The sequence below is a fragment of the Podarcis liolepis genome (assembly GCF_965112155.1).
Source record: "Podarcis liolepis genome assembly, chromosome: 4".
NCBI classification, from domain to species: domain Eukaryota; kingdom Metazoa; phylum Chordata; class Lepidosauria; order Squamata; family Lacertidae; genus Podarcis; species Podarcis liolepis.
In genome coordinates this window covers 66,437,295-66,554,970 of record NC_139558.1, presented here as the reverse complement: position 1 = coordinate 66,554,970, position 117,676 = coordinate 66,437,295, and the positions used below count along the sequence as shown (strand labels likewise).

The 117,676-nt window shown below is 43.0% G+C and overlaps 5 protein-coding genes and 1 long non-coding RNA gene across 14 annotated transcripts; 3 read left to right on the top strand and 3 right to left on the bottom strand.

Annotated features, from left to right (window-relative positions):
• Window positions 1-10,551: 10,551 nt before the first annotated feature.
• LOC310704776 (myelin protein zero-like protein 1) lies at window positions 10,552-36,975 on the bottom strand. Of its 6 annotated transcripts, none has more exons than XM_083498758.1 (3): window positions 36,818-36,975; window positions 35,521-35,714; window positions 10,552-10,895 (listed from the first exon to the last, which is right to left on the bottom strand). In XM_083498758.1, the coding sequence occupies exons 1-3, from the start codon at window positions 36,927-36,929 to the stop codon at window positions 10,584-10,586; spliced, it is 618 nt and encodes a 205-aa protein (XP_083354884.1). In that variant the 5' UTR covers window positions 36,930-36,975; the 3' UTR covers window positions 10,552-10,583. The 6 variants fall into 6 exon arrangements, 3 of the variants coding, with proteins under 3 accessions (XP_083354884.1, XP_083354883.1, XP_083354882.1); XM_083498757.1 differs by lacking the exon at window positions 35,521-35,714 and adding an exon at window positions 12,480-12,673 and having other exon boundaries at window positions 36,818-36,967; XM_083498756.1 differs by lacking the exons at window positions 35,521-35,714; window positions 36,818-36,975 and adding exons at window positions 12,480-12,673; window positions 14,940-15,097.
• On the top strand, window positions 16,333-32,038 carry LOC310704771 (myelin protein zero-like protein 1). Its single transcript, XM_083498746.1, has 4 exons — window positions 16,333-16,612; window positions 21,540-21,700; window positions 22,190-22,403; window positions 30,728-32,038. Exons 1-4 carry the CDS (start codon window positions 16,351-16,353, stop codon window positions 30,901-30,903), a joined length of 813 nt encoding a protein of 270 aa, XP_083354872.1. The 5' UTR covers window positions 16,333-16,350; the 3' UTR covers window positions 30,904-32,038.
• A 2,680-nt stretch (window positions 36,976-39,655) lies between the features above and the next one.
• On the bottom strand, window positions 39,656-45,907 carry LOC310704765 (myelin protein zero-like protein 1). 2 transcript variants are annotated; one of them, XM_083498731.1, is made up of 3 exons: window positions 45,729-45,907; window positions 42,350-42,546; window positions 39,656-40,064 (listed from the first exon to the last, which is right to left on the bottom strand). In XM_083498731.1, the coding sequence occupies exons 1-3, from the start codon at window positions 45,880-45,882 to the stop codon at window positions 39,681-39,683; spliced, it is 735 nt and encodes a 244-aa protein (XP_083354857.1). In that variant the 5' UTR covers window positions 45,883-45,907; the 3' UTR covers window positions 39,656-39,680. The 2 variants fall into 2 exon arrangements, with proteins under 2 accessions (XP_083354857.1, XP_083354858.1); XM_083498732.1 differs by having other exon boundaries at window positions 45,742-45,892.
• Window positions 45,908-48,513: 2,606 nt separating this feature from the next.
• On the top strand, window positions 48,514-90,965 carry LOC310704802. 2 transcript variants are annotated; one of them, XR_014525020.1, is made up of 4 exons: window positions 48,514-49,956; window positions 84,791-84,898; window positions 87,070-87,159; window positions 88,312-90,965. It is a non-coding gene; the product is annotated as an uncharacterized lncRNA (long non-coding RNA). The 2 variants fall into 2 exon arrangements; XR_014525021.1 differs by lacking the exon at window positions 87,070-87,159 and having other exon boundaries at window positions 48,515-49,956.
• RCSD1 (RCSD domain containing 1) lies at window positions 59,803-88,159 on the bottom strand. The gene is made up of 6 exons (XM_083498709.1): window positions 87,676-88,159; window positions 69,421-69,525; window positions 65,658-65,747; window positions 64,162-64,233; window positions 62,286-62,483; window positions 59,803-60,802 (listed from the first exon to the last, which is right to left on the bottom strand). Exons 1-6 carry the CDS (start codon window positions 87,724-87,726, stop codon window positions 60,188-60,190), a joined length of 1,131 nt encoding a protein of 376 aa, XP_083354835.1. The 5' UTR covers window positions 87,727-88,159; the 3' UTR covers window positions 59,803-60,187.
• A 9,755-nt stretch (window positions 90,966-100,720) lies between the features above and the next one.
• Window positions 100,721-110,676, top strand: CREG1 (cellular repressor of E1A stimulated genes 1; the record flags this gene model as incomplete). 2 transcript variants are annotated; one of them, XM_083498753.1, is made up of 4 exons in its annotated part: window positions 100,721-101,273; window positions 106,813-106,932; window positions 107,892-108,079; window positions 108,741-110,676. In XM_083498753.1, coding segments are annotated over exons 1-4 (675 nt in total). In that variant the 5' UTR covers window positions 100,721-100,907. The 2 variants fall into 2 exon arrangements, with proteins under 2 accessions (XP_083354879.1, XP_083354878.1); XM_083498752.1 differs by lacking the exon at window positions 108,741-110,676 and having other exon boundaries at window positions 100,738-101,273; window positions 107,892-108,080.
• Between the last annotated feature and the right edge of the window lie 7,000 nt (window positions 110,677-117,676).

The window sequence follows — 117,676 nt, the reverse complement described above, 5'->3', positions numbered from 1 at the left end:
TTGGGGCTTTATTGTGAGGGCTGGGCAATTGCAGAGCGGTCGCTTTGCCATGGCCTGTTTCCGACAGAAAGGACGCGGTGACGCAGGCTCAGTAGTAGTAGTAGTAAGGCGTCACCGTGGATCTTGTCCTTACTGGGGTTTTTTAGGGACTTGCTCCACGCCACTCCACTCACATCTATGCACATTTCCGTAGCCTGACATGCGGAAGCCCTCTTGGTTCTGTTCATGGCCCATATCGCTGCATTCATCGTTTAATACTAGTTGAAAAATTATCAGTTTCCCCCATTAAGTACTATGAAACTGCGAGCAGAGTTTAACAGGCTGCTTTCACTAAGTTTGGGGTCTGGCATCACGTACAGTCAACCAAATAATGTTGGGAGTATTTACCTATATAGAAAATATGGAAGTGTATATAAGTATGGGGAAAGTCAACATCGTGCTACAATTTACAGCTAGCAAATAGTATAATTTGGTAACTCGTATATCCACCAGTATTTAAAGTTCCTACACCAAAGCAGGACAGTTGCTGTCATAAAGAGGTTTCCTTTTAACATTCCATTTATGCCTTGGAGGGAGAGTTAGGGGTTCAAATACTCCACACTGCAATGTTTTGTTGCAGGTCCCACTTTCCCCCCTCCTGATAAAGACACACAAACACCAAGTAAAAATATTATAAGCAAATGTGTCAGGAGCATTCCTGCAGTAAATCACATTATGCCAGTTAGAGTTACACAATTCTTTATTAGCAAAAACATCTGCACAGACTAAACAGAGTGTCAGGCCTAGTGAGCATAGCAACTTGCTATCTCCAGTAGGTCCTGCCTCCATGAAGCAGTCAGTGAGGGGAGCTGTTACTGTCGAGTAGGCAGGCAGGAACTTCCAGTAGTAGTTTGCAAACTCCAAGAACCTCTGCAAATCCTTAGTCTTTGGTGCCTGCCAAGACGCCACACTGCTGACCTTAGGAAGATCAATCTCCATCCCTTTGGGGGTCAAGCGAAATCCCAGGAAGTCCATCATCATGACACAATGCATACTCCTAACCCTGGAAGGAATTTTATGGCATATTTGACATACTCAGCGTCTCTGAAAAGAGGTAGTGTGAAGATAGACATTGGTAGCAGCTTGCTTCCTAGGGCTACTGTTACTCTTGGCACTGGCTGTGGAAGAGCCACACTTCCTTCACTTACTTTGTACAGGGCATCCACACAAAGTCTTGAACTAAACATCTTCTCTAATTTTACCCTTTCCTCTTGAGTCCAGTTTCTCTTCCATTTTTGTCAGAGCTGAGAAATCTGACCTTTTCTTCCTCTGCAACTCAATGGAATAGCTTCAGAGTTTCCCCAGATGTAGATGGTCTCTTCTGTTATTGTTCCAGACAAGTGAAGCTAGTCACTTTCTTTTCCTTTTTTTTAAGGAAATAAATTTTATTTAAGATTCGACAATAACAATAAATCAACAATAACTAATACAGTACATCAATTCATTGCAGTTGACCATCTTTAACAAGAGTTAACAAACTACAAAACATCACTTCTGGTTAGTCAACTTTTCATATTTAACTTTATCTTTTTCTTAGCTGATCAGAAAAAAGGAGACTAAAAGAAGAAAGTGAGAAGAGAGAAAAATGTAAAAGAGGAAGAAAGGAAGAAAAAGAAAAAGGGGGGAGCAAGTATAAAGAAATTAATAAAGAAAAAAATAAAAAGGAGAATAAATACATTTAACTTCCGATTAGACTCATTGTATTATTATTTCTATTGTTCTTTCACACACAGTTCCAAATTACTGTATTACTTTCTTTATTTTTATCGGATATCAAAAACATTATGTTTCTTATCTTACAAGGATCATTCTAGTTCTGCCAAGAGATGTTTATTATTACAATAGTTTTCCAGGTATTCTTTAAAGATTTTCCAGTTCCCTCTAAATCTTTCTCAATATTCCAAAACTCCTCTCTTGAAAAAAATTCTATCACTTAAATACTTCCCTTTCATAAACAACCATTTGTTTTCTTTCTGCCCGCTAAGTTGCAGTGGAGGAGGCTTTGTGGACACCAGAAGTCCTCAAGGGAGCCACTGAGCCCAGAGACACTGCACCAGGGGCTTCAGTGCACTTCAGCTTGGGCAGTGAGCAGGCAGCATAGGCAAAAACTGCTGTATCCAGCAAAACTGTATAGAAATATATCAAGTACCGTAACTCCCACTTCCACAATGTCTGCATAGAAAGGAAAGAAAAGGTGCACACACCCTACAACACAGGTTTCTGATTATCATTTATAAAAACCATGTTACTAATGAAACATTCACATTTTTAGTAATATATATATATAAAATACTACTTGAAATGTGTGTGTGTGTGTGTGTGTGTGTTTCAATAAACCCAGCTATAAGAATTAATATCAAGGACAGTGGCATCTCAGTGCCACTGCAGGATGAATGGTTAATTTATCCTGACAGACACTATCAGGATATGCATATCAAATTCTGATCTGGGCTTTGCCCTGGCCTCACTGGATATCACAGGCAAGCCAATATTTTTCACACACACCCTTCCTATCTGTAAAAAAACTTCCAAAGTTGTTGGAACCATTTAACTGATAAAATGTTTCTGAAGCAACTGAGCACTGCAAATGAAGTGTTATGTAATTACCAAGCATTCTCATATCAATTATTAATCAATTTAAAAAGCTCAAAAAGCTAGGACAATATTTTGTCTTATTATTAATAGATCTGGCAAACTATCTTAATATGATCTAGCAGTAAGCTATATTAATAGACACAAAGGAGTCTGCATTGTATAATACCGGAACATAAAGTTTGAAGTAAAGTAAACATGAAGTAAATGAATTAAATGAAGAAAAAGGGACAATGATGAGCGCAAGCTGTCAAGATTGATCACCAGTAACTAATTAACACAATCATAATTTGTAAATCTAATATTCTGATTTAAAGAATGTACAGTGTTATAACAAGTTACTTAAATGTTTATTAACATAAAAATCATATTAATCATACTTAATAGGAATAACTATTGAATACCTAGAAATATTTGTATAAGTCATTATTGACTATTGGTAGACACACAATTTAGTAAGATCTTTTGTTTGAAATATTTTTTCTTATGTCTTCATTGGTTGCTGAAATACTTTATACTGAACTATGGGTGTCTTGGTTTTTTTCTGATTTCCTTAAGGAAAGCATATGTTTAGCAAACTAATTATATTGTACCAAAGGAAATAAGGAAAAACTTTAATTATGCAGCCTATATCTTTATTTTGCAGTGTTACTGTTGTGCATCATTCATTCCAATTTTACAAGCTACTGGGAGGAGAAAACAATGTGTAGTTCAGTGCAGTCCTGTCCCTGACTACCTGGACAGCTTTTGAAATCTCAGGAGGCATTACCCACATTTTCAAGCGTATTATCTTCACAGTGTAAAGGCTAGAAACTTGATTGTGTGTCTGTATGTTTTAAGTGGAAGCTTAGATTATCAGGAAGCTGAGCTGACTAACCCTTTACCACATTCTGTGCTTATTCTGTGCTTCTACAGAAGCATACACACAATCCAGACATTGCATTTCCTGTGTTTTGCTGAGCACTGCAGAAAGGCAAATGACAGGTCCAAAACATTTTCTTTACAGGGTCTTTTTGAACTATAGGTCTTCCTGCACACATTCCTGTTTCATTGACCCCATCCTTTTGTTCACAATTACGCTGTGACCCCCTTCATATTTCAACAATATGGTAAAATTAAGACATATATCCTAGTTTATTTAATAGGACTTAGAATCTATTCTGATTCCCCTCTTGTTTTGCCCTTGATACCCATTAGGCAATAAGCAGGGACAGTCTGACTAACAAAAGAGGAACCTAAAGACTATCAGATGACAGGCATTAAAAAGGGAATCATCTAGCCCACTAAGGGAAATATTTGTTAGTTATTTTATCCGCACATCCCAGACAGACTGGAACCAAAATACACTGTATTCAGCAGATAATTATGAGAAACTTTCACATCTCTACACTGAGACACAGCAGCAGGCAGTACATGCAACTTCCTGGGGAACAGATTGGAGACTTTGCATGCTAGGCAGATCCAGTGGGAAGATTCTTATGATTTCCCATATGTTACTGCTTGTGTGCATGTTTATTTCAATATGTAGTCATTTATGTTACACGTAAGCTGCCTTGGTGTCCTGGAAGGTATAGCATAAATTACTGTAATAAATAAACAGGGTTAAGGAATTATCAAGTATTGGTTAAGCATTTTGGTTTGTAGGAGTGTTGTTCCTGTGTTAGAATGTGACCTACCAATGGTTCTCTTTCCCACAATTCTAAGAAAACAATAAATATACTTGATTCAGTGAAGTTGTTGGGTTGTGCAGAGTGTTATAATGTCTGTCAGTGCATAACAGCTTAGTCCATATGGCAAAACACACTTCCAGAGCTATATTGCTGAAGAATGGAAGTTGGTCATGCCTAATCCTCATAACGATGGTTCAGAGGACCGGCCTACTGAAAATGCTCTAATGTTCCTCCAGCCTATAGGTCATCGGTGTTTACCTCAGCCTACGAATTTCTATTTAGGTTTCTAATTCAAACACATGCAATGTGGGCTCAAGTTCCTGATTCATTTAATGCCTATTCATGAGCACCAAGTTACTATGGAAACCCCCACATTTTATTTTCAATACTGGAAGGAAACATAATTTCAGTGAAAGGCAACACTTAGTGACTCCTAGAATATTTGGCATCCCCCACTCCTTTTGACACTGATAACTTGGTTCTCTCCTTCTCATATAAGTACAGCGGTGCCTCGGGTTACATATGCTTCAGGTTACATACGCTTCAGGTTACAGACTCCGCTAACCCAGAAATAGTGCTTCAGGTTAAGAACTTTGCTTCAGGATGAGAACAGAAATCATGCTCCGGCAGCACAGCAGCAACAGGAGGCCCCATTAGCTAAAGTGGTGCTTCAGGTTAAGAACAGTTTGAGGTTAAGTACGGACCTCCGGAACGAATTAAGTACTTAACCCGAGGTACCACTGTACTTATGGCATTTTGGGATATTGATAGTCCTAACAAGACCTCAATGCAAAACAGTTTTAGAAAAAAATAGAAAGACAGGGTCACACAAAGCTGAGTTGGGGCTCTGTAAATCTATCTTAGAATGCTGGTTGCCTTTCTTCCTAGATATCTGATGTGGCAGGTTGGACTTTGCCTGTTTGTTAGAGTGTTTAAGTTGTGTTTCTGCCTTTGTTCCCCCTGTATGTTTGGAAAATAAATGCAATCATTACAAATTTCCAGTAAGCCTCCAGTGATGTCCTTCCATACGCACTGTGTCCCTATAAAATACCTCCACACTGTATTACACATTGTGTCCCTATAACTTCTCTCTTGGAAAATGTGGTGTGTAATGAAATATATTTTGGGTCTGCAGCAGTCCAGACATACATGGAGAGTCTTGTACTTTGAGGTACAATAGCCTAGTGTGACAGACAAGCTTTGGGTCTGCCTCTTTGTGACCCAACAACCAGTGGGAGCTGGCAAGTGGATCACTGAATTAGGAGAGACAAAGAGAGAATGGAATTTAAGTTAGAGGTTGACAGTCAAGAGATAGGGATGTCTGAGAGAGCACAGGCAGGGGTTGTCTGTGGGGTAGGCAGGGATCTGGATTTTAGAATTAGGGACTTTCTGTCTGTCTGTCTGTCTGTCTGTCTGTCTGTCTGTCTGTCTGTCTGTCGATAAGGGTTCTCTGGCTCTATGAATAGGCTCAAAGAGGAGCTACCTGTTAGAGCAGGGGTCAGCAACCTTTTTCAGCAGGGTTTCCACCATCCCTCTGACCATGTTGTGGGCCGGACTATATTTTGAAAAAAAATATGAACGAATTCCTATGGCCCACAAATAATACAGAGATGCATTTCAAATAAAAGGACACATTCTACTCATGTAAAAACATGCTGATTCCTGGACCGTCTGTGGGCAGGACTGAGAAGGTGATTGGGCCGCATCCGGCCTTAGGTTGCCTACCCCTGTGTTAGAGGGTACAGATTGCTAAATGGCTTTCAGTTAGGGTTAGGTCTAATCTGTGGCTGGACAAGGTTTTTCTATCTATCTGAGGGAAAGTTAGAGGGTTTGGAAGTATTTTATGGCTAGGGTAAAAGAATATACATCCTAAAAAGAATATTTCTGTCCAGTGACAGTTTGAAAGCAATAAGACAGTTAATAAAGTTCTCTTTGTAACAAAGTATTTTGCCTTGCAAAAGTAATCACTAAGCAACGACTTCTTCAGTGTAAAAAATTAAATTCCTGTTTTGTTTTAAAAGTGCCTAGTCCTTACCTAGTTCTTCTGAGTAATGGTTGAGTGGTCAGAGATTACTCTTTACTGATTTGTAACATCTTGCTGCTGGTAAATAACCACATTACCACAAACAGTTAATCCTAAAACCTTTGCTAGAGAAATAAAGGGAGGATGTAACCAATAAAAGGTAAAGGGGCCCCTGACCGTTAGGTCCAGTCACGGAAGACTCTGGGGTTGCAGTGCTCATCTTGCTTTACTGGCCAAGGGAGCTGGTGTACAGCTTCAGGGTCATGTGGCCAGCATGACTAAACCAGAGCAGCGCACGGAAACACCATTACCTTCCCGCTGGAGCAGTACCTATTTATCTACTTGCACTTTGACATGCTTTCGAACTGCTAGGTTGGCTATATAACCAATGCAGTAGTACCTCGGGTTAAGAACTTAATTCATTCCGGAGGTCCATCCTTAACCTGAAACTGTTCTTAACCTGAAGCACCACTTTAGCTAATGGGGCCTCCTGCTGCCGCCGCGCCACCACCACGTGATTTCTGTTCTCATCCTGAAGCAAAGTTATTAACCCAAGGTACTATTTCTGGGTTAGCGGAGTCTGTAACCTGAAGCATCTGTAACCCGAGGTACCACTGTACAGTATAACTAATACTGATATAACCAATAGCACACCAATAGTGGCTATGTTATCCAGCACCCATCCTAAGGGAAGATGTCTGTCACAACTAGCTTCTTTCAGTTGTTTTGCCTGTTTTACAGTCTGCTCCAGAGAATGCCATTCAGATGTTGTACTGGGAGAAGAGATTTCTCCTAGTCCTTTGTCCTATTAATAGTTGTACAGAGTACTCCCCTCACAAGTCACAGTGTGTTATGTGAAAGTAACATGCCTGTTGTGATAGACACAACACTCCTTATTATAAAGAGAAGCTTGCATGAAAACAATGCAAGAATTGTTTCCTGAATGATTATGCTGCCATTACCACATATTACTATAGTTTTACAAGTTGAGTGTATGAGATGCTATGTTTATCTACAACCGAGGTGAAATTTTGGTCTGGCTCTGCGGAGAACTGTAGCCCCTCAATAATAACACTGCCCCACCTCACCTCGCTTGTGTTGACAAGGGAAAAAACATACATGGAAGAGGATGGTCAAAGGCCTGGTACAGGTCACCAAGGCATTCAATAGGGTCAAGCAGAGAGAAGAATATTATTCTGTCCCTGCCTCATGCATTCTAGTCTTTTCTTTTTCAGCCATTTTCAGTAGGTAGGCAATTGCCATGAAAGGATAGCTTGCCTATTCCCCCAGTATTTTTTTTACTGTCTCTCCCATGCTGTACTCCTGCGTAGTGAGGCATGCCAGAGGAAGTATTGCAGAAGTGGATATACTGAAATTTATGGCACCTAAACAATATGGAAACACAGACTACTACCCAAACTGATTTCTCTAACAGGATGAAAGCGTGGGTCCTATTTTAGGAACTGCATCAGGGCCCCCAACCACTTTAACCTGGCTTTGGAGGGTTAACTCTAAGTATGACTATTACTGGATATGATTCACTGTGCTTAAGCAAACAGACCCCAAGCTTTCTGACCCTAGAGCACATTTAAAAGTTTAAGGCAGGGGTCAGCAACCTTTTTCAGCCGTGGGCCGGTCAACCAGCCCTCAGACCATGTGGTAGGCCAGATTAATTTTTTGGGGGGTGGGGAATGAACGAATTCCTATGCCCCACTAATAACCCAGAGATGCATTTTAAATAAAAGAACACATTCTACTCATGTAAAAACACCAGGCAGGCCCCACAAATAACTCAGAGATGCATTTTAAATAAAAGGCCACATTCTACTCATGTAAAAACATGCTGATTCCTGGACCGTCCATGGACTGGATTGAAAAGGTGATTGGGCCGCATCTGGCCCCCGGGCCTTAGGTTGCCTACCCCTGGTTTAAGGCACTGTGATGGGCACCACGAAACGACCATTTCACAGAAGAAAACCAGGTGATCCTCAGAACCACATCCAAAAGCAAAACATGGGGTGGGGATTACAGAAGGGGGGTAATCAGGACCCTGCTCTGTAGGAATGGCATTCACATGGTGAGAGGCACACCTCGCCTGACACAGACACGCCACAGCTTGTCCAGCATGCCACATTATATCTCTGACCCTTTTGCCTCCTTGGCAAGAGCGTTGCTCTATCTCAGAGGTCAGCAACCTAAGGCCCATGGGCCGGAAGCAGCCCATGAGGGTTGCTTAACCAGCCCATGAGCCGCCCCCAACCTGAGCCGCCTGCTTGGCAAGTCTCTGCGTGCTGCGCTAAGCCGGCGTAGTGCGGCGTGGGGACTCTCTTCCGCAGCTCTGGAAATTGCTTCTGTGCATGCCCAGACACCGAAAATCGCTTCTGTGCAGGCGCGATTTTCGGTGTCTGGGCATGCACAGAAGTGATTTCTGCCACTGGGGACATGCGCAAACGTGATTTCCGGTGCCGCGCTGGTCTGGCCCATGGAGGATCTCCACAGGAGTGATCCAGCCCATGCCCGGTAAGTCTTGCCAACTCCTGCTTTATCTCTAACCTTTGAATCCTTGGCAGAAGCATTGCTAAAAATCCCCTTTGATAGGAACATGACTGAAGGAATGACCGCCAGGTGTGGAGCACACTTCCACCCACAGTCAAGACACAGCTGTCTGAACATCCTGCCCTCTATCTAACCTTTGGCTTTCTCAGTGGTCTATCGTGCCCTGTCTGTGACCTTTGTCGTCATACATTGTTCAAGGGGAAAATGACGCTGTGGAAACAGGTGCCAAAATAACTTTGTACCACCCCCCGATATCATGATTGGAAGATGTGTAAAGGGTACACTCCCAAATGTATCTGACTGGTTTTGCATATTGCTAATAAAAAAGGGGATGCAGGTGGCGCTGTGGGTTAAACCACAGAACCTAGGGCTTGTCGATCAGAAGGTCGGTGGTTCGAACCCCTGCGACGGGGTGAGCTCCTGTTGCTTGGTCCCAGCTCCTGCCAACCTAGCAGTTCGAAAGCATGTCAAAGTGCAAGTAGATAAATAGGCGCTGCCCTAGCAGGAAGGTAAACGGCATTTCCGTGTGCTGCTCTGGTTCGCCAGAAGCGGCTTAGTCATGCTAACCACATGACCCGGAAGCTGTCTGCGGACAAACGCTGGCTCCCTCGTCCAGTAAAGTGACATGAGCGCCGCAACTCCAGAGTTGTCCACGACTAGACCTAACGGTGAGGGGTCCCTTTACCTTTAATAAAAGGGCTCTGCAGGGCTTGTAGAAGCAGCTTTTTCCCGCAGAGCCCACCTGCATCCTCAGCTCTGGTGTCGTCTCGTAAGCCCATAAACCCCTTTAGCCAGTGTAACTTCTGCTGGGTTCTTCAGCCATGTGACCAAACTAAACAGAGTTTGGAGCAAGGGTAAGTGTTTCCTTCCCTGCCATGCCGGCAACACACTCATTTTCTGGGAGTTACCCTGGCTGAGCCCCCACTGAGTTGAAATGAGAGACTTCAGTACATGTAGCCCTGACAGTGCCCAGGATTAGCCAGCTTAGCTATTCCAAACTCTGCTCATCCCGGTAGATTTTGGGCTTGGATCCCTAATTTTTAAAGCAATTAACATTTGGAAGGAGCAGTGGAATTTCAAGGTTAACAATGCTGGTGTCTTGGGATACCATGGTTCCTCTTGAGTGCCACATTAGGAACTTCAGGCACCAATAATTAGGAAAAGTTATCCAAGACCTTCCCAAGCACAGAACTGGAAGTACAAATGCATTTCATTTTTAATAGGTTATAGTAAAACCAAAAAAACACAAACTGCTGATCATGTCATAATAAAACATCCTGAGTGCTTCATAAAGCTGAATTCATATCACCTTGACAGCAAAAGCAAGGTGGCATTGCAATTCATTAGACATTTCTGAAATGCCCTTTTTAATCTATTCATCCAACATCCATCTAGTCATCCAAGTCATGTATATAAAAACATACAGACACAAACAAAATCTCAGTGGTTGTTTCATAACTAAGAAACAACCTTCCTGCAGAGAAGGAGGTGCTGCAAAATTTCCCTTTGCTGACTAGGATTAAGGTTGCCATGTGGGAATGAGCTTTTAGTACGTTTTAGTTAGTTGCTATTTCAACGGGGCAATATTATTTGTCTTGCATATTGCAACTCATCCCAATTCCTTCTCAACCCCATTGCTAAGTGTCCAGATAAATAAGATAGTGGAGAACATTCTCAATTGCCACGAGAGGTGTGTTTTATTTTCAGAACAAGTAGTTTGGCAAAGAGGCCAGAATGCAGCAGAACTGAAGTACAAGTAGCCAGCAGGATGAAATATTTCCGGAGCTTGGAGGAATATTCTCTTTCTCCACAACTTTAACTTCAATTGGCCTTTCTTCAGTGACTACATCTGGAGGGTTCTTAACATCACAGAAATAAGTGCCATTGTCTGTAGGTTGAATGTTTTCTATCGTGATGGATGCATCTTGCTTTAAAAAATCTCCAGCCCATGTGCTGCGGCCAGTGAATTGTGTATTCTTCCCATCATATGCTTTCTCATTTGAGTAATAGAAAAACTGTAAGCATAAAACCAATCACAATCACTTTGTTAATAGCTGCTTTGAGTTGAACATAGTTGTTGAAGAAGCGGGATACAAATTTTAAATCAAACCGTGATTAACTTTGCAGGAACACATTAATAAAAAGACCACAAAGAGACACAAATAAGTAATTCTGTTAAATGAAAGGGGGAGAGATCAATAGAAGAAATATGTGAGCAAAGTATCTCAAAGACTGCAATTTGAGGACAGGCAAAAATATGGGGCTTTTCCACACTAGAGCAAAATGTGGATTTGCACTTGCCTGTTTCCACATCAATGTAAGGGCATCCAAACAAGTCTCTCCCTATCCCAGTGTTGTCTTGTACTTTTAATGTGGGATTTGCAATTATTGGAAAGTCTACAACAGCCAGGATTGAAAAACCCTAAACTGAAAGTGAGGAAAGTCTGAGACATCACTGGGATGGGGAGGATGTTAATAGCAGGACAGGGAGGTACAAATCCACATTTTGTTCCTGTGTGGAAAAAACGCATTTGGTTCTTATTGAGTGCTGTCAATACACAACAGACAATACAGTTGTGAGTTTGGTGGGAGGTTAGACTTCTAATTCCAGGATCCAACAAGGATTTGATTGCTGAAATAGCCAGACCAGCTTTTTGGTGAGGTAATTGCCCCCTAAGCAATGCTAGAAATGGAGATATGAAAGCTAGGAGTTAAATGGCACCTTAAACCTAGGTTATGGGCACAACAATAGAATCTCTGGACACGATTTTTAAATGACAAGAATACAAAGCTGAAAATGAATGAAATTCAGCTAAAATTTTATGTTCATTTTTCACATGGTCCAGTCCTTCCCCTGCCCATCCCTCTAATATTATTCAGAGGGTGTCTTCTCCAGTCTTCAGAGAGCAGCTGGAAGTGGGGAGGCAGAAAAAGGTCCTCCTTTCCTTCCACTCTAGTTTTAAAATGAAATTTTAGGTGCAGTATTGGGCCCAGAGGTAAGAAATTGCTTGCACTAATGAAATTCCAGGGCGCACAATGTGCCTAGAACAATGGGAGTTTCAAACACTGCCCCTAATTATGGGTCCTTAAGGTAACAAAGGAAATGGCTCTGAGCAAATGAGTGTCTCCCCACCAGTGCCTCCCTACTGGCTGGTGGTTAGAAGGACAAAAGCCAGAGTTGGTATGTGTGAGAGCTAGATGCTAGAAGCAGGCTGCAGGCAGGAGCCTGTGAGGGGGAGACATGCTTGGTTTCTGCTGGAATCCAAGGTTGTGGGAGAAGCAAGACCTGCTGGCGTGTTAATGCTGTAAGCCCCTGCACCACAGGCTCAGGTTGCATATATGTGTAAATAAACCATATATCATAAAGACCCTCCCAGTCTCTGCTGCCCCTCATTCTGAGGAAACCAAACCTATGGTAAGCACCTGGAACCCCTGGATTCTTGTAACACTCAGAGATTAGGGTGGCGTGCAACAATACATTGCTTCAATAAGGCATTCATTCAGTTGACAAAAGAAAAGTAGTGGTTTCCAAACCTGTAATCCACTTTCACTACAAAATCTAATGCAAATCTAGCTTTCCTTCAGGCATTAACTCTTACAGTTATGGGACGGTCATCTGTTCCCCGTTTTCGATAGCTCCAGGTAGCAGAGGCTGCAGTAGTAATCTTCTCTGATGATGTGAACTTGCATGGAAGCTTCGCTACTTTCCCAATCTCCACAATCAGTTCTGCTGGTGTGGACACTATAACAGCTGCAATATCGGCGGTTGCAGAACAAAATACCAACCAGGTCCCTTTAAAGCAACAGAATTACACAGTTTACTTTAAGGTAAAGCTAGACGAAGGCATGCATAAGTTAGCCTACTTTGAATATTTATTTATTTTTGCTTAAAATATTGATATATCACCCAGTATGGGGGGATGACCTCGAGGCGGTTTATAATAAAATTGATTAAAAACAACATCTAAAAATCAATGCAGCTGCATTTACAGACAGAACAAAATAGTCATGAAAAACATATGGATGGTATCTAACACCGTCATTCCATTAGCACAATGCATTTTGGCTGCACTCCTCTTCCCATGCAACCTGCTTGGGGGGTTTCCCTAAAATTCTGGAGAAGATTTGAGGGAGGGGACTGAGGAGAAGTTCCACGTACTGCACAGCTGCAAGTTCTTGTGCCACAGACTATGACACTTATTTCCATGATCTCAAGAACCCTCCAGACATAGTCACTGCAGAAATGCCAACTGAGAGAGAAAATCCCTGGAAAGATCACAACCACAACTTCTGGAAAAATTGACTTAGAATAGGAAAAAATGGTTTAAGGTTTGAGTAAGGGTTAGCTAGGCCAAAGGGGTGCCATTGCTTTTGGCCCAAGCCACCCAGAAGTGGGTGGAGCTATCCCACAATATTGGAGAGATGCAATATTGGACAGCCTGCAGATCAGCTGAGAAGCAGAATTATCACCCTTTCCCTACTCATCAAATGATTGATCTGATGAGTGGGGAACAGGCAATCTGCATCCCTATTAGGTCACTGGGCTGGGAAGAGAGATTTCAACCTCTCCACCCACCCCAGAACCACCTATATTTTAATCCCTCCCCCTATTTTTTGCTGCTGCTTCCTGTTATGTACTGAAGTTCTCACCCTGGGCCAGCAGGGGGATACTGTAGATAGTTATGCAAATAAGGGGTCGAACGTGACATTCAGTGATTGGATAGCTTTAGAAAATTGTTACAGTTACGTTGTACTGGAGCTCTATATAAGCAGGCTGACTGAACCCTTCAGTTCAGTTCTGTTCTGGCCTGTGAATAATCAAGAGCTGTTTGAAGAATTGCTGTGTCGTCTGATATGTTCACCCACAACTTAACACTTCCAACATTGGTGGGGTCTTGGGGGGCCAAGCCCAGAGTCTAGAATCACTTACAGGCAGGAACCATTATGATCTGCCCATGAGTATCTGGTAACAGAAGGTGTTTGGTCATAACTGAGCCAAACCAAGAAATGGTTTGAACCATCCTTTAAACTCTCTGTTTTATTTTGTTACTGAGCCGCAACCCACTTTAAAGCTTTGTACTTTCTTCATGGCAATTCTAACAGCTAAGGAAAGCAAATCCTGTCATGAAGTGGAATTAGCCTGTATAATCAGTTCCCAAATGAACCTGTTCCTGCCGCAGCTAATGTGCATAGAAAAACACACACAACACATTTCGCAGCTACCCAGAAGGCTCTTCACCCACAGACACCCTTCTTTTGTGATTCTGAATCTCATATAACAAAATATTTACTTCTAATAAAAGGGATATTTGTCAATCGGACACATGAATTTATATGAGTTTCCAGAGATAATTGGATGCACTTTCATTCTGTACTGGTGCTCAGTACTGAGAGCTTCTTTGACGGATCAAACTTTGGGACTTTAAAAGCATGCAGCAAGTTTATTTTAAAGTAATTGATATTAGCTCATTCCATCAGAAGCAGAGCACATCCAATTTCACATTGTACTATACAATTTCACATTGTACTATTTTCGCTCACAAATGTTTCATTGCTCTTATTCTTTTGTTTACTATTCTTAAGATACAAGTATAGCTCTGGAATTGGCTGCTCAATTTATCCTTAAGTTCCCAAGATTTTTCTTTTTGGTGATTATATACTGCATATAAAAAATACGTAGACTAGAGAATGGTCAAAGAAACTTGGAATCCAAAGCACACTTTCTCAGAAGTAAGGCCCAATTAATACAATGGACTCCGTAAACCTATTCAGGATTGCAAGCTTCATTTACAAGTCCTCGGCGTGAGCCGGACACACTGCACCGAGAGGGAACGCCGAGGGTCTGCAGTAACTAAGACTGCCCGCGACCCAGAGATCGACCTTAACAGGACCAACCTCTGCTCCGCCCTCGAAGCGACCCCTCTTTTCCCGCCCAAAGCGACTTTTGCTCCCCGCCAGGGACCCCAGGAAAGGGGGTGGGGCCAGGCCACGTGTTCGCCCCGCCCTCTCGCCATTCCCGCGCGCCTCCTTCGGAGACCGAGAAGAGCAACAGCCCTCACCGTGGCCCAGAGCCAAAGCCAGCGCCAGGCAGAGCGCGGGCGCGCCGCCGGGGAAAGAGCGCTTTCGCTTCCCCGGGCCGCCGGTTGCTGCGGCCGTGGAGGCGGCAGCCATCCTTCTGCCTCCGGACACCCTCTCCGCCCCATTGTTGCGCCGCCGCCCACCTCACAGCCATTGCTGGGGGACGGGAGGGGGGGGCAAAGCGACGCCGTCGAGTCTGGCTGGCGCGAAAGTCAAAGTGCCCAAAGCACGAGGCCCTTCGCCAGCCAAGGGGGCAGCTGCCCTCGAATCGTGCGCGCAGTTGTGGGCGCTGACACTCCGAAGGGAGACAGCAGGGAAAGGGCTCAGGAAGCTGACCTTGTGGCGGGAATAAAACTCCCCTACGAGGAATGCTTAGAACAGTGTTTCCCAAACTTGGGTCTCCAGCTCTTTTTGGACTACATTTCCCATCATCCCTGACCACTGGTCCTGCTAGGTAGCGATGGGAGTTGTAGTCCAAAACCAGCTGGCGACTCAAGTTTCGGAAACACTGGGTTAGAACAACATTGGGGGAAATCCAACAAACTTTGTGTGCTCACCTTCACACAAAAACACATGAAGTGGTTAAACTGAGCAATGGAGACTTGCCTCCTCTACATGTCCCCTTTGAGCTTACTGGTTGAACACCAGCCAGTACTATCTATTCTGTTATCGCATTTGTCCTCTAAGTTTATTTACCCAGGAATGTTCTACAAGAGGAAATCATAGTACTGTAATTTGTTTATTTGACAAGAGATCCAAACTAAAAAGGCTGATGGGAAGTGGGGCTGTACTGTGTTAGTGTATCCACACATTTTGCCATCATGGCAGCTTTCTAAAATGGGAAGAAAATGTGGCTGTGCTCGATTTATCATCTGTCACTAATATACGTATTACAGCTGTACAGGCTCCAAGAATTAGGATCACAGAGCTTAAAAAGGCCAAGTTGGTTCCAATAGGAAAAAGGTTATTTGAAAACATTCACTTAAAGATGGCTTGTTTTGTTCCAAACATGTTCAAGACAGTTTTCCAGAACAGTCCTGCAAATTGCAACACAGACAGCGCTTCTCCAAAAACACAGATTTCCAAGAATACCATTATCAACAGGATAAACAAATTCCTTTCCGTAGCATCTTAGAGAACAAGTTTGTTATTGGTATGAGCTTTATTGTGCATGCACACTTCTTCAGATCAACAGGGTCAGCCAGAAAATGCATCAGCTTCTGAAACAGGCAGATTTATTATTGTGGTCACTGGAAAAAGTTGTCAATCAGCTGGTGACACAGATCCCAAGTGACTACGTAATTGATATTTCATGTACTGTATGGGGTCGCTCTGCAAATGTGCCCACCCCTCACAGAACGCCCCCAAAGGGGGCGGGCAATTTCTCTTTAAATGGCCCTCCATTGGGTGGCTGGCAACCTGAGCTCCCAATCGCCCTGCGACGTGAGAAGTGAAGGGCAGAGCCGGGCAAAAGAGCTCGACACTCGCGTGTTGGTTTGCCCTGGTTCCCGCAGTCCTCTTACCGGCAGGAAAGTGGCAGCGGCGACCGTGGCGGTGGCAGCGTTAACGGCGCCAGGAGGAGGCGGCGGCGGCTGCAGTCCGAGACTCGCCGCCTGGCTCAGCTCGTTGCTGCTGGCAACGGCTCTCGGCTTGTGTGAGTGGGTTTCCCGTGTCGGGGTCGGCGCGCCTGAAAGGGAAGGAGGGGAGCCAAGGAGGAAGAAAGCAGGGCGGGAGAAAAGCCTTTCCTCTTCGCTGAGCCCCGCCGTCTCCGCCAGAACTCGGGCGGCGGGGGAAGCGGAGCGCGCGCGGGAGGCGAGTCGTCTGGGGCGTGTGAACGCGACGCTGCGGCGGAGCGGAGCGATGTTTCCTCGGTGCTGTTGGGTGTTGGCGGGGGATTCCAGGTCTCCCTGAGCCCCCTCGCAGCCCCTCCCTGGTCTCTCTCCGGTAAAAGGAAGAATGGGTGGGGGTGAGCTAACGTACGTGTCATGATGGTGGCGGGTGTACGTGTGAATCCCTTTGCAGAAGAGCCCAGGGCGGAACAGAGACCAAGGAAGAGCAGGTGACCTCTCTCTCTCCCTCTGCTACTCCGCCCTTTGGGTCTTTAGGTTGAGCTCTGCACAGATAATAATAAAGGTAAGTGCTGAGCCAGGCAAGAGGGGAAATTGACTTTTCCTACCCTGCTGCATGACAGTTAACTAACACATCAACAAAGCCGAAATAAAGACAGGGAGATCTTCCATGATGTGTATTTAATTATATGCTAACACAGAGAGAGAACAGAATAAATGCTGAACTGTGGGTCGGTATCCCTGCACTTGATGGACTGTTGGGAGTGGAGTAGCTGGTGAAGGAAAATGAATACCCAATATCCCCACATGCGCTCCCTTCATGTGCTTGGCCATTGTGGATGAAGTCCAATGTTTATTTTCCTGTTCCGCAAGTGTATTTGCTGCCCGAAGGCTTTTGGAAAGTTGGTAGCATGAAGAAAATCACTACTTGCTTAATGTCCCACCTGCCTTTCCATTTTATAAGCCCATGAGATTTCTGTCAGAAAGTTTGAAGGAGACGTCTCATTTGTTCAACTCAGCTTTCACTGCCTTCTTAAAGGTGCAACCCAAACCCTACTTACATGGAAGTGCCCCACTGAATTCAATCAGTCTTGGTTGTAAGTAGAGAAGGTTAGGATTGCAGTGTAAGGTAGCGATTTGCTCAGTTAAAAACCCCTCTTCTGCAAGCTTGTTTACTCACAAAGGCCTTTGGAAAGTTCGGAGGAGGTTGCGGTTTGTGCATCTCCTCCAGTCCCACCCAGATACTTTCTGCAAGTTTGTTTGCACACAGCGGGAAGGAAGTTGTGGTCATGGGTCTCTATCTGTGCTTTCTGCGTATCGGGTTTTACAAAATGTTTTTGTTACATTTTGCTGAGGGTTGTAATACTCCACATGCTCAGGGCATTTTTTGTATTCCACTAAACCTTATGCCATAAATAAATTTGTTAGAAGACAGTGAAGAAACGAGATGAGAGCTGAGGATGCAGGTGGGCTGTGCAGAAAGAGCTGCCCCTACGAGCCCCACATTGCCCTTTTATCAGCAATATGCAAAACATTCAGACATAAGAAACTTCGTGCTTCAGTACTTTCCCATCATGAACTGTCTACGTGACTCAGGTGTTTCCTTGTTTATTCAGACAAAGGCCCCCCCCATTCCACCACGTCATGTGAAGTGAAGGACATGAGGCAGGAGTTGGTAATGCAGGTGAGCTGTGCACAAGCACAGTTAGCCAGCTAGCTCTGCGGAGGCTCTTTTTATTAGCACAATATGCAAAACCAGTCAGATGCATTTGGGAGTGTGCCCTTTACACATCTTCCAATCATGAGATCGGGGGGGTGGTACAAAGTTATTTTGGCACCTGTTTCCACAGCGTCATTTTCCCCTTGAACAATGTATGACGAAGGAAACAAAGGTCACAGACAGGGCACAGCAGACTACTGAGAAAGCCAAAGGTTAGATAGAGGGCAGGATGTTCAGACAGCTGTGGCTTGTCTGCAGGTGGAAGTGTACTCCACACCTGGCGGTCATTCCTTCAGTCATGTTCCTATCAATTGGGATTTTTAGAAATGCTTCTGCCAAGGATTCAAAGGTTAGAGATAGAGCAACGCTCTTGCCAAGGAGGCAAGAGAAGGAAGGAGGATTGAATGCCTTCTTTGCTTGTGGCCTTTAATTTGTTGGCATGGTTGTTGGATCTGTTTCTGACCTCTTGACCAGTCCTCAAAGGACTGGGAGTGGGAGAAAGTACAGAGCAGTGCAATTTTGTTACTTCCAATACACTTCTGCAAATCTGTTGAATTCAAGATTCAAAGGTGGAAATGTAAGCACAGCTTCTGCATTGGGCAGGATTACAAAGCAAGCAGTATGCTTAGGGCTTGCTTGCTTGTTGGAAAGGTGCTTTTAAATGTTGCAACATACAGAACATATTCAGGTGTTTGGCCACGGAATGCAGTCTGGGATTCTGCCAAGCGTACTCTACTGCAAGATTGTGTCAAGGCCTTTGCGCAGCACAACCTCTGACACCAACTGCTTCTTAGCCATGTCAGATACTTTCATCTCAAGTAGGATGTTTGTGTGTGTGCGGGGGAGTGGAGGGACCTGGTCTCTGTTTGGAAATACAGTGGTACCTCAGTTGTCGAACGTTTCCGAAGCCAAATGTTTCAAAAACCCAGAAGTGAATGCTTCCGCTTTCGAACGTGCCTCGGAAGTGAAATGGCTTCCAAGGCATGTTTCTCCACTTTCTGAATGGAATTTGCCAACCACCCATTGCGCCTTAGTTGTCGAACATTTCGGAAGTTTAAAGGCCTTCTGGAATGGATTATGTTCGACAACCGAGATACCACTGTACACCAAATCAAGAAATAAACTGAGATGTGGAAGAGTAGAAGATTGTTTCACTTTGAACAAACCTTCAGTTTTTAGAAGTCTGGAAATGTTTCATCTCTGAGCTGCAGGGGGCAGAGGAATAATAATTCTCCATAAGCCCTGGAAATATATGGGGTTCATGTTTAAGAGTCCAGTGTGGCACCTTTAAGACTAACAAATTCAGGCTGCAGTCATTTACATACTTATCGCTTCTTATTACTTCTATGTTATGTACACTAATCATGGCATGGATGCATACTAGAAATTGTGACAGCAAGGGCCCCTTCTGAACCAAGGTAAGACACTTAGGGGCTATGTATTAATAAGACTACAGTGTTTGAGTGTCCACTGTTTCTTTGCAAAGGAGGAGGATAGGGAGAGAACCAGGACAGGTGGAAGCCACACAAACGTTTCTTCCATCAGTCTCCTCCTCTGGCAGCAGAGATTCCTTTGGTACCAAATTGAGAAGTTTCCAGTTGGGACTAAATAAATAAATAAATAATAAAAAGCAAAGCTTAAGTGTCAACAGTATGTTTGCATGGGAGTAGGATAGGGAGAAAACTAAGACAACTTGGCCATGACCTGTGGCCTCTTAGCACTACCAGGCCAAGTGGGCACCAGCTGCCATTGGATCTTCTAAATAGATTTACTTACTTACTTACTTACTTACTTACTTGTTCTCATGTTGCCACCCTCCACATCTTCTTTGGGTGGGGGAAAATAGAGAAAGGCTTCAGATGCTGAATGTGAGGTGTGGGTTGGCTTGTGTGGGAAGAGGTGATCCTTAAGGTATTGGAGTCCTGAGTCACACAAGGCTTTATAGCTGAAAACCTGTAATATAATGGCAGGTTTCTATAAATGCAGGCTTCTATAAATCTTGATTTTTGCATCATAGAAACGTGAGTGGGTTTTCTTAAGCACATTTAAACATTTAAGTCTGAGTATCATAGCACAGCAGCAGTGAGGTGGGAGACATTGCTTGCACAATGGTGTAATGGTGAGTGTCCTGCCTAAGTGGTATTCTGCTCTATTCTACCGCATGCTGGACGTGAAGGCAATGCAGTGAATGTGGAAGTGCCAAGGCATTTCCCCATTGCGAAAATGTTTTATTTCCTGTTTTGGTATTGCGATGTTTCCTCAATCCCTGATGGTTTGTTTGCTTGCTAAAGACACCTGGTGTGGGTTGAGCTTGGGAAAGCTCCCAATTTGTATTCTTGTTCCCAACAAACAGCTGAATGGCTTTTCACAAGTTGTAAGTCTTGAGGTGTTTTTCTTTAATTCACGGGGAGCCCTGACAAACTGTGTAGCACACAGAAGCCTTCCCAAGGATTCCCTTTCTCTTTCCATTCAGTAAACACATTTACCTATTTAATTTTTTTAATGCATTTTTGTGTTAAAACAGAGTTGGACTGTCAGGAATCCGGAATCCTTAGCATAGCTTATGAAGGACAACATTGATAGTGCAGCATATGAAATAACCTTCTTTGCTTATTGTTATTACATGCTGCATCATGTGTATTCTGGTATTGAACCTGCCAGGATTTCGGTAGATGTGGTATGGAGTTGACCAGGTTTGTGTGAACTGGCTTTAGGGCTTGGATGGTGTTTTGCCAAAGGCAAATGGCTTCCTTTTAAAGGATCCTTGAAGCAAAGACAGAGCACTAGTGGAAAAATGCTGAATTTTATTGAGCAAAATAGGACTTTACAAAGGTACAAAACCTTACCCAAGTTCAAATAATAATTCCTCCTTTGTCAATGGATGGATAGGCAAACAATACACAAGAACTTTCTCTGACTTCTTCAGTCATTGGAGGATGCTTTAACTTACCAGTCTTTTACTAGAACAGTTACATAGATGAGCTGTTGTTAGTTGCCCTTGACCAACACTCAACAATTGGGTAAATATTCAGTGATCAAGTTCAGAGGGTATGCATTGCATTCAGGATGAAGTTTATACGGTGCCCGATCTCACACAAAAGCAGAAATAACGCGGGATGCTTCCAGAGCAAATGGACTACGTGCAACTCAACAGATATTTGATGGGGCTTTTCTTCTGGGCTATAAGATTTCTAATGTAGCTCTTCATCTAACTCTCTTGTGTAATGCTATCATTTCATTCTGCATTGCTTACAATGGGTCCTGCATCCTGATTTTTGTGGTGTTTTTGACAGCCCAGGTTTCAGCTGTGGAAGTATACACACCAGCAGAACTCTCTGTGGAGAATGGGACAGAAACGAAGCTTCCATGCAGCTTTACATCCTCAGAGGTGATCAGCAGTGCCGCTAATGTTGCCTGGAGCTTTCAACCAGAGGGATCAACTACTTCTGTGCCGGTAAGAGATGATGATTGAAGTAAGATGAGAATTGAACAAGAGCCTGCGACAATGCTATTTCATACCTGTCTGCTCCTGCTCACTTTTATCGCTGGTAAGAGTACATATTTAGGCCGCCTCGGAATGCCAGTTGATCCTATTATGTTTGGTATCATGGATAGTCGTCCTTCTGTGCTTGCTCCACAATACTTCAGTGGCAAAAGTATTATTAAGGTGAGGGATTGTTTTGAACTAGTGACACATTTGTTAGCCACCTACCCACACTTCACCATGGGTTCCTGTCTTGTTAGCAGGATATCTCAAGTTTAAAGGTGTATGAGGTGATGGAAACAATAGGTCCAATAGTGATCTTGTAACAGCAGCTGGAAATTGGGGCGAGTGAGTCAGAGTAAGGTCTCACCCTGAGCAATTGTATCTACTCCCAGACCTCCCTTTGTGGAGAAAACTAGGATTTTAACACTGTATCCTGTTTTGTGTTCCCGATTACAGTTCTTCTATTATTCCCATGGCAAATCATATCCTGGGAGGAATACACAATTTAAGAACAGAAGCAACTGGGCGGGTGACCTTAACAAGAAAGATGCATCTATCAGTATATCCAACATGCAATTCCGGGACAGTGGCACTTTCATCTGCGATGTCAAGAACCCTCCAGATATTGTTGTCACACCTAGTGAAATCTCAGTCAGAGTTGTGGAAAAAGGTACCGCCGTCTCTGGATACAAAAGTACAGTACTAGTAATGATGGTTGATAGAATGCTTTTGTGAAATATTTGATTAAATTACTCTACAAAAATCCATCACATACAGGAGTATTATTTTGGCTGTTCTTGCATAACTTGTATTTTATTCAGAGTGTTTCTGTGAAGAAATTGAACTGTTTTAAAAGAACTAAAAATCCTGTATGTAGTTAGGTTTTGGAATTATGTCGTTAATTTGCTTCTTAGAGCCAGCATCAGCTGTCTGGTAAACAGTTTGAAAGGTGCTACAAATTTACAAGAAAAGTTTGGTTTATATTGTAGTCTATTGATAGGATTAAGTCAGCTACTGTATGCTTATTTTACGGTTGAAGTTGTTCGTAGCTAGAGATAGAAGAGATAATGTAGCCCAAGGGTATAACTAAAGAGTGATTTGAAATTGACTTGATCTGGGTGGATTTCAAAATGACAAAAAGTTCAATAGGCCACTAAAAGAACTTTTAAACAAATGGCATTCACAGTTAGAGAATAAAGTGTTCTTAGCAGTTCAAAGAGATAGCAGTGGCTTGTTTCCACAGTTAGGCGTGTGTGTGTGTGTGTGTGTGTGTGTGTGTGTGTGTGTGTCTGTATTTCTTAGATGTGCCAAGTTTGCTTTTGTTCTTCTGTGAATCCTGAGTCTTAGTATAGTTGTATGCTCCAATATTTTGAAGTGCAGGCTTGCCAAGAGGCAACAGTTACTAGTTTATCATTATTGTGATTAAGAGCCCAGGGCGGAACAGAGACCAAGGAAGAACAGGTGACCTCAGGAGAGCCAGTGTGGTGTAGTGGTTAAGAGCGGTAGTCTCGTAATCTGGCGAACCGGGTTCGCGTCTCTGCTCCTCCACATGCAGCTGCTGGGTGACCTTGGGCCAGTCACACTTCTTTGAAGTCTCTCAGCCCCACTCACCTCACAGAGTGTTTGTTGTGGGGGAGGAAGGGAAAGGAGAATGTTAGCTCCTTTGAGACTCCTTAAAGGGAGTGAAAGGCGGGATATCAAATCCAAACTCTCTCCTTCTGCTACTCCGCTCTTTGGGTCTTTAGGTTGAGCTCTGCACAGATAATAATAAGGGTAAGTGCTAAGCCAGGCAAGAGGGGAGATTGCTGTGTCCTTGAATCACTCTCTTTCCTCTCTGCTGCTACCGGATAAAGCACCCAAGACCTTGTATGTCTGAAATTGGTGTTGCCATAGTTTGGCCTTGGGTTTCCTGCCTTCATTTGTAGTGCTGTTTGCTTAAGCAGACTGATTGATAGTTTACTTTCTGGTTGGGTAGTTGTTAGTAATTATAGTTTGAGGCTGAGAAAGTAGCATTTTTTAAAGGGTAATATTTGTTTCTAAAGTATGTTAATCTAGGAAAAGCTTTTCCCCAGACCTGTTGAGGTTTTTAGCTCCACTGAAATAACTGTTTGCTCCCTGTTTACCCCACCTTAATTGTTAGGGGAAGCCACTGCTGATTGGTGACAATTTACCCATAAGCAAGAAAGTCAGTGAACTTTGTTTATGTGGAGCTGTTGGAAATCACTCTCATGACCTAAAGTGCTCTGAGTTTCCATTTGCCATATCAGGCTAGTCTATATCGGTATCTTCTAAAATTTTGCAATGCTAGCTCAGCAGAGCAATAGGTAGTATTTACCACCATCCACCACCATCCATCTTCTAACTTGTTATCATGCCATCTTGTTGATGACATTGTTAGGAGCACATAGGTCTGGGATAGGGAATTTGTGACTCTCTAGATGTTGGTCTCCCATAGCCAATGGTTAGGGATGATGTAAGTTGTAGTCCAACAGCTGAAGGGGTCCGACACATGATTCTTTGTATACTGCTGACCGTATTGTATTGTTGAGCTCATATTAGCATTGGTACATCCAGAAGGGAAGGATCTTTGCCTAAACTAATGAGATTGGTTTTTATTGAGAGTCTTCCTTTGGTAATGAATTTTCCCAATTGTTTATTTTTAATTATTAGTATATTTGAAATAAGATTTTTGATCAAAAAGTTTTATAATCTATTTGGAAGACTCAACACCATACATCAGTTGTGACTATGGAATGCTTGTAAGGTTTTTCCTGTTGCATTTCATTAGCATCCCATTAAGTAGAAGTAATTTCTCTGTTACATAAAATTATTCTGTATTTGATTATGCATTTGAATAAGGAATAATTTTTCTTTGACTCAGAAGGGTGTAAACATGTTAGGTTAGGGTAATCTGCTCTTGACTCACTTCCATCCATACTAGGTCCGCCTCTGGCAGAAAAATGCAGATCTTGACAAGAATCACTAACTAATTACAAAATACAATTTGTTGCAGTGAAACTGTTTTTTTCTTAGTTAGGCAGAATTTATATAAAATCTGGGTTCCTTTGGAGGACAGTGTTGGGGTATAAAGCTAATAAATAAAATAAATTTTCTACTGTTATTTTCCTCAAAAAAACACACCAAAAAACCTTCAGACTGCTACTATATTATGCCAAGGGACAGACAATAAAGGAAAGGTAATTTTTAAAAGGTGTGTACAAAAATATCCTTATTTTGTAAGTCATGCTAATTTCAGTAGTCTGCAAAATAGGTTAATTTACTAGGAAACTTTTTCATTTGCTGCTGCCTTTCTTCACTTAGAATTTTGGTAAAGTCAGATCAAAATTTTCAGACTTAACCTCCCTAAGAGAAAAAGAACTTGAATTGTTTGAATGTATACTTGTTCAGTGGGACGCGGGTGGCACTGTGGGTTAAACCACAGAGCCTAGGACTTGCTGATCAGAAGGTCGGCGGTTCGAATCCCCGCTATGGGGTGAGCTCCCGTTGCTCGGTCCCTGTTCCTGCCAACCTAGCAGTTCGAAAGTACGTCAAAGTGCAAGTAGATAAATAGGTACTGGTCCGGCGGGAAGGTAAACAGCGTTTCTGTGTGCTACTCTGGTTCGCCAGAAGCAGCTCAGTCATGCTGGCCACATGACCCGGAAGCTGTACGCCGGCTCCCTTGGCCAATAAAGCGAGATAAGCGCCACAACCCCAGAGTCGGTCACGACTGGACTTAATGGTCAGGGGTCCCTTTACCTTTATACTTGTTCAAGTGTTCGTGTGGCTCCTTGTTGTGGTGGATAGGTTGGCATTCATCTGTCTCGGGAGTGAAGTCAAACTGTTGGCGATAAACCATCATTAAATTAGAAGATGAGTTGCAAGCTCACTGGGGTATTGACCTCATGATTTCCTGGAATGTAATTTTATTGTTAAGGACTCCAGCCCAGTTTTTATTTTTAAAACTTTGGTCATGATTTGGCAGGTCAGATACTCGAAATTGACCACATATTTTTAGAGAGCTATCACTGCAATGATTACAATGTCACATTAAGAGATCAGCATTTAAAGCCTGATCAGTCATGAAGTTTAATGAAGGAACTTGATTAGACACCATCTTTCAGCCTTTCTTATCTTACAGGTTGGCGGTCAGGATAAAATTATGTGGGCAGATGAACCTTTTATGATGCTCTTTGGAGAGGAAGAGAGCAATAATTTATTTATTTTTTAAAAATAAATTAGTCTGCACTGTGTTCTGGAGGAACGCAAAAGTAGAAATAATATTGGATGTCTCTGAAGGATCAGGTCCACAATTTAGGCATGCTTCTGGCTCCAGCTCTGTCCCTGGAGTCTCAGCTAGTCTCAGTGGCTAGAAAAGCTTTTCACCAGCTGTTCAACAGCTATGACCATTCCTTAACTAGGAAAGCCTTGGCACAGTAGCTCATGTGTTGGTTATTTCAAGACTCGGTTACTGCAATGCACTGCATGTGGGGCTTTCTTTTTGCTTGATCCGGAGTTTGCAGGATGCTGCAGCAGGATGCTGCAGCACAATTGCTGACAGGAGTGAGACCTTGTCAGCATGTAACACCTGTGCTCAAGAGATCTGCACGGGCTGCGTGATTTGCTACCAAGCCAGGTTCAAGGTGTTTATATACTATTGGCAGTGTATAAAGCCCATAACAACTTGGGACCAGTTTACTTACGAGATCGCTTTACCCTAGATGTGCCCTCTCAATCGCTTCAGTCAGTGGTTTGGGCACTACTACATGTGCTACAGTATCCCCATTTGTAAGAACCTGATCCTTTAGTGTGGCTGCACTTATACTGTGGAACTTTCTGCCTGTTGAGATCAAGCAGGTGCCTTCACTGTACTTCTTTTGTTGTTGTTGTTTAGTCGTTTAGTCGTGTCCGACTCCCCGTGACCCCATGGACCAGAGCACGCCAGGCACTTCTGTCCTCCACTGCCTCCCGCAGTTTGATCAAACTCATGCTAGTAGCTTCAAGAACACCATCCAACCATCTCATTCTCTGTCGTCCCCTTCTCCTTGTGCCCTCCATCTTTCCCAACATCAGGGTCTTTTCCAGGGAGTCTTCTCTTCTCATGAGGTGGCCAAAGTATTGGAGCCTCAGCTTCAGGATCTGTCCTTCCAGGGAGCACTCAGGGCTGATTTCCTTCAGAATGGAGAGGTTTGATCTTCTTGCAGTCCATGGGACTCTCAAGAGTCTTCTCCAGCACCATAATTCAAAAGCATCAATTCTTCGGCGATCAGCCTTCTTTATGGTCCAGCTCTCACTTCCATACATCACTACTGGGAAAACCATGGCTTTTACTATACGGACCTTTGTTGGCAAGGTGATGTCTCTGCTTTTTAAGATGTTGTCTAGGTTTGCCATCGCCTTTCTCCCAAGGAGCAGGCGTCTTTTAATTTCGTGACTGCTGTCACCATCTGCACTGATCATGGAGCCCAAGAAAGTAAAATCTCTCACTGCCTCCATTTCTTCCCCATCTATTTGCCAGGAGGTGATGGGCCCAGTGGCCATGATCTTCGTTTTTTTGATGTTGAGCTTCAGACCATATTTTGCGCTCTCCTCTTTCACCCTCATTAAAAGGTTCTTTAATTCCTCCTCACTTTCTGCCATCAAGGTTGTGTCATCTGCATATCTGAGGTTGTTGATATTTCTTCCGGCAATCTTAATTCTGGCTTGGGATTCATCCAGCCCAGCTTTTCGCATGATGAATTCTGCATATAAGTTAAATAAGCAGGGAGACAATATACAGCCTTGCCGTACTCCTTTCCCAATTTGGAACCAATCAGTTGTTCCATATCCAGTTCTAACTGTAGCTTCTTGTCCCACATAGAGATTTCGCAGGAGACAGATGAGGTGATCAGGCACTCCCATTTCTTTAAGAACTTGCCATAGTTTGCTGTGGTCAACACAGTCAAAGGCTTTTGCATAGTCAATGAAGCAGAAGTAGATGTCTTTCTGGAACTCTCTAGCTTTCTCCATAATCCAGCGCATGTTTGCAATTTGGTCTCTGGTTCCTCTGCCTCTTCTAAATCCAGCTTGCACTTCTGGGAGTTCTCGGTCCACATACTGCTTGAGCCTTCCTTGTAGAAGTTTAAGCATAACCTTGCTAGCATGTGAAATGAGTGAAATTGTGCGGTAGTTGGAGCATTCTTTGGCACTGCCTTTCTTTGGGATTGGGATGTAGACTGATCTTCTCCAATCCTCTGGCCACTGCTGAGTTTTCCAAACTTGCTGGCATATTGAGTGTAGCACCTTAACAGCGTCATCTTTTAAAATTTTAAACAGTTCAGCTGGAATACCATCACTTCCACTGGCCTTGTTATTTGCAGTGCTTTCTAAGGCCCATTTGACTTCACTCTCCAGGATGTCTGGCTCAAGGTCAGCAACCACACTACCTGGGGTGTACGAGACATCCATATCTTTCTGGTATAATTCCTCTGTGTATTCTTGCCACCTCTTCTTGATGTCTTCTGCTTCAGTTAGATCTTTACCACTTTTGTCCTTTATTATGGTAATCTTTGTATGAAATGTTCCTTTCATATTTCCGATTTTCTTGAACAGATCTCTGGTTCTTCCCATTCTGTTGCTTTCCTCTATTTCTTTGCATTGCTCGTTTAAGAAGGCCTTCTTGTCTCTCCTTGCTATTCTTTGGAAATCTGCATTCAATTTCCTGTATCTTTCACTATCTCCCTCACATTTTGCTTGCCTTCTCTCCCCCGCTATTTGTAAGGCCTCGTTGGACAGCCACTTTGCTTTCTTGCATTTCTTTTTCATTGGGATGGTTTTAGTTGCTGCCTCCTGTATAATGTTGCGAGCCTCCACCCATAGTTCTTCAGGCACCCTGTCCAGCAAATCTAAATCCTTAAACCTGTTCCTCACTTCCACTGTGTATTCATAAGGGATTTGGTTTAGATTGTATCTTACCTGTCCAGTGGTTTTTCCTACTTTCTTCAGTTTAAGCTTGAATTTTGCTATAAGGAGCTGATGATCTGAGCCACAGTCAGCTCCAGGTCTTGTTTTTGCTGACTGTATAGAGCTTCTCCATCTTTGGCTGCAGAGAATATAATCAATCTGATTTCGATGTTGCCCATCTGGGGATGTCCATGTGTAGAGTCGTCTCTTGTGTTGTTGGAAAAGCGTGTTTGTGATGACCAGCTTGTTCTCTTGACAGAACTCTATTAGCCTTTGCCCTGCTTCGTTTTGATCTCCAAGGCCAAACTTGCCAGTTGTTCCTTTTATCTCTTGATTCCCTACTTTAGCATTCCAATCCCCTATAATGAGCAGAACATCCTTCTTTGGTGTCACTTCTATAAGGTCTTGTAAGTCTTCATAGAATTGGTCAATTTCAGTTTCTTCAGCACCAGTAGTTGGTGCATAAACTTGGATTACTGTGATGTTAAAAGGTCTGCCTTGGATTCGTATCGAGATCATTCTATCATTTTTGAGACTGCATCCCAGTACAGCTTTCGCCACTCTTTTGTTGACTATGAGGGCCACTCCATTTCTCTTACGGGTTTCTTGCCCACAGTAGTAGATATGATAGTTATCCGAACTGAATTCGCCCATTCCCGTCCATTTTAGCTCACTGATGCCCAGGATGTCAATATTTATTCTTGCCATCTCATTTTTGACTACATCCAACTTACCCAGGTTCATGGTTCTTACATTCCAGGTTCCTATGCAATATTTTTCTTTACAGCATTGGACTTTCCTTTCGCTTCCATGCATATCCACAACTGAGCGTCCTTTCGGCTTTGGCCCAGCCGCTTCATCAGCTCTGGATCTACTTGTACTTGTCCTCCGCTCTTCCCCAGTAGCATGTTGGACACCTTCCGACCTGAGGGGCTCATCTTCCAGCGTCATAACTTTTATATGCCTGTTGTCTTTGTCCATGGAGTTTTCTTGGCAGGGATACTGGAGTGGCTTGCCGGTTCCTACTCCAGGTGGATCACGTTTGGTCAAAACTCTCCACTATGACCTGTTCATCTTGGGTGCCCTGCTCGGCGTAGTTCATAGCTTCTCTGAGTTCTTCAAGCCCCTTCGCCACGGCAAGGCAGTGATCCATGAAGGGGGTACTTCTTTTGGCACTTGCTAAAAACATTTCTGTTCAGGCAAGCATACCCAGAAGCTTAGAAAGTTTTTGTTAATGTTCATCTGCATTAGTATTTTAACTTGTGTACGTTTTAAAGTATGGCTAAACAGGTATTTCTGTTTTATCTTTTTGTAAACCGCTTTAAGGTTTTCTTTTGCAATCAAGCCGTATATAAATTTAATGAAATAAACAAATAAAATAAACATTTGAAGATACAGTGGTGCCTCGCAAGATGAAAATAATCCGTTCCGCGAGTCTCTTCGTCTAGCGGTTTTTTCGTCTTGCGAAGCAACCCTATTAGTGGATTAGCGCTATTGGCGGTTTAGCGGTTTAGCGGTTTAGCGGCTATTAAAGGCTTAGCGGCTTAGCGGCTAAAAGGCTATTAGCGGCTTAGAAAAAGGGGGGGAAGCGAAAAAAATCGCAAGACTCACAAGACGTTTTCATCTTGCAAAGCAAGCCCATAGGGAAATTCGTCTTGCGAAGCGCATCGAAAAACGGAAAACCCTTTCGTCTAGCGGGTTTTTCGTCTTGCGAGACACCACTGTAGTGTTTGCAGATAGGAGACATGCTGTAGCCCAAAGGTATAGCTAAAAGAGTGATTTGAAAGAGATAGTAGATCATGGTGGGTCTCAGAATGACAAAAGTTCCTATGTAAGCCGTTAGCAGGTTGATTTAGTTTAGGGATAGTGGGATGCCTCCAGCCTCTTTTATTTTGCAGTACTCTAGTTGCTCCTTTGGGGATTGCTTTGCATGCACGTAACCCATACATAAGTTAAAACCTTTCTTCAAAGAGCAACCTTTGTCAGCCTTTTACTAAACGTTTCATGTTGGTTCATAAAATGTTGTGGTCTCTCCTTGTCTGTCTTCTGCATTAGTCGTCCCGAGGCTGCAGCATGCTGAGGGGCAGGTTGAGCAACTGGCACGGCGATTGCAGGCACTGGAGCTCTCAGCAGGTGCAGCACAGCGCATGATGGAGGAACGAGTGACCAACCTCACCCACAGAATCGAAGCACTGGAGCAGGTCATGCAACATCGCCCCATGCAGTCGTGACACCCGGTTCTTTTGTTTTGAGCCTTCCTTGGTTTTTGTAATGCTCCTCTACCTTCCTGCCTTGCAAGTTCACCTGCTGTTTTTTATACTTTTGTGGTTTATTTTTTTTATACTCCTGCTTGTGGTGGTCGGGTAGGATTGCTATGAGGAATTATGAAAAATGAATCAAGCCATTGTGTCAGTGGTGAAAGCATCGTTTTGACTTGGTTTGGGTCATTTGACATGATTTCTGATCAATCCAAGCCTCTGCATCTCTGCCCCATTTCTCTTGCCTGAAAGTCACGTAAACAGACGGGTTGCTTCACCAGGCATCCTGAGCCATAAAGATAAGGAGGTAGCTTTGTTGTAGCTTTTGTTTGTTTTTGTTAATCCTAGGGCCAGGAAACAGAGTTTCACATGGAGGTGATAAAAATGCCTGTTTACTTCCTGTTTATCAGGTTTGCTAAATACATTCCACCTTGATTCCTGTTTTATTTAGCCTAAACATGTATGCATGCTCAAATTAGTTATTTGTAGTTAAGAGGCTTCCTCTGATCTAACTTTGTTCCAACGTGGGGATTTTTTTGAAATGCTCAGAGGAAATCTGATTGGTTCTTACAAATGCTGTGTAAAAGTTCTTTCGTTAATAAAACGGCCTAGACAAGGGAGTGGCTATTGCACTTCCTCCCAGAGTCTTGCTGGTCAAGCCTTGCGTCTATTGAATTAATCAGGGTCCAATCCTTCCTTTGCCTTCAGAACGCAACACGGCTTAGTGGTTTGCACGAATGGTGGCAGCAAACCTGATGCCCCCCCCCCACATCCTTAATACATTCCACCATGCTTGCTGTTGTTTTTCACCTGATGCCTTTTGAATTAATTTCCTTCTTTTTTAAGATTGTACTTTAATGCTGTGTAAAGCCATACTGTGGTGCGAAGCTTGAATCCATGGGTCTCTCTGTCATGCTTTTATCTTTGCTGTGTATCCACTGTAAGCATTTTGTTTAGAGGGAGTATTATTTGAATGTCAATTAGTATAGTATCATGTCGCTATGTTAGTATTACTTTAAGAAAGTGCCTTTTTTCAATGTTCCAACGACAAAACCCAACTGTTGGCTTTTCGAGCATCTGCGAAAATAAACACAAGAATTTCTTTATAGCCAGTTTGTCTCATCCCTTCCTGGGTGTGAGAGGCCGTGGATGTGGCAGCAGAAACTGCAAATTTAGGGGTGGGGAAGGGAATACCATTCAGACGTTATGCTGGGAAAAGAGGCCTCTCCTAGTTCTCCGTCCTATTAATAGTTGTACAGAAAGCTCCCTTCACAAGTCACAGTGCGTTATGAGAGATTAGCATGTACTGCAATGTGAAAGACACAGCACTTCAAACAAAAGAGAAGATTGGACAGAAACAATGCAGAAATTATGTCTGGCATGCTTATGTTGCTGATACCACATAATTAGGGCATTTTTTTCACTGGAACTCAGTTCCGGCACCTCTCAGGTGGGTGCTATTGCCATTATAAGAGAAAAAGGGAGCCATTCATGGTGAGTTTCGGCATCCCTTTTTCTAGAAAAAGAGCACTGCACATAACTATAGATTTCAGAAAACAGTGTATGAGATGTTATGTTTATCTAGGAAAAGGTAAATGACCCCTGGACAGCATTGCAATTGGTTGGGCATTTTTGAAATGCTCTCTTTATTCTATCCATCCATCTAGTTGTCAAAGTCATGTATAAACACACACACACACACACACACACACACACACACACACACAATCTCAGTGGTTGCTTCATAACTAAGAAACAACCATCCTGCAGAGAAGGAGGTGCTGCAAAATTTTCATTTGCTTACTAGGATTAAAGTTGCCATGGGGGAATGAGCTTTTAGTACATTTTAGTTCAAGCATAGGGAAACGCCGGCCCTCCAGATGTTTGGGACTACAATTCCCATAATCCCTAGCTAACAGGACCAGTGGTCAGGGATGATGGGAAATGTAGTCCCAAACATTTGGAGGGCCAAAGTTTCCCTATGCCTGTTTTAGTTAGTTGCTATTTCAGCGGGCCGATATTATTTGCCTTCCATATTGCAACTCATCCCAATTCCTTCTCAACCCCATTGCTAAGTGTCCAGATAAATGAGATACTGGAGAACATTCTCAATTGCCACGAGAGGTGTGTTTTATTTTCAGAACAAGTAGTTTGTCAAAGAGGCTAGAACGCAGCAGAACTGAAGTACAAGTAGCCAGCAGGATGAAATATTTCCGGAGCTTGCAGGAATTTTCTCTTTCTCCAGAACTTTAACTACAATTGCCCTTTCTGCAGTGACTATATCTGGAGGGTTCTTAACATCACAGAAATAAGTGCCATTGTCTGCTGGTTGCATATTTGCTATCTTGATGGATGCATCATTCTTAAAAAGATTTCCAGCCCAAATGCTTCGGCCACTGAATTGTGTGTTCTTCCCATCATATGCCTTCCAATCTGAGTAATAGAAGAACTGTAATAACAGAAATAAACACATGTAACTTTGCATTTATACCTTTAATTTTCATCCTCCTTCATAACATTGAGTGGATATATTTCCAACACCATGGAGAACTACGCATGATTTCCAGTAGTTACAGAGAGCAGAACACTCAGATGTAGCCACCTGACACGCAAGCCTTTATTTTTGTCTGGGTTTGAAAGAGTGGCATTTTATGAGAGAAAGAGCAGGTTGCACTAAACCCATGGGTGACCAAGGCAGCTGGACACTACTTCTGCTTTTTCTGGATATATTGAGAGGCATCTGGCTGAAAAGTTCAAGGTGTATCATCTCAGCATAACACTGGATGAAATTGCTTTGACCTCCAAGACTTCATCCTGCCTGGGGGTTGTTGGGATTAATTGTGAGTATGGTAGCATTGTTACTTCATAGTTTAATTCACAACAGGTCTTCCTGGCAAGGCAGCTGTGCAAGAAAGGGTATAAGCAGGTTCCCCTAGCCTCCCCTTTCCATTACAAATCCCATGGGGTTCAAAGGAGCTTACTCTCAGGTACTATGCACAGCCTAAGACAGTAGATTCAAGAAGAGATTTGGTTTTGACTGAAACATCCCTCATCTCAGACACATATACAAAGACATAAAGGTTTGCATTTATCCAGTAATTCCACATGCCCGGGAGGAGAAGAGCCAGCTCGGGTGCTACAAGTGGGATAGAAATCTTCCAATAACACCTTTAAAAAGAGAAAGGGGGGAAATGATGAGCAATCATCCCTAAGATTCTGCAGGAGGCTTAATTGAAAGGGAAAGGAGGCAAAGCAGAAACACAACTGGAAAGGTGGGTGGGTGGGGAAAATTGGAGACTGAGATTGCACTCCTATGAATGCTTACCTGGGAGTAAGTCCCCTTGAATTTACATGGGATTGGGCTTGTTTATGGTTTATGCTTTATGGGGCAAGATCAAATTCATTAAGAGGCTACAGAGACACAGTAAAGAATTGTGATAAATAAAGGAGAGAGCCCAAGAGAAGAGAGATTAATAATGATGATGATAATGATATATATATATACACACACACACCCACACCCACACACCCACACACCCACACCCACACCCCGCCCATCTGGCTGGGTTTCCCCAGCGACTCTGGGCAGCTTCCAACAAAGTATTAAAATACAGTAGTCTGTTAAACATTAAAAGCTTCCCTAAAGAGGGCTGCTTTCAGATGTCTTCTAAAACATATGAAAGGCTGTACTTTATGATATCTGAGGACAGGCAAAATCATGGGCGTAGCCAGGATTTGTGCTGTGGGGACATGACACCCACCTGTCACCATCCTCTTGTCTGGCTCTGTTTAGTAGCAGATTTGCAATGAAATGTCTCAACAACAGTGGTTTTAAATTACTTTCTGAGCCCTCAAGGGCTCAGAAAAATCTGTCAAGATCTTTCTACCAATTTCTACTTTTAGTTAAGTTTTATTTATTTATTTACTTGATTTAGGGGAGAGCAGCACTTCCCCTGCTCCCCCTCTGGCTATGCCAATGGGCAAAATTTAGGACTTGTCCACACTAGAGAAAAATGTGGATTTCAACCTGCCTGTCTCTGTGCTCATGTAGGAGCTCCCAGTGTTGTCTTGGAACCTCCCCTGTTTTAATGTGGCATTTTTTTTATTATCCTTGGAAAGTCCTGAACAGCCAGGGTTAAAAAATGTCCACATTGAAAGGTCTGAGATACAGGTGGGGTGGTGGAGAGACAGGCAGGTTCTGGGTTGTGGACAAGCCCTTGGCAGGGCTGGCCTACCCATCCAGTGTGACCAAGGTGGTGCCCCATGCACAGCCTGTCTGTCCCACCACTTCCACCACTGGTGGAGAAGTGGCACCAGCCTTGGTGCCTATTTCCAGAGAAATCTCACGAGATCTTGCAAGATTTCACCGGAACTTGCCATTGCTGCTGTCCCTTCCTGCTGGTGGTATTTCTCCTCAAGCAGTGAAAAGGGGTACGCCTCCCCTGTCCCTTTGTTCATACTGAGTGCTGTCATTCCACGACATACAATTAATTTCTACAAGACATTCATACAATTGACAAAGGGTGGTGGTAGTTTCAAAACTTGTAACCCACTTGCACCACAAATGCTTGGGCAGAAATTTTCTCTTACAGTTATGGGACGACTGTTTGATCCCAGTGCTTGATAGCTCCAGCTAACAGATGTAGCAGCACTAATCATAATTGATGTTCTGAACCAGCATGAAAGCCTTGCAATTTTCCCAGACTCCACATGGATTTCTGTTGGTGAAGATACTGCAACTGCTGTCTTCTCGGGTGCTGCAGAGCAAGATGCCATCCTGGCCCCTTTAAAAGCAATAAAATAAGACTGTAGAGCCAGACAAAGCTGTGCAGAGTAATGAGGTCTCCAGCCTCTTGAAATACAACACTCTGGGAGATCAGTGAGTATAAAAAACATGGCAGCATATATGTTAAACAGATTTGTCCTCTCCACACCATATTCCAACTTACTGTACATGTAGACTTTTCTGTCTAGTACACTTAAACTGCAATATTATCTCCTCTGAAATGGCATCTCAGACATCAGACAGGGAAATCCCGTGTTGGAACTTTCCTCTCTAGAGCGACTGGCTCCTCTGATGTCCCGGCCCAATCAACAGTGGATCAAACTTTGGGACTTTATAAGAACTGCTAAGCTGTACTCCTCAGAGCTTCACTGCTCCAACTGAAGAGACACTTAAGGAAAAGGGGTAAGTTAGGTATGAGGCCGAAGATGGTTCTCAGTACCATCTTTGCAATTCCTAGGTCCTTGACTTGATCTACAAGTACAAATACAGTATCACTGAGGCGGTGGGGTGCAAAGCCACCAAATGCATCTAAAAAAGTAATTCTGGGGTCATTCACCTTGCTGTGCTCCAGGAATAACTTAGAAGAAAGCACTACAAGTAAAAACAGACAACCAGAAGGCTGAAGTAACCAGTTCCCAATATTTTACTTTTTACAAAAAGAGGTGTAGACTGAAATCCAAAGCAGTTTCTCTGAAGTAGGTCCTGTTGGAAACAATGGACCCCGCACCCCTGTTTAGGATCACAAGCTTCTGAGAGGGTACTAAGGCCGCAACGTCAACACCACACAACCAAGTGTGAGATCCCTCCGTAGCATTAGTTAACCTTCCTCTCTTTGCCACTGCTCATAAAGCCGCCTTCTTCCCAGCGTAATTCCTCATCCAGTGATTTCCCCTTCCAAGCAACCCCTCGTACTAAGGTTTCCCGCAATCCATCCTCTGCTCCCCCCGTCGAAGCGACCCCTCTTTTCCCACCCAAAGCGACTTTTGCTCCCCGCCAGGGACCCCAGGAAAGGGGGTGGGGCCAGGCCACGTGTTCGCCCCGCCCTCTCGCCATTCCCGCGCGCCCCCTTCGGAGACCGAGAAGAGCAGCAGCCCCCCTCACCGTGGCCCAGAGCCAAAGCCAGCGCCAGGCAGAGCGCGGGCGCGCCGGCGGGGAAAGAGCTCTTTCGCTTCCCCGGGCCGCCGGTTGCTGCGGCCGCGGAGGCGGCAGCCATCCTTCTGCCTCCGGACACCCTCTGCGCCCCATTGTTGCGCCGCCGCCCACCTCACAGCCATTGCTGGGGGACGGGAGGGGAGGCAAAGCGACGCCGTCGAGTCCGGCTGGCGCGAAAGTCAAAGTGCCCAAAGCACGAGGCCCTTTGCTGCCCTCGAATCGTGCGCGCGGTTGTGGTCGCTGAAACTCCGAAAGGTGGGTCATAAAAATGACCCAGACGCAGAGAAGAATGCCATTGATGAGTAGTACGCGCCACTAGCTAGGGAACAAAGAGGATGTTCGCTTGGTAGGGAAATCCTTCGGGGAGATCTTGATGACTTGCTGTTATTTCATTGCTTTTGTGTGTGTTTTAAAACACACTGATGTTACTTCAAAGCTGCTTCCTGCCATGATGTAAATAATCATAATATAGGAATAGAGTCGAGGAATTAGATGACTGCTTAAGCAGTCTTTGGTTTGCTTGAGTATTCTTCATGCGTTGTTAACAACGTACCAGAAGAAGTGCGTGGTACATGAGAGCCACTGCATACCTGTTAAGAAGAATGTCGTTTAAAATACTCTGAAAAGTTTGAACACTGCACCCCAGAGACTGAAAACAATAATGCAATGCTTATGTTTATATTCTTCAAGAATCTGATAGGCAGTTGCGATCCTGACACTTGGTTGGTGTTTTGATTGGACCAAGGGTTCAATCCCTCACAATTCTATAGGAAACAATACCACCCCGATACATGTGGTCCATACTGTGAAGTCATCATTCCCAGGTTGTGCAGAGTACAGTGGTACCTCAGGTTACAGACGCTTCAGGTTACAGACTCCGCTAACCCAGAAATTGTACCTCAGGTTAAGAACTTTGCTTCAGGATGAGAACAGAAATTGTGTGGCGGCAGCGGGAGGCCCCATTAGCTAAAGTGGTACCTCAGGTTAAGAATAGTTTCAGGTTAAGAACGGACCTCTGGAACGAATTAAGTTCTTAACCTGAGGTACCACTGTATTATAAAGCTTGTCAATGTGTAAGGCAGTGAGGCCACGCTGGAAAAAAAACACAGTATATGCTGCCGAAGAGCAGAAGCTGGTCATGCATAATCAAGTGACAGTGGTTGAAGACTGCCTACAGACCAGCTTCTAGTCTCCTCCAGATTATCTCCTCCATCATTCTGCCTCAATCTACATTTTTATATTTGGGTTTCAAAGTCAATCACATGCAATGTGGGCTTAAGATCTTGACTCACAAGCATGAAGTTACTATGGAAACCCCCACATTTTATTTTCAGTACTGGCAGGAAATGTAAGTTTCAGTGAAATGACAACTTTTAGAGAAGCCTGGAATTCTAGCCACCACCACGCCCCCTTTTGACACTGATACTGTATATTTGTTCTCTCCTTTCCACAGAAGTACTTAGGGAGATTTGGGATATTGATATTGATAGTCCTAGGCACAAGAGATTGCAGTTCAATGGAGAATGAGAGTTGTGCCTCTGCCTATGTTCACCCTGCATATACATAGAATAAATGCAACCATTACAAATTACCAGTAAGGCCAGTGACTTGCATAAGCAAATCACACCCGGGTAAGCACCATGCCCCTATAACTTCTCACCAGGAGAAATGTGGTGAGTATAGTAAAATATATTTTGGGTCTGCTGCAGTCCAACCATGAAGAGATGCTTTGAGGTGCAATGGACTAGCTTCTCCAGGTGGTTTTGCCTCTTTCACAGCCTGCTCCAGAGAATGCCTTTCAGATGCTGTGCTGGGAGAATAGACTGCTCCTAGTCCTCTGTCCTATTAATAGCTGTACAGAGAGTACTCCCATCACAGGTCACGGTGTGTTATTTGAGATTAACGTGCACTGCAATAGACACAACACTCCTACCCATAAAGAGAAGTTTAGACAAAACAAAGAATTGTGTCCTGAATGCTTATATTGCTGATACCACATAACTGTTGCACGGCACCCCCAGTATCCAAGGGTGTGGGATTCCAGGAGTTCCAGACGCTTACCCAGGGTTCGTGTTTCCTTTTGGAAATGAGGCATACTGGGGACTGTGGTATCTTTATGATAAATGGTTTCTTTACACATATATACAGCCTGAGCCTACGATGAAGGAGCTTACAGTATTCACACCCTAAGAGGGTCTTGTTTCTCCCATACCCACAGCTTTGAATCCAAACAGAAATCAAACATTTCTCTTAAATGTTGCTCTGACTCTCTCCCACTTTCAGTTCTCACCTTTGTATTTTTCTAACTACCATACAGGTTTTTTTGGGGGGGCCCCACAAATTTACCATCTCACACTGATCCACTTGCTTTTGTTTCTCTTTATGGCTTTTGTTTCTCTAGCATTATTACACTTCAACACTTGCTGGATCCAGAGGTTAGGTCTCTGCATACTGCCTACTTCCCCGCCCCATAGTCATAACATAACTGTACAGCTGAGAAGACAGTGTGTTAAAACTCCCTTCTCAAAGAGGTTTCTCTGACAACTTCAGACAACGTTTTGGCAAATGCTGAAGACGTACCTCTTTGCCCAGGCCTTTGACACCTCAAATATATATTTTCAAGACTTACCCTATCTTTTGTGATGGTGTTTTTTTGTAATTCTGAATCTTTAAATAGTTTTTACTATTGTATTTTAAATTGTTATAACCCACCACAGGACCTTAGAATAAAGGGTAGGTAATTAATTAAAGTAGAAATAATAATAATAAATTGGAGAACACTCCTAATAATCTTAAGAAGTGTACTTTATTTTCAGAACAAATAGCTTTGAAAAGATGCTAGAATGCAGCAGAATTGAAGGACAAGTAGCCAAAATGATACTCCATTAAGTGAAATGTTTCCAGAGGCTGTGGTTGCCGTTGCCGTTGCCGTTGTGGTACTTGCAGGGGTTGGTGCTGCTCTTCCAGGGCCCAATATTTTCTCTATCTCCAAAACTCTAACTTCAACTTGCTCTGGCTCAGTGACTATGTCTGGTGGGTTCTTAACATCACAGAAGTAAGTGCCATTGTCTATAGGTTGCATGTTTCCTACCTTGATGGATGCATCCTTTTTATAAAAATCTCCATCCCAGGTACTTCGGCCATTGAATTGTGTATTCTTTCCATTATATTCCCTCCCATTTGAGTAATAGAAAAACTGTAAGCATAAAAACAAACACAATAACTTTGTTAATAGCTGCTTTGAGCTGAACATAGTTGTTGGGGAAGCAGGATACAAATTTCAAATCAAACCATGATTAACTTTGCATGAACATTTAACTTTTCTTCCTTCTTTAGTAACATTGAGTGGATGTTTCCAACACCTCGGGGATTGATTACACAAAACTTGGATTCTAAGCTTGATCTTCAGTGGATTCACAAACGGTAACACCCAGATGCGGCCAGCCAAACCACCAAACTTTATTCTTGTTACATTTTGGAAGCCTCTCGTAACTTTTTGCCGAATCCTAGGCATGTTCAATCTGAAGTACCGTAAGTCTCACTAAGTTCAATGGAGCTCAGGCTGTGTACATTTTACTACTTACTCTGGCTGCAGCATGCTGCCACTGCTGTCATTTGAAGCCAAGTAACAACAACAACAACAATTTTATTATTTATACCCCGCCCATATGGCTGGGTTTCCCCAGCCGCTCTGGGCGGCTCCCAGCAGAACACTAAAAAGAGAATAAAACTTCAAACATTAAGAACCTCCCTAAACATGACATTGCCGCAGTCCATAGGCCTCCCATAACTTCTGGTGATATACTCCTGTCTGGTGTGCCTTCCTTCAACCCAGCTTTCATCCATTAAGAATATGGAAACCATGGTTAAGCTAAGGTATGTATATTTCAGGCAGCTGTTGCACATGTGCAGATGATAGATTTAGTGAACTGGAGCTTGCATCTCTGCACCCTCTGTTGTGAACAGCAACATTTAAAAGTGATTTGAAATGCAGGGGGCTGGGGGTGATGACCTTACTTCATTTCAAGCCAGGGACGCGGACTTATAAAAAATATTGGGGGGGGCGCCCGGGAAAGCTCATGAATAATAAATAAGCTCATGAATATGCAAATAAAGTGGCGCCGCCTCCTCGTGAGCGAATAGGGGAGAGCGTGCTGCGCCTATTAATCAGCTCCGAAGGAAATTGGGTGGAGCTTTTGCTCGGGAGGGAGGGCAGGCAGGAGGCATGCAGCCCGACCCTGTGCATTTTGGGCTGGGGGAGGGGCGGCGATGGCGCTCTGCTGGAGGGGCGCCGGAGATTATTGGGGGGGCGGAGCCCCCCCAAACGAATTTTTGAGGGGGCTCGGGCCCCCTCAAGCCCCATGGAGTCAGCGCCTATGTTTCAAGCTGTTAATGTGCACATAGCCCAACTCTCAAGTATGTCTATATAAACAAACACCATTAGTTGTGCTGCTGGATAAGTGTTTAATGGTTATTGTATTTGTTTAAAAAACAATACAAAATTTATGTATATATATGCCCAGGATTGCAGCTGTCAGTCAGCAAATTCCAGAGGCTAAATGGTTTCACCTGATAAATCCCTCCACTCAGACACACTGCTCCACATACATAGAGTTACCATGTCTATGACCTAAGATATCAAGAGCTGGCCATGCAGTGAAGTGGAAAGGAAAAGGGCCACCTTGGGCACTATAGCAGAAAGTGAGATAGAAAACTTCTAATAAATCTGAAGGAGAGAGGGAGAGAGTCAGTGATCAACACTGCATACCCCAAGCTGCAAGCTCTTACAGGCGGATTTGTTAAAGGACAAAGGAGGCAAAGCAGAAACAAAACTGGGGAGTTGGGTGGGGAATTTTGAAGATTCGGATTGCAGTCCTACAGATACTTCGGAATAAGTCCTTCTGAACTTACTTCCAAAGTGAACATGCATGGAATTGGGATTGTTCATCAAATACTTGAGTTTTAGGAGCAAGAACACATCCATTAAGAGGTTACAAAGAAACATACAGTGTGATCTTGAGGAAATAGAGGCAGGACCAAGTGAATAATGATGTGAATAAAACGGCACAATGGTTACTTTTTTTATGACACTGCAGGCAGAATATGGTCAAGTGCTGTCATTCCAGAGCAGACAATAAATAGTTTCCATAAGACAAAATTAAGGTAGCGCTGTCAAAACATGTACAGTGGTACCTCAGGTTAAGTACTTAATTTGTTCCGGAGGTCCGTACTTAACCTGAAACTGTTCTTAACCTGAATCACCACTTTAGCTAATGGGGCCTCCTGCAGCTGCTGCGCCGCCGGAGCACGATTTCTGGTCTCATCCTGAAGCAAAGTTCTTAACCTGAGGTACTATTTCTGGGTTAGCGGAGTCTGTAACCTGAAGCGTATGTAACCTGAAGCATATGTAACCCGAGGTACCACTGTACTCCACTTTCACCACAAATTCTTATGCAAAACGAGGCTCTCAGACATTCTTACTGGTATGGGACGAGCCTTTGATCCCTCTGGTTGAAAGCTCCAGGTAACAGATGTTGCACTGGTGATTTCCTCCGATGACCTGAATGTGCATGGAAGCTTTGCATCTGCCCCAATCCCCACAATGAGTTCTGTTGGTGAGGACACTTCTTCATCAGCTGTGCTATCGACTGTTGAAGAACAAGATGCCATCCGCGTCCCTTTGTAAGCAACAAAATTACAGTTTTTAAACATGCAGAGCAAGACAAAACTCTGCATAAAGATTTGCTTTTATATATGGATATGTTGTCTGTTATGAAAGCATCTCAAGCTGATTACTAAAGGTAACAGACATCACAACTCTCTTGGTTCCACAGACACAAAACATCTGCATTACTGTTTTAATTATATTTTTAGTTTCTAACTTTGATTTTATTTGGTACTCTGCTGTCATTTTATATTGAAGTTTGGCACATTTCCTGAAATGTGGGATAAAAGCTTGACCAATGAATAAAACTGAATGTTGAGAAGATATTTCTGCACAGGGTCCTCTTTCACCAAAATAGATTTCATTATATGAAATATAATAAAGTAATAGTCCTAGATTTGCACGGGACTGATCTAAAAACTTAATTTTCCAAGAATCAAACTAATCTGCAATAACACAACTAGGGAAAATCTAGAACCACATTTGAGGGAATCAATGTATTACGGTTTATACAGTTTATACAGTTTATACGATTTAAACAGACCAGAGATACTAGAACCACATTTCTACTATTTCATGCAGCAAGTTAAACTCTTTGTTTTCAGATTAAACTAGTGCTTTGGTTTCTCAGATGCATCAAACTTTGGACTTTATAAGCCTGCAACAAGTTTATCTTTAAGTAATTAATGTTAGTTCAATCCATCATAAATATGAAAACAAAAATCCTAAACACGCTGTGAAATTGCATGTACCTGTACTCTGCTACATGCAATTTCATAGCATATTTAGGATTATTGTTTTCATATTTTTCATTGCTGGTACAGTACATATAAGGTTGCCACATGCCCAGATTTTCATGGTTTAAAAAGCTCAACAAGTTTTGGGGTGTACTGGTTTTTACTTTTTGAAATATGGCAATCCTATGTATCTTGCTTAGATACTGGTTTCAGTGCTACACTTGAAGGGACACTTAAGGAAATGGGTTCTCAGTACAATTTTTGCAGTTTCTAGGTCCTGATTTGAGTTACAAGTGCGTATACAATCTCAATGAGGAACTGGGGTGCAAAACCGCAAACTGCTTCCAAAATAAAAAACAATAAAAATTACTGGGATTATTCATTTTACTGTGTTCCATGAGTTACTTAAAATAAAGCACTAAAAGTAAAAACAGAAAACCAGGAGGTTGAAGCAACACCTCCCAGTTTCCAAGATTTTACTTTTTAGGGGGGAAAGGCGTAGACTAGAGCAGTGTTTCCCAACCTTTTTTGGGCAAAGGCACACTTGTTTCATGAAAAAAATCTCGAGGCACACCACCATTACAGCCCCGTGACGTCAGCGCGCAGCGTCACGCCGGGAGGGACATGAATTGCTAGCAAATTACATAATCACCTCCTTGAGGGCTGGCTCATCTTCTCCGAAGGCAGAACCCCATTAATTAACAGCACAGACTCACACCATAGCCAAGACGAGGGGGGAAAACCTCAGTCATGCACAGTCATGCACATGTGGGGGCTAAATGAGGATGAAGACCGGGCAGAGAGCAGGGTTCAAATCACCCCACCTGGCCAGGACAATCCCTGGGTGCTCCCTTGGGCCACTCGCCTGACCCACCTCGCAGGGCTGTTGTTGCGAGGATAACACGGGGAGAACCACGCGCGCCCCCGGGAGCTCCTTGGAGGAGAAAGCGGGCGATGAATGCAATGCACGAAATATATGAGAGGCAACCAGGTTTTGCAGGTGAGGGGCCCCCGCCAGCCTCCACTTCCAACACCCGGCGCAACGACGCCGAAGTTTCCCCCCGGGCTCGGCTCGGGGAGCAGCGCTGCTCCCCCCCGGCTCCCCTTCGCCCTCCCGGCTCTCTCTGCCACCCACTGGGGACCCCCTCACCTGCCAAGTCCGGAGCGCCGGTGGAAGTTGCATGCATGCATGCAGGGCGCCGCGTTGCCATTGCATTGCACTGCACTCCATGCAACGCCTGCACGCATGCATTGCCTTGCACGCCTGCCAAGGGGTCTCCCCACGGTCCGATGCGTCCCCTCCGGCGCGGATGCAGCATTGCAAAAATAAAACCCCCCCGACGCAGCCCTACCTGGGGGGCAGCCTCCGCCGCTCCGCCTCCGCGGGGATCCCCGGGCTCCATCCTGCCGCCCGATCTCCGCGGGGGCGCAGGCAGGCTGCGCGGGGTCTGCGCGGAAGAGCCCCTGCCCGCCCGGCCGCCGCCGCTGCGCTCATTCCATGGCCGGGAGAAGAGCGCTTCAAACAAAACGCCCGGCCCGCCAGGCCACGCTGGGAAACGTAGTTTGCGCACCCTGCGCGGGCGCGGAGCCCAAGGGCGAGGGGACTACGGATCCCGGCAGCCTCCGCACCGGGGACGGAGGGGGAGAGGCCGGGTGCAGGGATGGAGGGACGGGTGGGCGAGCGAGTGAGTGAGTGGCAGCCGCCAAGCCTTGGCCGAGAGCCAGGAAGGGCCTCCCCGGAGGAGGAGGAGGGAGGCGCAGAGCGGGAGGGAGGGAACCCCAGGGGTCATCTAGTGACGGCGCCCCAATCGAAAATTTGACTTTTTAAAAAAAAAAATCTTTCGAATTTTTTAATTTTTCCCGCGGCACACCAGGCAACATCTCGCGGCACACTAGTGTGCCGCGGAACAGTGGTTGGGAAACACTGGACTAGAGAATGGTCCAATAATGCTGCAATCCAAAGCATGGACATAGCCAGGATTTTTGTTGGGGGTGGGCAGGCTTTTGTTCTGGGGGGGGGGGCAGAACCTCAGATTTGTATTGATTTGGGGGGGGGGGCAGCTGCCCTCCCCTTGGCTACGCCCATGATTCCAAGCACACTTTTAATCCCATTGAATACAATGGATTCTGTAAGGACTGCAGGTTTCCTTTGTATGTGCTCAGCACGTGTGCAAGGCACCCTCGCACAGAGAGGGGATTGTCGAGGGTGTATGGTACTGAGACACGCGCAACCAAAGAGGGGGTCACAACGTGCCAGGCCTCCAAACTGATATTTCGTGTCTTCCTTCCTCCTGAACTGCCGCTCATAAATAGTGATCTTTTTTCAGTGATCTTGCATCTATGGACCGGCCCACCACTTCCCCTTTTTCAAAGCCGGAGAGAGCAGGAACCCCAGCAAAGGGGCGCGGCTAGGCTCGTTCCCTTCCCGCCCGCCCCCACCCGCATAGGCGGAGAATACCAGGAGAGCTCACACAGGCCCAGAGCGAAAGCCACCGCCAACCATAGTCCGGGATCGCGGGCGGCAAACTTCTTGCGCTTCCCCGGAGCGCCGCCTGCTGCCGCCGTGGACAGGGCGCCCATCTTTCTGCCTCTGCCCACATTTTCTCGCCCATTGTGACGCCCACTCCCACCTCACAGCCATTGTTGCGGGCCGTGAGGGGCAGGAGGCTGGGAAAGAACGCGGCCCAGTCCAGGGGAGCCGCTGTCAGGGCGAAGCGGCCTCCCGGGAAGGGCTTCGAAATGCTCCCAGGCTCCAGCCGGAGCGTAAACAGAGAGCACTTAGGAAAAGCGCCTTGCTGCAGCTGCAACCCCATTATGCACACTTTCCTGCCTTAGAGGGTTTTTGCGAAGATAGAAGGAGAGAAGAACTATTTAGACAGTCTTGAGCATCTCGGAGGAAAGGTGGATTGTAAATGCAATAAATAAATAAAAACATATGGGTAAAAACAACAAATGTCCATAAGCCAAATTCAAGGTGTTAGCACACACCATGGCTTGGGACCAGGGGCGGATTTAGGTTTGATGAGGCCCTAGGCTACTGAAGGTAATGGGGCCCTTTTTATGTCCAGCTTTCCTTTGTCAACAACACATTGTTGCTGCTTTTTGTGTGGAATATATGCTATATGGTAATTTATGGACCTAACAGGTTTCTAAAGCCATTTGCACATGTTGCCATGCAACCAGTCCATGCAGAATATAGGCACCTTATATACAGAAATGAGGAAACCAGTGATATTTTAGGGAGCAGGCTAGGCCTATTACATCATAGGAGCCTACACAACACAAAACACTGTTGCTGTATGTAGGTTTGATTTTATTTGTTTTTATCTTATATTCTGGAAATGTACATCCAGATTTTTTCCTTTAAGTTTTTTTTGGGGGCCCAAGAGAGTGGGGCCCTAAGCTATAGCTTGTTTAGCTCATACGTAAATCCGGCACTGCTTGGGACCCACCCAAGTACCTAAACATCAACCATCTCAAGCTTCTCCTGCTGTTGGGGGTGCCACCACTAGAGGTTGCTCTGTCTGCAGTAGCCAATGGCAGTCTTGGTGGCAGTCCCTGTCTGCTGAATGCCTTCCCTAGTGAGCTATGCTAGTCTCACTCATTAACAACTTTTAGGAGAAATTTAAAAATTAAATAATTCCTTTTTGCTGTGTTTTTGGATGACTGAAATTTCTGTCCGTTAACCCTGACATCATTAGTGTGACAGTAGATCAGTGCTTTTTTCCTGGGGGGTACATAGGGGTACGCATACCACTAAACATTATGTGAATCTTTGTACTTTTGTCCAATTTCTGTATTTACTTTCCTTGATTTGAACTATAAAATGTTGATTTCTTGAGGCAAAATAAAAGTACCTCTAAACATTATTTTAGGAAAAAAAGCACTGCAGTAGATGATTGCTTTTAGGGTTTTAGAACTTTTTAAAATGGTTGTTTTAAAGTCTGTTTTTTTAAAGGCGGTTGTAGGGTATGTTTGCTGATCTGGCCTCCTTTGGAGTAAAGTTTGAGGGTATAAATCTGATTATTATGATGATGATTAGCAGTAGTAATAAAAAGTCAAAAATATGCAGCTGGATTCTACCAAATGAAATTGTCACAAAATTATGGCAAGCTTTTGAGTTGTGCTTTTTGAGGTGGGTGGAATGGTGGGAGTGAAAACTTGTGCTAGTCCCCCCCCCCCCCTCACTCCCAAGTATTAGGCTGGATATTGCAACTCATTTTCAAATGGTCTGTCTCAGGCAGGAGGGGCTTTTCTCCCGAAATGCTCTCCCCGGGAAGCCCTTCTCAGAGTCCAGCCACCAGGCATTGTCCTCAGGCGAGGAGGGCCTTTCCCGTGGGGGCGCCCGGTACATGGCAGACTCTTTCCTCCAAGGTAGGTGGGACGCTGCTGACACCAGTTTTGGCGCCAGTTCAAAATATGGCTGCTTACTCAAGGCTTTTGGGGATACCGCAGGTCTCAGCAGGTCTAGCAGTAAACAGATGCCGTTCTGCAGTTTCAAGATCACTATCTCGTATTGATTTTAGTTGCTCTCTTCTCGTTATAGCTATAATAATACGGTTGTTTTAAAGCGCACTTCATTGCACCCGCGTCCTCAGATGGTTGCAATGAAGGGCGCCTTCTAAATACTTTGCATATGTACACTGGAATGAGACGTCTCAGGCCGTCTCTCTGCTGCTTTGATAATAATTCTATTAATTTTCAATTGCAGTCCAATAACAGCCTCATTATAACAACGTCAAATTGTAATACAGTTACTAATACCAATCGTTCAAATCTCCCTGCTGCTTTGAAAAAGCCCCCCTCGGCCATCCTGTTCCTATGACGTAAGGTGGATCAAAACCTTTCTTTACGTTATTACGTTGTGTGAGGCAAAGGATCTATAGCAGCTGCATACCGCTTACTGAATACGTATAAGCAGAGAAACAAATTTTGCGCGTGGGGCTGGTGTGGATTCACGCCTCCTCCCCCTGCAAATAACACTGTCCTAAAGTAAACCACCTTTGAAAGGCGCATAGGTATTTAAATGTTTTAATGTTGCTTAGCATTTTAACGAAATTACCCGTAAGTTCCCTCCCAGATACGGCCACACGGCCATAGACTCCTTGTACAGCAGCGAGACGAAGAGCAGACGGCTGGCTCGTTGGTCTAGGGGTATGATTCTCGCTTAGGGTGCGAGAGGTCCCGGGTTCAAATCCCGGACGAGCCCATTTTTTAAAAATTTTTTTGGTCGTCGTTGTCCCCCTCCCCCCAGTGCTAAAAGCACAATAAAAATGTATTCCCCCCCACATGGCTCCCGCCACCCCAGAACTTAATGTACATTGTCACGGGACTTATTGGTATGGTCGTTGTGCCATTTACTGGTGCACTATGATGTTTACTGGTGCACTAAGATGTGAAAATACGTCCCTTTTCCTTTTTTGTTGCCTATTGTGTAACTTTAAGAAGCGTCGTAAGAATTTTTTTTAAAAAAATCCTTCTTCCTATTCACCCAGCTCCTTTCCTGCATGTGTAATAATACTACGTACTAAAAATTCATGACAATGGTGCTAGTAGAGGCGGTTTTATTAGGAAGCCCAGAATATAATAAAATAAATGCAATCGTTCCACGTGACTCTTAATGGAAAAGAGCATCAGAATAAAAGGCTATTTGATGCCTTTCTCTTCCCTTGCGTGCTCCGTGGAGGCGTCTTAATTTCCTTCTCCCGAGTCCTCGATTTGGGAATATGTTTTTAAAATAACCATGGCAACCTTCATGTCAAAGCAATCTTTTCGCCCCGTTTTTCAACAGTGCCACCTCCTGTTAATCTTTATCTATTTATCATTGTCCTCTCGTGAAGGCTCGATCGCTTTCCTGGTTATGTACCAAGCACCTTGTCTCCCGCTCCTCCTCCTCCTCCCACCCACAAGGCCCTGATGATAGAGCTGCAAAATTAATAAAAGTGCGGTCGTCCACCAAAATAGGAAGGAATTATACCACCCCCTCCAACAACGGGCTCGTCCGGGATTTGAACCCGGGACCTCTCGCACCCGAAGCGAGAATCATACCCCTAGACCAACGAGCCGCTCTCGACACACTCCTCCTCAGCTCACTTCTTCACTTTTATCCCGCCCCTGTTGCACTGCGCAAGTATTCCACTTAATAGCCGGCTCGGTTTCTCACATAAACACGTGCACCCCTTCCATTTTGAAGAATGGTTTGGCCCACCGTCCCGGGGGACAACAAAATCCAGTCAATAGCTTCACGGCATTCTTCGCCCGCCTCAAGGGAGAGTCCTTTCTCTACAGAAGGGGGGCTCGGGAGAGGACGAAGATTCTGGCCGCCTCACGAAAAATCTCTCTGTTCCTTTATATACCCCGTGTGAAGAAATGCAGTGTGCCGCGTTCAGGCTGGGCCGCGGGATTTCAGGGCAAATCCATTCATTTCTGTCGGCAAAACTAGGACGTGAGCGTGGCCGTTTCTCCCTCTTCACAAAATTCCTTGGCGCGGAATTGCTGAGGGGTCCCGTTCACTCACCACCCCCTGCCCCGCGCGCATTCTCCCTTCCAACGGTCTTAGTTTAAATAGAGCGAGTTCCCGGATGAGGAAGCTCTTGCGGTGAATGATGTAGCCAAGTTCCACACACCCCTTCCCTGTTTGGGCTCCTGTGCTCTTTAACAGCAGCATATGGCAGACAGAGGTCAGTGTAAGTAAACCTTTCATTGAAGAATTGATTTTGGGAAAACGCCGTTTGTCAATTTATTCATGCCTGTTATGGGGTTCTTAAAAGGCACAAGCCCTCGTGGAGTTCTGGACATAGCTAAGTGTGTGTGTCTGTGTCTGTGGAATGAGTAGTATTCAGAGATTCAGATATTTTACATAAAAGCGAGATGGTCTTCCAACGTACAAAAGGGCACTGTTTCCCCTCTGCGTTAATAAAGGCAAAATACCAGGTGTCAATACAATCTTCAACATGGATAGATTGATGTTTTTTTAAAAAAATTGTTGTTCAATACAGTGTACACATGTAGAAAGGGGCTTTATATATTTTATTTTCATCTGCCTTAGTCTTTCTACATAACAGAAGGCTCGTTTCATCCATAGTTTCATCAAAGTGTTGGTGTTGACCTTTAAAGCCCTAAACGGCCTCGGCCTAGTATACCTGAAGGAGCGTCTCCTCCCCCATCATTCTGCCCAGAAGCTGAGGTCCAGTGCTGAGGGCCTTCTGGTGGTTCACTCACTGCGAGAAGGGAACCAGGTAGTGGCACCTGCCCTGTGGAACACCCTCCCACCAGATGTCAAAGAGAAAAATAACTACCAGACTTTTAGAAAACATCTGAAGGCAGCCCTGTTTAGGGAAGTTTTTAATGTTTAATAGACTATTGTATAGCAACACCCTAGTGTTCCCGGGCCCTAAGGAAGTTAGATTAGCTTCAACCAGAGCCAGGGCCTTTTCAACGCTGGCTCCGGCCTGGTGGAACGCTCTGCCTCATGAGACCAGGGCCCTGCAGGATCTGATTTCCTTCCGCAGGGCCTGTAAGAATAGAATAGAATAGATTCTTTATTGTCATTACACAAGTGCAACATTGCACAAAGTGCAACGAAATTGGATGCCATCCCTTAAAACAACAAAAGCAAAACAACAACAACAACCAAACAAACCACATTCCAGCCACACCCACACCACACCCATCAAACTCCCAGGTCACACTATCGAGTTACAGCATTCAAAAAGGCCACAGCTCTTGGATAGAAACTGTTTTTCAGTCTATTTGTCTTTGACTTGATGTTTCTATATCTCCTGCCAGAAGGCAGTAGTGCAAACAGACCGTGTCCCGGGTGAGATGAATCCTGCAGGATGTTATTTGCTTTCCTAAGACAACGGGAACCGTACAGTTCTTCCAAAGATGGGAGAGGATGACCAATAATCCTTTGTGCTGTGGTTATGACCTTCTGGAGCACCTTCCTCTCCCTAGCTGTACAACTGGAGAACCAAGCACAAATACAGTATGTAAGAATGCTCTCTATGGAGCCTCGGTAGAAGGACACCAGCAGTCTCTCACTCAGATTGTTCTTCTTTAAAAGTCTGAGGAAATAAATTCTCTGCTGGGCCTTCTTCACCAGAGCAGTGGTATGTGCGCTCCAAGTCATGCCCTGATCGATAGCTACTCCCAAAAACCTGAATTCCGCCACCCTCTCCACCCGTTCCCCGTTGATATACAAGGGCTGAATGTCCGCCTTTTTTTTTCTGTAATCCACCACCAATTCCTTGGTCTTAGCCGTATTAAGAGCCAGATTGTTCTCTCCACACCAAACACAGAGCCGCTCCACCTCGTCCCGATAGGCGGACTCATCCCCTCCTGAAATGAGCCCTACCACCGTAGTGTCATCAGCAAACTTGATGATTTTGTTGCTGGAATAGATGGCTGTACAGTCATACGTATAGAGAGTGTAGAGCAGGGGACTCAACACACAACCCTGTGGTGAGCCGGTGTTAAGGCTAAGGGCTGTGGACATGTGTGACCCTACTCTAACCCTCTGAGAACGTTCTGACAAAAAATCCAAAACCCAGAGACAGGTGGAGTTGGAGAGTCCAATCGCCTCTAGCTTGGACACCAGTCTATGGGGGAGGATAGTGTTAAAAGCAGAGCTAAAATCCACAAACAGCAGCCTCACATAACTCCCCGGCTGCTCCAGATGGGACAGAGCAGCATGGAGAGTGGTATTGATGGCGTCTTCTGTGGATCTATTTGCTCTGTATGCAAACTGGTAGTTGTCAAAAGTTGATGGAAGACAGGAAATAATGTGACGGCGCACCAGTTTCTCAAAACACTTCATGATGATTGGAGTCAGTGCAACTGGTCTATAGTCATTCAAACTACTGATTGTGGATTTTTTAGGCAGAGGGACAATAGTTGACGACTTCAGGCAGGGTGGGACAATAGACTGGTGTAAGGACTTATTGAAGATCTTAGTAAAGACCCTCGCCAGCTGATCCGCACAGCCCTTCAACACCTTTCCAGTGATGCCATCAGGTCCAGCCGCCTTCCTCGGATTCGCCATCCTCAAAACCTGTCTCACCTCATGTTCCTCTACCGTGAATGAGGGGCCCCTATGGGCTGGTGGCTGTAATACCGGCGTCTCAGGTGGCTCCTTCTCGAAGCGAGCAAAGAAGAGGTTAAGCTCCTCCGCCAGCAAGGGGTCACCGTCGACAGCACCAAGGTTAGGTTTGTAGTTGGTAATATGCTGAATCCCCTGCCACATCTGTCTTGTGTTGTTGCTCCTTAAATTATCCTCAATCCTCAGCCTATAATCCAATTTTGCCCGTCGAATACCCCTCCTCAAGTTTGCTCTTGCTACACTGTAAAGCTGCACCTCGCCTGACCTGAAAGCCCTGTTCCTTTCCCGCAACAGGCACTGGACCTCTCTATTCATCCAGAGTTGTTCTGCCTGGCCTTTGGCTTGGAGCCAATTTGATTCCCTCCCTCCCTCTCTTTTTTCTTTTCCTTCTCCTCCTGCTATGAGGCTACATTTTAATATTTTAATTTCAATATTTTAATGTTGTATTTTAATTTTGTTTTTAAGTTGTAATCATTCAACTTGTTTTTATTATTGCTTGTAAGCCGCTCTGAGCCCGGCCTTGGCTGGGGAGGGCGGGGTATAAATAAAATACTACTACTACTACTAATAATAATAATAATTATTATTATTTTAATATTCTGTTGGAAGCTGCCCAGAGTAACTGGGGAAACCCAGCCAGATGGGCGGGGTATAACTAATCAATTATTATTATTATTATAGTCACATGTTGGGATTGGAAAATGCATATCTTCCTTGCGCTTAAATAGAGAAAATAGTTTCCTGACCCACCAGAGGTGTTAATTAACATAGTAAATACAGTATTGGAAGATTGTGTTACAAGCATAGGAGTTGAGAATGGTCACTGTGTTTATTTTGCACATACTTCATTTAATACAGACTATATTTTAACCACCTCATGATCATTTGAGCCCAGTATTTACACCCACCTCCCACTAACGTGTTTTTTAAAAAAATATTCCTGCCAACTGAGAACAATACTTCATGCATCTGATGAAGTCCACAAAGCATTTTGCCTTAATAATTGTGTTTGGCTTATTTTTGCTGCAACAGACTAACACGGCTCCCTCACTGGAATATCTTTCTATCTTTAATTGCCTAAAGCAGTGATGGCCAAACTCGGCCCTCCAGCTGTTTTGGGACTACAATTCCCATCATCCCTAACCACTGGTCCTGTTAGCTAGGGATGATGGGAGTTGTAGTCCAAAAACAGCTGGGGGGCCAAGTTTGGCCATCACTGGACTAAAGAGTCAACTGAAACATAACCAAAGCAAAACAACATGGCTTTTTCTGATGATTCTCCTACTTCTGTGGAGCTCAAGGTTTCAGTTGCTGCTATGGAGCACATAATTTATAACCCTGTTAGGTATATGTTTAACATTTCTCCTACAGGCTTGCAGAATCTGTTAATTAATTGTATTTTTGAAACATGAATGGTTAGAGAACAAATAAATTTTACCATGATTAAACCACAGACCCTTTAGCAAGATCAGTCAATACAAGCTGACACTAAATAAAGAGGGGTAATCTAGTAGTTTTATCAGATGGGGAACTTGTGGCCCCCCAGTTGTTTTTGGACTTCAGCTCCCATCACCCCTTGCCATTATTATTAATTATACCTATTAGGCGTCCCCCCCAGTGAACTCAAGGGAACTTACAAAAAGGAACATAAAAGCAAGCATAAAAACATCTTTAAATGCTCACCAATACTCACCAGTACCACATTTGTGTATGTATGTGTGTGTGTGTGTGTGTGTGTGTGAGAGAGAGAGAGAGAGAGAGAAGCATTTGGGGGATAGGCTGCATGCCTGAGTCCCTTTCCAATTCCTAATCCAGCACAGATTCAATTTCTTGAATAGCCAGGGCTAGCTTCCTGGTGAGGTACTGACTCTCTAAGTATGGGCCACTGAGGTTACAAAGGAAGTGGCTCAAGGGACAGGCAGAAAATGGGTGGGTTTCCCTCCCTCAACTCACTGGTAGTTAAAGAGGCAAAAAGCCAGAGCTGAGAATTTAGGTGTGTGAGAGGTAGAAGGTAGAAGCAAAGCTTCAGGCTGGGCAGCTGGGAGGCAGAATCATGCCTGATTTCTGCTGGAATCCAAGGCTGTGGCTATGGGAGAAACAAGACCCTCTTGGGGTGTTAATGCTGTAAGTCCCTCCATTGTAGGATCAGGTTGTATATATGTGTAAATAAACCATATATCATAAAGACACCACAGTCTCCACTGTCCCTCATTCCAAGGAAACAACCCTTGCCTAGAACCCCTGGAATCTCACACCACTCAGAGCATGGAGTGACACGCAACAATATAATATAATGGCTCTTGGCCGTGCTAAAAAGGGCTGATGGGAGTTCAAGTCCAACAACATTTGGAGGGTCACAGGTTCCCCAACCCTTAGGTGATTCTGCAACTTGGTGTCATCAAAACATTAAATAGATAAGGACTAATTTAGTGCATTGGTATGTATATGGCTTGGGACTGTGGTATATTGAATATCTCTTAAGATGCCTGTAACGGAACAGTTTTCCCTTCTAGCATTGGCCTGATGTTGTTTACTTTCACCTCTGTCCATGTATATGAACGAGTGGAAGGCAGTGTTCCTAAGAAAAAGGAAGCTGTTTATAAACCTGTCTTTGCTGATTTGGGATTTTTGTTGCCTTTAAATATTGGAAGCTACAGAAATATATTTAAGCATGAAGGTAGCGATGGAAAGCACTATGCCAAATCCGGGTTCATGGGGCATCGGGACAGCCTTATATTGCTGCCATGCAGACACTTGACACTTTATGAACCAGTGCATGCTTTCTGCTCTCTTTCACTGTGTCACCAGTTACACAGAACCCCAACTTGAGTAAATATGGTTTGGTAGCTTCTGCATGAGAGGGTTTTCCTATTTTTAAACTCATCCCATTCCAATGTTTTGTCTTCATTTTACAAGGCTAACATTGTTTACTCAGTTGTTAATTCAGTTGCTTACCCACCCTACTACTATATGTCACTGGAAACTTCATTGCCAACAGTGCTTATGTTGTTTTGCTAATAAAATACAGAAGTTTAAAAAGTCTTACTGCATTACATGCAGGAAACTTAATAAATTCCTTGTCTCTCCACAAGGCTCGACACCATTTTTCAGCAAGTGTCTATTTCCTAACCTAATTAGAAAAAAAGAGCTCATTAAGGGAAGAATTAAGCCAACTAATGCTTATCATGTTTTAATTTTGCTTTAGGCACATTTTTTTCTCCTCTGAAAACTTTTTAATAAAAAAAATAGACCAATTTGCTGTGTAAGAAAAAGACTTACATGTTTAAACACAATTCCTTGAAAAACACAGGAAATATTTGAATGTCTTACAGTTAATGTCAGAATGTTCTAGGTTGTGGCATGCCCTGGCAGGCTATCTTTTCAGATCTACGGCATCTGAAGCTGTACTGTATCTCCAAACAACTTGAATAGCTCCTGCACCATTTGTGCACTTAAAAAAAATTGCCCAATATCTTGCCCACTATTTATCTTTAAATAGGAATATTGTATTCATTAACATCAAGTGAGAACATGCCACATTTCTCTGTTTTGATTTTCAGGGAGGAAGTGGTATTTATTGCATTAGATTTATCCTTATGAGCTTTTAAAGTTAATTCTAGACAAAGATAATTTTCTGTGGTTTGCAGTTTATATGCAGTTGGAAAAAAATAGGCAAAAACAGTTGTGAGGGAGTAGGTAAAAGTTTGTTGTACTGATGTTTGGTTTGTGGTCATTTGTGCTATATTTTCATTAAAGTTAAATAACTATATAATTACTTACATCTGTATCTTGCCAAACACATAAGCCAAGGACTTTCAGGAATCTTTCAGTTATATTTGTTGTTATGGCTGTCATTGTGGAACACTCATAAAATGGCTACATTCTTGCACTGAAGCAAGCAAAGTAATAAATTATGACATTTAAATTTAAGATTAAATAATTAATGAGCTGGAGCACACAGGTGAACAATAAAGAAAAAAAAATTATCATCACAACCTCCTGACCAATGCTATTTTTCTAGAAAAAAGAGGTGCTGGAATTCACCATGACCGATTTAGCTGCTAGCACACAGAACCTTAGTCAGGAATGTGACTACAGGAAGACAAAGGGTACAATTTGTATACGAGTGACATTTTGTCCAAGAGAGGGAAACAATTACTAGGTATCAGCTGTATTTATGAACAATTATGCCACAAACAATTGTTTCATAGGCCAAATCCATATCTGGAGGAGAGCTACATTGCCATCAAGAGCAAACAGGCCTGGGGGTGGGGGCAGGGTAGATAGCAGAACACTTTACAGCAGTGATGGCCGAACTTGGCCCTTCAGCTGCTTTGGGACTACAATTCCCATCATCCCTGACCACTGGTCCTGTTAGCTAGGGATGATGGGAGTTGTAGTCCCAAAACAGCTGGAGGGGCAAGTTTGGCCACCACTGCTTTACAGTGAAACATTACCATTAGGCAAAATGAGGCAGCCGTGGGTGGCAGATTTTGTGAGGTTGTAGCAGTAAGGGGCTAGTGGCTAGAGCTATGTGCATTAAGTGGCTTGCCCTGCGCCCCTTGCTGTCTTTAGGTATGGCAGAAGATACTGTCTCAGCACCAGTGTTTTAGTAAATAGCCATTCCAGGCTACTTCTGGATGGGGGGGTGTGTTATGCATTTTCTCTACCTCATATTAAAATTGGACCAAACCCTGTGCTGAAGAGAAACCTAGCAAATAACTGAACATGAACCAACAGTAGCAATATCAAGAGGTTACCTCAGTGGCCCTGCTGTCTTCCTGAAGTGCCCACTGAAGTGGCACTGTTACATGATGAATGCAAGCTGCCATGAAGGAACAATGCTCTTATGGTCTTTTGAACTATTCTTGAGTGATGATGCCTAGGTTCACCTGGGTGCAAAACTAGAGTTGGGCCTCATTAGGCGGTAAATGGGCATACCTTCCAGCACATCCCAGCAACTAAGGGTTTTGACAGCTGTCTTTCCTCTGGATTCAGCATGTGAGATTAAGAGTGGGATTGAAATGTTGGCAAGCCTGAATAGTCATATCACTGCCTTGGCTTTTGCAGCAGATGAGAGAGAGAGCATGTTGACCTTGCTTTCACCCAGAGAAACATGACAAATCCAAAGTCTTACTAAGACAGATGGTTGCCACAAAAATTCTGTGTGTGTCAGGTCTTTGACTTTGCCATGAGCATAGTCAGCAGTGTATCTATTTTGAGCACTGTAGCAAGAAAAAATTATTTTCAGTTCAGTCGTTCTATCCCTTGCTACACACTATAAGAAGTGCAGTGAACAAAACAATGAGTTGCCCATATGGGTTGCATTCTTTGATTTTTAAAAATAAAGTAAAGAATATACATAAATATATCATCTGTCTGAAATACAACACCTTTTGCACAATTCATAGTGAATATACCGGTACATAATTCACAGCTGCTGAATGCTGTGTTGGCCATTAGAATAGACTGCTTTAAAAGGATCAGGCAAACTAATGTAATATAGGTTTATCAATTACCATTATCCATAACAACTAAAACAAAGAACTTCTATGTCCTGAATCAGTAAAGTTTTGATTTCCAGATTCTTGGGACAAATAAGAGATGATTATCTTCAATTTGCCTTGCTTGAAAGTCACAGAGCATCTAGTTAGCCATTATGGAAAACAATGGTAGAGATGTACCTGTGTTCTGATCAACAAAGCTGTACTTATGTCACATACAAATCCCATGCAGTTTGATACCTTTTTGAAATGCATACTGCTTCTTGCACTTCTATCTTAGTGCTAAAGTTCAGAACCTGTAAGGTGTGAAGCTTCTACCAGGACAGGCCTTTTGAAAGGGATGAAAAGCAATCTCATGTTCACCGCCAGCCAATCCATTGGACAAGGTGGACAATTGCCAGGACTTTGGGAACCTGTAGTTCTCCTGATGTCGGATTCCAATTTGCATCAGCTCTGTCAAGCATGGCTAGTGGTCAGGGATAGGAATTGTAGTCAAGCAATATCTGGAAGGCCACAGGTTCCCCAGTCCTGACCTACAAGGTATGTTATCCTTAGTGACTTTGGCATCACACACCATCAGAACATTGGGGCTTTAGCAGCGTAAACATTGTTTTCATGGAGAATCCACTCAATAACTGGCTTAGTATTTATGGCAAGTGCCTTCCAGGACCTATACAAAAAGCCAAAACCACAAGATGATCCAGTTCATTTAGTAAGGATGCTTTCTGCCTGAAGACCGTCTGGAATTCATTGTTTGGGAACCTTATTGCCTTATTGCTCACATATTCCTACTTAGTTAGAGCTGGTAGCAGTACAGTGATTTCCTGGCAAGTTAGGAAGTAATATAATAATAATAATAATAATAATAATAATAATAATAATAATAATAATAATTTTATTTATACCCTGCCCATCTGGCTGGGTTTCCACAGCCAATGCTGCTTGGCTTTTCATAAGTCAGCTTCTTGAGGCAGAAACATTACTAATTTTTAAGTTCTTAGCAAATTTGAATAATCATAAAATAAATTATTCTTATTTCAAAATACCATATTGTAGCTATACAACTTTAGGTCCAACAGCAGATAAGACATGGTCATATCCATGCATGATTATTGATCGCATATTGGCTCTATACAGATAATTCCCCCCACCATTCAAGAACAGTAGTAAAGGTTTATTTCTGCTATTAAACTAGTTCCATTTCTGTAGCCATGGCATGGGAACTAGTCAAACATATTAGGGCAGGGATGGAGATCTTATACAGGGAGACTAGCCTTTCTAGGGTGGGGGAGATACTTTACTCAAAGGGCTATATGAGTAAATGTTTGTCTTATAAAGGGCAGGATGGCAGATAATTATATAGTCATTAGTAATGTAAAGGGCACTGCTCTATCATATACTTGTGACAGTCACTGAAACACCAATAGAGATGAAAGAATAAGGTCTCTTCCAGCACAGATGCACATATACACATTTGAGCAGCACACTGTGTGCACACAGGTCTGTTATGGTCTACCCTTGCCTTCCATCTTCCCAGTGATGTTTGCAATGTGGGGCCAATATATGCAGAACTGGATGTGATAGGGAGAGCTTGCAACTTAGTGGTGGTGCATATGGTTAGCATCTAGAATATCCTAGGTTCAGTTCTTGATCTCTCCAAATAGGGCTGGGGGGAAGCACTGTTACCAGTCAGTATTGACAATACTGGGCTAGATGGACAATGATCTGACTTTGTATACTTCAGAAAAGGGGATGAAAAGAGTTTGCTAGATGTTATTCTTGCAAATGGAATTTTCTCCTTTACCACATATAACAAATTATTCCATAGTCACAAACTAAACCAGAAGGGATTGTTTTGTGTGGTTGTGTGGGTGACCATGTAATTGTTATGCATGCAGCATAGTTTACAGCTGACAAGCCACAAGAGGTTTGGAAATGTCCACTTTAATCAGAAAACATAACTAAAATGCATGATAGTTCTTTCTATATGAAAAATGCTTAAAAAGCCCCAGTAACTGTTGCATTCCTTAAGTCAACATACAATAATTCTCTGCACAATCATTCTTCTTGGTGTGCCACCAGCTTGAAAAGCCTAGAATGTTAATTGTCTGTATCAGGCTATCCTCCATCACAGATGACCAGATTTGCTGCAGTAAATAGCCTAAAAACTGCCAAAGGAAAAGGATAACACTGATATCTTTGGGGTTTTCCTTTAAGGAAGAGCTTTTGCTCATTCATAAGAAAGTACTTTAGTGGGAATCCCTCCATAACCTTGGTTTCCCATTTACTGTGTGCCCAATGATTTTACTACTATCACACTCTGGAGCTTGTACAGGTTTCTGTGTCTCCTGCAAGCTCTGGAGTTGCAGTGTCTTGTTTGTCTGATATCAGATGTGTGTCCTCACTCTCTCTTAATTGAGCCACCCTCTCTCCTTTATCTTTTATTTCCTGGTCAGAAGCAATACCATCTTCCCTATCACTCAAAGTGCTCTTCTGTGATTTTATTTTTGTATCCTCTGCATTGTCATGATCTGGATTCTTCTCTTTGTCGTCTTTGATGTTCTCACATGAATTTCCCCCTGAAACATTCTGATGTGGCTTCTCTTCTTTGCTGTCTTTGCATAACACCGTTTCTTCTGCTCCTGCTTCTGTCTCTTTGCTTTCTGTTCTTCTGGACACTAGTCCTGGTGGGTTTTTTTCATCAGATCCTATCTCTTTTTGTTTCTCATGGTGATCTAGACCATCCACAGGGGGAGAGAGTGACTTTGTTGCCTTTTTCTTGTCCATAAATACACCATTCTCCTCCTCAGCACCATTCTCCTGAGATAAAACTGTCACCCCTATATCTAGGTCATCTCCATATTCTGATTGAGACTTTCGAAATCTTCTCGAGGGTGGTCTGCGTTTTATTGATCCCCGTGTGCGTACCTGAAAATGGATAGAGCTGAGATTGAAAACCATAAAGGAGATCAATGCTGCAAAATCAACAAAACACCCAACATGGATGTTTATATGTTTAGACTCTTAGTCATATACTGTACTATTTCTCCTTTACATCAATAGCATTTGGCATCATCTTCATTTTCATGAGAGAGAACAGATGGTTGCCCCTTATCACAAAAGGGGAGAAGAGGTTAATAGATTATTTTCTGTGCCCACCTTTGTGTGTATATGACTGTTGTGTTGTTACACAGATGGGCAACATAGCATGCATGGATGACAAATATGATTCTCTGGTCCATGCCAACTTTAGGGATTCTACCATAACATGAGATTGTGTTCAAATCTGAAAACCAAGAATTTAGGCTGAAGAGTCCTGACTCATTCTTTTTCTGCTTATAAGAAATAAATTTCTATGGAAAGCATTTTATTTATTCATTTTTTGATCCCAGACTAAGTGAAAGAAATAATGACTTCACATGTTCAGTGGCACCAGTGAATGGTCCTGGAGTACTTGATGCTGCACTGCAATATCTGGGATACTGGTAGTTTGGGCAAGACTGAACTTCATGGCCAATATCTTATGACTTTGGGATCAGGTCCTCAAAAGCAAGCATGCACAAGATGAACAGGCAAGGTCAACTTTCAAGCAGATCAAATCCAAAGTGGCTGTTTGGAGATCAGGGAAGAGAGGAAGCACAAGAAAGGAATATCAGGGAAACCAGACAGAAGTAAGGAGGTCTAGATTAAGATGGTGCTCACAGTAATGCATATGTGGGTTGATTTTTCTATGTGCACTTTTATGTGCTTTATTTTACACAAGATTACTTTCAGTTGTTTGCCTCCAAAAACTATCTCAATATTTCCAATCTACACTAACCTATTTTGTGTTTTCCTTTTGCATTTTTATTCTGTAAACCACCTTGTGATCTTTGAGTGAAGGGCAGCATATTAAATAAATAAATAGTGGTGCTTGTGCTGTGTATTTTATCACTTCCACTCAATTACTACTTCCCCACCCTCCAAATGTTCCATAAACGTCTTTTACTGCATGTGTGCATATATTTATTTACCAGTGTGCACAGGCCTTTAAAAAATGTTTTGTCCATGGCATTGTGCAAGAATTAAACTTCCACCAAAGCAAACATTTCAAGCATCTTTCACAGTAGGCAAAATGGACATTAAAAAACAAACAAATAAACCCCAAACATGTTTTACAATTTACTGGTTTTTGTGTGCGCGCAAAACAGCAGATTCAGAAATAAAAACATATCTGTATATCATGTCCAGTTGTGCAGCAACAGAGAGGCAGGGCAGGGCAGGAGGAAGCATGGGTGCCTCTGATCTTTAGATCCTTTCCCCAATACAAAAAGCCATATTCTCTCTCTCTCTCTCTCTCTCTCTCTCTCTCTCTCTCTTTCCTAACAAGTTGTCTCCTGCATTGTGAAAGACCAGCACACATATACCATACCTTGTTATAAAATTGAAGATGAGTGCCCTCTGGTGGCTTATCAAAACTAACTGGTGTCTCATCAGCTTCACTTGATTGAGACTTTGGGCTGACAGGAGTGGATGGAGGGCTGTTAAATGGAGAAACCATTACTTTTAGGCCAGGGCTTTTCGGAGAAGCTCCTGGCAGCAGGGCAGCTGGAGCAAATGCCAGATTGGCCTGCAAAGAAAAGAAAACAGTTGTGCCTCAATATTATCACCCCACCTATTACCAAAAGTTTGTTCTGGATGTGAAGTACACTTAACAGATTGATATATTAACACACATGTTCTCAATTGTTTGTCTTAACTCAGAACCCAGGTCTCAATGCCACACTAATCGCTGTCACTGGACACATGCATTTGGTGGTGGCAAGTTCCCATTGGCACTGGTGGGTTGGAAGGCAGAGAGATCAATGGTAGATGGAGCCAGAGCAACCAACAGGCAAGGCCAGCCCCCTTCCTCTCCCTGCTGAGTTCTACAGAAGCTACACTGAAACTCAGGAGGAAGAAGCTGACAGACAGTGCTCCATTCGTCCTTATGGACCAACTTGCGCTGTATACCGAAGTACCTCTCAGAATCCTGTTCGCTTTTTCATGTGAGGCATGGAGCCTATGGCCTTCATCAATCCCCACCAGGATAGCCAATAGTCAGGGATGATGGGAGTTGTAGTCCAACAACATCTGCAGGATCAGAGGTTCTCTACCCGCCCCACCCCCAAGCTTCCAGAATGACCTACTGCCCACCATTTGGAAATTACTATTGTTTAACATGACCGTAGGGGGAGCCCTTGCTCTTAAAACATTTGTTTAAACAGCAAATGTATCTAGCAGTGACATTGTTAACAAATTATCTGTAGAAGAGAAGATATGACAGGATAGTTTCCCTTCCCAAATAGCTGGATCCAAAGACTATTCTTGTGTCAGTGAAAGCCTGAAGCATTTTCCAGCCCCTCAGCCAAGAGAATATATCTTCAGTGGCTTGGCATGGGAGAGCTTGTGAACAAAGCCATAATAATATTAGATTTAAATCTCTCTATCCATCTTCATCAAGAGAATGCTCCTAAGCTTCCAGCGTTGTGAAATCTTTCCCACTTCCAGTCCAGATGACTACCAAAAATACCACAGGAGAAAAGCATGTGGTTGTGATGTTGTTCATGTCTGAATCCCCAGATAATGCAGTTGTTAAGGTGACCAGTGTAGCTGAAAAACCTGGGTGTCATTAGCAGTGCAGTGATATGAGGAAGCTCATATTGCTGGGATCCTGGAATGCTTTTGTAGTGGATTACTAGGGTCAAGTTCACAATACCAGTAGTATGAGCTGGGACAAAAACAGACGCTCTCATCTTTAACAATTAGCCACACTAGCATCAAGCAGGCATTACTGACAGAAGCAAATACCATTGCAATTTTAAAAGCACATGGAAAGTGATAAAAAGGGGAATACATGTATAGCAAAGATGACTGACCCTTTTTGTCCCCAAAGCCACATTCACCCGTAGCCAATCCTCTGAGGATCACATGCTAATGGTGGATATGGCTACCCCATACACTCACATGTGTACATAACACACACAGCCCCCCTATGCAGCTGATGTATGCTGATCAACCAAGGTGAGGGCCCCACCTCATTCATCAAATTATTGATCCCATGACAAGTTAGGGGATGATTTACATCCTATTAAGGTACTGGGCTGGGTGGTAATTTATTAAACATTTTTTTCTTTCTGCTGTGACTAACAAAATCAGTGAGGTGTTTTGGGGGCCCAGAAATATTTATTGGAGGAGCTGAGGGGATAGCTTTCCTTGGAGTATAGGACTGCATCCTAACTTCTAATGCGTACGTAATCAGATCTTACCTGTAGCTTTTCAATTAGGGGAGAGCTTTTTACCTTAACCTTTAGAGGATGTGAAGCATTTGGAGATGGCTTCTGTAGAAAGAGAAACAGGAGACTGCTGCAAATAGGCAGTTTACTACACATTAAGGTTGTGTGTGCATAAGGCATGGAGAAAGGTGGAAAAGGAACAAAATGAGCTGTGGTTATAATCCTTCTGATAATGAATTTACCTTATAAGTCAACAATGGCCACAACTGGGCTCCTGAGAAATAAGAGGGAAACGTCAGCATGCATGTGGGAACCTCAAGGTGGGCAAAAGGTGGGTTCCCCAACAGTCTTAGGGGAAAAGACGGCCTGGCCTTAGCATGCTGGGCAAACACAGATGCCTTGGGCCCCTTAGGGTCTATTGCTGCTGTTTCCACCTTAGGGCAGCCCAAGGTATTTTTGCTGCCTAAGGTGAAGGCAGGGTGTTTCTGCCCCTCCATTTCATATCCAGAAGACAAGCAGTCTGGATTTTTTTTTCCTATACTGGTGACAGGACAGCATTCTTGACTGTACTTGAGGGCAGCAGGCAAACTTAGAGGGTGCAGGCCAGGCCCCATGGCATGCACTTGATGACTAGATATTCTACTAGTTTTGCATTAAAAAAACAACAAAAACATTCTGATGTATTTTAAATTTTGTATTGTATGCTTAAAAAAATTAAGACAATTTTTGTAGTGACAAATATAATAAATAATATAACATTGGACCATGTGTACATGTACACCCATCTTCTTCTGGAACAGCTGGGTTGTTCATAGAGATATGTGGCTTCTGTGTTCCTTTATCCTTTTAGATTAGCCTTCCCCATCTTTGTGTCCTCCAGATATTTTGTATGACAACCTACACTAGCACCAACAAGCATGGCTGTGCTGGCTGGTGCAGATGGGAAAACATATGGAGGGCACCAGTTTGGAGAAGCCTGTTCTAGATCTCAGCTAGAAAACCAGTTCAGATTCTCCAAACAGACTGATGCTTATTCTAGTTGTATATGATCCAAGCAAAGCTGACATCTCATACTGTCCAGATAGACAGAGCTGCCCTTTCATGTCCCATATGCTACACAGCAACACTAGCCTTAACTTTAATGAGGTAGGGCACCCATAGGTTAGCCTGAAAGCTATCTTTCTTCTAGTAGTAGTGAATTTATGCAGCTGTGCAATGGCTTAGCAGTAATCAGTGGTTCGTGTGGATGGAATCATGTCCCAGTGGTAGAAGGAGAGCACCAATTGTGTCTGTGCACCGTTGTTTGACCTGTAATAAGACTGACTTTCCCTACTCTGTCAGCATTGAAGGATGCCATTGGGATCTAAAGTGACATAGGAAATGTGTAGCATAACAACATCAACCTGATACTCATTTAGTCAGCCAGCCCACCCATCATACTAACCTCTGGACCATTACATCTTTAGAGAGACTGACACTGCTTACAAAAGGAAAGGAAACAATAACTTCTTCAAAACACTGATACTTACTAGCTCACCATTCTGGCCAAGCTCTGCCTTGTTTGTGTGGAGAGGAAGGGAGCATGGTGGTTTTCTACGGGTTGGTTTAGTGACTGGTATCTAAAAATAGAGGAGCAGCTTATCAGTTGACAGAAGAGGAAGGAAGGAAAATCAAATGGAAAATGCAATCTTTATATCGGGAAAGGACCTTAAGAGCAGATGGCTGGGGAAAGCTCTTGAGATGTTACTGCCTATTTAGCAGAACTCCACTACAGTAATGTCTCTCAAGACAGATGGAGGCCAACAACAACAATCATTATTTTGCTAGACTCACCTGTCTTTTCTGTTTGGACAAAAAGAGTATAATCATGATTTCTGTTTCCTTTTGTTTCTTGTTAGAAATATGCAATGCTTTCTCCACTCAACAAAATTACTACACTACTCTATGCTGGGCAGAAAGTGTCACAGTCACCTACTGCATAGTGTCTATAACATTACTAGGGACGCGGGTGGCGCTGTGGGTAAAACCTCAGCACCTAGGACCTGCCGATCGCATGGTCGGCGGTTCGAATCCCCGCCGTGGGGTGCGCTCCCGTCGTTCGGTCCCAGTGCCTGCCAACCTGGAGCGTCTGAAGGAGCGTCTCCACCCCCATCGTTCTACCCGGACACTGAGGTCCAGCATCGGGGGCCTTCTGGCGGTTCCCTCACTGCGAGAAGTCAAGTTACAGGGAACCAGGCAGAGGGCCTTCTCGGTGGTGGTGCCCTCCCTGTGGAACGCCCTCCCACCAGATGTCAAAGAGAACAACAACTACCAGACTTTTAGAAGACATCTGAAGGCAGCCCTGTTTAGGGAAGCTTTTAATGTTTGATGTATTTTAATATTCTTTTGGAAGCCGCCCAGAGTGGCTGGGGAAGCCCAGCCAAATGGGCGGGGTATAAATAATAAATTATTATTATTATTATTATTATTATTATTATTATTATTATTATTATTAACATAGCAGTTTGAAAGCACCCCCGGGTGCAAGTAGATAAATAGGGACCGCTTACCAGCGGGAAGGTAAACGGCGTTCCGTGTGCTGCGCTGGCTCGCCAGATGCAGCTTGTCACGCTGGCCACGTGACCCGGAAGTGTCTGCGGACAGCGCTGGCTCCCGGCCTATAGAGTGAGATGAGCGCACAACCCTAGAGTCTGGCAAGACTGGCCCATATGGGCAGGGGTACCTTTACCTTTTATAACATTACTGATACCAAGTGACACAACTCTCTCCACATGCCCGCGCTGTGTCTCAAGGCAAAGTAAGGAGAATAAATTGTTTTCTGAGTTCACTAGCTCCTGTGAAGCAACAAAGCTTGTTACATTTGAAAGATTTTTCATAACTGACTGTCACCAAGCAAGACTTAAGGTGCAAAGTTATATTCACAAGTACTATCAGACTAGTTGCAAGAACTTGTAACAGTAAGGAACAAGGGGGTGAGACTCGGGGGCAATTTTGCAAGTGCCTGTGAAAATGGTATTTGCAGTTCTTGCAGCTGTAAACTGAATGAAAATATATTAAGGAAATATACCGGTACTACAGTGGTTCCTGATTATCAGCACCTTTGAGACCTTTCTGATGCATGCTCTAATTGCATTTTAACCTCTGCACAATCCTGCTCCTGCTACAAGCCCTGATCTGGTAAAAATTGTGCAGTATCCTATTAATACATCATTGATACGAAGTGGGTAAAGGTGTTACTGCTTGCATATGCATCCTTAAAAATAAACCATAGCTTGTGTGCGCTCCCATGTAGGAGAGGGGGTGCTTAGCTTACAAAATAATGATGAAAATGGAAGATTTACAAACAATTAGAGATGTGTGTCTGTGTTGATAAGGCTTTTTTTTACTGGTGTCACTGGTGTTATGGAATGCACTTCTTGCTGACGTTTTAGAGGTCCTATCTGTACTGGCACTCCACTGGCTTTTGAAGACACACCTATTTAACACAAACGTTTCTTTGATCTCTTTGCAATGGTCTCCTATTTTAACTGCTGTGTTGTTTTAATGGGATTGTTTTGTTGCATATTTTAATTATGAATTTATTAATTTTTAAAATGATTTAATAGGATTGCTCCCTGGTGCATTTTAATTATGGTTGTTTATATTTTAATACTTGTGTTATTGGTTTTTAGACTTGTAAACAGCTTAGAAGCCTATTTTGGCATTCAGTGCTTTATATATTAGATAATGCTGCTACTAATGATAATACAAAACAGGCACCATAGCAATGGATTTGCTACTCTGAAGAAAGAATTAAGACAAATTAGTAAAAATAAATAAAAATGCAAATTTATTGTGTAAAAGTGTTAGGAAAATTCTAAAAATCCCAACTCAAGGCATTTTTTGCATGCAAACACACCCCCTCTCTTCTTGCACTGTTGTTTTCTGAAACTGAAGATTTCATTAATTTTCTACAGTTTAGTGCCAGCAGCAATTGGCACAAAAGAAAATCTAGTTGCAGACCATTTCATCCAACAGCGAAACTAGAATAGTGATGCAAAATAAATAAATGCATTTCTGTGATTAATAAAGCATAAGCACACATGATTTACATTATTATTAAATTTGTATACTGCCCTTCATCTGAAGATCACAGGGTGGTTCACAATATAAAAGTACAAAATGGGAACACAAAATACTTAACACAACAAAAACAAATCAATAGTCCTCCCACAAACACATTGCGAAGCCCATAGAACGTTTTATCAGTCAAAGGCTTGGTTATAGAAAAACATTTCCCCAGGTGCCTAAAGATATGAAGGTACCAGGTGAGCCTCTCTGGGGAGAGCATTCCACAAATGGGGTGCCACCCTCTGGGCATCTCATGGAGGGGTCAGATGAAGACGGGCTTCAGATGATGATTGCAGGATCTGGGTCAGTTCATATGGGTAGAGGTGGTCCTTGAGGCATTGCAGTCCTAAGCCATTAAAAGCTTTATAGCAGCAGCCACAGACCCGAGGGGTGGCTGATAGGGCTACCATAATTCCCCTGGTTGGTGGGAGGCCTGGCACATGGCACAGTCACTAACACCATACCTCCCCTTTCCCAGAACCACTGTGATTGGGGTGCCCCCTGCTCTCCCCAGCTCCTGTCTTCCCAGGCTCATCTTACATCCCTTAATTTTAAAAAAAACAGCCAAACCCCCCATAAATTTTAAAACACACAAGTTTAAAAGTACTGTACAGTAGTTTAAAACAATTTAAAATATTTTAAACAACTAGGGCAAGGCCTTTCCCAGAGAAAATGATGTTATGTGGGCAGCCCTTGCCTACCCCCAAAGTCGCTCCCCCACAAAGGGGAGACTTCGCCAGACCAGGTAATTATATAGCCCCAACTCCCCAGGTAGATTGAGCCTAGGCAGACTCTCAGTCTGTCATTTAGCAGGGGTTGGTCAGGCTTCCCTAGGCCAGCCAAAGGTATGGAAATGCCAGCTTCCTCAAGAGGAAGAGGAATTCCAGCAGCTGTGGAGGAGGACCAGATGAACAGCTCGCCCCCTTCGCTGATGGTCTCTCGTTCCTGCTGCCTTCGAGAGTGAAACATCAGTTCTCCAGATAGCCTGTCACTCAATTTCCCTTTCCTTTGTGGTTGAGTTTCAAACTATTTTAATGCTGCCTCTATAACAGGAAGTGTTATTGTTTATTGTTAGGTTTCATTATTATTGTGTTTTAATATTTTTTTGTAGTAAGCCACCCAGAGAACGTTTGTTGATGGGCAGCTATAGAAATTCACATAACAATGATAATTGTACCTAACCTCCTTTCCAGACAGAGATGACTGATCTTGGAATTTTCCTGCCAGCTTTGCCACCGAGGGAGTTGTGGACTTCTCTTCCACCATGTTGGTTCCTGATTGCTTGTCCTGAAAAAAGACCAGAAACAAAAAGCTTGTCACTGTATGAAAAATATGGCAATCAGTGGAGATTCTGAAGCTAAAAACAATTATTATAAAGCAACAGGGGCAGTCACATCCAGCTCTGTCAGGAAGTCTTTGAGTGATAGCCAACTAAGCTATACTCAGACTAGACCTATTGAAACATGGGTGTAGCCAGGGGAGTGCAGGGGCAGTTGTGTCTCCCCCCCCCCATCAAGTCAATAAATAAATAAAAATACTTAAGTAACTGACGAATTGTGTCTCAGATAACTCAGATCTGCCCCCCCCTAAAGTCTGCCCCTGAAAAATAAATCCTGGGTACGCCCAGGTATGAAAATCAATAGACTTACATTAGGGGTTGGCAAGGTTTACCTTGCCTGGGCCGGTTCACTCCAGTGGAGATCCCTCCATGGGCCAGATCGCGGGTGCGCATGAGAGTGCACACCCGCAATTTCCAGCATCTGCGCAGACACGATTTCTGGCACCGCAGAAGCGAGTTCCTGCGCTGCGCTGCGCGCTGCGCCGGTTTAGCACAGTGTGCAAGGACTTGCCGAGCAGGCGGCTCGGTTCGGGGGTGGCTCATGGGCCGGTTAAATGACCCCTGTGGGCCGCTTGTGGCCTATGGGCCTTAGCTTGCCGACCCCTGACTTTCATCTATTGCTTTCAGTCGATCTCCTCTGAGTATAACTTAACAGGGCATGTTAACCTTTGTCTATTATTCAGCATGATGATTTTACTTATTCTCTGTTGAAATGTTGGAAATCTTATTTTGTGTGTGTGTGGGGGGGGGGTTCCATATTCATTTTCAGAGTGGCTTCCTCCCTTTTCTGTTTTTATACAGGGTGAGGGAGTTTGAAGTATCCCAATAAATAAAGGTAATGTTCGGGGCAGGCGACTGGGGGGGGGGGCAAGGCATAGTTGCAAGAAATTAGTTGGTGGGAGAGGATGGGAAACTTAAGCCCCTGCCCTGTTTGGTGTTTCCCTCCTTTAGATGCTACGTAGCCCAGGCCATTTTTACTGGCAGAACTCCTTTATAGTTCTGGAGTCTATCTAGGGAGAAAATGCTCAAACTGGGAAAAGGGAAAGACACCCCCCCACACACACACAATTTGACCCATATTAAGAGCCCCTTGAGGTATTCTAAGAACAATAGCTAAGTGGCGCAGTACAAAAAGGAAAGGGACCACCAGGCCCACTCTGGATCGCCTGTAATTCAAGCACTGTTTAAAACTGCTTGAGGGGGAGAGTTATTGGCAGGAGAGAATTGGCAGGCAGTAAAAAGGTTAAACAACTCCCACCCCCTTACCCTCCAATCCTTTCCTGCAAGAGCTGGGAACTCTGTTTCCCTCATAACTTCTATTTCCGCCCATATTGTTCCCTATGTGTGAGAAAGAGGTTTGTCCTTCAATTCACAGGAGGCAGCTAGCATACCATTCTAAGATTAGACAAGAGCAAACTAGCTATGGACCGTGGCCTGCAGGATTGGCAGCTGCAGATGCTCAGATTATGCTCCCAAATATCACAATTAAAGGAAAACCTTTAAAACAGAAATGCATATACTAGGGTAAAGTGTACATATGCACACGTTACTGAAAACAGCATTAAAATGTATCATATTAGGGAAAATAATTTTGCAAAAATGTGTACAATAGGCAAAATTATTTATAAACATATGTAGGTTTGGCTAAATTAGGACTAAAATGCTGATGAATTTTTATGAAGAAAGACTTAAAAGAATAAATCACCAACTGATCTGGAACTTAAAACTGGAAAAATGAAAAACAAACTGAAAGATTTGTCCATTCCCAGCTGCTACTTCATTTTAACAATCTTGAGATTGTTCCAGGTTGGGTCTCTATATCTCTGTAGTATTAATATTTGACCTCACATTTGGCCTCTTTCTGAGAATCACAACCATATCTATAAGTTCTCTGTCTGATGATGATTGGATAACTATTTAAAGTCCCCAACAACAGCAGAGCATTACACCAAAGGGTTGAGGTGGGTGGAATTAGTGCAAAGTTGATAGCACAATCAGATGGAGCAGAGATGCAACAGGGAAAGAGTGAGACTTCATTGGAATCTTGTGCCAACCCACAAATCTGTCCTGCAACATTGCCAGCAGAACACTACACGTGCAAAAGGGGTGGCATAAACATTCCCAGGCAAGTCAGTGGATGTCCCCAAGAAACTATCCCCCCACTTTCCCTCAGAACTGCAGTGGAAGGTAGGATTCCACCTAACTCTGCAGCCCATCATGTCACAAAGGAAGAATCAATATGATTTTTGCCCATGGAAGTATTGCATCACTAACCACCTAGAATTGTTGGAGGATATCCACAAGTGTGCAGATATATATATATTATATCAACTAGTAATTTGCAAGAAGGCAAGAAGCAGAGAGGGGGAATAAACTGACAGTTTTCACTACCAGGATAAGTAAATAGCAAGCTTGATCAGGAGTTGGGATGAATAGCAAAGTAGTCAAGTTTCCAAATGACACCAAATTATTCACAGGAAGATTACATCCCAAGCAGACTGAGAAGAACTCAACAGATCTCTACATATTGGATGACTGCCAACAAAATGGCAAATGAGATTAAACGTAAGTGAGTGCAGACTGATATATCCCGGTACAAAAAAAGAGAGAAGAATCATCTAAATTGACTATAACCACTCAAGAAAAATGATTCTGAATCACTGAAAATGTTAGCTCCATGTGTTGCACCAATGCTAAAATGAATATTCAGAAATGAAAATAATACCATTACAGTGGTACCTCGGGTTACATACTCTTCAGGTTACATACGCTTCAGGTTACAGACTCCGTTAACCCAGAAATAATACCTTGGGTTAAGAACTTTGCTTCAGGATGAGAACAGAAATCGTGCGGTGGCGGCACAGCGGCAGCAGGAGGCCCCATTAAGCTAAAGTGGTGCTTCAGGTTAAGAACGGACCTCCGGAACGAATCAAGTACGTAACCAGAGGTACCACTGTATATAAATCTACACTTGTGCTATGCTGTATGCAGCTCTGGTTGCCCCATCTTTAAAAATATACCAATGAATTGGTGAGGTACAGGAAGGGGTATCTAGAAAGATCAAGAAGCGGAACATTTTCTCCACAACGAACTGCTTAAAAACTAGAGTTTTAATTATTAATATTGTGGACAGTTACAGCAGCCTCATACCAAGGTAGACTATCAGGTCACATCTGCATACAGTTTAAGCACATACAATACACCTACTACACAACTTTGTTTTCACAGATGAGAGTCTTGTGGACATTGTAAGAAACAGAAAATACTCTAATTTGTATATGGCTCCTACCTAAAATTTGTGTTTCTTTAATTTTAGTCTAATGTGTCTTTAATAATAATAAATATGTGCTTTTGTACATCTGATATGTACCATGTAGGTATCATACACAACAGGCTGAAACTACTATATTTACAAAACTATGCCGGATATTAAGAGCTGGAAAAACAGAGTCACACAGCTCTCAACAGCCAGTATCTTAAACACAGTAACGGTGACAATATTTGCAAAGGATAGCTTATTATCATAATCCCTTTTAGTAAAAAACGAAAAGAAAAAAAAGAGTTGCAATGGAAAAAAAATTCATCCAGCTGCATCTGTGAGTGTCAGGGAAAGACACTCAGAGGAAGTGGGCCTTGTTCCCACAAGATAGTGGAATGACCCTGAGGCTAGCTTTATCAAAACTTAAGTTTTTCTCTTCTCTTTAACTTTTCCTTCCTTCTAGAATAAGCAGTCTCATTTACAAACAGTGAAGGAACAAGAAGATTGATACTGCTGTTTATGCTTTACAATTCTTAAAATAGTTGAGAGGTATTTAAACATTGGAAGAACAAGGGCCAAGACTACAGATAGCTTGAAGAAGGACCACAGTTTATGGTCATATATGGTATATTGCACATTCTGAAAAGTTAACAGACATCCGGTTAGCTACAGGCCAGGCCAAACCTGACATTTTTGAAGCAACTTGGTTCCTTTCAGGTCCTTTAATTGTCTGTGGGCAGCATTAGCCAGCTCGGGTCCCAGGAATCTATTGAGCATTGCTGGATTATTTTAAAGAGAAGATACACATAATCATCTATGGTAACAAATAACAAAAAAGACAACCAACAGAGTAAGATCCTGCCACTGCCAGTTCAAGTACATTACAAAGACCAGGGAGGGGACTGAAAAGTAAACACCAGTAACAATCATGGATGCAAAAAGGAAGTAGCAACGCTCAAGATTCCTGGGACCCTATGATATTGAGACACACACACAGTATATGGTACTTGTTTCAACTGAGGCAATTTACACACCATGCATTTCAAGCAGATGACTTTCCACAAGGAATCCTGGGACCTGCAGTTAGTTAGTGTTGGATTGCAATTTAAACAGAAAAACTTACACTGGTCAGAAAGCTCATTCGTATTTCAAATGCCTCTTTCTCTTTACATATTAACTATGGTCTGTCATTTGTAATATATATGTAGTGAGAGACTCATAAACAATGGTTAAATTGCATGTCACATGTGAAAATGGTCTCAAAGGGCAAGCATTTAATTTGTGTTCTTTTACCACAAATATATTGCTTCAATTGTTAAGCGGAGGCAAGTGTTCTAGTAACTTAAAGAAGAAGCCAGTAAAGAAAGTTGGTGAAAAAAACAGAAAACAAGTAGGCAGAAACAGTGATTCCCCCCCCCACTAAAATACTGTTTAGGGGTACTCTCATTTTGACTTGAGAAAATCACCATTTTATAGTTCAAATCAGGAAAAATAACTACAGTAAATGGACAAAAGTACAAAGATTCACAAAATGTTTAGAGGTATGCGTCGTCCCCCCAGAAAAAAAGCACTGGACAGAAAGAATACTTGCTCAAAAAGAGAGTGAATCAAGAGAGCCTCTATTGAGATTGTTAACTCTCTCCATGGGCTCAGCCAAGGCAGAAGTTACTCAGGAAGTGGGTAGACTCATGTTGGTCTGTAGATATTCCCCTAGAAGGAAATTCCACAATGACTATTCTGATTGGGAGCACACAGGAGCAAGCAGGGGGCCCTGCACAAGAAATAGCACATATTAAGAGTTGAGTAAACAAATCGCTCCATTCTTACCAACTACACTGATCTCTGAGTGAACATCCTTTTTCTACAGCCGGCTTTAGTTTTATTTCCCCCTCTCCGTATGTCATGACATTTGGCAATCTGATGCACTCCTTTGTAAAGAGGAAATTGTGCAATTTTTCTTGCATCCTCTGCAGTTAAGCCTCTGTTGGTGTTTAATAAAAAAGTAGCTGCAAATAATCAAAGCTAATATACTCAGGCTCCCAGTGCAACCCTTTCTACAAATTAAAGGTTGCTTTTCAGATGGCTGAAGTTCTTTTGTTAAAACTTCCATGTGTTTTACAAGTTGAACCCTTGCTGTTAAAAGTAAGCACCACTGAGTTCATTGGTGCTTGTTCCCAGGAAACTGCACAGGATTGCAGTCACACTGATCCTGATAAACTTACAGTAGTATGTTATATACTGCTGTTCCTTGGTGTAGGTGTGTATAATAACAGATAAACACAGTTGCCTACATTTTGGGATTTTTGTTGGACTGTGACTATAGGGTCTGTCATGATGTGCTCTTGTATTTCAGAATTTACCACTGGGGAGGAGGGGTGGGTGGAATTTTTTAAAGCAGTCCATCCCCTAGCAAATATTAGTATTAATTGTAATGACAGTTTCCTACTTGACAATTCTCTAACTTGTGTCATATTTAATAATTGTAAAAGTGAATAGCTAATTATTTGACAGTGGTGGACAGAATTCAAGATGGTGGCTGTTCTGGGAAAGACGTAAATATTATTACCCTAATTAAGATGCGGGTTCTCAATATTTTCCTACAACTCTTTAAAGTTCTTTCAAGGAACAAAACTTATTTTGCCAGGACCACCAAGAATAATGCCAGTAGTTAAGAACGATAATAAATAATCATAGAACTAAACAAGTGCATAAAAATATTCAAATGTAGATATATCAGTGTTAATGGAGATGTTTTGCCTGAAATTAATACCCGAAGTTGTCAAAGGCAAACTTTAATAAAGTTGCAGGAAAAGCAGAGACTATAGCTGACCTGATCTGCCTTTCCCAGGTGAGTTAAAGGAAACATTCAGGAACAGCAGGAGAGTATGAAGGTAAAAATATTGGCTATCTTTCCTATTTAAAAGCAACTGTCTCTACAGTTTGAATAATGAACAATATTTCTATTCAGAATAATGTTTTCATAGAATTCCGTCCTTTTCTCATTGGTTCTATAACTTCTTTGCCTGAGCAATGTAGAATAGCATTACACTGTGTCAAGAGTTCCTGTGACAGCTACAAGTTCAGAAATAGAACCTGGACAGAAAGATGCCCATTCTCTGTTCACAGTTTTTCTCATGAGGGTAAATTTCAGTGAAGGCTAAACTTGGGTTAGCTTAGAAGGGGTAATTTGCTTTGGGGCCTCTAGAAACACTCAGCTGTGTAGAAAATGTAATGCTGTACAGTATTCAGAATTGCTAAAACTTGTCTGAGGGAAAGCGTTATGCCGTGCAGACTAATACCACTGAAACACACAAGAGCCAGGAAGAGCCTTATATAGCACAGTTATGCACAGTTACCCAGTAGGAGTTTTTAGCTGATGTTTAGTTTTTTGAGTCTGGATTTACAGTAAGTTGTTATGCTTTTCTTCTTTCTGTGGTATGCAAAGAGCAAGCGGGCCCTTCTCTTTAAATATTGTCTGTGCAGATTAGTGAAGTTGGCAAAATTCATATGCGTTAACCCAACATGGAAACATAAATCCCTTTATACTTTTATTTTGTATTTTTGTGAGTAACTTGGGTGCCTCATTTTGAGACAGAAAGATGGACTAGAAATGTTTTTAATAATAATACTTTATGTGTACATAGCAACTTTCTGAGGTAAATGTGCATGACTTGTTCCATTTTACAAAGAGGAGGAGATATTGCATACCTGAGGGGAAATAGAAAGAAATGGCCACGTTTACAATAATTCATGAAGTCCAAATTTGCATTAAGACTGAAATTTTAAACAAACATACTTTGAAGTAAATCAAGTTGAAATCACTAAGGCTCAATTCCTGATTAGCTTGGTTTAGGATCTTTCTGGATACTAAAATTAAGGTTGCAATTCCATGCACACTTACTGGGGAGTAAGTCCCATTGCATTTAATGGAGGTTAGCTCTGAGTAGACATGTATAGGATTTCACTGCACCTGTTCCCAGCAGATTCTCAAACGTTTATGTCTCCTGCCAGAACAAAATGCTTCCCTACTTGTATCACTGTTCTTCCCTTAGGAATCCCTTTTATCTTGTATCATATAACAAGGCGAACTGAAGGTAGGCTGTGGTTCACCAGAGGATCTCTGGCCAATTCCTGGTGGACCACCTAGTGCCTGCTGGTTGCTAGGATTCAAAGTAAAGAATGCTGGATTAAATTATCCTTGGGTTGATTATCTGCTTTAAATCAAGAGTGCATGCTCAGTACCAGCTATGCATTAACTATTGAGATATCCTGTGTATGCCCTCTTGTTTTGTCAATATAAAAGGCTTCAGTTCACCACAGTGAAGTGAGCAGTAGTGGACAGTGGGGCACGACATTCACCTGACCTACGGTTTCACAGGACCTCTGGTTGCCCGAGTTCCTGCTATGTACTGTGATAGGGGTGTAGTGGGAGTGAGGTTGGTGTAGTGCAAACACACCATTGCGAGTATCAGATGTTGGGGGGGGGGTCACCTGTGAAATGTGCAACCACTAATCATCTTCATTTTTAATACTTCTGTATCAGTCACTTCAGCCCTCACATTTTTTTTCACTCCTTTTAAAACTATTTTGTTAATAAATATTAAATAGTAAAATAATTTTTTAATGTATTTGTCACTCCAAGGAGGGAAACCTGAGGTCTGTTGTGGACATGCATGCAGGTATTTGTTTACGTGTGTGTGTGTTTTATTTTTTTTTAAAAAAATACATGTTTTTTTTATATACCAGATTTATACAAAAGAGCAGTTAAAAAAAAAAATCCAACCCAGGCAAGGATTTGGTGTTGCTCGCATGAAATGCTGCTGCTTCCTTTCCTCCTCTTTGCCTTTATTTATTATCATTTATTATTATTATTATCATTTATTAAAATTATATACTGCCCTTCATCACAAGATCTCAGGACAGTTTACAGAACAAAATAAAAGATAAAAACACAAGTAAATAATTAAAAGAAAACCAACAAAACAATAACCCCTCTCTCCCACCTCCTGCAGGCAATTTTAAGCTTAAGTGCAAGTTATTCACAAAAACAGTTTTGTGTAAAATAGCTGCTTTAAAAATAAAAAATACTGGGAATGTGCCTTCAGCAAGAACCTGGTAAAAAGAGGCAGGTTGCAGCCTTTCCTTTGGGCTGATGGAAACAAAATGGAAGTAGGTGGTGTGACAAAAGGTGATACCCAGTGAAACAAGAAAAACCATATACACAATGCGCGTCAGTGCATCCACTGTTAGGTAACATAACTTTTATATTGAATTTTCCCGTCTTACTGGATTATCCGCAGATTGGGAAAATATGAAAGCAGCAGTGGGGGCAGGCAGGCTGTGGCCGATATCGTGTGGACACTGTGCAAAAAAAGCAAGAGACAAGTGGCTTCAGATCCACATTCAACTCCAGTGTGAATGTACCCAAAGTAACATTTTGAGAAACATGGCCCCAAGAACCTCTTTGAACCATTGAGACAAGTCCCCTCCCCAGCATATGAACTAAATTGTTATTTTGAATGGATAGCTTTTTATTATTTAAAAGCTGTAGTAGCTAGCACGTAGTTATTTTTGAGTGGCAGCAAGGCAGCATATATGTAAATAACATTGCACATTACACGTTTTGTTTCTCTGTCACATGTACAGCTTGATTTTCTAGACTGAGGCACAGTGTATTTTGTAAATTGTAGGTTTCTTATGTAACTAACGGCATATAACCACAATGTCCTTTCATAACAATAACATTCTAATCTAAACAAGAAGTTCTCTATACCCCAAACTATACATGATCAGCAAACTGTGTACAGAGAAAAGGTGTAAAATGTTGTGAATAAATCAGGCCAGAAAAATGTGACTCCAAATAATGGAAAATGGAATCAAAGGGGGCAATAGAAGCAGGGCATTTAATTCACTTTGCCACAATAACCTGGAAGGAAAGGTATCATCCTTTATTTATTTATTATTTATTTAAAAGGGTTCTATACTACCCTTCAGAATAATCTCTAGGGCAATTAAGCTTACTAATGAAAGTACTAACACAGCTGTGAGGGAAAGCATTCTGATCTCCGGATAAGAAACACTCAAAGTATGCCCACTGGTTTCAGTTACCCTTCTCCAAGTATGACTAACACTGGACATTACCCGTGATTAATAATACGAGTGGGGAACCTCAGGTGCAGGGGCAAAAAAAATGGCCTTTTAGGCCTATCTGGCCCTCAGGATTCTTGCCCCTCACTGGCCCTGCTCTACCTCCTTGAGTGCTTTTGCTGGGTTGGAATGTGTCCTTGAATAATGCATCCCCTGGATGGATGGATGGATGGATGGGTGTGTGTGTGTGTGTGTGTGTGTGTGTGTGTGTGTGTAGAAACCTCTTGAGTTTTGCATGGCTTGAATATAAAGGCATCTGCTGCTCTACCCATTTTTGCCTCTGGCCAAAGATATATACCTCGTATAAAGTTGCCCATGAGGGAATGTAGCCCTCAGGCTGCTAAAGACTCTTCACTTGGTTTATAGTAGCTTATGAAAAACGGAACGTAAGGATTTGTTATTAAAATTGTGTCATAAGGTGAAATATGCAAAGATCTAAGATCACACAGGAAGCCACTCCAATTCTATACATACCCATTGCACTCAGTAGCACTTACTTCTGAGCAAAGTGGATTATTTTAAGGGACAGCAGCTGTACTGCGAAGTGACCATTTTGTCCTGGAATAAGTGGCGACCCTCCCTGAAGAGAACACAATAGCAAGCAGTGGTCCTCCTAAGAGGGTGTGTGCAAATATACAAAGTTAGAAATAGCCAAGTCTTGGAACTGTCTCAGTTTTTACTCCACAGGACAAATAGCATCACTGGCTTCCTTCCTTCCTTCCACAGCTGGCAACAGCTGTTGTAAACATTGGGCCTCAGCTTGTCTTTATTCTCTGAAGTATTCACAAGCCTGTCCTTATTACAGAATGTTTAAAGCTCAGAGAGAGTGAAGAGAGTACTAATAAACAACCCAAAAAACAAGAGTGGGCTAATCCAGTTAGAAGCCCAACAACCCCATCTCCAAAAGTTTAATCTTTTTTTTTTCTGTGTCTCCAAAAAATGCAAAGTTCATTTTGGTAAACATTGCACTTTTGTTTGGTGAACGAAGGTTTTAAAACTTTTATCTTCTAAACCAGAAAATTATAAACTCTCAGCTATCATATGGATAAGTAAGACCTCGCCTACACACTGGCTGGCAGTGCTCCACATGACGAGGAACTAGGAAATGGAAAACAAGGCTACACATTATGGTCATAAGTGTGTAAAACTCATATAACATGAACATATGATTTTCCAGTGGACTCCTTTGATGTGTAGACCAACCCCCCCTCCCCCATGCCACTCTTTGTTGATCTCTGGTACTTCAGCTGTGAAGTCATGTGTCTCTCATTCTGGGAAGAACCCGAACAGCAAGGTAGATTTCTTCACTGTTATATGTTAAAAACCATTACTTCCCTTCTTCTGAAGCAACTTCTCTCCCATGATCTCAATATGCAAGCCTTTGGCTGCTCACCACTACCTCCACCCCTTCCTCAGCCCATGAGACTAGTTTATGAGGGAAGGGAAAGCGGAATCGCCCAAACAATACAAATGGTTTTCAAGTAACAGCTTTAGTGCAAACAGTACTGTATTCTCAGACTCTTTACAGTGCCGTTTCCAAACATGCACTTTGTATGTTTATAATAATGGATCAACACTTGTGCCTTAATTTTTCAATTCTCCTTGAGGACATAGATATAAGAACTATTATGATGATCTCCTGCACTTCAGAACTTATCCATTTTAACTGGAGATGCCTGAGAATGAATCTGGGACTTATTCTCAGGCCTGGGGGCTGGACTGGATGACCCTTGGGGTCCCTTTCAACTCAACAATTCTATGATTCTATGATGTTGTACATGTGAAGCATGTGCTCTCCCGCTCAACTATGACCCCTCCCCATTCCACCAGGCTGCTAAGAGGAAGCAGGACTATTCCATCACCTCAGCTGAGAGACCACCAGCAGCTGTCTCTTCCTCTCCTTGAAACATTTCCATCCTAGCTGGAACTTGGAAACAAAAAACTAGTATCTGAATCAGTTTTTTCCCTCCTCCTTCCCCCAACCTATTTTCCTTTTGTGTTGTGAGGACAAGCATTCTCTTGGTACGGATCATTGTAAGCTGCTGTGGGAGCCCTTTTCAACCAAAGAGCAGGATGAAAACCCTTCAAATGATCAATATTATCAGACCCCTGTTGATCACAAATTGAAAAGGCCATAGCAGCTGGGAAATGCATTTTTGCATTGAGATTAGCTGTGGTACAACAAAAGTAGGTGAGACAGGTGGTGGTGTAGTTTGAATGACTTTTCCTTACAGAAAGTATTAATACTTGAGCTATTCTTTTAAAGCAATAAATCTGAGGAAGATACAACATGATATGCCTGTAGGAAAAGGTTTAGAGAAAACAGTTAAATGACACATTGGCCAGCATTGGATGGCTTGCATGCAAAAGACCTTAGTACTATTAAGGCTGTTTTCACACACAATACATCAACAAACCCAGGGCAGCCAGTGCATGTGTGGCACACTCAGCAGAGAGTCACAGCCAGTCTTAGATCTCTGAACAGTAGATTATGATGCATGTATTTTCAAAAAAACAATTTGCCACTTTTACAGTTTATAGTTTTTTGGTATATCCTTACAAGCATAATATTTGCATTCAGATGTAAAAACAAACTATAGTTTGTCATAATGTGATCAAAGTACAGTGAACCTTGGGCTCACATGCCTTTTTCTTCTATTTCCCATTCGTGTGTGTGTAACGGGAATAGATTAGATAAACTCCTATGGTTCTAATTTGCCACAAAGAAGCTGCTCACCCACCACCCTCCAAACCATGGTTTCGAGGGTTGTCTGAATCGAGTCACTATGGAAAATGATTCTTAATTATGGAATATCACTGAAATGTGCCTATACCAGTATACTGGGATGATGATAGTCCTTTTAAAATTTCAGATATTCTCAAAAAAAAAATAACAATCCATGAACTTTCCCTCTCTATATGGACTGTAGTGAAGAATAGAATAAATGGCCACACTGCATTAGGAAGAATGTATAACGCTTTTGTAAAAAACAAAATATGCCAGGCTATTCCACCAGAATTGTTTGAAGGAACTAATCTAATATGTAGCTGTCAGGGGTACAGGGACAGAGGCACAGGGAAGGCAGGAAATGGAGAGCGATGGAGAGGAATCCCAAGACAGCGAGGAAGAGGATGGCAATGACGCAAGGGATTCCATGAGTCTCTCCAGCGAATCAGAAGATTCCCAGAAGGGGGCGCCTGTGGTCAGGGCAAGGGGAGCCCCAGGGGGAAAGTGTCAGGAGCGGGGGGCCAGCAGGGGACCCCAAAGCGGCAGCTGGGAATCAGGGCCAGCTTCCCCAACAGAGCGCAGCGAAGGGGGGGGAGGTTCCAGTGTGTCAGGGGAAACAGCTCCGGCAGCAGAGGAGGAGGAGGGGTCAGAGGAAGCCATTCTCCCGGAAGGGGAGGAGGGCAGTGAGGGGAGTAGCATAACTGTCAAAAGGAAGGTTAGAGGTTGGGCGCACGCGCCAAGTTCAAATGAGGAGGCGCGCGGAAGAACAGGGAGCCCGGAGGAGGAGCCAGGTCCCAAAGCCCGCAGGAGGGGGGAAGAGCAGTCTGGGGATTCCGCGTCAGGGGAATCCAGGAGGGGCGGAACCCCAGCGGGCAGAAAGACCCTGCGGAAAAGGAAGGAGAGAAAGAGGTGGAGCAGCGTAAGCCTCTTAAATTGGTGCAGGAGAGGGACTGATTCAGAGGGGACTTCAACGGTCTAAGGTTAACAGACGTGGGGGCTGCACGCCTCGGTTGTGGAACTAACTATGAACTGCAATAAACATCCTTGTATATAAGAAGAACTTGGCGTTGGTCTTTTGTGAGCTGAGACCTGAGGCAGCCCTGACAGTAGCTAATACTGATCAAATAGATACTGTATTTCTAGCACTTCAGAAATCTTGTATGGTGCATTACAATTACAAATCCCATGGCAAAGTGTTCTTAAAAATAGCCTGGCACAGGAAGAAGGGAATGGTCTTTCACTGACTAGCAGTTTGTTAAGAGTTAGCAAAGTAATATGTAAGGATTAATGCCCGCTTTTCATAAGAGATAAAGGTAAACAATTGTATGCTCCCATAGATCTGTGTTGGGCCTGTTCTGTTTTCTTCTTCCACTAAAGATAAGGGAAGTGAGGCACATAGTGAAATGGAAAAACTGATACCGAGTGCAGAAATACAGAAGGGTTATAGGATAAGATGAAAGGTTCAAAGTGGCAGATACCAGGAGGAATAGGGATGTTGACTATGTATATGCTGCTCCATCCTGCTTTTGTGATAACTCCTCATGCAAGTGATGGGCCTTATGGACTGATAGCTGAAAATACAGGCCCCACATCTGATCCTGATCTCATCACATATAAAGTTAAGTGGGGTAATATATAATTCAAGCAGGCCCAGATGCAATGAATGGGTGATGGACCAGATAGACCATCAGCCTGACCTAATATGCAAATTCTATTTTTTATTTATTTTAAAAAATAATATATTTAAGGCACAAGGACATCAATTATCTTGCTTCCATAAGCTGATAAGTGGAAAACATTTCAACTCCATCTGCACACTTATATTTTCTGGCTTGCTCAGAAATGTTGATTCTGGGAAACCCAGTTAATGTAGAGTGTGTAAGCATCTCTAATCAAGCCAGCTTTAAAATAGTTGGGAGTTGAATGAAAGCTAAATTAAAGTGCCTGGCACAAGGAGAAGCGAAAGTGTCTGTTTCCTGTTGCTTCTATGCATTATGCCTGCTCTGCAAAGACGAACTATTTTTACCATTGCACCTGGCAAGGTTATATAGGCCAACAGCTTTTCTGACCAGTTTTGTCAGATGTTGCTTACACAACTTAGTTTATTTCAAGGTCACACCACAAAACTCTGTAAGGTTGTGTGCACAATATACCTTTAAAGCACATTGGAAGCCCCTTTCCCACAAGAATAATGGGCACTGTACTTTGTTAGGTGTTGCTGGGGATTGTAATGCAACCCTTTGGGCTGGGATGTGGGGAGAATGTGCTTCAAATGTGCTTTAAAGGTATAGTGTGTATCCAGAAGGTTGTGTACACATTCCCAGTCTGCATCCAATGCACTGTCACCACTGCTTTGGGAAATGGTGTATACACATCGTCACATGCCATCTCTATCTTGTATCTCATTGTGCATTTCCCCAAAACCAGCTCTGAACTGAGAGAAAGGCTGAGCTAGCTGTGTGTTAAGATGGTAATGAGTACACAGCCCAATACTACAGATCTGTGTCCCTTACTTTAGACTACATACTGGCCTTTTAACAATGAGATTGAGGAATGGAATCTAGAGAAAGGAGCTTGTAAATCTTAACACTCCTCTGAAAATTGACTTCTTTGAGACTTCTTTGAGACTTCTCATTTTCTCATTTGCCAAAGGGCAAGTGCAAGAAGCCAAATTCTCTGTTTTCTCAGCCACACAAGTGTAGAAATACTTGATTTATTGGGCTGATATTTTTATGTAACATTTCTTCTATAGTTTCAATTCTGCAAACGGCTATAATTTAATTTATTATTAAGACACAGCTCTGGAAGCCAAGTGTTCATATTACTGGCAAACTAAGATGATCAAAGGTAGAGGGTGCCAGGAGCACTTTATATAATTACAGGAAACATTTGAAAGGAATGGAACTAATTTCTCCCAGGGGAAAACCCAAAAACAATAGAAGCAAAATAAGAAAAATATAATTACTTTAAACCATGAGGTGGCAGTTTTAGATTAAAGTTCTAAAACTAGGTCATATGTCAATTTCCTCAAACTAATTGATTACTTACCTTCAGTTCTTTACACTTCTTTCCCCCCCAGAGGAACACCCCCCTCCTGCCTGCCTCCAGTTCAGCGAAAGCCACTGTTGAATGCTTCTCCTATTCTGATGGCCTAGATGTGACCACTGTTTGTTCCGGATATAAGCTGGTAGCTACGGTACTTTTTGCATGTGATTCTCTCTATACAGTACAGCAATTAATATCTTGTGATCCGATTTGCCACTGCTAGCCTCTAAATTACAAAAAAGGGCTTCAGAAACTTGACATTATAAAATATTTCATTGCTTATGACACTGATTAACTGTTTGCTTCCAGGGAAGCAAATCTACGAGAACTACTTTTTGAGAGGCTTTGCAGACTTTCATATGATGAAGGAAAGCATTGGCAAAGACGTGTCTAAAAGGGCCAAACCTGAAGCTTTTAACCAATTTGATGTGCAACCGTTCTCTCTCAAACAACAGCTCATCCTGATAGGTTACACTCAGTCTTAATTTTGTTGTTGTTGGCATCCGTCTGTCTCGAGAGACAATGGAAGAGTGAGTGAGTAATCATGATTTGTTTGGCAGGCTGGCTGAGTTGGGAACACCCAACCTTTCCCTTTAGGGCAGGCTGGGAAGCAGGTGGCCCTCCTGATGATGTTGGACTCCAACTTCCATCAGCCCCAACCAGCATGACAAACAGTAAGGAATCATTGGAATTGGAGTCCAACAACATCTGGATAACCATAAGACTGCCTTAGAACATTATATCATATTGATGGAGAATCCTAGTTTAAGAATTAGATGTATTTTTACATTATGTCAGGAGCTGGAGTAGGTCAGGGGGGAAAAACACCAGTGCCACGTGATAACATCAAAATGTGCCACCACCTTTACCTTAGCCTTTTGCAAGTCCTTTTTCAAAGATAGTGCACAACATCCAGTCTGTACACACTAGATGGCAGAGGACAGGTTAGCCATGTTGCTTTCACCCTTTCCTCTTTTAAAAACAATTTGCCCTCTAGCCCAGCAGAGGGTCGAATGCCTCCAGAAAATTAAGGGTTCCGCTAGAATGTTTTTTTTGCAGGTGTATTCTGCAACATGTGACTGATGCAATAATAAGACATTAGTGGTGGATTTATACAGGACTGACCACACACCCTTTTACTTTTCTTAGTTCTTCTGCAATACTTCCCCAATGTTACGTTACTGCTGTCTCTGAAGGAGCTCTCCTGTAGTTTAGTGCAACAAAAGCAGGACAAACTCTTTAAACACCAGAATATTTGTAGCACAAAAAGTTACAGGATTTCAGCAGGCCATTATGGGATATGCACAGATTGGAAACGAAGCAATATGTCCACCCCAAAACTTTTGCAGGTCCAAACAGCACTGAAAACAGAATTCCATATAACCACCCCGATGCTATCATGAGCACAAATAATCATGAATACACAATAAAAAGGATATCTGTAGAGGCCCAATAAACAAACTAAATAAAAGGCTCACAAAATGGCAGCATGCTGGAAAAGGCTTGCTGTCAGCCACTTTACCAAACAAAAAATAAAACAAGCCTAGTAGGATGCATGCTTTCATCCTGGAGTTGTAGTGGAGATGGGAGGAAGCACACAGGTTGTAGAGATTTAAATTAGTTTTCAATACTAATAAAATAAAATCACAAAATGGTGTAGCTGTGGAGACGGATGGGTTGTTCATCGCTAATTGCATCACAAACACAGAACCTTATTCTGCAGCAGTCATAAAAGCAATCAATGCTCTGGTGAGAGTCAGATACAAAATGCTGCAATTTGACTGCAGGGAAAATGAGTTAGCCTTGCAAGGAAAGTGCAGCATTGAGGCTAGATATGCAGACATTGTGCAACATAGGTGTATTTATTATGCAATAGATCAACAGGGCAGCCTGAGATTTGGCTGAAGTTATCAGAATGACGAAGCTAAGCTAATATGGTGGAAAGCAAGAAGCAATGGAGAAGAGGATCTCTCATATGCATTGAAGACTATTAAGCCTTGAAGAGCAAACATGTTCTTCTTTATATCTTGAATATTTATAAAAAATATGAGCAAAACCACTGCATTTTCTGGCAGCAATCTAAGCCCCAGCCATATTTTTTTGAGATTCTGTGGTCTTACGTATTTTCCTGCACATTATTTGACCTGATTCCATATTATTTGGCCAACTTTGCCCCCCTCAGATATCAACCTACTACTTCTAGATACATAAACAAAATAAAGCCATCCAACTCACCTAAAATCTTATTGAAAGAAATTCACTTGCCAGGTTTTTTCTGGCAAGGCACCTGAGCCTTTAATATTTCTATGTCAGACAGAATTTCAACAGATGAAGCACTCAATCACCACAGATTTTCCATGGGAAGAAAAACTTCAGCAGTTGGATTTCTGCAACTTGTGTGAGGTGAGTGATACAGGGCATAAGAAATTCTGCTACAAATAAAAAACGTTCAGTCCATGAGTGAGTGATAAGAAACTGAGCTCTAAGCAACAATGTAAGTTCTGAGAACATACAACTATGACATTCCAAGCAGAGAAATAAGCTTATGCCTTAGCAGCAGATTATGTATATATTGTAAAGTTTAAGACTGGATTTCTGCATTCTGTCTCAAAGAACGTCGTGCCAGTTTCAATTTAAAGAAAAGTAGGCAAAGTTTTAATTCCTTAGTGACAGGCTCAGAAGTGAATGAACTTCCACACACTCTTGGACACAGATTCCTGAAGCGAAATCAAATCAACCCACATTCTGTCAGGAAAGGGACATGAAAATTGCATTTCATCCAAAAGCTACAAAAACAAGAAGAGCAGCAGCTCAGTCATTGGAGCTGTTTAACTTGAACCACATTTACTTGAGTCAAGTTCCAAAACAACACAGAGATAACCAAAGACCGAGACAGGGAGAAAGGTTGAATATTTTTACCTCTCTGTTGTGCAGGTGTGGGATGTTCTTGGGAAGTACTGGTTCCCCCATCCCCTTCCTCTTTGCAGCTTCCCTCTGTCTGTCTGGTCTGCCTGTACAAAGCCTTGCCACAGGCCGAAAAAAAGAACACACACTTCTTGGGAGTGCTTAATATCCAAGCCCCAGCTCAGCTTAAAAACTGTCAGAGTCCTAAGTGGCCGGCACTAGAGAACCAGGAAGGCGGGGAGGTTGGGTGGGGGAGAGGAAGGGAGGGGGAAGGGGGGGAGGCAAAGCGATCAGGGTTTAAATTTAGACATGAATCTAAACAGATACTGGCTTTCTCAGAGAACGCAAGAGAGAAAAAGACAGCAAAGCAGCCTAGGCACCCTGCTTATTTCCTTTATCCTCACTCTTATTTCTCAATTTTCTCCTTCCTCTTCTTGCAGCTTCTTTTTCCGGTGAAGGGTGAAGGGTTTTTGTCCTGGCATCTCATCATTTTATTCTGCCCCTACGTGGGCCAGCAAAAGTGGAGGCTCTTGTTTTCGTGGGAGTGGGTGTAACAAGGTCAAATGCATATGCCGTGTCATAAATAGATAGGTGAGAAAGAAGACTTATCCCATGGACCTTTTTCCTTGTTATCCATTGCATTGTACAAAGGGTTTAGGCACCAGGGAAAAGAAGGCCTCACAGTTCGGGAGTGAAAATATTCCACGTATGCTACACTTCTCCCTCACCCTGCAAGAGATTAGGTAAAGTGCAGATCTTTTATTTAGGTCATGGTAGAGTTAAAACATATACACAGAGAAAAACACACATGCACATGTGCCAAACTTTTGTTCATTCTGACAGCACCTCTGCCAAGTGTCACTCACTGAGGTGACAGTGAGGAGAATTCAATAACAAGTTAGAAAGCAACTTTTGTAGCAATAATGCCACCTCTTGAATTCTCCCATATTCTAGTTCTGGGCTAGAAGAGAGAGAAAAAATAGTTTTAAAAATATTTTCTGAAAGGCATTACTTCCCTTTCCACTGCATTGTTGAGACCCTATTTAGCTGTGTCAAGGAAAGCTTCCTAAAGACAAGTAGATTAGGGTTAACTAGAAGGCATTACAGCTATAATTGTACTCTGATTATTTTGTTAAATTGCAGCATGGTTTTTCTTGTTGCAAATGCTAGGGGCCTAAAATAATATAATTTTATTCCTCACACATTTGGCATGACTGCAACGATAACTGGAACAGAGTTTCTTTCTACCACCATGAATTCTGGATGGCCATCAAAGCCACTAGATTTTTGGAGCCAGTCTTGATATTTCTTCCCTCCTCAATTTTCAGGATGATGTAACACCACCCAATTATAGGAACTGTTTTGCGGCAGTTTCTCACACAGAATGCAAAGGATTGATTCACACTATCAAATTCTTTGTGCAAATTTGCACCATACATTTAAAGCACCCTTATATGTCATGGCTTCCCCAGTGGAATCCTGGGAGCTATTATGTGAGTGTTGTTGCTGAGAGACCTCTCACAGTCACAATTCTCAGCAGCCTTAAGAAACTACAGCTCTCAGCATTTGTTGTGGGAAGTCATGAATCTTAAGATGGTATAAGAGTGCTTTAAATGTATTGTAAAGAACGTGATCAAATATACAGCTACCTGGAGCAGATTAACAATGTATGCACATGAAGCCAGTAGCCACCTCTGTGATCACACCCTTTGGAAACAGTACATAGCTGTCAACGTTTCCCATTTTTTTAAGGGAAATTCCCTTATTCCAAATAGGATTTCCCTTAAAAAAAGGGGAAAGTTGATAGCTCTGAAACAGTATAGCAGTAATCACAAAAATGGCCTAATTCAGATTGGTCTTTCACCACACGTGTGTGCCAAATTGCATGAAATAATTTGGAGTGAAGTAGCCCTTTGTGTCTTAGTGAGGAGTTGCCTTGCACCCATTCCAACCACTGATTCATTCAATCCCACACTGTCTACACTGGTGGGCATGGTGGAAGAGGAGATAGTCCCACAAGGTGGGGAATATGAGAAAGTAGGACAAGCCCCAAGCAGGGAAAGTATATTCATAATAAAGAATTTTGATGATAATTTTCACCTGAAGCAACAGAGAGAATCCTTTGTTTCCCAGGGTCAAATTTGGCATGCTGTTAATTGCAGGAATGCAATCAATGTGCATGCCTGAAAAAGTGCAAATAGCAGAAGTAGGGGAGGTCAGCAGCAGGGGGACTGCAGGGTGAAGGAGAGGGAAGGTTTAACCCTTTCCCTTACTGTGATCCCATATCTAATGCACATACTCCATTGCTATTTACGTCAGGAGGAAGCCTCCATCAGCACTGTTGCATCTAAGTTTTCTCCAATATTTTCTGTTTTTTAACTCAAAACACTCTGAGACTACAGTTTCAGTTCCAGGAACTCCTAGCAAAATAATGACATTTTAGAGCAGGTGATAGTGTGAAGAGGAGCATGCAGATAAAGGGAAGAGATAGGTTCACACAAACTATCACCAAGCACATAACAAGCCAACAAAGACTTCTTTACCCTGGCATTTGAACCTGACCTTAGATAGATAGATTGATTGATTCACCATATTATTGTGTTTGCAGTTTGTTTAGAACTTATTTTAATATTGTGTTTTAAATGGTTGTAACATGTTCTGAGACATTATTATTTATTAAATTTCCATACCATCCTTCACCTGAGTTTACACTATAAAAACACAAAAATACACAACATAGCAACAAACAAAACAATACTCCCCCCCCCCCCCAGTTTAAAAGGCCATAAATTGTTTAACTAGCCAAAAGCCTAGGTGAAGAGGAATGTTTTTGCCTGGTGCTTATGTGAAGAGTGGGTAATAAATTGCATAAATAAATAATGGCCAAAGGGGCAAGGGTTAACCATCCCCTTCCTCAGTTACTTTTTCACTTCCAAGCGTAGCCTCTGAATGCTAGGGGTTTTTTTAACTGCAAAAGCATTGGGGGGAAAGACACAAGCTACTGTATGTTTTGCTTAGGCCTTAGGTGCTTTCCTCAGATGGTATGTCCTCATTCCACAGACTAATCCTTGCAAGGGGATAAGAACAACTTTTTTACCCTTTCAAAACAAGGCAAGTTGCATGGCAACTGCAACAGGGCTGAATACAGGACTGTGGGTGAAGGGTATGTTATCTTTTTCTAGCAGTTCCTTTTGCTAGATCTCAGCAGGCAGCTTCCTCTTCTTGACGTAAGAAGCACACGACAAGGAAGCTGAAGCAGAGCAGGAGTGGAATGATACTTTTAGTAGCTCAGCTCTGCCATACTGAGATACTTTGGGAGGTCAAAACACTAGGACTGCAGTCTTTAATTGATTTTATCAACTAATTTGATTTTGATTATCTAATTTCTATACTGTTTAATACAGTAAAAACGATCTGTAAGCGGTGCACACAACCAGACGCCTTCATCCGCCTCTGCTGCAACAAAACATGTCTCTCCCGTATTGGTCGCTACAGCCACAGCAGGTGCTGTAAGCTTCAGAAAGTTTGAGTTCAGCCTCAAAGCTGCAGTCCTCCATTGTATCCCGAGACAGATGGATGCCAACCAAGATCTGTAAGCAGTGTACAAACAGCTGAAGCGACAACAAAATATCACAAAAATACGCAGTTACATATAAAAATGTTAGATTAATACAAAATAACTAATATATATAAATAAGGGACACGGGTGGCGCTGTGGGTTAAACCACAGAGCCTAGGACTTGCCGATCAGAAGGTCGGAGGTTCGAATCCCCACGACGGGGTGAACTCCCGTTGCTCGGTCCCTGCTCCTGCCAACCTAGCAGTTCGAAAGCACGTCAAAGTGCAAGTAGATAAATAGGTACCGCTCCGGTGGGAAGGTAAACGGCGTTTCCATGCGTTGCTCTGGTTTGCCAGAAGCGGCTTAGTCAAGCTGGCCACATGACCCGGAAGCTGTACGCTGGCTCCCTCAGCCAATAAAGCGAGATGAGGGTCCCCTTTGCCTTATATAAATAAGTATCAATTCATTTTCATTCTGCGTCTTCAGGTTATCACCCAGGGTCTGAACAAAATCCCAGTTCACTCACAAAATTCTCAGAATGAGAAGAGTTCCTGGAACTCTAGACTTAGTTTTTATGGGCAGGCCCAAGGTGGATGGTACTTCCTCAGGCTGCTTGCAGCTATGTCCCATTCAACTGTACTATCTACACCTAGTTCTAGATGCAGCAGGTTTGTTGAGTTTTCCAGGGGATCCAGAGGGTGGGGAAAGTGCCCCCCTCCACTCACAGCTCTTTTTTCCACCCTCTGTCCTCTACTCCTCTTCGTCCAACTGCAGCTTTAATTACAGGTTAAAATTGAGTTTTCTGGCTGAGCCATGAAAAAGAAACATACAGATGGCATTGCCTACCAGTTTTTATCCCAACCCAGCACACACTTTGCATTCAGAACAAAATGCCTTGCAGTGTTTCTAAGAAACTACAGAGAATCCAAGCTGAGTATTTTTAGAGAGATTTCATGTGAGCCATCCAAATCTGGACACCAGAGATAGTGTAGGATCAGATCTACTTAAGAACAAGTCTGGACATCAAACAAAATGTTGCAGCTAACGGGTTGCAAACATACTCTACAAAAAGGGCATTGCACTTTCCCCCACTTCCATTTTCAGATATTCTACATTTTGTGGCTACTGTGCATGCTCATTCCTTATTGCAATTTTGGTGGTTTTTTGTTTTGCTCATTTAAGGTTTTTAAAAGTTTTTTTTTGGGGGGGGGTACTTCTATTAACCCCGACGTTTCCCATAACAAAATTATACTGAGTGTTTTTTTTCCGCCAGAGCGCATTTTCGGCACCTCTGATATGGGTGCCGTTGTAGGCTGACACTCTCCTCACCCCCTTCTTGCCTTTACGTACTTCTGAGAAGCCTCAAGCAATCATTTCAAGTCAAAGCAGAAGCTGGCCAGTGTTTGCAAGCCTACACTTTTTTTTAGATCTATGACTCCACCTAGCTCCTAGCCACTCCTAGCTGGTCAGGCTACAGGGTGGGGCCAATTCATATTTCCTTTTCTTTAATCCATCTCCCATGTAGTGGTGGCAGGCTTTAAGCTTTCTAGCCAGGCCTCTACCATTGCACATATGTGCATTTGCGTAGGGTCCTTTGCAGCTGCCCTAGCCATCTTCCTGAATCAAAGGGAATGAGGGAGGTGTGGGCGCATTTATTTGACCTGCACCAGAACCAGGGGTGACCCCCAAACCAGCTAGGGAGACAGCTTGCTGTAGTTTTACTACCTCTGCAGACAGTGAAAAATGGCTGTTGTCAAACTGGCATCTGTTCATGGCTGCCCCGAGTCCCCCAACAGCTTACTGTAACAACTTCATGGTCAGTTCTGGCACCTATTTTTCTTGGGGGGAAAGCACTGATTATGTGCCCTCCTGTTTCTCAGTGATCCCCATTTTGGCTTAGTTCTGCTGCACTCATCACCTGAGGTCACTATTATAGGGACTAATGTCACTAGAATACTGAAAACACATTTTAATCTCTCCTTTACAGTCTAAATTTTGCAGTTTTCCATTGAGAGAATGGAAAAGTTGTCTGTTCTGAGGTCAACCCCAAAACTCAACATCAAATTATGACTTCCTCTGTTCCCATACAACAGTGAGAAAAAGAGGATAAGGAAACCTTTTCTCCTCACAACAACCCCTCCAGAAGAAAATATGAAAGTCACAACAATGTGAGCCTGTTTTAACACGTCAGTCAGCAGCTTTTACCCTAAGCTGGGCACTGACGCTTAGAGTAACACCCAATAGGAAGGGCAGCATAAACTATTCCTTAAATGGGTAGACGGAATCTGCCCTTCCATCATGCTTTTATACGACAGACCAAAATAATTCTTCCTAACACTATTATAGTATTTACTGCAACAAAAGCAAGCAAAACCCTTCCCAACTGTTATTTAATTTGGATATAAGAGTGAGCATGCAAGGACTTGATAAAATGTCTGGTCTATTTCTAAAGTGATTTGTTTGGGGCTTGAATTGTCATTGGAACTGGAATTTGCTCTGAATTAGTGAAGGCTGTGTGTGCGTTGGTGTATTATTTGGCTGCTAGTTTGCACAGCATTTGCCAGCAACAACATTACTAAGCAGCAGTGATCAGGTTTCCATCTAGATGTTGAACAGGGCAAGAAGCTGGCATTTGACCACTCACTGTTCCTACCTAAATCTTCTGTTACTAAAGAAGGGAGAGTGCCGCAACAGAAGGGGATTTGTATTTTGTAGCTTAATGAACTCACAAGCTAACATCCTGTTTTTGTTCCAGAGAGTACGAGTCTTTAACCCTTCTCTGATAACACCCACAGGAAATCAATATGAGCAAGTTTTTAATATGGGAATTTTGTTTTTTAACTCAAAGACTGGCCAACCGCCTATCTTTAAATATCTTTCCCGTTTACTAGCCAAATTAGCACTGCAAATCTCTGGGGACATAGTTGCAAGAAATTATATTAGTTGGAAATGTTTGTACTATTGCTATTTTTAAATGACATTCTGCAGCTGCACTTAAGCATATACAGCACTACAGAGAACGTAGCATTGCAGATACCCGCCACTTTTCAAAGGACAGCCGGTTACTTTGAACCGAAATGTAGTACTCAGACCAAATTAAAATATTTAGAGTATATTCCGGTCACTTCTAGATAATCTGTTTGTTGATAATTTATTCTCATTTGTTTGCATAAAGCTTGGGGGAAGGTCATATGACAGCTGTGTCAAGCAACTGTTATCCTACACTTCTCAGTGCATTTCCCTCCTGTCACTTTCCTAACTGCAAAAAGTCCACACACCCCTTAAAAAAAGCAGCCATGTTTGTACAAGAACCAAATCTACTTTAATTGTACAACTTGGATTTGCTGGTATCTAGGTGAATCCCACCCACAAATAGTGACAATTGGGGTGCAATATTAGACTAAATGTTTTTACCCAATTTAGTTTCCAACTGACCCTGCAAAAACCAGGGACATGCTATGATGAAAACACCATCTTGCAGAGATACCCTGGGCTCAGGATGCCTTCTAAACGATTCTTACTCCCAGGATCACTCAGCCAGGAGTGCCAACTTGGCCTCCTTGGGTGCCTGGGGCTGGGGTGCCATGCAGTGTGCATGGCCCTGGCACCCAAATTTGTGGGTGTCTGGCCCCTTCATGGGGAATTTTGTGGGTGCTTGGGCACCCAAGGCCCCAGGAAGCTGGCACCTATGCACTCAGGTGTGACAGAGAAGGGTCCCCTGTTTGCATTTCTAATGTAATCTGTACGCCAACTGTGGCAGTTTTTAGACTAAAGATGACTTTAGATTTCAGGATTACCACTATGGCTCATTTTGCCAGACTAATATTTATGCTTAAAAATCCTTTGAAAAACAGTGACAATGAGTTTATATTCTGTGTGCTTTGACTGGAGTTTCAGACAAAAAGCCAGCTGCAATGTTTGCAAAGAATTTCAGTACCACAGTATTTATGCAGCTATCTAATTGTGACAGAACAGGAAATGCCTGTCGTTACGGATATTAAGTGTATCAGCATATGAGCTCTCACGTGGTATAGGAAAATACAGCACTTCAAGAAGCTAACTTTCAGACACTGCTATATTACCAGTCAGATTCATCTATCACATACTGCAACAAAAGAAAAGAAAAAGGGTTTAATCTTACTGGCTGTCATCTGTATAGACAGAGTTGGCTCCGCTCACAGACTGACCACTATCAAAAACTGCATAGGGATTATATAGGCAAAGAGAGGCTCATATTCATGAACTGATTAATGCTATCCAGACAGGAAGTTGGCCCAGCATATGAGGCAGTGCTCTCTCTTTCTCTTTCTCTCTTAAAAGAAAAAAAAAAAAAGCTGAAACTTATTCCACAGAAAAACTAGACACATTATACTAGAACTGAGGGAGAGACGGGTTGTGTTATCAGCAGAGGAGGCTGACCAAGCCCCAGAAAAAGATGGGGGTGGCGGGCAAATAACTTGCTTTGATGGCTATCAGACAGATACAGTGGCATTGTGTAATGCAGAATTAAGGCCAGGGCAATAACAATGTTATCCTGAAACAAGGCAGAGCCTGCCTATGATGGAATCCAGTTATCTGGACACAGGGCTGGACTGGCTCAACTCACAAAGGAAACCAGCTGTCCAGAGAGTGGGCTGGTCCTTCCCATTAAGGGACTGTTATCTGGAGAGAAGGAGGAGGTTATCCGGATACAGATGTCCAGAGCAAGAACGATTTCAGGATGCTGGGCTGGCCCAGCTCAGAGGATATTTGTTCTAATAGCTGAAAAGATCAAGCAGAAACTGCATCAGGCAATGCTGCAGCACATTGTGCAAAGGCTTTGAAACGGTAGAAACATACTTCCATATGATAAGAAAGGGGGATTGATTATTACTCTATTTTTAAAAAATATTACTTTGTCCTTCTGCTTTAAAAAGGTGCTTAGAATGGCTACAATGACTGATAAAAACATAAAAATGGAAAAGCAGAATGAAAGCAATTCAATGCAACACAAAACGAGAAAAATTATAATACACAGACATGGCTTCAGGATGATAAATAAACTGTAATACTACAAATATATCCAGCCCCTATTTCCTAGCTCAGTTGGTAGAGCATGAGACTCTTAATCTCAGGGCCATGAGTTTGAGCCCAACATTGGGGAAAAGATCCCTGCATTGCAGGGGGCTGGACTAGATGACCCTCATGGTCCCTTCCAATTCTATGATTCTGTGCTATGTCTCTGAAACATGAACACTTCCTTCAGTTTCTTTGTGGGCCCCACATTCTCTGCATGAAGAAAAGTGCAGGGAACATAGGAACGGGATTCTGGGTGCCTATTCATTACTCATCTCTCTCATGCAAAGCAGTGTAACTGGGACCTCTCCAGTCCTGGGTCTATTAGCATTTCAGTCTGCTCTTGTCTCTGCCCTCCCTTGAATCCACAGAGCACAGCGCAAGCTCTGCCTGCTATACTACTCCAGCACATCCAGAATGTATTCCTCAGGTGTGAAAACTCTGTGAAACCTGCCAGGTGCAGCTATTTCCATCACTCCAGCAACTTTTGAATCCACTGCCTTCTGTCTTGTGTTGACAGAAGAATCCTTTCTTGCAAACCAAATTGTGAGGACAGCACCCTCTTGTGGCTGTAATCTTTTGACACACACACACACACAGAGAGAGAGAGAGAGAGAGAGAGAGAGAGAGAGAGAGAGAGAGAGAGAGTATTTTGTTTAACAGAAGCCCGGGACTGATGGACGGACCCAAAATTCTCAACTATGTAAGGATTATAGCTCCAGGAAGAAAAATCATAATCACAAAATATTTAGCAAATGTAATAGTTATATTTTCACTAGGTATTAAAGCTAGGAGTCTGATCTAATCTAATTGGGTAGATTACTTGATTAAAACACTTCAAATGGTGCTCCTGATTAATCAGTAAGCAGTTTTAATGTTTTAAAGAAATATTTTGAATACGTATAAGAATTACATTTTTTAAAATGGTGCTTGTCATTTGCAGAAGTTGTAAATAAAAACAAACAAAGTTCTGATCTATTGATTTGTAAGTCTGATGGCAGGGACTCTTGCTCTCTCTTACTGATATGAGCCACTTTAGGAAACATTAGTTATCTGAAAAGCAGGTTGCCAATATAGTAAGTATTTTATTTTATTTTTACAAATCTGCTGACTAATAAAATGGTAGCACCTTTTAAGTCAATTAAATTATTGTAATTGAAAAATCTGATTTATTAAAGGCTGCCCAACACGCAAAATCCATCAGATGAGAGGCTCTAGGATCTGGCAGAAGCCCTGCTATGCTGGCAGGACTTGAGAGAAGCCGTTGGCAGGAGACACAGAGCTCATCCACACTTCCCAAACCTGAGGCTAGAAATCACAGGACAAATGGCAGTGTGGATGAGCCCAAAGAGTTGAACCTTGGACTGTGAGCTGATAGGCCTCTCGGGGTGCACAGGTGATTTGGGTGTTGCTGCTGGGTATATGATGCAGTCAGTGGAGGAAGGGATTGTGGGGGGTGGAGGAGGGGTGGCTGATTATTAGTCCATGCAGTATTCCTCCTGATGGGCTCAGGTGCATGCTGAATGTGTGTGGAGGCTCTCCTCTTTGGAGTGTGGAGTTGTACCTAGATTTGAACCTGGGACCTGCAGCATGTAAAACATAACCTGTTCCACCAGATGCTCTATTAAACTGAGGCTATTCCTGTTAAGAAGGAAGTGCTGTGGCGGGTGGCTCCCATGTCTGGGAATGTGTATTACCTGATTTGGGAGGAATTGTGCTCTCTAGGAACTAAGAGGTTTGTAGTCTGGGAGTACTGTTGGATTTCAACTTATTACTTGGGTCTCAAGTGGCTTCTGTGGCTAGGAGTGCTTGTGCCCAGGACCATCTTAAGCTGATTCATCAGCTACAGCTGTTCCTGGACTGGCATAGCTTTGCTTTAGTTGTTCATGCTCTAGTGACCTCCCACCTGGACTACTGTAATGCACTGTATGTGGGGCTGTAGCTAGTACAAAACGTGACTACTAGGATGGCAAGTTGGACAGATGGATAGGAATACATGTCACTGGTTCAGAAAGTGTTGCACTGACTGCCAGTGAGCTACCGGAATCACTTCAAGGTGTTGGTACTAGCATATAAAGCCTTAGCTGGCTTGGGACCGAAGTACCTAAAATTTGTCGGAATCTTCGTTACGACCGAGCTGATAAAGCTCATCCTCCTCCGGTCGAGTCCTTCGGAATCCCCTCCGACGATAATTAATGACCTGAGCCTTTGATGAGGCCTCCAGGCATGATCCCATTATGCAGAGAATCAAAGCAGCAGAGTGATGAGATTTATGGTTACATCGCTATGAGTTTTATTACTAAGCTAAGCAGACAGAAAAGAAATACATCCTCTCTCTGTGAGAGCAGAGAGCAACTGAAAAACAAAGGAACAGGAAACCAGTAACGTCTCCTGTCTTTCGTGAGACTTCCAGCAGTCTGGAATGTGTGGAATGCAAAACAGAGTCTTGTGACTCCAAAGCACTGCACAGTGGCAAACAGAAACTAACAAAATTATGTCTTCTGCAACACCTCAGACTCATGATCAGCAGCTGAGGCTTTGTTGGTGGTGCAGCCACTGGGGGCTGCCTAGTTGGTGTTGACCTGTGACAAGTTCTTTTCTGTAGAATGGCCTTCCTAATGTCTTCTTCCTTATTCATTTTGAAGAGAAATCTAAAAACATTCCTCTTTACCCAGGCATTTGATGACACACTGTTCCTGGAAACCCTGAGACCACTGTTTTTATGTTTTTAACTTTTTATTTTTGTTTTAAATATTTTATTTCCTTTGTAGGGAAGGGTGGGATATAAAACAACAACAACAACAACATTCTCCCTGGCCATTATGTTGAGTGGTTGTGAAATTGCTCTTTTGCCTGTGGCATTTCCCTCTTGGAATCCAAACAGCAGCTAGGGGGTGAAATTCACCCTTTCCCCCATGGGTCTCAAATGCCCACCTCCTGCTTCCCAATCTCACGTCTTATACAGTGAGCCAAGGGAGAGTGTTGCTGACAGTGCATGTATGCAGCTGCTGTTGCTGTATGTTCTGGTCCATCCATTTGGCTGCTTGTCAAATAAGTATTTCTATCTCTGTGTGAGTTCTGAACTCTTGTCTAAGAAAGGCTGTGTGCACTCCCTACAGGTATCCTAACCAGGGAGCTATGTTGATGCTGTATTGTATGTTTCTTCCTCCGTCCTCTTTTTGTATATGTACAGTGGTACCTCGGGTTACATACGCTTCAGGTTACATACGCTTCAGGTTACAGACTCTGCTAACCTAGAAATATTACCCCGGGTTAAGAACTTTGCTTCAGGATGCGCAGCGGCAGCAGGAGGCCCCATTAGATAAAGTGGTGCTTCAGGTTAAGAACAGTTTCAGGTTAAGAACAGACCTCCAGAACGAATTAAGTTCTTAACCTGAGGTACCACTGTATTGGTGCTTCAAAAATGTTTCTGAGAAATATAAAGGAATAGAAACCTAGGGGGACCTGGGAGCTGCCAATTATGGGGTCAATATGCTAGCTGTGCCACTGGGGTTGATGGGAGTTGGGAATTAGGGCATAATTTTATGTGTTTTGCATATGTGTGTGTTGGGGGTATGCCCTAGTCATGGTGAGTTCATTGGCTATGTGTGTCCTTGATTGCAGGAATCTCTATATGGTGGCATTTCCAGCAATACCATGTTGTGGGTGCCAGGTTCCCCTAAATTCCTGGGTCTAATAGGTGTTAAAACTGGCTGCCAGATGAACTTAGTGTTGAAATACAGTGGTACCTCAGGTTAAGAACTTAATTCATTCTGGAGGTCCATTCTTAACCTGAAGCACCATTTTAGCTAATGGGGCCTTCTGCTGCTGCCATGCCGCTGCCGCGCCATTTCTGTTCTCATCCTGAAGCAAAGTTCTTAACCCGAGGTACTATTTCTGGGTTAGCGGAGTCTGTAACCTGAAGGTTTGTAACCTGAAGCATCTGTAACCCAAGGTACCACTGTACAGGCCAAACCCCACTGTGTTCAATGGGACTTCATAGAATTGAAAGGGATACCGAGAGTCATCTAGTCCAACCCCCTGCAATACAGGAATATCAACTACTAAAGCATCCAAGACAGATGGCCATCCAATCTCTTGCTTCAAAGCCTCCAGTAAATGAGGTGAGCGTGCACAGGATTGCTTTTTCATTGCTTCAAGTCGACATTTGACTAAGGCTAGAGGACTCCCCACCACGCTTCACAGTCGCCAACTACATGTAATGATATTTACTTATTTCACTGTTCTAAGCCTTCGGCCTTGTAAACCCAACTAAAGACTCGCGTCTCTCTCCTCCCCTCCCTTCACCCGTATAAGGTGAGTGTTTTTGTCCCGTGACACCGTCCTCCGGCAAATCTCATTGGCAAATTTCGAGGCGCTGTGCATCATTGGCAGAGAGCTGCATAATCCCCACCCCAAATATGTAAGCCGTCTGCTCATCTCTTCCGCCCTTAGCGCAGCTCTCATTGGCAAAAACGAGAGAATGGAGTGCAGCTATTGGCTAAAAATGACAAGGCCTGCCCACCTGACGGCTTCTCTCACGCTGTTTACTTCCGCTCTACAGAAACGGGCAAAGCGAAGGGCCTCTATTGGCTGCGGAGTGCGCGGGGGGCGGGCTCGCACGGTTTCGTAGATGCCTGAGCCCCGCCGCCGTGGTCCGCAAAGGTTCGCTCAGGTGTCCGAGGCAGGAGGTGTGAGATACGCACGCGAGAGAGAGAGAGCAATGTGGGCGTTTCTGTTGCTGCTGCTTCCGTTGGTGGGGGTCTCCGGGGTGGTTCAAATCCCTCCGCACGAGGACGTGGCTCGGGTCGCGCGCTTCGTGGCGCACTCGTGCGATTGGGGCGCGCTGGCCACGCTCTCCGCGCAAGACCCGCCGATGCGGGGCCAGCCTTTCTCCAACGTCTTCTCCGTCAGCGACGGGCCGCTGGGGTCGAAGCAAGGCAGCGGGGTGCCTTACATGTACCTGACGCCGCTGGAGGTCTCCGTGCATGATTTGCAGGTGAGGGGACGGGCGTTTCAGTTATTCTGAGATGAGGGAAGACCTTGCGACACAGCAGCAGCAACTGTCTGAGGCCGGCTGTAGCTATTCAGTGCCCTGAAATGTACTCTGCACGTGTTCAGAGGCACTGTCGCAGGGCTGAGCTTCGTTACTGAAACAAAGTTCCGAAGCTGAGGCCTGGTGAGTTCTAAATCAAGTTTAGTCTTGTGTGTACTTCATCATTATTAATTACAATATGCATGTACAGTTGTGTTATGTGTATATAAAGTGCCTTAAGAGGGCATTTGGTTTTTCCTTTAAAAAAATCCATAAAATTTAAATTAATTCAATATATAATGACATAAATTATTTCTGCGTTTTATCCCATTCATTCTGAGGAGTATTCTTTGTTCCTCATTTCAGTTGTTTTTTACAACAACTTTGTGAGGTAAGTTAGGCCAAGGTTTATGATTGTCTTGGTGTCTCCCAGCAAGCTGTATGACTGCGCAGGGATCTGAATGTGGGTCTTCAGTACCAAATAAAGTGTAACATGAAAAGGGTCTCCTACATTAATAAGTTTGAGAGGGTGGGATAAATGAAAATCCTGGAATTAGGGGAGGTTTTTCTGCAGCTGCTGTTTGTCTTTCAGGGCAAAACATACAGTTATTGCTTATCATATAGGTGCCAGTATGTTTGCCCTGTGTAATAACAACAGCTCTTAGAGACAATTTTGGCAAAAAAAAAAAAAAATGGTGCTTACCCATTTCAAAACTCCTGCCCTGTCCGGGTAATTCTATGAAAATGTCAACATACAAATATTTTTTTCATTTATAGTTAGCATGTTCTATATTTTTCTAAAGAACCTTGTCAGGATTTGCTTTGTGGACCAAATTTTGCCATGGGGCAACCATGGTTTAGCAAGCTCACCTTGGTTTCAACATCCCAGCTTGTGGCCAGTCCTGAGCTATAGCTTAAGATCTAAACTGTAGGTCAGGAGCAGGGAACCTTCTACATCCTGAGGGCCACATTCAGTTCTGGGTATCATTCTGGGGCATACATGTTAGTGGTAGGGCAAGAGGCAACTGGGTGGAAGCAATGAATGTAAATGTTACGTTTGTACAGTAGTTTAGTTTCTACACATATGCTTGCACATCCCTCTCTTAACCTCCATCCAGAAAAGAAAGAAGTATTATCAGAGTTCAAGGACACATTCCAGCCAGGGAAAAACACTCAGAGTTGACTGGGGCTGATAGCAATTGTAGTTCAACAACATCTGGAAGGCACCAGGTTCCAACAAGTGGGGGGATCAACAAACTGCGACTGCATCCTGGTAAGACACAGAGACAGTGGTGGATCCCAGGTTGAAGTTGGGGAGTTCAGTTCTGGACAGGGAAGGAACAGGTGCATGGTTTGGGGGTACTTTTAAATCCATCTTTGTCAGTGTAGGCTCAAGTGACTTTTGTGGCAAGAAGCACCCATTATGAGCTTAGGCTGGTGGTCAGGGATAGCTTAGCCACTGTGATTCATGTGTTGGTAACTTCACAATTAGGTAAACCCTGCGGTCAACTCAATGAAGGTGTGAAGCAGTGAGTCGTGTGGCTTGGGGAGAATCCTGTGAGCCAGATAGAAAGGGCTGGAGGGCTGCATTGGACCCCCAGTCCCAATATTGCTCACCCCAGCTTTAGTTAATAAAATGTTACACTTAATCATGCTTTGCTTTACTTAGATGTGGTGAATAACTATGTCTGCATATGCTTAATCTTCACAGTTGTTTCAATTTTGCAATAAGGCTATTAGTATAGTTTCCTAATACATGTATGCAATTGATGACATAGAAAAATACTGATCTAATTGAAGCTTGGTAAGCATTGTTATGAACGGAAGGATTATGAACCTCTTTTCCTGCCCTTCTAAAGAATGCAGGAAGTTTAGCACAGCCTTAATCTGTATGTTGCGAAACTTGCATTCAATTGATGGAAACCAACTAATGGATATGTAGCCAAATAAGATGAATACAAACTGCCATGGAAAGCTGAGTAGGGAAGTCTGTTGTATAAGGATGAAAAGACGATCTGTAAATATAAGCTGAGGAAAATGCATAAACAATAAATAAATAAGAACAATTGATGGAAACCTTCATACTCATTGGGGAGGGGTTGAGTATACCTGCAGTGTGAAAAGACTGAGGAGCAAACACTGCACAGCTATTGCAATAGTTTTGTAATCTGAGAATCTTTACATTTTTCAAACATTTTAGTTGGCTTGTGGTAGAAATAAGACTAGCAATATATTTCTTGGAATCTATTAAATTTACTTTGTCCACTTCAGGTACATTTGAAAAACGTCTTTTGCACACAGAGAATTGTGACATGATTTGCAGGGATTGATTTGTAAATAAACCTACTGATGAACAAACCCGTCTTCAGGGGGTCTTATTTAATTTGAGCAGCTCAAATGAGGCGTCATGGAGGTCTAAAAACAGCATGCAATCCATGCTCTCTCTAATTTGGGAATGAAGAACTTGTGCCCTTCCATATGTTGTTGGACTTCCACTCTCATCAGCGGCAGCCAACATGGCCAATGGCCAGGAATTACAGGAGCTGTAGTCCAGTAATATCTGGAGGGCATTGCATTGGCTACCCCTGCTCTAACCTGTGAAGCCACTTTATTACAGGCAAAAACTATATTGATATGACATACTTTGGTGTTAACAAAGCTGTGACTCCTAATAAATGCTCAGTTTTTCTGTAGGGCAGCAATAGAGATCTGTGGCCTTCAGATGCCTCTGGCCTGCAACTTCCATCATCCTTGACAACTGGTTGTTCTATCTGGGATGATGAGAGTTTTAGTCCAGCAACCTGTTGAGGGCTACAGCCTCTCCATTCCTCAAAGGAGGCTGCAAATTATTTGCCTTAACATACGTTTTCACAGATACCTGAATGCTCAATACTTGGGCTTGCCTTTGGTGTTTTTGGAAAGAAGCACAGTGTTTGGTGTTCCTACACATTTTATTGTGGCCTTTCAGATTCCTTGAAACACATAATGATCTAAATCAGGAGTCAGCACCCTAAGACCCGTGGGCCAGAAGTGTCCTGCGGAGGTCATTTGACCGGCCCATGAGCTGCCCCCAAACCGAGCTGCCTGCTTGCACACTGCGCTAAATCAGCGTGGCGCGGGGACTCGCTTCCGCAGCGCTGAAAATCATGGGCATGTGCTCTCACACACATGCGCAATCCAGCCCACACAGGGATCTCCGTGGGGCTGATCCAGCCCAGCCAAGATAAACCTTGCTGACCTCTGATCTAGCTTATATGGTTTAATGATAATAATAATAATAATAATAATAATTTATTATTTGTACCCCGCCCATCTGGCTGGGTTTCCCCAGCCACTCTGGGCGGCTTCCACAGAAACCAAAAAACATTAAAATATCATACATTAAAAGCTTCCCTGAATAGGGCCGCCTTAAGATGTTTTCTGAATGTCAGGTAGTTGTCCATCACCTTGACATCCGATGGGAGGGCATTCCACAGGGCGGGCGCCACCACCGAAAAGGCCCTCTGCCTGGTTCCCTGTAGCTTCGCTTCTCGCAATGAGGGAACCGCCAGAAGGCCCTCGGCGCTGGACCTCAGTGTCCGGGCAGAACGATGGGGGTGGAGACGCTCCTTCAGGTATACTGGGCCGAAGCCGTTTAGGGCTTTAAAGGTCAACACCAACACTTTGAATTGTGCTCGGAAACGTACTGGGAGCCAATGTAGGTCTTTCAAGACCGGTGTTATGTGGTCTCGGCGGCCGCCCCCAGTCACCAGTCTAGCTGCCGCATTCTGGATTAGTTGTAGTTTCCGAGTCACCTTCAAAGGTAGCCCCACGTAGAGCGCATTGCAGTAGTCCAAGCGGGAGATAACCAGAGCATGCACCACTCTGGCCAGACAGTCAGCGGGCAGGTAGGGTCTCAGCCTGCGTACCAGGTGGAGTTGGTAGACAGCTGCCCTGGATACAGAATTGACCTGTGCCTCCATGGACAGCTGTGAGTCCAAAATGACTCCCAGGCTACGCACCTGGTCCTTCAGGGGCACAGTTACCCCATTCAGGACCAGGGAGTCCTCCACACCAGCCCGCCCCCTGTCCCCCAAAAACAGTACTTCTGTCTTGTCAGGATTCAACCTCAATCCATTAGCCGCCATCCATCCTCCAACCACCTCCAGGCACTCACACAGGACCTTCACCGCCTTCACTGGTTCTGATTTGAAAGAAAGGTAGAGCTGGGTATCATCTGCATATTGATGGACACCCAGTCCAAACCCCCTGATGATCTCTCCCAGCGGCTTCATATAGATGTTAAAAAGCATGGGGGAGAGGACGGAACCCTGAGGCACCCCACAAGTGAGGGCCCAAGGGTCTGAACACTCATCCCCCACCACCACTTTCTGAACACGGCCCAGGAGAAAGGAGCGAAACCACTGTATAACAGTGCCCCCAGCTCCCAACCCCTCTAGACGGTCCAGAAGGATGTTATGGTCGATTGTATCAAAGGCCGCTGAGAGATCCAGCAGAACTAGGAAACAACTCTCACCTTTGTCCCTAGCTCTAATGAGTTTTTGCTACCTCCTTTAGAAACCCCAAGTGAATATCATCAGGTCATCTAAGCTTTGATTATTATTTATCTTGTTAGACTTCTCTGTTGAACTATCTGTTGTTGTGGTGGTGGTGGTTGGCTATAACATGCCAATTTTGTCTCTTCGCTCCCACACACCCCAATTATCCATTTTGCCTAATATCCAGTGTGATGAAGAGTTTGGAGAACTTGATTTTGCTTGGTCCCAATAAAAGTATTGGCCTACCTATAGTTCATGAATATTGCATGTTGATTCTGATATTTCAGAGTGGATTCCACTTGTATGCTGTGAAAATAGTCAATGCAATTTCACAAAACTCTCCGACTTAGCATTGCTTCCCAAAATCTTGATATGGTTTAATGGACAATTCTGTTAAGCTTACTCAATAGCTTATTTCTTTTCAGAAAGTGGAAGGAATATCTCAACAAGTGCTGCCATCTCTTATCTCTTGTAACATACAGTACAGCTGTTTGGACTGCCTTCAGTCATATGGAGACATCTGCTTACAGATAACACTCCCAGTGTAACCATGATTCAGCTGTTTCTTGACTGTTTTCTCCTGTCATTACCATTGGTTTATATTGTGTAAATAAGTGCAAATGTGTGGTTTTTATGCTTAAAATCATGTGCTGCTGAAACTTCACTTTTTCTGGCTGAAAAATGAAACTGGTGGAATTTCCCAAGAGGTCACTGACAGCTTTACAGCTTTGTGCCTGTAAAAAGGAGAAGCAGATTTCAACATTGTGTGACTTTTACAATTTCTCTGTATGACCATGACCCTTGAATTGCAAAGGATATGAAACTCATCCAGACACACAGTATCTCTTATTCTAGCATGGAAATGCTGATCAAGTATGCAGATCAGCTTGTTTTAAATGTGCTAACCTATTCAGCAAATCTAGAACATTTATGATTTATTTATTTATTTGCCACTTGTATTGCAGGTAAATGCCAATGCCTCCCTAACAATGTCCTTGGCACAGACACCCTACTGCAAGAAGGAAGGTTATGATCCTCAGAATCCACTGTGTGCCCATGTGATCTTCTCTGGAATAGTTGAAAAGGTACACTGTGATATTTGGACATACCAGAAGAATATAAAGCTCACTGGCTGAAAGCTAGAAAGCAAGTTTCATAACACTGATGATATATGCCTCTGAAATATACTTATTTTGAAGTTACCTTCCATGCATTCAAATAGTTTATGAAAGGGGAGCAGAGCTGTGTGTGCTGGACGTGTGTCAAAAATCCCTGTTTTAGCATGTTCTATCCCAAAAGTGTTGCACATTCCCAGGTGTGAAGCGGGAACCAAATGCTTATATGTTTCTCCATGCAGTCAGGAACACCAATTGTGTAGGGCTCCAAATCACATGAAGTGGTCAGCACACATTCATCTAAAACTGTTCTGGGTGGTTTCCACAACCGTTCAGAAAAGATTTGTGGTGGACAAGGGGGTGCACATAGAGATGAGACAGAATGAAAGTTCCATTTCACAGCCTGAAGTCTTTGAGCTAACAGAAATACTTTGTTGGATACTTCCCTATGTGTACTTACATGTCATTAATCCTGTTGAACTCAGTGGGACTTAGGTTGAGTAGACATGCACAGGATTGCATTGTTAGGCAAAATCAAAGAGCTGTAACTTTCTTGAAGAAACCCCATGTGTTTTCTTGTTCCATGTATTTTGGGTGTGTTGAAAAATTAGGAAGTATTGTGTGAGCTTTATAATACCTGACTAACTTCACACAAATAGCATATCAGAGTATATGGGTCAAGTAGTCATGAAAACATCTTGGTTTAGATCCAGAGGAAGTTAGTCATACGTTTATCTCATTGATTTCAGAGGAACTGAAATGTGACTAACTTCCTCTGACTCCAACCCTGAGTATTCCTTGAATAATGTTTACATGTGCACTCTTCTCTCTCTTTTTCTTGCATCTTGAGAAAGTTTGAAAGAAAGTACAAGATACTGTGGTTAACTAATATGTCTGTGAAATTACATATTTGGTAACTTGTTTGTTAGGTTCCGAATGGTACAGAAGCAGACTTTGCAAAGAAGGCTCTCTTCAGTAGACATCCTGAAATGGCTACGTGGCCATCTGGTCATAACTGGTTTTTTGCTAAACTCAACATCACCAACATCTGGGTCCTGGACTACTTTGGTGGAATCAAAACTGTGACTCCTCAAGAATATTTTAAAGCTACACCATAGTAAGTATTCAAGTTACATTGCTTGGGGAATCTTGTTTTTCAGCATCTGATTTCTTTATTCCACAATACTCCTTAAGTGATCCTAAAAGCCATAGGATTTGAAGTGGTCACTTATTTTTATATATATTTGAGAGAGACCAAGGAAGCAGAGGGCTAAGAGCAGATCTTTAAGGACCCCAACAATTTGAAGGAAAGCAACAGAAGAGCTCCTGTGGAAATGCTGAAATAACTTTATGGTTGTAAAAAAGACGTCAAAGGACAGAACCAGAGAGAACTAGGGTATCAAGGGCATCAAAGAAGAGCACAGCTATATCTCTCTCACTGAAATAAATGGGACTTCAAAAGCTGAACCTTGGTTGTTTTAAAATGCTATCCAAAAGTTATGTTGGTTTTTCATCTAGTCCGGTAGTGTCTATTCTGATGGCCAGCAGCTCTGTAGGGTCGCAGGCAAATATCTCTTCTAGTCCTTCAGAGAGTGGTCCCTTTTAATTTGAGATGCAATAAGTGAAACTTAAGACTGTCCATATAAAGCATGTACTCTACCACTGAGCTATGGAATATCCTCTGTACAGCAGGGCCTTGCAAGAGAAAGTACCAAGACATTAAGACTGACTACATACCATTTTAATTTATTTTTATTTTTATTTTTTCTTCTCTCTAGGCAAGGAAGATGCTTGAATGAAACATTGTCTACTTTTTCACTGGTCACTTTTGTAACAAGAAACCATCCAAAAACTGAGATAATCTTGTAGAATCTCAAAACTGCACATTCCTTTGGAATTCTAAGGGATTGCTTACGCCATATGAGTACAAAAAGTATGGATTCTTTGCAAAGGAAATCTTAAATTCTGTGCACAAAAATATTTAGAGTATGCAAATCTGCATACTATGCATAATTAATTCTGCTTTTGGGACTTTGATTTTTAAAGAAGCTATTTTTCAACAATCTTATTTAGAGAAAAATACAATTGGAGGTACATCTCTGAAATGGAGAAAAGAGAAAAGAGCAGTGGAGAAAAATTGTTGTTGAAGAAACCTCCTGAAATGTTCAGCTATATTCTGGACTTGATCCACAGATTCATGTGTAGCATCATTCGCTGGGTGATTTATGCTGTCAGCTGACCATATTGATAAGGGATATGCCTGCAGCCCTAATTCAGCTAGGGTGGTCAGTTTATGCATATCTGTGCCTACAATACCAAGCCAATATATATTGGCAAGTGAAGTGCCAAACTTGATGTGTCTGTAGTAGTTCAGTAAAACTGCCCCAGTTATATAAAAAGGGGGTGTCAGTGATTTTAGTAGTAGAGCAGAGCACATGAGTGTGGGCACTTAAACCATCTTTCCATCCACAGCTTACCTCCCTGCAGCATCTCTCTCTGAGTGCTTGTAGCTTAGCAGAGTTTGCTTGTAGTATTGGGGCTTAACTGAGAGGTAAAGCTGCTAGGGTACAGACTGCAGGGTGGTAGGCCTTGGGTGGGCAAAGTGTCCTATGATCATCAGCCATGTGGCTCTTTGCTGTTAAAATTGGACCCTACCCAGACCTTTCTTCTTACGCAATTTGGGGAAGTTCTGTGTTTGAACCCTTAGCAATGTTACCACTATGTCTTATTTGACCTGATCCCATATGACAGAACTACATGCTTAGCTATATTCACCTCTGTGCCTTATTTACTGCTTGTGCCAAAAAACTCTGAAGGCTTCATTTGAACTTAACATAATGTCAGTTCCATTATGGACCATCGTTTTAAAAATCAACTAAGTTGTAGTCCTTGATTATAGAGTTTGAAACCAGGTGCTGAAGTATTCTGTAAACCCACTGTTAAAGAAAGAATATGATTCTTCTGAGGGCCACAAGATTGATTGTTAACCGTCTTTAATTATGAGATATTCTTATGAGAGTACCACACAGAATGCATTGATCATATGAAACCCTGTTGTCTTACCACAGAGCAGAAAAAGGATTCTAATATATAATGTGGAGCCATGTTCCCATACCTGGTGTTGCTGGAGTACAACTCTATCCCTGACCAGCTGGCTGGGGCTGATGGGAGTTGGATTCCAACAATATCTGGAGGGCTGCAGGTTAGTCACCCCTGGGGAAGGCTGATGTTGAAGGCATGCTGCTGTCTCTCTTGATGAGTATTGCTTGTTTTGTGTTGAAAAGTGTTCTGTCATAGCGGATACATGATTGAAATCTGAGGAGACCAAGCTGACATGACAGAAGAAAAGTGCAAAACCCACAAAGGGTAGTGTGAATCCTGCCAAGGACTTGTCACTTTCAAGGCATCAAATGTCTTTGATCACATTCTTTTCTTCATCCACAATTGTTAAGGTATTAGATAATTAGAATTTTCTGGTGGCTATTCTTGCTTGTCAGGTTAACTAAACAAGTTAGGCCTTAGTCATCAACATGTTTCCTTGGAAGTAATCTTCACTTATTTATAGAAATAACTTTTCCTACCTCTGATGTGGCTACAAGTGGCTTGCATATTTCTATCTCGAGAAATTACATAATTGTGTTGCACATGGAAGTTCTAGCTTCCATAATAAATCCATAGTTAAACAGTATGGAAATAAAAATATATTCTTGGAAATGAAGTTGTCCTGTTTCTTATTATGTGCTGTATTTCATATTTGTGGGGGAGAGAGGAATAGAGGAAAATTTCTAACAGTGTAAATTGTCTGAAAGTGTGTAAAATGTGTGAGTTAAAAGTTACAGCATATTTTCCAGATCAGATTTTCTGATGCCTGACATGATTTTTAAAGAAAGACATAGATTTTATTGTGAAACTTAAATCTGATAACTAATATATAATCTGGTGTTTTTCCTCAGTGTATGCTTCTAGTTTGTAACATTTCTTTTTTGCTTTTGTACTAATTGGGTAAGTCATTCCAGGAGAGTCTGATTTGGCTTAAGCAGTATGATTTAATGCTTCCCTCTTTTATACTGACTACTACCTAGGTTTCATATTCATAAAGGTAAAGTGGCAAGTGTTGGGAAAAGATCCCCTGATAGATAAACCATTTAAACTAGAGGATAATACAGTGGTACCTCGGGTTAAGTACTTAATTTGTTCCGGAGGTCTGTTCTTAACCTGAAACTGTTCTAAGCACCACTTTAGCTAATGGGGCCTCCTGCTGCCGCCGCACCGCCAGAGCACGATTTCTGTTCTGATTCTAAGCAAAGTTCTTAACCCGAGGTACTATTTCTGGGTTAGCGGAGTCCGTAACCTGGAGTGTATGTAACCTGAAGCGTATGTAACCCGAGGTACCACTGTACTTCTGGGAGCGGCCACTGGGAGCAGTCAGCTGCAGTCAGAAGTACTGATGCCAGCCTAAGAACATGAAAAGAGTCTACTGGATCAGGCCAATGGCCCATCTTGTCCAGCATCCTGTTCTCACAGTGGCCAACTAGATGCCTATGCGTAGCAGATTATTCGTAATACGCAAATGTTTCACTTTGAGGCAGCTCACTTGCCTGATCTCTCCCAATCTAAACACTATGGAGTGTGTGCGTGTTTGGGGGAGAAGGAAGGTCTAAATATTGCAGGGGTTTTGTGGAAGCACAAATTGACTTTTTGCTTTGCACAGACACGTACTGTGTCTGTGAAGGATGAGCCATCCAGAGTTTTCTACTCCTGTATTGGTGTTCCCAACTGCAGCCTGTTACCTTTCCCCTAAAGTGAGAATGGCCTGCTCAGGAATCTTACTGTGATTAGTGCTACAAGCTGCACTCTGCTCCCAGTGACCTTGCTAGGGCAAGCGGAAAGACGATTGTTTTGCTCCCCCCCCCCCCGCTTCCCTTGCCTTTAAGTACCTAATTACGTTGCCATTCTGGTTTGGATTTTCTGCTGCGACAAAGATTACACAACTGTGTCACAAACGCAATCAGTTCTCATTGACAACATTATTTTGTGTCTGCTCCTGTTCTTGATTCGAGGCAAGGAAGAATCAAAAGGAAATGAAGAAAAGGGATTCTTCACGAAAGGCAGTGGAGTTTCCCAGCAGAAAGCTGGATATTATTCATAATTGTCATATCAGTGTTGAACAGAAGAGGGTGCCATACACTGTTAGATTATTTTGTTTGATCAATGAAGTTTTACAGCCTTTACAGTACTTTAAAATAGCTTTTAAATGGAATCTAGGCACAGATTTTCAGGGAGAACAGAAGGATTCTGGGGTGCTGGTGGCCTCTTGCATTAAACCTCACTCACTTTTGATTTTTCATTTCTTTGACAGTATAATCTTTTATTGGAATACGATGGACCCCTCTAAAGTCCTTGCTGGGAATAACGTTGAGGATTGATTCTCGTTATGACCTCAGTTTAACATTAAAATATATCTTTATTGGTATTGCATTCCAAAAGCAGTCCAGCGCTGTAAGGGAAGCACTGTAGCTCAGTGGTAGAGTATCTGCTTTGAGTGCAGAAGGTTTCAGGGTCAGTCTCCAGCACCTCCAGACAGAGCTGGAAGAGACTCCTGTCTGGAACCCTGGAGAGCTGCTGTCAGCCCATGTGAACAATACTGATCTAGATGAACCAGTGGTCTGGCTCTGGATAAAAGTAGCTTACTACATTCCTTGGATCCCACAGTAGTGCTGTTCAGATGTTCAAAGAACACAAGGAGGCATAATATGTGTAAAGGGTGTGCCCTACTCACTGCATTGAGTGGGAAGATCTGAGGGTGGGATCCCAAGTGTGCTCAGTTGAAGTTTCTGCTTAAAAGTCCCTAAAATATCAGAAGACCACTTCAAGTAACTCAGAGCAGAGCTTTCAGTGCACTTGCCTCTGCTCCATGAAACAGCATCCCTGCTGAGATATGACAGGTGCCCTCTTTCTGTACTTCCAGGTAACAATTGAAGACATTTTTGTTGCGACCAGCCTTTCCATCTGGATGAAAAGGTCTGCCTTAAGTGTTCAATTTGCATTGTTTTTATAGCTCTCGTCAGTTGGTTTTGTGTATTGTTTTTAAAATTATTTTAGGTGCCTTTATGCTATGCATGTAAATTGCCTTCAGGCATACGTAAAAGGGAATAAAAAAATAATGTTTCTGTGATTAGTAACCATGATAATAAAGGGTTCCTGATTGCAAAGTGTAAGCATGAATGAGCTTAGAATTGCCTTTCAGGCCTTCCTAGTCAACATGGGGAGGGGGTTGGGGTAGAGGAAATGGGAATAGTGGCCCTGTCCTCCCTACACATTTTATACCCTTGGTGCCAGATTTAGGGCTATGTGGGCATTTCCCCCGCACAGGGCACCAAGCCAAGGAGGCGCAAAACTATGACATAGTGCCCTTGAGAGCATGCACAGAGCAGAAGGTGAGGGGTGGTGAAGGGCACTAAATTTTGTCCTTGCTTAGGGCACCATATTACCAAAGTCCGCCCCTGATATTCTCGTGTTCTTTGAACACTTGATCAGGGCAAATGTTAACTTAAATTCAGCACTGGACTCCTAATAGGAAACCCTTGATAAGAGAGTGGATGAAAACTATAGGTGAACTAATAGGCCCATAGTAAATGACGGAAGGGGGTTAATGTACCCCCAGTGGCCTATTTCCCCACCTCAAAAATGTGAATAAAAAAATCAGTCCTGTATCATGAGAATGCTAGCTCCTGTGTCAACTTGGAACAGAGTTAACCCCAAGGTAAAATTAACTCCTGGGGTCTGAGAGCACCCCCTGCCTCCCCAGGCAGTGATTTGTAATCTTTTAAAAAACGTACAGAGAGGAATTCCCTTTCTTGTTCTAGAAAAACTGAAAAAGCCCACTCCTGTGCTCTAGAAGTGCTATAACCACAACAATTAAAATCTGCAAAATGATGAGTTGTATCTCTGTTCCATTTTTAGAAGCTGCTGGGAATAAAATGGACTCCAGTTAGTTTAGGTGCTTGCTAGTTTTAATTTGCAGTGTGTTTCAATAGGGGAGAATCAGTCCCATTATCAGGTTCTCAACCTGTGGGTCCCCAGGTGTTGTTGGACTACAACTCCCATCATCCCTGAGCTCTGGCCTTGTTAGCTAGGGGTGATGGGAGTTGTAGTTCAACAATATCTGGGGACCCACAGGTTGAGAAAGGCTGGACTATGTTTAGCTTCCTGAGGAGGAGGACATGGAACATCACAGTACAAGCCTGCACATCCCCAACAGCAGCGGCAAAAAGGGGAGTCCTTGTGCCCACCAGGCTTAACCAACATGGTCCATGCACTTCTTTCAGTCAGTGTGCTTGCTGAAGGGAGATGGGCTCTGCTGAGCAGGCTGTCATGGGCCAGAAGTCAGCTTCACCTGCTGAGCAGCAGCCTGAAGGAGCAGAAGGTGAAGTGACTCCACCTGCTGCTGATCAGCGTTCTTGCTCCTGATGAGAACCAGCTGGCTCCAGCTTTCTTAAGCAGGGAAACAACATTTGTTGTTCCTGGTCAGGCTTTGCTGCTGCTTGCTTTCCATGAGCTTGGACTCTAGGCTTTCTTGACCCCCGGACCGTCTGACAGGCAAGTACCTCCCTGAAACTTGACTGGTTAACTGGCCTTGCTCGCCACTCAGCTCTGTTGTGGCTGAGCAGCATGGGACTAACGGGCAGAGTCACTGAGTCCATATATACATGGCACTGTCTGCCAGCAGTGCTGTTAGCTGAGAGCGTGTGGTGGTGGAGGATCGGTAGCTCTGCCCTTCACCAAAGAGGCTGCATAGGGGCCTGGCAGAAATGATAGGCCGCAACATGGAGGTTGAGGCTGCCAGGTGGAAGGACTTCAATATGCTGCTTTCCATTTCTAGGCTTATTCCTGGGGGTAAGGCAGCCCAGGCAGATGTGGACATAGGCAACTGAGTGCCAAGTATCAATGGAGAGAACATGAGCATCTTGGCCCACATTGCATGCATGTTTTTTCTTCTGTGCTTCAGAGTCCAGAATCTCCCAGACAACCCTCAGAAGGTCTTCATACTGGATCTGTCTTCTGTACCCACCTTGAAAGTGAAGTGTGGATGTGGCCCTGTTGTCTGAAGCCTGCTCCCATCTTGGGGCCTGCCAGTTGTCCATCCTGGGCTGTGGGCTCTTCCTTTACTGAGCAATATGCCTCAGATGAAACTCTTACTAAGTTTGCATGAGATCAAAGTCAGGTGCAAAAGAGGCAGGGAAGGTAGATCATATATTTAAAATAAGGAACAGAGTACTCTTGCTTTCAGTACCAAAGTTCAGTGCTACCGTCTCAACCTCCAGGCCCAGCTTTATTTTAGCAATTTTCTTTACTTTATGGGAGGGAGCCTGACTTTTTATTGCTGTTGTTAAATGCTTAGGAGTACAAAACCCTTGCTGATCTCTACTGCAAATTGCCCAGAGATCTACTAGTAGGTCCTGACCTACCTTCTTCCCACTCTTGGTCTAAGACAGGGGTCAGCAACCTTCTTCAGCCATCCCTCAGACCATGTGGTGGGCCAGACTGTCTTTTTTTGGGGGGGAGGGATGAACGAATTCCTATGCCCCACAAATAACCCAGAGATGCATTTTAAATAAAAGGACACATTCTACTCATGTCAAAACACGCTGATTCCCAGACCGTCTGCGGGCCGGATTGAGAAGGTGACTGGGCCACATCTGGCCCCTGGGCCTTAGGTTGCCTACCCCTGGTCTAAGGGATGAGAGACACTTGAGATAAAGTGTATCTGTTGCCATCTGTGAATCCAGCACCTTGTTAAAATATGGAACATATCTGATACCTTGTATATACAACCTGTTACACAGAGGGTTTTCACATCCATCAAATTTTGACGTGGACTATTGGGATCCAGCCATTACTTTGCATTGTTTGAGGTTTGAAGGAAAGACTGCTGCTTCAAGAACTTGGAAACTTGTGGGGGTGTTGTTCTTTTAATGTCAGGGATGGGCAACCTGTGGCCCTCCAAATACTGTTAGACTCCAATTCTCATCAGCCCCAGTCAGTATGGCCAACAATCAAGGATGGTGGGAGGTGGAAGTCCAAGAACATCTGTAGGCCACAACTTCCCCATCCCTGTTTTATGCAAACTACTTTAGGAGCCTTTGTTGGGGGTGGGGATGCAGTACCAAGTGTTTTTACGTATAAATGAAATAAGCAGCTTCATTTTGTGGTTTAGGGAAAGGTGCCTTGATTTTGACATAAAATAATCGAAGGTGAGATTTGTATGGGTTGTAAAATGGTGTTGGTTTTGTTCCCTGGTGTGCAAAATCGATCCACATAACTTGGGTTGTGAGTGACTCTTGAATTACGGTACTTTCATCTGAGCGGGTATCATCAGTTGCCATCGTAGAAGAGAAACGCTTTGGTTTTGTGAGCTGAAATAGTTGCTTTTTTCAGTGTAATACAGATTCAGCCATTGCTGGTTAAAACAGCATTTGACAGGCCACTTTATAATGAAGGCCTGGCAACAATGGATTGTAATCTTAAAATGCTAGTGTATATATAATCTCCTCTTAAAATGTTTAGTGCCGCTTGAAGAGAAATGTAATGAACAAGCGATTAAATCGGCACTGTATGGGAGTGCTCTCACCTCTAGTACCATACCTGCGCATTCTTTCTTTTTGGGCATGTCTGCTTGTATGCATGTCCCTCTCTTCCATTGCCTGTCAAGTAGCAAGAGGCAGGCAGCTATTAGGGGTGGGGATGTGCTTCAAATGATACCTATAGTTCAGAGAAACAAGGAAATGTGTAGAGTATTTCTTCCAGAAGTGGCTGCAGTAAAATACAGAGTCACGGATTCCTGTTTACTTTTGTATGCTCTCCGGGGATTGGTCAATGTGCAGGGTGGAGGTGAGATAATCCCTTTGGAAGCAGCAATTAATATCTATTTGCTAGCAATTGCTGCATTTTGAGGAGATTAGCACAGTGGAACCCAATTATAGCAGTGAAACTTCCCTGTAAGGGGGAGACGTACATTGTCAAACAGTAAAGCAATTTGAAGACTACGATTCCATTAAACTTTCTCAATATAAATCACTGGTTTGTGCTCTGTGGATGAGATTGTTCTCGTTTTCTGCACAACAAATCACCTGTGTACCCCACTGAGGGTTACCAACTTACTCGCCATACTGTGCTACTTGCTACTTAGCGCCCATTATCTTTGTGTGAGCATCTCTAAAATCGGCTTTAAGTATTAGCTTTGATTTTCCTCCCTGGGACTAAAATATGATCATTTTTGACTAAGCATGAGCTGGGCTCCGCGGGAGACTTTTTGAGAGTGCATTTCCCCAAGCTTTACACATCTCCACCTCCTGCTCACAGGTGACAAAGTTATTCATTTTGCCTGCCAGCCCTATTTGTATTAAGTGGCCTCAGGAGAGCCTGTGCATAGGCAGCTGGCTTGTTCTTAGCTGCAGTTTGTGAGTGATGATTATGGATAAGCTGTCTGTGATAACAATACATGAGTTATTTATAACTCCCAACTTGGTTCTGACGTAGGTTTGTTTTTTGACTTTTCATTTATTTCCTGTTAAAGCTTCAAACCCTGTGGTTGCCGTTACTCCAGGCAAGAGCACTACACAAGAACTGAAATACTGAACGGTTATCTCTGAGGATGAATTAGCTTCCTAAATCATATGGGGCAATGCAAGATCTGTGTGTTTTTCTCCCCATG

Bases quoted from the DNA above. Each gene is read 5' to 3' on its own strand.
- LOC310704771 (XM_083498746.1), top strand. From the start codon at position 16,351: ATGGCCCTCCATTGGGTGGCTGGCAACCTGAGCTCCCAATCGCCCTGC. The intron at 16,613-21,539 runs GTGAGTGGGTTT...TGTTTTTGACAG, and splicing joins GGCAACGGCTCTCGGCTTGT to CCCAGGTTTCAGCTGTGGAA. The intron at 21,701-22,189 runs GTAAGAGATGAT...TCCCGATTACAG, and splicing joins GATCAACTACTTCTGTGCCG to TTCTTCTATTATTCCCATGG.
- LOC310704776 (XM_083498758.1), bottom strand. From the start codon at position 36,929: ATGGCTGCCGCCTCCGCGGCCGCAGCAACCGGCGGCCCGGGGAAGCGA. The intron at 35,715-36,817 runs GTGAGGGGGGCT...TTGCTTTTAAAG, and splicing joins GGCTTTGGCTCTGGGCCACG to GGGCCAGGATGGCATCTTGC. The intron at 10,896-35,520 runs GTAAGAGAAAAT...TTATGCTTACAG, and splicing joins CAAACAGTCGTCCCATAACT to TTTTTCTATTACTCAAATGA.
- LOC310704765 (XM_083498731.1), bottom strand. From the start codon at position 45,882: ATGGGCGAGAAAATGTGGGCAGAGGCAGAAAGATGGGCGCCCTGTCCA. The intron at 42,547-45,728 runs GTATTCTCCGCC...TTGCTTACAAAG, and splicing joins GGCCTGTGTGAGCTCTCCTG to GGACGCGGATGGCATCTTGT. The intron at 40,065-42,349 runs GTAAGAATGTCT...TTATGCTTACAG, and splicing joins CAAAGGCTCGTCCCATACCA to TTTTTCTATTACTCAAATGG.
- RCSD1 (XM_083498709.1), bottom strand. From the start codon at position 87,726: ATGGGGGAACCAGTACTTCCCAAGAACATCCCACACCTGCACAACAGA. The intron at 64,234-65,657 runs GTAAGTATCAGT...CTCTTTCTACAG, and splicing joins TTGGCCAGAATGGTGAGCTA to AAGCCATCTCCAAATGCTTC. The intron at 60,803-62,285 runs GTATGGTATATG...ATCCATTTTCAG, and splicing joins ATCTTCAATTTTATAACAAG to GTACGCACACGGGGATCAAT.